General features: G+C 44.3%; 1 protein-coding gene and 1 long non-coding RNA gene across 6 annotated transcripts; one reads left to right on the top strand and one right to left on the bottom strand.

Moving 5' to 3' along the window:
- Positions 1-623: 623 nt before the first annotated feature.
- Positions 624-103389, top strand: METTL24 (methyltransferase like 24). Of its 5 annotated transcripts, none has more exons than XM_089776897.1 (8): positions 624-1205; positions 38744-38842; positions 43696-43835; positions 54891-55119; positions 95300-95428; positions 99891-99966; positions 102276-102372; positions 102776-103389. In XM_089776897.1, exons 1-7 carry the CDS (start codon positions 912-914, stop codon positions 102332-102334), a joined length of 1026 nt encoding a protein of 341 aa, XP_089633023.1. In that variant the 5' UTR covers positions 624-911; the 3' UTR covers positions 102335-102372; positions 102776-103389. The 5 variants fall into 5 exon arrangements, with proteins under 5 accessions (XP_089633023.1, XP_089633022.1, XP_089633021.1 ...); XM_089776896.1 differs by having other exon boundaries at positions 625-1205; positions 103074-103389; XM_089776895.1 differs by having other exon boundaries at positions 625-1205; positions 102276-103389.
- On the bottom strand, positions 57796-80304 carry LOC142827515 (uncharacterized). The gene is made up of 3 exons (XR_012902201.2): positions 79650-80304; positions 62950-63903; positions 57796-58228 (listed from the first exon to the last, which is right to left on the bottom strand). It is a non-coding gene; the product is annotated as an uncharacterized LOC142827515 (long non-coding RNA).
- Positions 103390-112227: the final 8838 nt, after the last annotated feature.

The following is a 112227-nucleotide window of genomic DNA, read 5'->3' as shown; positions in this document are numbered from 1 at the left end:
AGCACCTGTGGCAGCAGCACAGGGAGACCCTTTGAGCCCCCTTCTCAGGAGGTGCTGCCAGAGGGACATGTTGGCTACTTTTGGGTAAGTGGCAACTTCCTGGCTCCCAGAAACACTCCCACCCCAGAGCCAGCACCACCCAAGTGTCAGGCAGACTATCCACGTAGGCACAGCTTGTGCAAGAATGTGTGTGTGTGTGTGTGTGTGGGGGGGGTCCCATTGACTGTTCTGCCCTGGCGCCTGCAGCTGTTGCCCATGGGCTTGACTCCAGTGACCCCTCTTCCATGTGGCTGGGCCACACAGGTGTAAACCTCACCTTACACACAAAGCCAGGAAGTGCAGTTGCTCTCCCCTGTCCACAGAACCACAGCCAGGCGTGCAGGGCCAGATTAAGTCCTTTAAAGGCCCTAAGCACTGAAAAGATTATGGTGCCCCCCCATATGTCATTCAAAATAAAAACAATCCTATACCGTAAAATCTCATTTTTTGGTGCCCCTGCTCTGCTGGTGTCCTAAGCAGTGCTTAGTCTGCCTAGTGGGTAATCCAGCCCTGCAGGCGTGGCACGCGCTTGCCTGGCCCGGCGCCACCCGCTTTAGCAGCGCCCCTCCAGCCAGGTCCCGGGGCGCGTCAGCCTGAGTGTGGCTGATGCCCGCGCCGGCCCCACCTCTCAGAGCGTTTGCCCAGCCCGTCCGCTCTGGCTGGTTGCCGCGGGCTCTGGCTCTGCCCCGGGGAGCGCCCCGCCCCGTCACCGAGCGGCGCGGCCGCCTGCCTTCCCCAGCGCCCGGCTCTAGCATGGACCCCCCGGCCAGCCGGCCAGCCAAGCGCAGGGCGCCCAGCCCACTGGCTGCGCAGGCGGCAGCAGGCGTCTCCCGCCCAGGGCGCCCCGGCGCAGCGGCTGCAGGGGGACGAGGATGCCCAAGGAGAAGCCGCTGTGGAAGGGCTCCGCGTTCCGCCTCTGCCTGCTTTCGGCCGCGCTCTTCCTCTGCCTGCAGCTGGGGCTGAGGCGCTCCTGGGCCCTGGAGGAAAAGGCGGGAGCAGCTGCGGTCGGGGCGCTGCGCGCCCGGGGCACTGCGCGCAAGGGCGGAGCGGAGACACAAGCGCACCTGAAGCCGGAGGCGGCGACCGCCGGCAGGAGGCGCGTGACCTACCTGAGAAGCAGCCGCAGGAGCAGCTCGGAGCAGCCCCCGGGCAGCAGCCGCAGGAAGGTAGGGAGTGGCCTGGGCAGCGGGGCACTGGCTCATGTGCCGTAGGTATTGCCGTGGTGTGACGGGCCAGCGCCATGCCCCGACACGACCCCGTCTTCCCGCCACAAAGGGCTGTATCGGCCAACTAGGCATAGGCTGGTGCCTGCTGCAAACGGCTCAGCCCGCCCCCCCCCCCCGGGAGTCGGTACTTGTGGGGGTTGGCTCCGAAGTCCACTCACCGCTCCCCCATCTCTGCTGTTGCTGAGCCCTGTGGTGCCCCAAAGTACTAGGTAGGGTGACTCTATCTCCCAAGACAGCCCTCCACAGTGGGCTGGCCTGAGTCCTTTTCCCCCCATGGGTGGGGCTGGCCCATGCTGCTTGTCTGAGCGCTCCCACCAGGCTGGTGTTCCTGGAACCCTGCCTGACACTTGTATAAAACCTGATTCTCCCTCTCCCGCCCTTCCCCGGGGCTGCCATATGGCTACTACCACTCACTGGCATGTTCCTCTGTACCACACTCACTTTTTTGAAAAGTGGGCATTTGGCCTGTTTGCTCTTGCAAATTGATCAACTCATCAAAAGAAAATGGGTCAGATGCCCACTTCTGCCAGAAAATTCAGGTTAGCTAGGACAGGGCTTAAAAAAGGAATATCCTGGCTAAAATGGGATATATGGTCACCCTATCTGTGAGAATAAGGGCCATCCCAGGCAGAGTTGTGCACAAGATTGGCCATTGAGCTGGCAGGGGATGTGTGATAGTCCTGCCAAAATGATGCCCATGGGCTGATCAGCAACTTTTAGCATCATAGTGAGCCCAAATCTTGTGCCTGCACTCTGATTGCTTTGGGTTTTATAGGCAGAGGTACCCTTTAAGGGAAGTGTAGAACTACCAAGGTCTTTCCTTGATACTCAGTGGGTCAGGAAAGAAGACTGAGAAATTGGATAATTTCTTTTTTCCTTTTGCTCATCTCATCCAGGAAGGAAGGAAGTGAAAGAAGCACATTTTGTCCTAACAGTGACTATGACATTTTCTGATCTTTTATGATGTTGGTATCATATGGCATTGGTATGTAATATTGCCAGCTTTTGCAATTTTGTCAAGTGCTGTAATATTTGGTTTCTTGTCTGAAATCCCCAGTTCCTGATTATGGGGGATCAAACAGCTTTTTTGGGATATGTTTCCAGCCTTAGTGGTTGCAGGTAAACATTCAGAAAACTTAAGTTTATCTTTTAAAGACTGAAAACTTAGTAGACAAATTAAAAGAACTCCAATTTTACAATTTATAAGCCAGTCTGATGATTTTTAGAAGGCAAAGGTCATGAACTTTTGAATTTCTGTGGTGTTGGTGTTGTATTGTGATGATACTTCATGCCACAAACACTTTGGGATACAGTGCTGTTGTTTTGTGTTGCTGTAAGTACATAAGAAAGTGAAATGACTGCAGTTCACGGTCCATGTCTGCATTAAGGAATTGAACTGTTTCTGGTTGAATTGGTGCAATAGAATTAGTTTACGCATAAATAGCTTTATATGCCCACTCTAGGCATATGGATGCATACTTCAAAACTTTGCAGTTTCCACTTGTATCAACACTAATGCTGTTCTAAATTATTACAATTGCTCTGCTCTCTGAATACTCAGCTAACAATTTCTGGCAGGTCTCCCAGCTATAGTGTTTTCTGGAAGATTTTCAAAGTCCCCTAGTTTGAGGACTTTTTGAACTGTTTGTGCTGTTATATTAGTGGTATTTAGCTGCTGAAATAACCTCATGAGCATCTTCCTAAAGTACATTATATTTCATTTATTAGAGTGTTCTTCATCATGGTACTCCCTCTACTGAGACTGCTCCTAGGGAATCACGATTGAGAGAACAGGATAAAGATAGAGGATCTATCTGGGAAAATGGGTAACAAAAATCATATAGGGATTGGCTCTACACACAAATTGTACTGCTTTATTCGTCGTTCAGTGACTAGTTGATGACATTAGTTATGTCAGTTGGATAGTGCTAATATCACAAGTCCAAGAAACATGTAACAGTTGCGCCATGGGAAGGCTGTCATCATGCTACTTATCTGAATGGCAGCAAGTAGACGTCCCAAATGAACATCTTGTGTCAGATCCTATCACTCATCAGAAAGGCTTCGATCTTCCCCAGAAACTGTGGTGTGTCCTAAACCGGCATAGGACTGGCCAGGCAGGTGCAGTTATCTACTGCATAAGTGGCATTTGTTGCCATTTCCACTTTGTGATTGTGGCAGTCCGCAAACTATGCATCTCATTGTTGCGGAATACCCAACACGAAAATTCACTGGCTCATTGGAGAATATTCCCAATCTAACCAGCAACATTGTTCACTGACTGGAGAGCTTGGACGTCCAACTTTGACGAAGAATATAGTGTTGAACACGACATTCGAAAGAAGAAGACTGCTTTATTTATACTGGCAAAATTGGAATAGTACAACTCTGGTAGTGTGGAAATAGATACCCCAGTGTAACATTTTTGCAGTGGTGTTGTAACGGTGTAGTTCTGCATTGGTGAGCGAGGGAAGAGCTCTGTGAATCCTGAAAGCTTGTATCTTCTACCAATTGAAGCTAATCCAATAAAAGGTATTACCTCACTTACCTTCTTTCTCATATACAGGCACAGTTTCTCTATATGGAAGGAGAATAAGCACTAGAGGGAAAAGGCCTTTTTTATTGGTGTAACACAAGCTATGTCTTCACTAGGAATATAAATTCCTAGTGAAGACATAGCTTGTGTTACACCAATAAAAAAGGCCTTTTCCCTCTAGTGCTTATTCTCCTTCCATATAGAGAAACTGTGCCTGTATATGAGAAAGAAGGTAAGTGAGGTAATACCTTTTATTGGATTAGCTTCAATTGGTAGAAGATACAAGCTTTCAGGATTCACAGAGCTCTTCCCTCGCTCACCAATATAAATTCCTAGTGCAGACAGTTTGTAGTCTTTCCATGAGTTAATACGCTGGGGGAGCTTAGTCTTTAAGTAGATCTGCTCACTAGGGATGTAAAATCCCAGTTAATTGTTAACTGGTTAAACCTTAGGTGGAGTTAGGGTTTAACTGATTAAAGTGGGATCTGGGCTGGGGACTGCTCCATCCCAGTGGGAACAACCCCCAGCCCGTGGGGTTCCTGCCCCTAGGTCTGTACTGGGGCTGGCTGCCATCTCCAAGCCTTGCACTAGGAGTAGGTCTGCTGCCGGCTGCAAGGCCCTGCCTTTAAGGAACCCCTGTCCATGGTGGGCCCAGGCTTCCTGTGGACAGAGGCTGTTCCAGAAGCCCGAGCAGCCCTTGTTTCCCTTGGGCTCCCTGTGGGGCCGGAGCAGCTGTCTGCTTGTGGCAGGCAGGAAACTGCTCCATCCCCCACTGGTTATCGGTTAACTGAAACAGGAAGCATCACCCATTTATAGTGACGCTTACCAGTTGACCAGTTAATCTTTCACATCGCTGCTGCTAACCCGTGTGGAAATTACAAATTGTGTTGTATTCACTAGAATGTTACATCAAGTGAGTTAACTTGAGATAGCTAATTCAAATAAAGAACACGTTGAGTCCCTAGTGAAGGGACGGCCTAGGGATTTGTATCAGTATAACTATTTTGGTTGAAAAATCACAACACTGACTGAAATAATTATACCTATTTTAATTATATGTACAAAAGTTATATGTAAACGAGGCCTGAATGGGATACGTAGAAGGGATATAAGCGACTAGTCGACTATCCTGGCATGGCTCATGTATATTTGAAAAGCAGAAACCCAGCAGGGAGCACATGGACAGTGGGGGAATCCCCCGCTGTCCCCATGCTCCCCGAGGGGCTTCCTTTTGAAATGTACAAGAGCCCCCCATGGGCTCTTCATTTCAAAGGCTCAGGTGCCTCAGGGATCACGGGGGGTGGACTGTGCTCCCTGCTGGACTGTGCTCCCTGCTGGGCTTCTGCCTTTGAAATGTAATAAGAGCCCAGTTAGGGCTCTTGCTGACTTCAAAGGCAGAGGCACCCTTATCGACTAATCAAATAGTTGCTGGAAATCACATAACCTATTCAATTAGTTAATTCATCTAAATTTAACATCTCTAACATGTAGCCATCGCCTATTAAGTAGTGCATAGCCGGATGTTAAATAGCTCAGAAATGCTAGTCATTTTAATATGGTCGATAAATAATGATTTTTAAGAAAAAATAAAGTAGAAATGGAGTGAATATCATTTTTATTTTTCATCATGTTACTTTTTATTTCATTTAAAGATTTTTCAGACTGTTTTAAGACAAGAAAAGGCCTCTTATTTTAATCAAAAAAGGCACTTAATTCCTGTTCCGTAATTTGGAGACTGGTACTGACAGCAGAGTAGTCCCTAGGAGAGTGTGGGGCCTGGGGTGGAAGTAGGGATGTAAAATCCCAGTTAGTCAGTTAAGTGGTGAAACCTTATGTTTAACTGATTGAGCAGGATCCAGCTCATACCACTACCACTTCCCTGCACAAGGCTGCCAGCTGTATGGCAGCAAGTAGACGTCCCAAATGTGGGCTGCTGCGTGTGAGTTGGCTAATTCTTTTTTAAGTAAAAATTTTAAAAGCTTAACTTTGATATTGTGCATCAGTTATACAAAAATTAGAACTAAATTCTGCCAGCCCTATCTATGGGGAATGTACTTACACTGTAAAAGAGTACAAATGTAAGGTGCATGTATGGATAATACCAACTGAATGGAAGGCTTCCCCTTAGTAACTTAACCATGTGCAGGGCTGGAATGAGGCATGGGTGAGCCGGGCAGCTGTCTGGGGCACCAACCTTTGGGGGGCGCCTGATGGCAGCTGTAAGGGGCGCGCAGCGTCCCATACAGCTGCCACCAGGCGCCGCGCGCCCGGCTCCTGCAGCGTCGGCCCTGTGGCACTGGCCAGCAGCGCCCTTCTCCCCACGGCCATGGGGCTCTGCATGACTTGGCGTGTGCGCGCCAGCAGAGCTTGCCGGGCCGGGCTGGGCAGCGCATGCGCTGTGCGCCCCGGGGGTGGGCCCAAAGGGCTCGGGCCGGCCCTGACCATGTGACAGATCTGGTAAATTTCACAGCTGCCAATGCAGTTAGTCATTGAGCTTGCCAAGGAGCCAGATGTTACTGCAATATATTCCTGAACTTGGCATATACAGACTGCAAATGTCATCCAAAAAGTAGGAGTGGTGTGACGTGCTACGGTATATGGTATGATGAATAGAAGGCTGGAACCCCGTTATTGGATTTTTCCACTAGGAATGTAAAATCCCAGTTAATCAATTAACCCAGGAGTGGGGAACCTAAGGCCTGGGGACTGGATGCGGCCCCTGGCTTGCTTGGATCTGGCCCCTGAGGCTCCCCTCAGCATTGTGGAGACTGTGCTTGTGCTCCAGCCCCACTGCTTTCCCCTCCCGCGGGACTGGAACACTTAGAGTCTACTAGTCTGGGCCCCCCTAGGCTCTGGTGTCTTTCTCCTTCTCATTTGGGCCACGTCAGTGAGGTGTTGTTTTTTGGGTGTTTTTTGTTTGTTTTGTTTCTCACTTGTGTGTGGCCCCGACCCAAGAATGGTTCCCCACCTCTGAGTTAACTGGTTAAATCTTAGGGTTAATTGCTTAACCGATGAACTAGGCTCCATCCCCACAGTAGGAGCCAGCAGCACCGCATGTGTACGTGTGGGGAAACTTCTGTTCTCAAGGTCCCTGTGCATGAAGCTCCTGGCGGCTGCTGACGGTTCCCCTGCTCCGAAGCAGCCCTCTGCCTGCAGCAGGTCGTGGGTGGGAGGCTGCTTCCAGGTATTGGTTATCCGATATCCAGTAAGCATCACTGATGACGATGCTCACTGAGTAACCAGTTACCCATTCACATACCTATTTCCCACACTAACCTATTTGTGTTGATTAAAATATAAATAAAGTTCCTAACATGTTTTAAAACTTTGCCAAACAATGACAAATTAACTTGTGGTACAGATTAAAAAAAACAGATTTTGTTTTTATACATATACACCTTTGCTCTTCAGTGACTGTTGGGAAGACTTACATACCTGTACCTTACTCACTCTCTTAGTTCCAGCTGTAGGATACAAGATTTAAAATCTGATAAATAGTTAAAAATTACCCTTGCTGTGTTAATGAATGGGAGGAGATAAATATGATGGTAGAACTAAGAATTAGATTTTGTTGGATGGGTCCTTCTGCATTTTGGCTAGGATTAAAGATGTCTGTAAATAGTGTTCCGAGCTGTACAGTATCCTTGCTTAAAACAAACAAAACAATATTTTGGTTTATTTTTAAAAGGTAATTACATTTAAGTTGTGCTTCGTTTGGTAACAGAAAATTGTTTTTTGCTGTTGTCTATTCGATTGCTTACTTTTGCTTAAGGAGCTAGTAGTAGGAAGTCATTAATTTCTATAAATACAGGCAGTCCCCGGGTTACGTACAAGATAGGGACTGTAGATTTGTTCTTAAGTTGAATTTGTATGTAAGTTGGAACTGGTACATATTGTAGGGGAAACTCTATCCAAACATTTCTCCAGAGCTCAGTTTTATTCTCCCACACCTCACTTCCCTCAGTCCTTTATTCTCAAGCTGAGGTGTCTGCTGAGAAGAGCCGCTCCGCGTCTCCTTGGTCTGCTGGGGGTGGCGCTAGCTTCACGTCTCCCTGATCTGCTGAGGGGAAGCAGCTAGTGCGGGGTTGTCTCACCCCGTTTGTAAGTAGGGATCCGATGTAAGTCGGATCCATGTAACCCGGGGACTGCCTGTAACTGAGACAATCTCATTTAAAAAAAAATCTAAACTTAAATGTGCATTTTTAATTACAAGATGAAATGGTCTCTTCAAAATCATATGGAAAAAGTTAATTCATAGGTTAACAGTCCATCAGTTAAAAGTAGAGATACGCTGGATTAAGTTTAAAATGACTTTCATCATTCTTTTTAACTGTACTAAAAAAGATGTTCCTAGACTTTGGATTTGTTTTTATAGACTTTTATGTCAAGAATGGCTAGGATGTATGGATAGGCATCCTTTTTAGCATTTTTATAACTTTGCTTAATGTAAGTTTTTTATGTTAATTTTTTTCATTTTTGATTTACATGTATATTGTTAATTTGCTTTCAGTTTTTCAAACCTCTGATACTAGTTGTACAAATCACATCTTTCTGTGCCTCAGTTTCCCCATCACTAAAACAGGAATAATGATATTGATCTCCTTTGTAAAATACGTTGGATCTATTGTTGGGGGAAAGTGCTACACAAGAGTTGAGTGGTATTATTATTTATTACATATTATTGGGCTGCTCCTGTTTCTGTTTAAGCCAGTGTGAATACTCTCAGAAATCTTGATTCTCTTGAAATTGGTCTAATCTGTCTGTCTAGCCTTTTAAGCTATACTCAATACTGTAATGTCTGAACATATTAGGATTGAGTCCTAACTTTTTATACAGATTTGTTATTTTCTCTCAGGCCATACATTGTAATGTGAAAATTGTTGAGATTTGAAAGTTGCAAAGAATGTTCATAATTGTTTACATTAATATAGCTTTTTTTTAATGAGAAAGGATCCCCAAATCCTATGTAAACTGAAACACAAGTCATAGGCGGTGGTTGCTCCACCCACCCTATAGGTTTCAGACATGGAAGTTCAACAGTGTACAACATTGTTACGCAATTGTTTGGAACTAGTAGGCATTCACTAGAAATGCTGCTGCTGTGCTCAGTGTACCCACTTGCTACAGCAATTGGAGGGATTCTCCCTCCATTAAACTAGTGCTGGCAATCCCTGGGTTTAGATAGTTTTAACTCTGTCACTCAGAGGTGTGGATTTTTCACATTACTCTGCGATATAGCTGGGTAGGCCTAACTTCTTAGTGTAGACCTGGCCTAAGAGAAGAAATTAAGAATATACCTTAACAATTTAAAAGCAGAACCAAAGTCTATGTAAAGTCAGAATATAATTACCTAAATTGGAATTTGGCTAGCACCATGAGTTAAAATATCCTGTTGTGAAAAGTGCTGTGGTGTCTTTAATGACCACAGATAGGGCACGTCTAGACTTGCTTTCACTTTCGAAAGAAGATATACACATTTGGCGTGAATTTGCGTATCTTCTTCTAATTGCTTTTTAGAAAGAAGTTCTCTCGAAAAAGAAAGTAGTCTGGACGTAGTTCTTTCGAGAAAAAAACCCTTTTTTGAAAGAACTGTTCCTAAAAAAATGAGGTTTACACGGTTCTTTCGAAAAAGGTTTTTTTTTCTCGGACGAACTGCATCTAAACTACTTTATTTTTTAAAAGAACCTCTTTCGAAAAAGTGATCAGAAGATGTGCAAATTTGTGCCGAATTTTCATATCTTCTTTCAAAAGTGAAAGCAACTCTAGACGTGCCCATAGTTATGACTTCAGTTTAACATCTAAGAGGGAAAAGCATCACTGACACCATTTCCTTCAGCACTTGGGAGTCTGTTGTATTAATTATAATGTACAAAAGAGTTAAAGATGTTAGACTCTTTCACTGTCTAACATAAAACAGTGACAAAGAGTCTTTTTTTTCCTCAGAGGCCTTGGTTTATTTTTTGGCAGACATTTGTAAGCATGAATTTTAAACTTGAAAGATTATTTCTTTAAACACAAGACAGAGCAAGAAATTAAAAATTATTCATATTGAAACTGAAATTAAATGGTTATGCAAAACAAACAATTAGATGTTTAGATGTCTCCTCTGGGAGGCAAAATATTAGTCTCTCTCATTTGGAGAGCAAACTTTCTTTGATAAAAAGGAAAGGATTAATTTTACCTTCAGTCTTGTGTAAAGAGTATTCATGTCTCCAGTTTTGAATAGACACAAGGCAGAGGATAGAGAAGATGGAAAAAAATAAAGCTTTTGTTGATATCTTTTTGGAACGATGGACAGCTGGTTAACCACAAATGGATTCTTTGGCTGGCAGCATCGACTGTTGCTTGGACCCTGGTTTGCTTTCTCGTCAGAGATACCATCTAGTTGGGTCTTTGCTCTTTAGAGAGGGCAGAGTTTTGGCTGTCTCATCTCACTGTGCTAATGCAGTGCATTTGATTTCAGGGTTTGATGAAAAGCTGAGAGAGAGAATATAGGAGGAAACAAATAGTGGAGCAGAAAGTAACATCATAGGGAAAGGTAGGCAAAACTGTATTTTGTGCTTCTCTGTGGTGTAGGCAATTAGTCTTCTGCTGGGCTGAGACCAGGATGTCATGATGATTTTCAGAACTGGCAGGTGAAAAATAAAACTCTTTGAACAAGAGCAAGGCTATCTGGTGTTCTTTCTGGAAGAAAATCTTTTGATCTAATCTTGCCAGGAAGAAATCTTCCCCCCAGGTTAGATTGGCAGAGACCATGGGTTTGGTTTTGTTTGTTTGTTTTTTCCTTCTTCTGCGGCATGGGACAGTGGCCACTTGCAGATTTAAAATAGTGTAATTAGTGGAGTCTCTGTAATTTGAAGTCTTAAACCATGATTTAGGGACTTCAGTAACTCACTATGGACCTGTTACAGGAGTACAAGGGGAGCGAGGTTCTGTGGTTTGCAGTGTGCAGAAGGTCAGATTAGAATAGGTGATCGGAATAGTCCCATCTGACATTAAAGTCTATGCAACAAGACGAGATGACCCTGGGATGCAATGTGGGATGGGAGAGAGAGATTAATTTATTTTAAAGTCCCTTTTTAAGGAATCTCAAAAGGAGAAGAGTAGGTGACAGTTTTTTTTGTGATTATTTTGTCTACAAGTTAAGTCTGATGTTTGTCACACCATGTTTGGTTAATTAACTTTTGGTTCCACGTTTCCTGTTTTTACCAAACATGATTTCAGCAGTCTTTTAATCATATTAGCAGGTTCTTTAAGTTTGAACTAAACTATCTTCTTTGTATATTTCCTTTGGCACTTGTTTTCAAGAAGCAAATATTATAAACAACTTATTTTTACTGTTAATTTTTAAGTACTCAAAATACAAAATATTGTAAAATTTTATGAATTTTCACTTGCTTTTTACATTTGAGCTTACGGTTATGGTAAATTTTATAGGCTTAATGGTCATAACAGATCTCCCATCCAAGTACTGATTGGACTCATACTTGATTAGCATGTAAAATTTGCACAAGGATTAAATAACAAGGTAATCCAGTTTCAGGCCATGGGTATCTGGGAGGTAACTATGAGAGTCTTTCTTTTTGTTCAAATATTGTCAAACTAAAAGAGCAGACTGCAGGAGAGTATTATGTATGGAATAAAAGAATGTACTTTTATCAATAGTTGTTTTAAACAGCAAACACAATCAAATCCCAAGAGTACCGGCCAAATCTGGTATCAGATTGATGTAGCCGTGTCAGAAAAAAAATACAGAAACATCGTTACTTCTGAAAAGAATTCATGTGCACGAAAAATACTGGCCTTTCACTATATTTTAACTGCAAATAACATTTGTTTAGTAGACCATACATTTTGCATGTAAAATTGTTTTTAATAGTCTTGGAGGGGTATCCGTGTTAGTCTGTAACAATATTACAGTCTATAGTAGGGTTTTTTTTTTGGTTAATCTCTAAGGTGTTACAGATCAATTCGTTGTTTTTGAGAGCAAGTTACAAGGTAAGTGATCTTCCAGTAATCTTGATTTTTGCATGTTTTTTATTAGATGAAAAAATACTTCTTTCATACATTTTTTTAGAAGGAGCTGGGGAATATTATCTTTCAGAAAATCATAAAGGCTTTATCAACAAGGAATCCTGTGGCATCTTAAAGGCTAGCAAATTTATTTATTTGAGCATAAGCTTTTGTGGGTAAAATATACTTGGTTAGGTGCAATGTTTTTTACCCACAAAAGCTTATGTCCAAATAAATGTTAGTCTTTTAAGATGCCACAGGACTGCTTGTTGTTTTTGCTAATACAGACTAATATGGCTACCCCTCTGAGATGAAGGCTTTATCATTTAATTATATCCAACAACATTTCTTTTCGACATGCATTCGTCCTAGGATGGTATGGTGAAAATATTTGTATAAGTGACATAAGCCATCATGCATCAGGGCATAAGCCAGACTTTGATTAAATATTAACTTCCCCTATGGGGAAGTTTAATTATTCCATAACTTTTCATTATGGGGATTGTTTCACCTTCCTGTTAAATTGTCTGGTTCTGGACACTACCAGAGACAGGATAGTGGGCTAAATGGACCGTTAGTCTGATCTAAAATGTAGTTCTTGTCTGTCTGTGTATTAGGAGAGAAATACATAATGATCCATTTCTCGTTGCAGCACACGACCCAAAAAGCTGAGCTGGGTTTGGAGGGTTGGGAGAGGGAACAATGCTCCCTTTCTTCCCAGAATGGTTCCATAGCCAGTGGTTGAACTAGCTGTGTGCCCTCTAGGCATTCCCACTGTAAGGGAGGACCAGAGCATTCCAGATGCAGTGTTGTCTTTGTGCTCACCTTTTTTTTTTTTTTTTTTTTTTTTTTTTTGCTGTTCCAAAAGCCTTTGCAGAGTGGGTTTCTAGGAAAAGGGATTATGGAGAGCAGGGCTCTACACGTGGATTCCCTGCACAGCAGACCTTAACTGCTTCTGCCACCAGGGAACCCTTTGTGGCCACAGAGGCAAGATTTTCCTCACATGAGTAGTTACTTGTATCAGTTTTCAATTGCTAGTACTGACTTACTCTGTAATAAAAATAACACACACCAGTGTGATAAGACAGCTCTTTATTTTTTGTTTCCAGTTGCATGATCCATATTTACAAGTTACACTTCTGACATGTCATAAATTAGCATCCATTCTCTCCAGTGGCTGCACACATAGATGACTGGTGTCTGAGAGGGAAAGGAGCACAGGGAGGACCACCCAGAAGAACAGGGGGGGCCCAAGAGAGACCACATTTATCAATCAAAATTTTGGCTGGGGCACAGGGGGAAGTGCACCTCCTGTGTGGTACCATGAGTCGCCTATGACTGGATGCCACCAGCAAGTTAGCAGCTTGCAGACAGTTTCAATGAGATCAGAACCCCATCTCCTCTGAATTTTACTGTCCTTCTCAAATAGTACCTTTGTATACCTTGCTGGGGGAAAAGGAGGAAGGAGAGGATTTTGGCCATGTTGATGCTGCCAGCATAGCTTTGTTGGTGAGTGTGTCATCCCTGGGTGACAGAACTGTGCCAATAAAAGCCCTAAGTGTAAAGGCAATTACACCTGCAAAACTGCGATTTTGTCCCTACAGCTTGTTTTACTCAGAGGGCCTGGAATAAGCTTCACCAGCAAAAGCCCAATTTTGCCACTATAAGCTGCATCCAGCTAGAGGTGCTGTGCTGCGATAGTATCTTAGTCTTTTCAGGTGCCACAGGACTCCTTGTTGTTTTTGCTAATACAGACTTGCACCACAGGCCTGTCTAAAGCTCTCTCGGAGAGTTTTTAGTCTCATTCTTTATGTCTGCCACACTCCTTCTGAGAGGATTTAGCTTTCTAGCTGATAAGGCTTTACTTGAAAGTTGATCAGTATTTTGCCAACACTTACCCAACTATTTAAGTATATATTTAAAGTAACATGAAACCCATGATAGTTAATGGAGTCTGTGGCAAAGGTTATGTTCAAATCTTGAAATCTGGCAAGCCAGATTAAGCGAACTGTGCACACTAGGGTTGTAACCTGTTAATAGATTAACCTTTTAGCCTTTAAGCCTCACTCTTAACAGATGAGGCTTACCAGTTCTGGTTAACTGGTAGGGGCTGGAAGCAGCTCCCTGCCTGCCTGTCGGTGGTTGCCCTTCCGCCCACTGGCTCCCCAAGAGCAGGGACAGCAATGGCTACAGAGCCTGCAGCGAAGCCTGCTGGCCCTGCTCCTGTGTAACTGTTAGGATTTTTAGATTCATGGCTATATTTTTAATGGCATTTTACAGCCTGAGTGCTCTGCTGAGATCTGATGGTGGACAGAATCTTCCCACAGGCAGCTCCAGAAGCTTCAAGATACTTAGCCTCAGCGGGAGATATTACCCCCTCCCCCCCTCCGCCCCTGAGTACCGCAGACTCTGGCTAGTGGATCTGTGTAGTTACTAATCCAACTGTAGCCTAGCTCCAGAATGGCCTTTTGTGCTACATGGAGCTGTGGTATGTGGGGTGTGGGGTTTCCTTGCATTCTAATCTTCCTGCAAAGTGGGACAACACTGGTTTTGTTCCATGCACATTGTATGCCTGCAGATGGCGGAGGAGGCAAGATTTGTCCTGAAGAAATAATGAACATTTAGCATAATATGAATGCAGAGTTTGAGACATGAAAAATTTCAGAAAATAGGTATAACTTTGGCAATGGCAGGCCAACCTCAACCTTTGAATTGTGGTCACCTTTGAATCAGGGTATCCTTCAGGCCTGGGGCTTATTCAGGGCATGCTTCATCTCCCACTGAAATCAGACATCTTGGTTGGAAGTTGAATCAGCCCCCCCATATCCTTGACCTGCATTGAGTCTGCCACAAAAAGTTGAAGTTGTGATGAGGACATGGGACAAAAACAGCTTTTCACAAACATTGTCCAGTAACCATCACATGGTAATGAATACCTGTCTCTAATGACTTTCAAAACATGTAGATGGTATTATGAGCTTTTGTGGGCACAGCCCACTTCTTCAGATGACCAGAGTTATGAGTTTAGGATGTGCACACTGAAAATAAATAGGAGAGGGGAAAGGGAGGGGGGAGGGAAAAAAGGAAGGAGGATGGGATACAGAGAGCTAGAGGGAATCAGTAAGTATCTGAAGATTGGGTAGTTAAAATGAAGCAGATAAGAATCAAAATCAATCGATAGTATCCTTCCTGACATGGGAGTCTACACAAAGAGCTGTTTGCACCTTCAATGGCTGTTAAGTTGGTAGTGTCCCAACCAACATTCATCACGATTGAGTCTACTAGCATATGAATTGAATTTGCGAATGAACTCTAATTCTAATGCTTCCCTGTGGATCTGGCTTGTAAAACTGGTTTGTGACAAGACAGCTACGTAAAGATAATTTAAACAGTGATTTGGAAGATTGAAGTGTTCCCCAGTAGGTTTCTGTATGTTCCCTTTATGTATATCTGATTTGTGTCCATTGATTCTTTCCCGCAGAGACTGTCCAATTTGTCAATATATATATAGCAGAGGGGCACTGCTGGCATTTGATGGCATAGATCAATTTACTGGATGTGCAGTCAAATGACCTTTCGATTTGGTAGCTTATGTTTTCGGTTCCAGTGATGAATTTGCCAGTATAGATATGAGGGCAGAGTTGGCATGATTTTTGGTTGCAGGGCTGGGTTCCTGGAGGCTTATGATGTGGTTGTGTAGCATGGTTACCAGAAAGAATTCGTTTCAGGTTGGAGGGTTGTCTGTAAGCAAGAATAAGCTTTTCTCCCAAGGCCTCTGAGAGTGAGGGATCATTTTCCAAGATGGGCTGTAGATTGTGTATAATGCGTTGGAGGGGTCTGAGTTGTGGACTATAGGGCTACGTCTACACTGGCACCCTTTTCCGGAACTGCTTAAAACGGAACAGTTTTCCGTTATAAGTATTTCCGGGAAAAGCGCGTCTACATTAGCAGGATGCTTTTCCGGAAAAGCACTTTTTCCGGAAAAGCGTCCATGGCCAATGTAGACGTGCTTTTCCGGAAAAAAGCCCCGATCGTCATTTTCGCAATCGGGGCTTTTTTGCGGAAATGACTACTGTGCTGTCTACACTGGCCCTTTTCCGGGACAGTTTTTCTGGAAAAGGACTTTTGCCCGAACGGGAGCAGCATAGTTTTTCCGGAACAACACTGACAATTTTACAGTAGATCATCATTGCATTTCCGGAAAAGCAAGTGGCCAGTGTAGACAGCTCGCAGCTTATTCTGGAAAAGCGGCTGCTTTTCCGGAATAAGTGGCCCAGTGTAGACACAGCCTAGGGGTAATAACAGGAGGAGTTCTCTTGTTTTCTTTTGGGTCTGTCTTGAAGTAGTTCATGTCTGGGTACTTTTTTGGCTCTGTCAACTTGTTTTTTCACTTCTCCAGGTGGGTATTTCAGTTTTAGGGATGCTCTGTAAAGATCCTGTAGGTGACTGTCTGTGTGGTCAGAACAAATCTGGTTGTATCTTAGGGCTTGGCTGTATACATATCATTTGTTGTTTTTTTTCTGTAACAGACTAACTTGGCTACCCCCTGAAGCTCCTAATGACTTTGTTTGGATTCCAAGTGTTGACACATGGGTGAGAGAGTCTCTCATGTCCCATGTCCCGTTTCTAATTTTTCAGATTATGTGCTTTAGTTCCTTACTTATAACTTAATCTACATGCTGCTTGGAATTCAAGTTGTACTGGATAGTCATTCAGATTTCCACATAATTGGATGGTGATAGTGAATTATACAGTCAACTATCAGTAAAACATTTGAGTAGGTATGCATTATGTTGCATCCATTTATTTATAAAAAACATCATCTATCGTCTTCCCAATGAGTTAAAATCTGAAGTAAAATAGATAATGAAGTTTAGCAGAAGAACTGAAAAAGAACAAGGCTATAGATTTATAATTTTGAGACATATTATGGATTGTCTTAGAATCTGTTAAATCATTCACTCTGATGTTATTTATGGTAGTTTATTTATACAGAATCTGATAGAATGACTCAGTGGCCTTTTTCTGTGTTAAGAGAATTTTTTAGAGTAATAGAGGCCATATGTACAAATGATCTGAAGGTCCTGGGTAACAGATGAATACAATCTGTAATTTTGAATCCACCCTTTTGAATGAATTACTGCCATATTTATATTGGACACAGCTGAAATGTTTCCTGCTGCATGCTCAGTATTTTACAGCATAATTAGTTGTAGGCCATATTATCATGCATTCTTAGACAGTAAACATGCTACAGCATACATTGTACAAACAAGAAAGGTTTGGATCTTTCACCGTAAATATCCTCACCAGCCTCATTGTTTTCCTGTATTGGGGTATCTCCCTTTAAGAATGTTCTTAGGAGCAGCTGCAGCCGGAAGTGCCATAGAATGTAGAGGGGAACCAGGAGCTTCTGTACAAGATTTGTAGATGAATGACTGTGTTAGATGGATTCCTTTAATTGTTTATTACTTTTGATTTCTAGACTCTTGCCACAAAAAGGAGTGCCAATCCTGTGTTCTATACGCTCCTTGTCACATTTATAACATGGACTATTCCTGTAATCTCCCAGCCAACTAATTAACACATAACCCAGAGCTATTTACCTATATACAAATTTACTGTCTCCCACCAGTTCCTCATGTCCAAGAGAAATGGTTGTTGCTGCCAGGACCAGTTCTAGGTTGAGAGAGCAGGGCTCTTGCGCTGGGTGCCGAAAGCCAGGTGGTACCACTGTGCCACTTGCCTTTTTTCTTCTCTGTTCTGATTGGTTGGCAGGTCATTTATGTTCCACAGATGATTGGTTGGCCTCCCTTCGTCCTTTTGCATGGTAGCTGGGAAGTGGGGTGGGAGGAATGAATGCCAACACCAAAAAAACTTTCTGCTCTGCCTGGCAAAATGCCTAATGCTGCTCCTTCTTGAGGCATGCTTTCAAGGCTGATAGAATAGAACTGTTTTGGACTATGTTGCTGTGAGTTCCAAATCTGTGTTGCCACAATGTGCTGCCAGGTGGGTCCTGTTTCTTATGTGAGTGGTGCTGATCTTAACTGTGGCAGTAGGCATGGGAAGAGAGGTTGTCTTCCAAATAACTGGGTCTCAGGCCATTTAGGGGTTTTAGGTCAAATCCAATATCTTAATTCTAGATTGTGCTTTAGATCCAAAAGCATTGGTATCATACGCCTGGGAGATTTGCCCCCTAACACATGATATGCACTAGTTTCCATTTACTTACTTATAGATTTAATGTATTCTCATGAAGAGAAAATTGCTATGGAGATGACAAAGGCATGCATGGCCCTCAGACAACATGCTTACCTTTTTTTTTTTTTTTTTTTCATTTTGGTAATTATCTCTGACCTTTTGTGCCTACCACTTAAAATCAATCTTTCTGTAGTTAATACATCTGATTTATGTTTTACCTAGGAAAGTGTGTTTTGGTGGAAGTGCTTGGGAAATCACAGTTCAGTTTACAAAGGTTAGTGTGTCCCCTTTACATGTTGAGGGAGGGGTAGACTGAGTAATCAGCTCACACTGGTGAGGATTTTGATCTGGCCAAGATGGTTCAGTTCTGGGGTAGCAGACTGGGAGGAGGGGAATTGGTTGGTGCCTCTATTGTTGGTTCATCCGTGGCTGACAAAGCACTCACTTGGGGGTGTCCCTGCCTTTGGATGCCTAAGTGTAGTGGCTGGCATAGATATTTAGCTTGCCAATAGTATCACAGAGAGAGAGGGATACTCCAGTTTGGTGGAACAGTAGGCTTAATGGTCCCACAATCTAGGTTGCACCACGGGAATTCTGTCACACTCTGCAAGGAGTCATTTATGGAAGTTTCCTCCCTTTAGGTCATTCCCACAGTTTTTTCTATAACAGTAGATGCTCTTGCTTTATTTGTTTTGGAAATATTATCAGTTTATTTATGATAAGGAGGTCAACAAGCGGAAAATCCTAATGACTTTTGCTCCAGAAAATAAATACAAAATGCGTAAACATGGGATGACACAGACTGACTAAATAGAAAGGGATAGAATGGTTGAGGAAATGCATGCTATTTAGAAAAGTTTCAATTAATAGAACCAATGGAGATTAAAGTTATTAAAGATATGGAGTAATACCATAACATTCGTTTTCTTAATAACCTTGCAAAATTGACTAATTGACTAAGAATTTAAATTCACTGCTCTCCCTCCTAATTACCTGTTATGTGGCATCCACTCCACTATACCATGAGTTATAGGGTTTGAAAATGTTAGGGAAAGAAGAAATTGCCTACAAAGGTGGCATATAATTTAAAAAATTACTTGCAATTTACAAGCCTAAGAAAAGTAAGTGTATGTCTACACTGTAGTAGGGTAGATGTACTCACATTAGGTCTGATAAAGTTAATGTACTAAAAACAGCAGGTGTGGCTGCATGGGTGGCGATACAGGTTACTACCCCCCCAAATCCTAGCCAATATCATAGATCCTATACAATGTGGGTGTGCTGTTTTTAGTATGCAAGCCTTATCACAGCTCACACAGGTCTGTCTTTCTGAGCTAGCAAAGACATAATCTAAGAATTTTTCACGCCCTTGCTGTCCCCCTTTGAATTGATGGAGCTAAGAGATGTACCCAGTGAGATGAGATGTACAATACAGCCTAGGAAATAATGGATAATGAATGAATAAACTGATCCTGAACACAGTAAAATTTGTTAATCTAAATGATTACGTGTTAGTAATTTTTTACCTTTCTCTCACCATTTCCTTGAGTCACTTATATTTTCAAAGCAAGTAAACTTTATTTTATTGTTAATAGCTATGCCATCCTCTTCCTCCTCCTTTCTCCTCCATCTTTTCAGAAAATTAAACAAGAAACAATTAGGTTTCTATTGTATGCTGCCAGAGCGTATGCTCTTCTTTTTAATTGGATGTTATGTCTAATGACCTGATTGTGCAGATTTTTTTATTCCGAAGCCCATGGGAATTTTGAATACACAAGGAATACAAGATTAATTTGTTTGTAACTCCATGTAAATTCATGGTGCAATGTCTTGTATAATGTTTATAACTGACAGTCAAACATTGGTAATTGCCTTTAGCCAAAGAGGATGTTACTAACAGGCAGTTGTATTGTTTATACCAAACTGTATGCTTTGGAACAACCTCGTGTTCCCTCTTTACTCATTTAAAAAAAAAGAATCTCAGACTTGTGGAATAAAACCTCCACAACTAACTACTTTTAAGCTGTCTGTGCCTATTTTTCAGCACATTGAAGAAAGTAAAAAACCAAAAAAAAAAAAAAAAAGCCACATTATTTTTCTAAAAGAGATGTTCTAGTTCAAATAGGTATTTATTTGGGGAAGCCCATATCATGTGTTACACAATGATCACAATGGTCCCTCCTGGCTTTATAATTTCTGGAGGGTTTATAATTCCCTGGCACAGCTAATTTCTTTATATTGAAAGACTGAATTTTCTGCCCTTGCCCAGGGAATACTATTCCATTCTTTTATTAGAAAAGGAAAGAGGAAAGTATGTTTGTTTTGAGCTATTTAGAGCGAGATGCACAGGTTTCATCTTGCCAACTTAAGTTTCCTATGGATTTCTTTATTAGCTAACACTTACCTGACCAAAAAAACAAAGAGTTTAAGAAATATTGAGGTGCATCTGTTTAATTCTCCACTTGGTATGTGCTGAGACATGGTATGATCAAGTGAACTGAGCATGGTTCTGGGAGATAGCAGAGACTCATGGGTTCTGATTGTGATATGTTGGAAGCCTCTCTATCTGACTTTTCTAGCTTTTTACATTGTGCTTATCACCATGATATGCATGTCCGAGTAAATCAGTCTCTGTTTACCTATCTGTAAAATAGGTAATTCAATATCTTTCTCACAAAGGTATTGTGGGGCTTGTATAGCAGGTGTACAGTAGACCATTAAAAGAACAGCACCAATACATTTTTTTGGTGGGGGAAAGGGGAAGGCTGCAGAGAGCCTGCACAGAAGGCCAGCATTTTCTGTATGCCACAGGACAAAACTCAATGGGGGCTCCATTGCCAGTAAGAAATTTAGGAATGGGCTTATGGATCCACATCTACAGATCTCTATTCACCATTCCACCACTGTGAGGGGGCATATGAATGGTAGCTGCCTGTGCTAACACAACTCTGTGAGCTGAGGGGGAGGGTTCTGTCCTGATTTTTGAGGCTTTCCATGGCACATCACCCAGTTAGTCAGGGTTTGCTGAGGAGAGGATTTACCACTTAACATTTGTACATTGCTTTGAAGACGTGAAGGTGTTAAATATTTTAGTCACATAAAAAAATCTTAAAATACTAATTGTAAGTATTTTTAACTTACTTGACACTATAAGCCTGTTCTAAAGCCCGCAAAGGTCAGTGGACAGACTCCTGATTTCGGTGGGCTTTTGATCAGGCACTATATTTGTTGTTCTTTAGTAGATGTGACATTATCTGATTAGAATATGACCTATAGATCACTGTTACAACTAGGGATATTAGAGTTTAACTTATCAATTAACTTTACCGTTTAAACTTCTGACCACCACCAGGAGCCTGTGGGTTCGGTGTATGAGTAGCCTGCAGGTCTGGCAACCTGCGGAGCATTTAACCATATAACTGACTGAAATTCATCCAGAAATTGATACAGAAGAAGCATTGTGAAGGTGGTTGTGGGAGGGGGCAAGCAGCTTCGTGGGAGTTGGTGCTCATGGGGAGCCAGCTTAAAATCTGACTCCCCATGCGCACCAGCGCCTATGAAGCCACTCTCCCCACGTATAACCCGTTATACATTTACCAAAAAAAAAGAAATCCCAAACCAAAACAACCAATAACTTTTTAACATCCCCAGTTCAATGATGGCTGAGTAGACACTTTCCTTTGTATGTAAATGTATTGTATTAAGTTTCCAAATGTTCCTAAGTTTACTGAAGCTGCATTTGCTTTGCTGATTCTTATTCTTATTTCCTCAGAGCATACACCATCTTGTCGTATTCTGCTTCCAAAATATTTGATCTACCCTCTCTAGCTCTTCATTGTTGATTTTGATGTTTAAATCTGTATCTCCAATTACCATGGTTTAACATTTTTAATCTCATGTAATTTTACTCCTGCTTTAAGCACTTTTTGAAAATCTTGTCATTACTTATTTTCCCTTTCATTTCCTGTTTAAAAGTACACTGAAACAGTAATTATAGCTTGTTTTTCAAACGTATGCTGCTGAAGCACTTGCTCCCCCATCTTTTACTACAGCACAGAAAACCTAACTTGCCATCTTTGTATCTGCATGTCCTGTTAGAAGAGTACAAACAATCTCTCTCATTAAATATTTCTGTTTTCAGAAGTTTGGAATCACCATCCTTGCAGGTTTATAAGGCCAGGCTTGACAAAAAGCACTGGCTGGAATGATTTAGTTGGTTTTAGTCCTGCTTTGAGCTAAATGATCTCTTGAGGTCTCTTTCAACGCTAATCTTCTCTGGTCTTATGAATTCTGCCTCTGGAAACCCCAACAATCTTCTAGCAAGGTAGATTTAAATCACCAGATAGAAAGCCTCAATTTAAAATTTCCATTATAATCAACATACCATGATGGAAAATTGTTGAGATTTCTTGAGGAAGAGTTACAAATCTCATGAAAACATATATATATATTTAATAGGGGAAAATTGTTTTGATTCTGCTAATAAATAGCTTCAGTTATTTTCTAAAGAAAGGAACAATCTCATTGGTTGATATAATAATTGTTTCCATGATGGCTAGAGTAATAAATATTCATAATTTGAGAACAGAACCAACCAAAGCTTAGATAGGGAGTAATCTGTAAATAGATCATGTACAGGCAGTCCCCGGGTTATGTACAAGATAGGGACTGTAGGTTTGTTCTTAAGTTGAATCTGTATGTAAGTCGGAACTGGCGTCCAGATTCAGACACTGCTGAAACTGACCGCCAGTTCTGACTTACATAGAGAATCAACTTAAGAACCCCAGGCGTCCCCAAGTCAGCTGCTGCTGAAACTGATCAGCAGCTGATTCCAGGAAGCCCGGGGCAGAGCAACTCTGCCTCGGGCTTCCTGTAGTCAGCGCTGGTCAGTTTCAGCAGAAGCTGACTTGGGGACGCCTGGGGCAGAGCAGCTGGGGTGCTACTGGACCAACCCAGCAGCACCCCATCTGCTCTGCCCCGGACGTCCTGATTCAGCCGCTGCTGAAACTGACCAGCAGCGGCTGAATCAGGACCTGGGGCAGAGCAGCTGGGGTGCTGCCGGGTTGGTCCAGTAGTGCCCACGGGCGCTGCAGGACCAATCGGCAGCGCCCCAGCTGCTCTGCCCCAGAGTCCAAAACAAAAGCCTGGTCTGCAGGGGTGGGGGGCACACTAGCTGCGCCCCCCCCCCCCAGCAGACCAGGGACACGGGGAGCAGAGCCGCAGCGGCAGCGGGGTGCCGCGCCTCTGAGGCTTTGCTCTGGCAAAGCCTCAGAGGCGAGGGACCCCGCCACGGCTGCGGCTTCAGTCTGGGTGCCTGTGGTCTGCTGGGGACGGCCCCCAGCAGACCACAGGCACCCGGACTGAAGCCGCAGCCGCGGGGGGGTCCCGCGCCTCTGAGGCTTTGCCAGAGCAAAGCCTCAGAGGCGCGGGGAACCGCCGCTGCTGCCGCTCCAGTCTGGGTGCCTGTGGTCTGCTGGGGACGGTCCCCAGCAGACCACAGGCACCCTGACCGAAGCCGCAGCCGCGGGGGGGTCCCGCGCCTCTGAGGCTTTGCCAGAGCAAAGCCTCAGAGGCGCGGGGAACCGCCGCTGCCGCTTTGACTGAAGTGGCAGCAGCGGCGGTTCCCCGCGCCTCTGAGGCTTTGCTCTGGCAAAGCCTCAGAGGTGCGGGACCCCCCCGCGGCTGCGGCTTCAGTCAGGGTGCCTGTGGTCTGCTGGGGACCGTCCCCAGCAGACCACAGGCACCCAGACTGGAGCGGCAGCAGCGGCGGTTTCCCGCGCCTCTGAGGCTTTGCCAGAGCAAAGCCTCAGAAGCGCGGGAACCCCCGCTGCTGCCGCATGAGACCCGGTGCCTGTGGTCTGCTGGGGACGGTCCCCAGCAGACCACAGGCACCGGCACCCAAGTGGCAGCAGCAGCGGTTCCCGCGCTTCCGAGGCTTTGCTCTGGCAAAGCCTCAGAAGCGCGGGAACCCGCCCGGTGCCCCTGGTCTGCTGGAGACGGTCTCCAGCAGACCAGGGGCACCGGAGCAGCTTACAAACGGGGCTTTCTCGCCCCGACTTCCGGGGCGAGAAAGCTCCGTTCGTAAGTGCGGATCCGACATAAGTCGGATCCGCGTAAGTCGGGGACTGCCTGTATATGGGCTCAATGTATGATCCTGATGAGATGCATCATGATGTTTCCTGTAGTAAGAGGCCAAGTCGCTGTATGTGCAATAGCACAACTACTGGGTCACCATAGGATGAAATCCTTAATACAATACAATACAATACAATACAATACAATACAATACAATACAATACCTTTTGTTGCACATTTATAAAGCTTGACCTCAAAAGTTAGATGTTTTCTGATCTCAGTTGGTAGCCTTTAACTCAGTTCTTGATAGAGGCTCATGGATTTAGCATATTTATGTTTTTATTGTAAGAGATCATAATAAATTTAATCCTTAATATATTCAGTATTAAATTAAGCTTTTGTTTTAAAAAGGTTTATTTTTTAAAACCAAAACTTATTATAATTTAAGTAATAAAATTACTACTTATTTTTTATTTAAAAAAAATCACATTATCGTCCAGAAGCAGCTGGATATGCTTAGAAAGGTCTTAAATTTCAGAAGTCTACAGAAGTTAAATCTGTAATGCCAAATTCTAGGTTTCCTAGTATCCCAGGGATTCTCAGATTTTTTTTAATTGTAGTGGTTTATTTTCAAGCTCTTCATACTCAGTGGAGTACTTTAGTTGCTGTGCTCTCCAAACTCATCAAAGTCTGCAAAATAAAATTAAAAATCTGGCAACTGTACATGGAATACATGCTTTCAGGCCCAGAGGAAAAAATGCAAACTTTCTAGTGATTGACTTCAATGATTATGGATTAAATTCTGGTGCCTTTAAGTCAGTGGAGTTTATACTGTGTCAGTACTCTACAGTACTTTCTTTCTCGTAATGTAGAGGCTTTGTATGTTTAAAATTTCAGGTTAGATGACTGCAGTAGTCTGCACATATGCAGATCCATGGGTATGTCTACACTACCCCGCTAGTTTGAACTAGCGGGGGTAATGTAGTCATCCGCAATTGCAAATGAAGCCCGGGATTTCAATTTCCCGGGCTTCATTTGCATGAAGCCGGCCGGCGCCATTTTTAAATGCGGGCTAGTTCGAACCATTTCATTTTCACATTTGTTTTCTGGACACTCAGCTGGGGAAGTTGGAAATGAAGTAAGGGTAGAAAATAAGCACTGGCATTAACAAAAAGAGTGGAAGTGGAACTCCCATCATTTGTAATGTACAGGCCTATCATTTTGCTGTACACTTGACTAAGATACAGTCTCTTTTGGGTTCAGTCACTATGTTGTAGCGTGCAGCTCTTCTAATTAGAATTAAACCACAAATTATTTTTTCAATTTGATTTAGGTCTCCATTTTTAGGAAGTGTTACTTTTTTTTTTTTTTTTTTTTAAATAAAATCACTTCATTTACAGTTAGGGTTGCCAGTTTTGGTAGGAAGTGTTCCTAAAGACTTCATTACATGACATAGTCTTTAATTAAAAATTAATCTATAATTTCTGCAAACTCCAGGACAATTCTGGAGGGTTGGCAACCTTACTTACAGTACAAGACTGCCTGGGGGAGCAAATGGGTGATGCTCAGAATTGTATTAATTGGCTTTGGAAGAAGTCACATCCTGTCCTCTCCAGGCAGGAGGAGGTTTGAGGCAATGCAGAACTTTGGAGAGGAGGTTGCTGCCAGGAAAACAAGGAGCAATAGGAGTGAGTTAGATGAATTTTAGAAGTTCCCTCTCAAACTAATCAAGACACACACATACATAAGCCACCTTTGGGTTATTAGTTTTTTTCCCCTTACACAACAGCTGTAAAAACTTTTATTTAAATATACAACAATATTTTAATCCCAGGGAACTTTAATCCCTGATCCTCTTTCTGTATGCACGGTTGAGTATGGCAAATAGAGATATTACACAAGAGAACTTGATTGTACATGTTTTATCACTAGCTGATGTTGGCACAAGGCTTTGTTGTTCATCCTGAAGTATCAAGTTTTATGCTAACACACTATGTTTTTCATAACACTGTAGTCTTCTTGTGGTGATGGATTCTGTTTGTGGTCTTTTCACTCTACTGCATGAAACTAATACCTCTAGTGATTGAAGCTATTATTCAAGGTTTTAATACGAAGAACACAGTGAGCATGTGCATGCTACCATCAAAGGCTTTAGAAACATCCTGTCTCAGATTAACTCTTAGAAGGCTAAAAGTGGAGAAATAGGATTTTCAGAATTAGGTAAAATTATTAATTATGGGTCTGTTACAGCAAGTAGAACTCCCTCTTTAATCAATAGTAGTGCTGTGCTTAGAGGCCTTGTAGAATTGGGCCAGTTTTGTTATCCTGGGTCTCATGATGTCCAATGCCTTAGGATAAGATTTTTGTCATGGGTTGTTTTTAGCAAAATTCATGGACACATTGTGGACTTTTACTAAATTCATGGAAGCTAAATTCATGTGGACTTTTACTAAATTCATCCTGTCTATGACTTTTACTAAAAATAACAGCAAGCTGACTGCAGGGGGTGGTGCTGCAGTGGTGACTGATTGTGGCTGCTAACTGCTTCAGGGCCTCTGCTGCCCATGGTGACTCAAAACTCTAAGGCAAGGGTGGGCAATAATTTTTGATAGGGGGGTCATTCCCAAGATTTTGGAAAGTGGTCGAGGGCCACACTCTTCCATGGTATTAATGGAGGAACTGCGGAGTCTGAGGTGGAGGTTGGGTGCAGAAGGGAGCTTGGGGTAAGGGATTGGGGTACAAGAGGGAGAATGGAGTCTGGGAGGGAGTTTGGGTGAAGGCAGTAATTGTTACCTAGGGCAGGGAACTGTGATGCAGGGGTTTGGGAGGTGACCTAGAGTAGGAGGGGATTGTGATCTCAGGCAGGAGATTGGGGTGCCAGATCTGGGAGGGGAGTATGGGTGCATGTGGAGTAGCAGGACAGAGAGTTGGGGGAGGAGCTGAGGTGCCAGAGGCAGATTCTCGCCAGGAGACTTACCAGGCTGCCTGCTGAGCTAAAGGCTTGCAGAGCTTAAAATGTTTCTCTCTGCTCGGCCATGTGCTTGAGTGAGTGAGCGGGAGGGTTGTGTTTTGTGACTGCCTGTTAATCAAACAGGCAGCTCCCATTGACCAGTGTCTGTCCAGAAACCGGCCAGTGGGATTGTGCTCGGGGTGGGAGCAGCATCTGAATCTTCCCCCTTTCCAGACTCAAAGAGAAAGCGCCCCGCAGCTGTGTTTCTGATTGGCATGCAGGGTTGTGGGGCAAGCAGGTGGGCCAGCCTGGGGCTCCCCACTGCCTCCACAGGCTGGATCTGGTGGCTTGGCTAGCTGGATCCAGCCTATGGGCTGTATTTTGCCCCTGCCTGCCAAAAGGAAGTTTTTACCTAATCAAAGTTTGGCTTATGCCCTGATGCATGATGGTTTGTGTGACTTATAAAAATATTTTCACCATACCATCCTAGGACAAATTATTCTACAACCTGGACATGTTGAAATGAAACCTGGAGTACATATTTGGAATAAATCTATATAGGATATTGTTGCATATAATTAAATTATAAAGCCTTCATCTCAGAGGGGTAGTCATATTAGTCTGTATTAGGAAAAACAACAAGCAGTCCTGTGGCATCTTAAAAGACTAACATTTATTTGGACATAAGCTTTTGTGGGTAAAAAACATTGCATCTAACCAAGTATATTTTACCCACAAAAGCTTATGCCCAAATAAATAAATCTGCTAGCCTTTAAGATGCCACAGGATTCCTTGTTGATAAAGCCTTTATGATTTTCTGAAAGATAATATTCCCCAGTTCCTTCTCAAAAATGTATGACAGAAGAATTTTTTTCAGCTAATAAAAACATGCAAAAATCAAGGTCACATAGTGATGTCACGTGTTCTCAAAAACAATGAATTGTCCTGTAGCACCTTAGAGATTAACCAAAAAAACCCCAAACCCTATAGACTGTAATATAGTTACAGATGAACATGGCTACCCCTCCAAGACTATTAAAAACAATTTTACATTCAAAATGTATGGTCTACTAAACAAATGTTATTTGCAGTTAAAATATATTGAAAGGCCTGAAAAGAATTCATGTGCAAGAAAAATTCTGAAGTAACTATGCTTCTGTATTTTTTTTTCTGACACCACTGCATTAATCTGGTACCAGGTTTGGCTGGTGCTCTTGGGAGTTGATTGTGTTGAAAACAACTATTAATAAAAGTACATTCTTTTATTCCAAACACAATACTCTCCCACAGCCTGCTCTTTTAATTTGACAATATTTGAACAAAAAGAAAGAAAGAAAGGCTTTCACAGTTACCTCCCAGATACCAATGGCCTGAAACTGGATTACCTTGTTATTTACTCCTTGTGCAAATTTTACATCATAATCAAGTATGAGTCCAATCAGAATTTGGATGGGAGATCTGTTGTGACCATTAAGCCTATAAAATTTACCATAACCATAAGCTCAAATGTAAAAAGCAAGTGAAAAATCATAACATTTTACATCATCTTATATTCTGAGTACTTAAAAATTAATGCAAAAATAAGTTGTTTTCAAGAAGCACATATTATAAACAAGTGCCAAAAGAAATATACAAAGAAGATAGATTAGTTCAAACAAAAACCCCACACCTGCTAATACAATTAAAAGAGATGCAGAACCAAAAGTTAATTAACCAAAATTGGTGGACAAACATCAGACTTAATTTGTAGACAAAATAATCAGGAAAAAAACTGTAACCCACTTTTCCTCTTTTGAGGTTCCTTAAAAAGAGACTTTAAAATAAATTAATCTGGCTCTCTCATCTCCCATCCCATGTTGCATCGTTGCATAGACTTTTAGGCAGGGGTGGGCAATAATTTTTGATAGGGGGCCACTCCAAGATTTTGGAAAGTGGTCGAGGGCCGCACTCTTCCATGATATTAATGAAGGAGATGTGGGGTCTGGGATGGAGGTTGGGTGCAGAAGGGAGCTTAAGGTAAGGGAGTGGGATGCAGGAGGACTCTGGGACAGAGTTTGGGTGAAGGAGGTGGTTGTGACCTAGGGCAGGAGACTGGAGTGCAGGGGTTAGGGATGTGACCTAAGGTAGGAGGGAATTGTGATCTGGGGCAGGAGATTGTGGTGCCAGATCTGGGTATGGATGTAAGAGGGGGACAGAAGGTTTGGGTATGTTGAGTGGGGAGGTGGGGAGGGGCAGAGAGTTAGGGCAGGAAAGTGCCGGGGTGCCAGAAGTAGGCTGTGGCCAAGAGACTTATTTGCCAGCTGCCAAACTAGCCTGCCTGCCTGCTGAGCTTAAAATGTTTCCCAGCCAGCCAGCCTGGCCATGTGCTTCATGAATAACTGAGCTGAGGAGAGGGGGGCCTCGTTCTTCTTGGCTGCATGTTATTCCAACAAGCAGCTTACACTGGCTAGGGTCTGCCAGAAACTGGCCAATGGGAATGTGCTAGGAGCGGGACTGCTCCTAAAACTTGCCCCCACTCCTTCCCCTCCAGTTTTAAAACAAAAACCGAGCCCTGCAGCCGCGTTTCTGCATGGTGCGCGGGGCTGGGCAAGATGGGGAGCCTGCCTGGGGCTCTCTGCAGCACAGATCCAGTGCCTAGGCCTGCTCTAGGGCCAGTGGATGACAGGTCTAGGGCCCACACTGTGGCTCAGAGGTCTAGGGCCTCTGTAACGCATGGTGACTTGGAGTCAATGTTCTCTCTAATCTTTTCCATCCATGTGCAGAATAAACTTTATGTGCATCCAGGCATGTGTGAATGCGTACCATCAGTAGAAACACAAACCTAGCAGTGGGCACATAACTTATGGTTAACTAGCTGAGCGGCACTGGAATCTCTCCTGAGTGGCAACCCAAGCACTCAGCTTTTTGGGAACGCTGCTTGGAGCCCTGGGACTTACACTGCCCACAGCAGTTCAGAGCTCTGGGGCTGGCAGCTCAAAGCCCACTTGGAGCTCCAGGCCCCTTGCCTCCCATAATGGTTGAGAGCCCCAGGTCCGTGCTTCTGGTGGCTCTGATAGCTCCAGTGCTGCTATCATGGTGCTGAAGAAAACATCATGGAGATCTCTGAAAGTTATGGAATCTGTGACATCTATGACGAACTCTTATCCTTGTCAGTGCCTGAAGTTTCAGAACATGGCAATCCCTTTCTTCCCCCCACCACAGTCCCCAACTTCTGATGATTTCCCCTGCTAGTTGTGCAGTGCTATATATAAGTAAAAAATGTCATGTGTAAAGAAGTCAAGCCTAGAAAGTTAAACAGTTTAGCCATATAATTATGTGATATGTAACCCCAGGCACATTAGAAAAACGTAACTATTTCAGTAGTTTACTCAAAGGACATAAGGAGCTGTTAAAATCAATCCTATTTGTTTTTGAAGCATCTCTTTAAATTGTAGTTCATTGACGCTGTAGATGTCCGAGCTTTGTAATGATGCTACTTTTATGTAAGTAATGGGTAAGTCCTTACGGATATACTTAGTGCGAACTCGTCATACCGAGGATGATTAATACAGGGAAAACTAACATGGCATACCTTCAATCAGGGGTGGGCAGTAATTTTTTGCCGGGGGCCACTTCAAAAATTTTTGAAGTGTCCCTGGGCCACACTGGAAGGGGCGGAGCCATGATGCTTCTGAGAGCCCCTTTGCCCCCCCTTTCCACTAAGCACCCAGAGCCTACAGCAGCACAGGATGCCAGGCAGGAGCCGGTCTGCAGGAGGAGCCAGTTTAAAACTCTCGCGGACTGCCTTCTTGCTGACCTGCGCTGCTGCCTCTGATACAGGTGGCAGCAGCCCCTGCCCACAAGGGTCCAAGCTCCCCATGGACAGAGGCTCCTGGGGACCAGAATCTGTCTGCGGTGAGCCCAGGCTCATCACTTACAGGGGCTGCTTCCGTGAAACAGCCTCTGCCCGCAGGGAGCTTGGACCCCCCTCAGACAGGAACTGCTGCTGCGAAACAACCTCTGCCTGTGGTGGGCACAGGCTGGTCTGTGGGATGCAGAGCAGCCTCTGTCCACTGGGAGCTCGGACCTCCTGTGAACAGGGGATGCTGCTGTGAAGATAGAGGCAGCAGTATTGTGTGGGGGAAGGCAGCACAATGAAGCTGGTGCTGGGGGAAACTGTCTTTTAAGCTGGCTCCCGCTCCTCCCCACTTGCTCCTCCCCACTGATAGAGAGGCAGCAAGGAGGGGGGAATGTGAGTAGTCTACAAGATTAACCGATAAGCCTAGGTTTATTGGTCAATCATACAGTCTACTACTTGTTGACATCCCTAATCCACTGCTCCTGCTCCAAACACCGACTGCACAGTTCCCATTGGTTGGAAACTGCATCCAAATGGAGCTGTGGTTGCAGTGCCTGGGGGCAGGGGCAGTACCCAGAATTCTGCCCTCTTACCCCACCTAGGAGCTGCTGCCAGAAGGATTTGAAGGTCACTTTTGGGGGCCTCCCAAGATAGGCACTGCATCCCAACTTCCAGCTCAGAGCTTGCACTCCCACATCCTTGCCTGTACCCAAACTCCCTTCCAGAGCCCACACTCCTCCTGCACTCCAACCCAGGCTCAGCCCAGAGCCATCCCTCCACTCTGAGGTCTGTGATTTACAATTTGTGTTTTTAAGCATAGACTAGGAAAACAACAAACCTCCCAAGTCTGTGATATTACACCTGCCCCTTAACCTGGCCTTAGCATATGCTGAATTCTGAAACCATAATATAAGCATGACAAAGGATACCATGTGTATGCTGCAGATTATTAATAGAGTATCTGATGATTATCACGGATGGCCATTGAGGGCGATGCCGGTACATGGGGGCTCCCAATCGCAGGAGGGGGAGTTGGCGGAGTAGAAGCACAGTGCTCCCTTCTTTCAGCACCTCACCCACAGGACAGCATCTGTCTCCCTGCTGCCCTGGCCTTGAGATGCCACCAAAATTAATTCAGAGCTCCCCCACTGAGCTGGTGTAGACAGTCTCTGTTTCTTGTCCTATTTCAGGACCTTCAAGCTGTATAGCCTGTTATTCTTCAGAAACTTGGTGCGTGGTCCAACATACCTCCAGAGACTATTCCAAAATGAAGCATTTCCATTATGTAGTTAGGCAGAAGTTCTTGTAAGGGCAGAAGAAGAGAGACAAACGCCAGGAAGAAAGGGTGAGGTCTTCCACCCAAGTGGAGAAGAGGGTTTCAGTAAAGGAGCAGGAATTTCCAAAGCAGACCCTGGAACAGGAAGGGCAGCATAGGGAGGAGGAGAGTGCTCAGTGGATAGAACTAGTCCCATCTTTTGCTGCCTTCCTGATTCTATGGTGTGATCATGTGCAACATACCCTCAGTCCAGCAATAGCTTGGATAGCTCTGTATCAGGGTGGCCTGTGCATTCAGGATGCATGAGTGGCTGGGCAGGGCAACTAAACCCCATGCAGTCTTCCTTCTTCAGATTCTCTCAGGTGGGGACCTCCTCTCCTCTCCCCTCTTAGGCTCTCGAGGTGTGAAGGGGGGATGTATAAAGAAGGGAAAGCAGAATGTAGGGCCAGGGATGATGTAGCAGTAGGGGATTGTACAGTAGACTTCCGATAATCCGGCACCTTTGGGACCCAGGTGGTGCCAGATTATCAGAAATGCCGGACTATCAGGAGGTACTCTGGCAGGGGCGGGTCTCGTTGGAGGGGAACAGCGCCGCAAGGGCTGAACCCTCTGCCATTTTAGAAGAAGGCAAAGCCTGCGAGCCGCGGAAGCAGAGAGGAGGAGAGAGGCAGGCAGCAGCCTCAAGAAGTTCTAGTCAATTACACTTCCCCGGCTAGATCCACAGCCGACAGGCTCTCGATCTACCTTTCCCCTCTACTGCCTGGGGCGGAGAGTAGGGGGTCGGCGGGCGGGGGTCTGAACCCTCCCTCCTGTTGCAGGGAGGCAAAGCCTGCAAGCGGCAGAGCCACAGAGGCAGTGAGAGGCAGGCAGCTGTTTTAAAATTTTCTAGTCAATTACACTGCCTCAGGCTGGATCCACAGCCGACAGGCTCTCAATCTACCTTTCCTCTCTACTGCCTGGAGGAGGGAGGGCAGGGGAAGGTAGGGGTTGGTGGGAGAGGGGCCGGAGGTGTGCCAAACCAGCCTGCAAGGGGCAGAACCAGAGAGGGAGGGAGAGGCAGGCAGCTGTTTCAAGAAGTTCTAGTTAATTACACTGCCCCGGCAACAGGCTCCCAATCTACCTTTCCTCTCTACTGCCTAAGGGGGAGGGAGGTGGTGGGAATGGGTAGATCCGCAGGTGACAGGCTGCTGCTGAAACTCACAAGGAAGGGGAGATGATCTCTTGTGAGTTTCAGCAGCAGCCTGTCACCTGCGGATCTACCTGTTCCCGGGTTCTGGGTTGCAGTTGGTGCCGGACCATCAGACGAACCGGACCACTGGATGCCGGACCACCGGAGTTTTACTGTATTGTGTATTAACTATTTCCTGCTCTTTTTTTTGGTCTGGTTTTGCAATGGCAGTGGGTCTCCTGAATGCTGTGTATGTTTTACTATTTTAAGACATGTTTACAGATAAAGGACATAATGTTTTCAAGAAAATATATTGCTATCTCTGCATCACATTATACCATCATAATTAGAGATAAAACTAAAAACGTGTTTAGGAGCAATTAAGCACTAGTAAGAAAACAGTATTCCTCTATTTAGCTAGATATAGCAATTCACGTTTCAGTACATTCCATCTGTACACCCATGTTACCCCCTCTCCCACACAACCAAATTCCTTATTCACCATGTCATTCAGACTTACACTGCATGTCAGTAAAGCCCACACCTCGCACAAGCACTGTCCCCCACCAAAAAATTAATAAGTCACTTTTCCTCCACAAGCATATTCCTATGGGTACTATTCCCACTCTTCCATTGGGCCATGCAAGTCCACAATGTGCAAAGACAAAGCTCCCTGACTTCTGCTGCAATCAGCTCTCACAGCGGTAGCTGCACTTTTTGGCAGAGGATACCAATCCAGCGACCCCTCATTACCTTAGGTCAGCTCGGGGCAAATGGCTTCAACTGGCTTCACAAAGGTTGTGAAGAGCACAGCAAGCCATAGTACTGCACTCAGCACTGATGACACTGGAATCCAGACAGACAACTCCAAGAGGTTGAGCACATTGAGCCACACCATTCCACAGTTGTTAAGAATGTAATTAAATCTTCTTTTGACAAGGCTTCTGAAACTAGAGTAGGGTTTTGTAAGCCAAAGCAGAAGGGGTGCATGGTCTCCCCCATAATAACAATGGGGACAGTAATTCCATTTGAGTAAATGTCATTTGGTGGGAATAGTGTCCCAGCCTATCTATGAATGTGGTCTCCTGAGCAAAAAAACTCAGGCTGTCACGGAAAAGTTCACAAAGTCAATGTAAACATTCATAAATCTGCCTTTCTGGCCCACATAACAGTGGAGCAGTGGCCTCTGTAGTGTGTACTCAGGTGCTTCTTTAGAAGGGCAAGCTATGGGCACATAAGTCCCATCGATGGCCCTGGCACTGTTAGGAAACTCCATTCTCTCAAAGCCAGCAGTTACCTCTGGAACAACACCAATGCCTGCCACCTTGGATTAACTCACACACCTGATTGCCTCAATTACCTTCCCGTTCACTTTACCCACAGTCGGCTTTCCTACCCCAATCTTGTTGGCAATGAACTTGTAGGAGCCAGGACCCAAGGGCGACCTCTGATATGTCTCCTTATGTTGGGGAGAAGCCACTCTCAAAGCTCCAGAAATGTAGCTTTCTTCATGTTGAAAGTTCTGGACTCACTGCTATTCATACCCAGTCTGCATGATGATGGGATCCCACCAGCTTGTGCTTGTGCCTCGGCTCCAGAAGTGGTGCTATGTAAGGGACATCAGCAGCAATGCAGGTCTGTTGAGTAGCATCTGTCAGTGCTAGCCTGAGATGCCAGGGTACCACGCCTCCTCCTCTGCTGCCTTCTCTTCCTATAGTTCCATCAAGAAATCCATCACGTACCTTTGCGGGGGACAGAAAACACCATCAAAATGTCCACAAGTGCCTCCCAGATGCTGTGCCGGTTTTCTAACACAGGAGTGAAAGCGCAAGCAACAGAAGTTTATCAAAATGCACCTCATCCATATTGCCGGCACCGAGGTCTGGGCATGCCCAGACCAAAATAACTGCTTGGCAGGCTATTCAGACTTCCTTAACACGCAGGGCTAGCTGGAAAATTTTCCCATGGTGTACCACAATCCTAGACTTGAGTGGCCACACTTTGAGGGGAGAGGAGGAAATGACTCTGGGATATGATTATCTTGACTTGGATCTGTGCACTATAGAACCTAGTTTTGAGCATGTTAGAAAAGTCTTATTGTAGGGGTAAAACACAATGTAGATGCTCAAGCCTAGGGATTTGTAACATGAGTCAGCTGACTCAAGTCCCATTAACCTGGGGCTTACATTACAGCAGGGCTGGGCAAAATACGGCCCACGGGCTAGATCTAGGGTTGCCAAATGGTTTAACCTAAAATACCGAACACTCCCCCCCCCCCCCCCAAAAACAAACAAACAAACACTGGAGAAAAAAATCTGTTGAGGAAAAAAGAAAGGGAGACCAAAGTTGTTGGGGGGGGGGGGGGGAAGGGACCCCGAGAGTTATTAAGCAAAAAATAAATAAAACAGCATGGCCCCTTTAAGAAAAGTCTTTAGGTTTTTTGCTGGTGGCCATCTCGTTTTCTTGATTGGTGCCAGAAGGTAGCTTTCCTGTGGAACCAGGTAAGTGGAGGGGGCCAAAGATGGGAGAGCTGGGGGCTGGGCCTGGTTGCTGAGTGTGTGTAGGGTTGCTAGGTGTCTGGTATCTTTGCCTCCTGGCAGGGAAAAAAAATCAGAAAATACCGGACATTTTAGGTGTCCGGTATTTTCTGAATTTTTTTTACCGGACAGGAGGTGAAAATACTGGACTGTCCGGGTCAGTACCGGACACCTGGCAACCCTAGCTAGATCTGTCTTGCAAAGCCACTGAATTGGGCCCACACGCCAGCAGGGAGCCTTAGAAAAGTCGTTGTGGGGCCTTGTTTGTCTTTGAACAACTGTGGAGTCGGGGGTCGATGGAAGAGAGGCTTTGCACATTTCCCCCCCATTCAACACAATTGGCAGTATTCCAGCCAATGGGCTTCCTGTTTGAAAAACAGGCAGTGTGAGAAGTACCTCTCTCCCCTCCTCTCAGGCTTACAGCTATTCACAGATGCACTTGGCCCCTGTAGCCTGTGCAGGGGCATGGAAGGCAGGGAGCCTGCCTGAGAAACCTGCTGGTTGGGAGTTGTGCAGGTAAGTCTCCTGGTCAGAGCCTGCCTCTGGCACCTCAGCCCCTCCTTCCTCCCAAGCTCCAGCCCCCTAACCCTGCACCCATACTTCACATAACCCAATTCCTCTGCTTCCTCTCCCGCACCCATACCTCCTCCCAGGCCCTACACTGCCCCAGGTTCACTTCCCCAGTCACAACCCCCTCCTTCACCCAAAGTCCCACCCAGACCCTCCCACCTCCTCCTGCGCCCCAATCCCCTACCCCAAGCTCCTTTCTGCACCCAATTTCCATCCCAGACCCCGTACCTCCTCCATTAATATACTAGAAGAGCACAGTCCTTGACCACTTTCCAAATTCTTGGGAGTGTCTCTTCATCAAAAAATATTGTCCACCTCTGGTATAGATCTACAGGAGCAGTTTTGATCTGTTCCTGATGTGATGCAGCTTATGCAAAGCAGAATGTAATGTTGCAGTCTAGTCCACTGTGAGAAGAAAAACATCAGAAAACCTAGAGAGAGAAAGCCACCGTGATTCTTTAGCATCCTACAATATGAAAGAGAATCTCATTACAGACGGTTAATACCTGAGTTATATTTTCTCTGTCAACTGGTAATAAAGAGAATTTTCAGGTGCCAAGGCAACAATGGATGCCCTGTAACTCCACTCCTGTATGGAATATCTGCAGGTTTCTACACTTCAGAATAGCTTACACAGCTGTTTGGGTACTCCTGGTTTTGCCTAAACACTATTGCCAGACTTCATTCTTATTTCAGCTTTCAAACCTGTCAGGTCTACAGCCTTCTTGTCATCACAAATGATATGTAGCCACATGAAATACTTAACTTTGACATCAGCAGTTTGAACATAACATTTTGAAATCAGAGTATCAATGGCCACAAGTGGGTTTCTTGATATTTTAGCTTCTGTGACGTGCAGTGTGGGACGTAAGTCCTTGTTTAACAGCAAAAAATTAAAGGAAGCTAAAAAACAACATAGAGAGGGGAATTGCGTGGCTACTCTTTGGCTATTGGTGCAAAAGTTTCTAAAATGTTCAGCATATCTTCACTGTTAAAATGAACAAAACAAAAAACCAACAAAAGTTATCTGCGGATCACTTGGCTCATATTCACTCACAAACTGTTTTTACTTAACAAAAATAATGAACTTGTGATAGCAGGTCAAGGCAAAAACCTCCATCTGTTCTGGAGTTACTGTCTAATAATCTTTGCCTTTGAGCTTCTCCCTTTTTCTCCTTTTTCTGATTTTGTCCATCCATTTTGTCCCCTATATCCCTAAAATTTTTCCTATATTCTGAGGAGAGATGGCTGCCACTTGCTGTGTGTGTCAGCTTAATGGGAGGTTCCCCCTTCCTCCCCAAGATTTCAGCTCTCTCAGTATTCAGTCCAGTTAGTTTTCTTTCCTTTTACTTTATTGATTTTAGACCTTATTGTCTGGAGACCCTGTTGGGACCATAGACAGTTTTGGTTTGGTTAGTTGTTTGGTTTGGTTAGTTGTTGCAAATCAGTGTTATGAAGAACCATGTTTGTCTTTCTGGATGTTTCAATTAATCACAAATGGCCTAGGAAAGATGGACACTACCTAATTTATTATAAGACTAATGGACTGTCACAATCCAAAAAATAATCTTTTTGGTAGAGCTCAATCAGAAGGAATTTGTCTTAATTTTAGTATATTTCTGCATATACTTTTGTGTGTGTGTTTGAGGGAAAGGCTAGATTCTAAAATGACAAAAGCATGGTTCATTAAGGAAGGTATTGCTGCTGGGAGTACAGCACCCTGTTGGTATGCAAACATTTCTAAACGACCTTTCCTGTTCTACTTTCTGTGGGTAGTATTGTTTGAAAAGCTGACAGGATTGCCAAGGTTTTGAGCTCATGGGCCCCACACAGAGTATGAAAAGCATTCACTGAAACTAGTTCCTTCTGGAAATGAAAATGAGGAGTTATAATATTGTGGGCAACAATGCCGCCATTTTTCAGGAAAACAAAAAATTCTGATAACTCTTTCTTTTTAGGCTAACATGAAAGAATAAAAGACCTTTTATTTAAAAATTCAGAATACCATGTTGAATTATAAAGTTAGAGTTTAGCAAAAGAAAACCTACTGATTGTTGAGGTTTATTGTTGATGATTACTGTTTTCAGTATAAGGTTCCTGTGTTAGCAGAATGGCATGTTCACCTATATAATTTTTTTAATGAACGATTGTAGGATTTTAGCAATTCACATTCTGATTTTGTGCATGTCAGTGTCACATTTTAGAAAACTTTATACTTAAATGTAAATCTCATTTAATATATTGTGCCCCTGCATTTTGTGCTTTTACTGAGAGATGTCATTCCTTCAAGTGGTTTTTTTCCCTGTATTTACAGATTATACGATGGCACGTAGACCTACAGCCTTGGGCTAGTCCAACTCCTTCCTTGAATTATGAGGCCTTGAGGTTCCTGAAATATATCACCACACCTCAGGTTGGTTTTCATTTTGATATCCAGTTTGAAAACAATTTGAAAAACACAATCAGTTTTTCTCCCAAAAAGAGTCTTTAACAGGAGTTTCAATTACTTCAGTACCCCATCACATTGCATCTTGTTTAGAATTAGATATTTTGTTTCAGAAAGTGTGCAATTTAAAATCAACAATCAACTTAAATATAATAATCAAGAGAGGCTAGAATAGGGTGGGCAAGATAAGGCCCATGGGCCGGATCCAACTTGCCTAGCTGTTTGATTCGGTCCATGGCCTGCCCTGTCACTCGCCCAATTGAGACCTGCGGGCAAGGGAGTGCACAAAGTCATTAGCTGTTCAAAGTGGCTGGCAGTTCCCTCCTCCCACCAGGAGCATGCATCACCTAGAGCTGTGGTCACCTACCGGTCGATCACAATCGACTGGTTGATCGCAAGGCCTCGACCAGTCAATTGCGAGGTTTTCAGGCCCCCTCCATTTTTCCCCCCACCCCAAGAAGCCCCACTACCTACCTCCAGCGACAATGGAGGTAGTGCCGGCTTCCTGCGGGGTGGATGGAAATCCTGCAGCTTCACGCCACTTCCGCAAGTTTCAGAAGTGCGCTGGCTGCTTCCCTCCCTCAGGTCTGTGGCATGCCGGGCGTGCTGCGGGAGGGGGCGTCGGCCCTGGAGGAGGAGTGCGGTGGCTTCCCTGCACCGCGGGAGGGGTGAGTGGGCCCCGAAGAGGAGCGCAGGAGTTTCCCTGCACCGCGTGGCGGGGGAAGGGGTCAGCCCTGGGGGAGGTGTGCACAGGGGCTTCCCTGCATTGCGGTGCGGGGGGAGGTTTCAGCCCCGGGGGAGGTGCGCACAGGGGCTTCCCTGCGCTGTGAGGGAGGGTTACCCCCGGGGGTGGCGCGCTTGGGGGCTTCCCTGCTCCACGGGAGGGATGAGTTGGCCCCAGCAGAAGCGCGCACAGGGGGGAGTCAGGCCCAGAGAAGGCACGCGCCGGCTTCCCTGCGGAGGGGGTGGGGGAGAAATCCTGGGAGGAGGTGGGTGCAGGGGACTCTCTGCCTCCACTGGCACTTTGTTCCCTTTCCCCACTCCCCAGCCACAGAACTCTGTCCCCACTCCTCCGTCCCCAGCCACAGAACTCTGTACCCACTGGCACCCTGTCCCCTGCTGAAGCACCCACTAGCACCCTTCCCTAGTACTATGTCCCCTGCTCCCACCAACACAGTTGGGGCCACATTAGGTGGTTTTTTATGCATCTCACTTGTGTGGCCGCAGCTGACTTTTCTGGGTGACCCCTGACTCAAAACAGGTTCCCTGCCCTTCTCATAAATAAAGACAATGCAGAAACTTTTTATGTTTGACACAGTATTTTATTTAAAAATGAAGCCTGGCCAACAAACCCCCAATTGGGGCCAAGCCTCCATCTGGCCACAGCATCATAACACTCCTGCACTCCCCTTTCCCCCAGACCCTTCATCTGAGCCTATCATACACTGGAACCCCCTGCCCTGAGCCCCTCACACACCCCAACCCAAATTCCTGAACCCTCACATCTAGAAGTCTGTGGCTTGCTTAGTACCCTAACCCTACATCTGACCCCAACACTGCCTGGTCTGGAGCCCCCTCCCTGAGCCAGCATTCCCTTATCCAACTTCTCCTGCATCCAGATTTCCTCCTAGAAGCTTGCACCTCTCACCCCTTCCCACAACCAAATCCCTTATTCCCACCCCAGAGCCTACAAATCCTGTCTCAACCTAGCGAGGGTACGGCTAGACTGCAGGAGTTTTTCAGGATTCCAGAGATATCCCAGAAAAACTCTTCTGCATCCAGGGATGCGTTTGTTCTTCCGCTTCTTTTAGCGGAAGAGCAAACATGATCTTTCGGTCACCCCTATATTCTTCTTTCCACGAGGAATAAGGGGGCTTCCAAAAGAAGGGGTTTTTCTGACATTTAGTCAAGTCTAGACAGGCCAAATGTTGGAAAAACCTCTTCCTACAGAAGAACTGGGAAAAAAAGCAGCAGTATAAGGGTTGGGGATAGCAAGTGATGGAGAGGAGGAAAATAGAGAGGGTGGGGCTTCAAGGAAGGGGCGGGGAGGTAGATCTTGGCTTGTTCTGTCATTTAAAAAGTGATGTTGGGTATAAACATGTTGGAGACCACTGACCTAGAGGGAATCACCAGCCGTTCTGAACAGCAAATGACTTTGCACACTCCCTCACCCCCCAGGTCTCAATTTGTAGCTACACACATTGTCTTTAAAAATATGCATTTTGGGTACCTCAACCAGTTTAGGAAAGGTGTCAGGTTCCTATATGTTAAACAGGCTTCCTCAATAATGTCAATAGAGTTCTAATCTTTCTGTAGCAAGATATTCTTATACCCACCCACACATTGGTGAAAGGAGGAGGAGAGAGGTTAATTTTCTAAAGTGCTGAATATTTAGAAACCCACTTGAGGTTAAAGGGAGCTGCAAGCACTCAGCAGATTTGAAAATCAGGCCTGGATGTCTTGCTAAAGATGTAAGTTTGTACAATGACATTTGTATGTGTTTTCCACCCAAGAAAGAATGGGAAGTGCTACTAGATAGTTAGAACAAGGAGGGTATTCTAATACTCATATCTCCCAACATGTCATTTCTGAACATCTTGACGTGTCTATGCAGTGTCTTGCATCTAAGAATAACAAAACTTTATAAGATGGGTGTTGTGTCACTCCCATAAGAGATTCTTTTTTCATACAGTGTTTGTGAGGATGAGAGAGCAGAGAATCTGTCTTTGAGCATGTATACCATTGTTCCTGTCTATTGGTAATTGTATGGTAACATGTCTCTGCTTATCTGCAGACCTATGAGTGCCTTAGCTGTGTGTTTAGAAGTACCTGAATCATTCTTCCAATGACATCTGTTCCCTAAGCACTCACTAGAATGAACAGTACTGAGAAAGCAGGAGTGAAGATGTTTCGAATGAAGGCAGTAAGATCTAAGTGGTCCAAATTACTGGTACTTATACTTCTTGTTGTCAGGTAGAGATATTTAGGCTGATGAAGGTTCAGAGCACAGAAAACTGTCATTGTTCAGTGACTTAATGAATTGTGGCAGAATCTGCTAGTGGTGTCAAAACCTACAAGAGCATCAATTAATAAAGAGTTTATAGCTTTTGACATGGCAATCAAGAAGTTCAGTTCTCAGAGTAATTACTGACTCCTTGGCCAGGCATAAATGAAGTCAAGAAATGAAAGAGACCCCTCATTGCTGATCTTACATCTGCTACAGAATTACTGATGAATACTGATAGCCCTGTATAAAAGGTGTGAAGGCCACAAGAAATGACAGATATTTATAGAATTGGGTATCGGGTCTTGTTTTTCTTGTGGACTGAGCAAGTTTAAATGAAATGAAAGACCGGTGCTGCCGAATCAAGAAGATACCATATCCCTTGAACGCAGCAAGGTGTGCACCTGGGGGGAAGGGGGGCACTTTAAATATTAAGATTAGATTATCATGAGAACATTTATATGTTTTATTCATTATTATTTGTATTAAAGTATCACCAAGGGGCCTCAACCAAGATTGGAGCCCATTGTATAAATACCTAGTCAGAGACAAGCCCCTACCTGAGAGCATGCAATCTAAATAAATAATAAAGACAGGAATGATGGAGAGGCAAACAGGCCCAGACAAGTGAAATGAGTTACTTAAGATTTTGCACGAGGTCAGTGGCTGAACTAGGAATGCAGCCCTGGGCTCCTGGCTCCCCATATAAAGTCCTCTCCTTTTTCCCAGGCTTCCAAGAGCTGTTAAAAGCTTTCTAAATTCTGAGCATTGTATTTTCCTAAGTATCATGAATCAATTAACTATTAGCATTATGAAGTTTGTTTATTTTACTGTGAATTGATTTCCTGTAGCATGTAGATTTTTTTAAAATATATTTCAAAATGAGCACCAATGTATTATGTGTTTGTTTCCATGCCAGTTGTTTGCTGATTTTTATATGACTGAATGGTAGAGAGAAGAAAAGCTACATTTTTATTTATGGCTTAGTGAATCCTGGGAACAGCATGAATAACAATTCTTTGTTTTCATGAATTTACCATAGGTGGTATGATAAAAATTGGGGGAAGGGAGGATGGGAAATGCAGCAGGCAACCCTCCAAGTGGTAATTTTTCAGATAATGGTATTTTAAAGATTAGGCCTTATTAAAAGTGACTGATTGGTTTATTATAGAGGATATAGATAGTGACTACTAGAATTGTAGCAGGAATTGTAACTTCCATTTTAACTTCATTATTTAGTTGTTGTGTCTCATCAATTCCAAGTAGGCTGGGGTCTGTGCTTTCCTAGTGTTGGCCAAGATTGGGAATTGGATGAGAGTCAGTTGTCAGAGGTTCTACCTGGATGAAACAGAAGACAGCAGCTTTGTTTGTGTGTAAATTATCTAGCACACTGATAGCACTGTATAAATAATAATAGTGAATACAAACCTGTAGTCTAGGTAATCAAGTGCCACAAGATTTTTCCCCCAATGATACAAATGGAAAATTCAGTTTCAGGTGTGAAAGGAGCACTTTATGCTCAAGTGAACAGATTTTAGGGAAATAGATTAGTATATAATACAGAAGCTTAGTTATGCCTTTAATATTAGTCTTAGGAGGGATTTTTCTGATCCACCACATTCTTCAGCCAACAAAAGTAACAAACAAGGAAAAAACAACCAGTTTTCATAGCCATGTATCTGATTGTAACTCAGTTTATAATTAAACCATTTTTAATTTTCCACCCCTTCACTTTTCCCCCTCAAAGTAAACCAACAGTAAAGAAATTAGTGTTCTGCCTGTTATATTAAAACAAAACCTCTTCTGATTTCAACAGATTTCATGTGAACATATGAATATAAACGGCCTGACAGATAACTCTGAAAGTATAAAGAAGCCATGGTCAATCTGTCTTGATGATAGGTTCAATTTAGTTCATCGCATGAAAAGCAAGCAATGCCGTCTCTATTCACTGGGGTAAGTACTCCTTTTGGAGGAAAAAACACAGCATTTTAACATGAATGCATTTTAGAATAAAGTGGCCCTTTTAAAAGCAAAGTATAACGGGTTTTATCTAATAAAAATTGGGGATTTTTTTAGTTACCTTTAGTACTTGTTGACAGGTATTGGCGTCTTGTTGTGGAATGTGATTTTAGGAAAACATCTCTTTCTGTGAGGTCCTTCCCTTTCTTTTCCCATATACGATGTGTCAAAGATGCACATAATGGAAAGTAGCAAAGTAGAGTGAAGGCTTCATTAGAAGAAGATGAAAGTTAATGAAGTGAACTGGAAAGCAAAAGCTTCCTTCTTTAAGCAGGAATGTCTTATATAATTATCAGTTACTTCAAAGGAATCATTTGTAAAATATTTTTCTCCCTCCCTGGCCAAGAATCAGATTTTTCAATGTGAGAAAGTGTTTCTCTGTTGTCAGGAGTCAGTGACAGAACATTTGTGCCTAGGTGTTAAAATAATAAACACGATTGTGACCTTCTTGTAAATAGGGATGTTAGATAGTAATTAAATAGTCATGTAACCACATCTAGTTTTAATGGTTACATGACTATTCGATAGTTCTCAGGTGCGAGGCTAGCAGCCAATGTGCTCCCGGCCCCACTCCCAGGGAGCCCTCTGCTACCCTGCACTGCTGCCTTTCTAGCAGATGCAGTAGCCTGGGGTGGCAGGCAGAAGTTGGTCCATGAGGGGAGCCAGTTTAAAAAACAGCTCCCCATGCAGACCTGATACAGAGGCAGCAATGCAGGGCAGCAGCAGTGCAGAGTGCCCCAGCTTCCACGGACAGAGACTGCTCTGCAACAGCTGCCCCTGTCCCTGGGGGTCCGAGCTCCCTACGGGCAGAGGCTGCTCCAAATCCCATAGAGCAGCCTCTGTCCACAGTGAGCCTAGGCCTGCCACAGATGGAGGCTGCTCCGCTGCAGCAGTCCCCCTCGTGGAGTCCAAGATCCCCGTGGACAGGGGCTGCTTCCTAATGGGCCTGGGCTCGTTGCGGACAGAGGCTGCTCTGACAACCTCACTTGCCTCTCTACTGTGCTGATGTCTCTGATAGAAGCAGCAGCATGATGGGTGGAGTGAAGCGACTCCTACCTATCTCTCCCTGCCTGTATAGGAAGCAGCAAGGGGGGGCAGGTGGGTCCACGGAGCCGGCACGCACAGAGATCTGGCTTAAAAGAGGCAACAGCACTGGGGGGGCAGGGAGAGGGAGGCGGAGGGTGCAGGCAGGTCCATGGGATCTGGTACACGTGGGGATCCAGCTTAAAAGCCAGCTCTTCACAGGCTCTGGCTTCCAGCTCCTGCCTCCACCCCCCATTCCTCTTGCTGCCTCTCATACAGAGGCAGCAAGGGAAGGGGGAATGCATATAGTCAACAGGATTAATCGATAAGCCTTGGATTATCGGTTAATTGTGTAGTCTTCTACACATTGACATCCTTACTTAAAAATGTTTTAAGCAGTTTGGTATTCACAAAATGTTGAGATTGACATTCTCAATTTGCACAGCTAGTACTTCATAGACGGCAGAAATACAAATTCCACGTGCTATATGCTCCTCCTCTGCAGAGAGTTTAATCTATAGAGCCATTCATTCTTTGCCCTTTCACAATTACACTACCACTAGTGGTGCTGCGAGGCTTCATTATAAAGACGCTCAATAAGAACCAGTTTTTCACATAGTTCACCAAAGAGTCAATTAAACTTTATTTACTGTCCTAGGCCAGTTTCAAAACAGTGACATAGTGAGAGACATTATCTCCCCTCGCTAATCCGTTGAGCCAGTACAGTTTATTTCTACAATATTGGTAAAGTGGATTTAATAATTAGCAAAAAGAAATCAATCCATTCCTTCAAAGTTGTAAGAGCCAAGAAATGTGTTTGTATACCAATGATTATGACAGGGCCAAAAGTAAAAGGGCTATTTGAAAGCTCATGAAAGTCAAAGAGAGTCATTCTATTGACTTCATCGAGCTTTGGATCTGAGGAACTGAGAGTCTGTGGCTGAAAACAGTTGGGTGAGAGAGTTTTCTCACTGGGAGAAAATTACAGATGAGTTCTGAATGTTTACTCAGTGAGAGAGTGCATCTTCTGTCTAGTATTCTCTTATTTTCTGAAATATTTACACCGCTCATTTCAAACAAACATTGTTATTTTAACACCAAAACAAAGTTTAGGTATCTTTGACTTTTTTTCACAATTTTTTTTTTAACTTCACCATGCAATTTTTTTATGAGGTGTGGGGGGGGGGGAGGGAAAGGTGTAAAAAAATCATACGCCCAATGCAAGGCTTTTAAAAAGAAAGTAGATTGGGTTACAGATAAGTAGCCTTTAATTCCCTCAAACTCTATTTATAGTCTTTCAGACTCATTACCACTTAATTCTTCTGTTCTTTGGTTTGAATAAGACAAAAATCTCCTTAAATGTTCCTCTCCTTTAATGCATTTTATAAAGAGCAAATGAAGAACAGCTGCTTCAAATGAACAACATTCTCCATGGAAGGAGAAAATGCTCACAACTGCAGAAGTTCCTTTAGTGTAAAGGGACAACCCTGCATTAAATCTGTAATCTTGAACAGTTGAAGAAAACATTCTGCGTATGTGAGTGCTATGCCGAAAGGGGAGAAATGTTATGTCAGTATGAGCGAGCTATGCCTAAAATCTCTTGAGGCCCTTTGATATTAATTTTAACTATTTCAACTTCTAGCATGCATGCTGCTGTAACCTTGGGTATGTCTAAACTACTTGGCTCCGTCGATGAAGCTATGTAGATTAGCTTACATGAAAAAGGGAAATGAAGCGGTGATTTAAATAATCACCGCTTCATTTAAATCAAAATGGCTGTCGCGCTGTGCTGATCAGCTGATTGTCGGCTCAGCGCGGTAGTCTAGACGGGGATCTGCCGACCCCAGAACCCTTCGTCGGCAGATCCCCTTCTAGACTACTGTGCTGAGCCGACAGTCAGCTGATCGGCACAGCGCGGTGGCCATTTTGTTTTAAATGAAGCGGCAATTATTTAAATTGCCGCTTCATTTCCCTTTTTCATGTAAACTAATCTACATGGCTCTGTCGACGGAGCCATGTAGTTTAGACATACCCCTTGAGTGGGCTAGATTTCACTACCCTTCTCCAGTGTCTAAAGAAACCACCACTTCCACTGCAGTACTGGAGACCCAGAGTTTAGTCTGTAAGTAATTTCAGCAAGGATTACACAGTGTCAGCCTCCCTACATTCAAGTTCCAAAAGAATGAATTTAATTAAATAACTTTATAAAATGTTATGAAGAAACAAATAATCTAATTCTTATGTAACCCTTCCACCGGGTAGGCCCAGCAGCAGCCAGGGCCGGGTTCAATATCTAGGGGTCTATCTCTCACATACCCCTGGGCACCTCCAAAAGGCAATGTTTCCCCACTCGCAAGCACAGAGTCTGAGTGTCGAAAATAAACTTTTAATGAAAGAGAGAGAGAAGTCACATGGCATTATCTTGGGAAAATATAACAAACAGTGTTCATAGCTCCCTCCCCCACGAGTAACTGTCCCAGCTCAAAAGGACTGAGCGATGTCTTTTGCCTCTGCGGCTCACCAGTCCAACAAGGTAAGGGTTCCGTTCACTAACCTAAACTTTCTCCGTACCCCATGTCAAACGCCCCACTTACAGCTCTGTCCAGTCAGTGAAGACCCTGTTACCCGTAAGGGGTGACAACGTATATTAACTACTACTAATTAACCTAATTAAAATGTTATGATGTTAAGGTGCGACTCCGAAAATCCGTATCTATTCACCGGTATTTGCTCTTACTCAAAGACGGTGGCGCGTTAATAAAAACGTGACAGTTTGGATACGTTTAAACCACAAGACTATATTATAAACATACCTCAAACATAACAAGGGGGAAGTCCCCTCTTAATAAAACAATAATCATACCACAGTCTAGCAGCACATAGACGATAGATGGGTTGCTGGCGACCTCGATCCTTTGGCCAGGAGCTGCCAGGCGATCCCTCGAAGCGCTGGTTGAGTGCAAGGAGTTCCTGATTCACCTTCCGCGAAGTCCTTGTCCCTCTTCCTGCACTTCGGAGGCAGCTCAATGGCGATGGAAGCTAGACTCTATTGTAACCTAAACCTAATCTTAACCTAAAATAAAACCTTAACTAAACCCCGACGCGCCCGACGTACAAGCACGACGACAGCCGACATGCGTGGACCGACACTGCCTAGCGTACAAGCACGACGAGGAGGATCTAATCTAACTAAAGACTAAACTAAACCTAAGGAGGAGAAGAATAAACCTTCCGTTCATCTTCTCCCTATAAGACTCTAGACCTCACTCATACCAATATATCAGGGACCAAGACTTTAGACCTCATATACCCTCTCACGCATGCACTGAGTCTAACCTAAGTCTATGCCCGACGCCCCGATGCAAAAGCTCAACTGGTGTGGCATAGGCATATAAAGGTCACGCTCATGCATATTCATGAGGGTACCACTTTAAATTGATTGGTCAAGGGTAAGATGCTTGTTTACATAGTTTTAAAATGATTGGATGTTACACATATTAATTCCATATTCATGAGAAACAGTCCTCCTTATGAATATTCATGTGGTCAACATCTAGACCCATGAATATTCATTTATAGTTTGTATATTTTAAATTCAAACATGTCAGTCTGTTACTTACAGCAATGTACCATAGTTTTTAAAATGCAATAATGACGTAATACAGGTATGGGTATTCTCATATAGCTATATCTTAGGTTACATACAGTGGCTCATAATATTATAATTTATATACACGACCATTAGATATTATGCAAAATCACACAAGCATTCAATTAGTTATGCAATTCTGTTAACAACCCTGACACATCATCCTGATGACTCTACTCCTTGGGCCTGAGGCTATGCCACCTTTGTGCTGCTCCTACCGGCTGCCTGCTGATCATCCCCATCACCCGCTCCTACAGGCCGCCTGCCGCCGCTCCTACCGGCCACCCACTGGTCGTTCCCGCCAGCCACTCCACTGTCTGCAATGGTTCTGGTGATTTCAACTCTTAGTGATTTAAACTCTTTCGCCACCACCTAGGCTGGCCAAAGATTCCAGTTCCCCTGGACTAGCAAAAAGACTCTTCATGAAGTCTGCTTTAGGTCTGTCCTTAAAACCAGGGGGAAAGGGGCAGGATGAGCCAGTCTTACAGCTCACACCTGGCAGGCATGAAGCAGACTGACTCAAGTCCATCTCCCCCTCCCCCCGCAACTCAGTTCACTCAACTCTGGCAGGGGGGAGGCTTGTTCCTCTGAGACCTCTTACAATGATGATGTCATATTTTACAGTTCCCACATTTAGAGAGAGCATGATTTGTGACCCCCACAACAGCCCCAAATTAGTTACAATACATCACATTCCATTCCAACACTGATCCTCCATCAGCCCTGGCTGAATTGGATTTACATAGCCACACCTCGGATCCCTTCACTCTCCTGGCATGAGCTGTATTGACATATCATCAGTTTTAACAGTTAATTATCTTGCAGAGCTAAACAATTCGAGTGACCACCCCCAGGGCATCTCTCTCCCTTTAGCTGGGTGATAGCATGCAGTAATTCAGCCCCAGCTTACACTTACAACAGAACACAGCTATTTTATACCCCACAAATAATATCTATAATTATAATAAACATAAGTAAAGAGAAAACTAAGGGTGAAATATGAACAGTTCAGTCCACACAAACACAGTAAGAAAAGACTGAAAGGTCCAAAGAGCTTAGATTTGGTTCACCAAAGTCTCAATTTGTGCCTCTGATATCAAATCTGCACCATATACTGAGTCTGAAGTCTCTCTCCACTTGCTTGTAGGGAATCCTCAGTTGGAGTCCAGGCAGACTCTTCCTCTGCTATGGTCACTGCTAGGCAGCCAGCTCACTGATTAACTAGTCCAGGGGTCTCCAAACTACGGCCCGGGGGCCGGATGCGGCCCGCGAGGCCCTCTCATCCGGCCCGTGGAGACCTTTTTGGATTCAAAGGCAGAAGAAGTGAGATTGTTTCAAAACCCATTTGAAGCAGATGTGGCCAGTTGCCCAGATGAACTGCAGCTGGAAGTCATTGAGTTGCAAGCAAATGACCTCCTTAGGGACAAGTTCAAAATAGGTCTGGTGGGTTTTTACCAGTTTTTGCCCAAGGAAGACTTTCCTAATGTCAAAACTTTTGCATCAAGGTACCTTTCAATCTTTGGAACAACATACCTGTGTGAACAAACATTTTCAAGAATGAAATACGTGAAGAACAATTTGAGAACAAACTTGTCCGATGATAATCTCAGGTCACTGTTGATGTTAGGGACAACAAATCTAAAGCCAGAAATGTCTGCTATTTTGGCATCCAGGAAACAATTTCACCATTCACACTAATACAGGTGTTCATGTGTAGTGTATCAATGTGTTATTAAATAATAACTGAATAAAATAATCTTAAATAAATAATTAAAAACAACATCCATGTTTTGATTGTTTTTTATTTGGACCTCAAGTGTGTAGTCGGCCCCCGAACTGCTGTTTGATAGTTAATGCGGCCCTCGGGCTGAAAAGTTTGGAGACCCCTGAACTAGTCAGTTAGCTCACAAGTGAACAGACTTAAAGAAACCCTGCTGCAAAGTGAGAAACAGCAGCCAGTTCTCTGCTCCTGGCTTAGCTTCTTCCAACTCACACAGGCCTTAGAAAAGCATCTGCCCTGCCTGCTTGCTCATGAAGTCTGACCCCAAACTACTGGACCCAACTTCAGAAGCTTCTGGGTGGAGTGCTGAACCAGCAACAGTAACACTCAACTCACTCCTACCTCTTCCCACAAGGGTCTCTTAAAGAGATAGCTCCCTATTAAGTGCATGGGTTACACTGCCTTTTTTGCTTTGGGACAGGACTTCTCAGAATGATATGGAATTGTAATATGTATTAGCGAGCTGTAGCATTATCAGTGCTAAAATCTGCTTCTATTTAACTCTGTTACAAACACAATATACAGGCATTCAAACTGAGATAATAAGGGATTTCAAAAAGTTATGAGGTTAGGTTTTAAGTATCTATTGAAACACCATCTAAAATCTTACAGTATAAGAGTTAGATAATGTGAAAGCTACCTTAAAATCACTTCAAGATGTGTCTCAGACACAAGGAATGTCTGAAATTGTCTCACCCCATGTTCTCCCATGTGGAAAACCCCATGGAAGGGGAAGATAGGACCTTTAAATTGAGTGTTTTTCACAACTTCTTTCTGTCCGTGTCCCCTTGAGACCTGTAATACACGAGTGGTCAGGAATGTGCACTTAGAAATGGAGTATGTGACAAAGGGCTTTTATGCCCCATGTGTGTTCTCTGTATTCTAAGGCTGTGCAGGGGCCCGCATGGTGCCCCATGTAAGTCAGAAAACAACCCATCAACTCTAATTTCTGTTCTGTTTCCCATGGCCCTGTATGGACTCCAAGAAGTAGAGAATAACTAATGCTCTGCACTCTTGCTTTGCCAATTGTATAGTCTAATCTAGGATCTCTCTGGTTTTACCCTCCCCCCCCCTATTCCTCCAGAGAAGGTTGGAAGTAGGGTGGGGTGCTGGAACAATTTTTATAATGGGGGTGATATAATTTTTATAATGGGGGTAATATAATCCCCCGCTGGACCCCTTGGACCTCCCGCCAGGCCCGCCCCGACGTTCCTCCCCCACCCCCCTGCTTACCTGGTTCCACAAGGGCATGTCTTGTGGTTGGAACAAAAACAAAATGGCTGCTGGCAAAAAAAAAACCTCTTCTTAAAGGAGCCATGCTGATTTTTTATTTTTTTATTTCTTTTTTTTTCTTAACTGCTGTTAGGGTCCCCCCTTTTTTGGCTCAACAGCTTTGGTCTTCCTCTTTTTTTCCTCAACAGAATGTTTTCCCCAGTGTTCTTTTTGGGGTGGAGGGGGGAGGTGTTCAATATTTTTGGTTAAACCATCTGGCAACCCTATCTCTTCCACTGCCAGTGCACTGAACATGAAGTTTCAGAATAGCTTTTGATTACAGCAGTTTTGTATCATAATCTTTACTTAGTATAAAATAAAAGCCCAATGAGAATAGCATGTTTCACTTTACAGTCATTGGTGATAGAGATAGAAACTTTCTTTTAGACATGGTTAGATGAAAGGGTCTGCAGAAGATTGGTCTTCTGCAGTATCTTTTGTTTACTTTGTTCCCTGTTCTGCATTATTACTTACCCTCACCCACACCACAGCCATATTTGAATGTTATGAAAGATTTGAATGTCACCTAATTTTTTGTGTTGGTTTTTGTTGTTGATGTTCTGCATGACCTAAGACATTTCAACTTCCTGTTTTCCACGAATACTTTTTTCTGTTTTCCACTCTCTTGGCCTCATCCTGCAGTCCTTAAACAGGCAAAAATCCTTTTGAAAGCAGGGCAAGTATTGCTGGCATCTGATGTTAGAGCATCTGGCTCTCTGAAAAGTATCATTTCAAAGTACTGAAAAAGACTGTCGCAGGGAAATGTCTTCCTCAATCAGAGCCTTTTACACGCTCATCAGTTCTAGTATTAGTCCCTAATTGTGAATAATTTAAATTTTGTCAGTTGTCATCTTCACATCTCTTATCTAACTTCTTATTCCTAAGCAACTGCTTTGGCTTTTTTTTCTTCCATAATCCAACATATGTAAATTGCTGGAAAGGAATCCTCTGTTTTCTCTTCCTACACAATTATGAAGAAGTGGAATCCTATAGAACTGAATCCTCCATACAAATAAGCAGAAGTAATTTTTTAAGTGGTGTTTCACTCCATTTTCTGAAAGCGAAAGAGTGCTTTATAGGAATTCCATTATAACAGGTGGGCTTTCTTCCAAAACTTTTGACAGAAGACGGTCACATTTCACACAATCAATTATAGTAGTTTCTTTGCTGTAGTTTTGATTTAGTGTTGTATTATTATTAATATACTGGACAACAGCCAACATTTTACAGTTGGATGGCCACTGAGGTTAAGGGAGTGATTTACATAATATAAATGAGCATGTGTCTTAGTGAATATATTGCCCTATAGTGGTTGGTCCACAAACGATAAAAGCCCTACTACTACTAAAAGCTAATGGAAGTTTGATGTTTGTTCAGAAGTTAGAATCTCTAGTTTTTGAAAGGAAAGCTCCCAGATTCTATTTTCAGCTATGGGTTTTCTACTTGCACCTTATAGCTTCGTTATAAATTGGTGTCTGACTGTGCTCTGCCAGATATGAACCACTGTAAATTCTGGGCCAAGCTTTGTCTAACCTGCAGAAGAGGGTGTAAGAAGTATGAAAAATACTGTTAAGGTGCCTAATGTGACTTCTGCATCAGCCTGTCAGAGTACGGAAGTGCTTTTCACTTTCATGTATAATTTTGACTGAGATATAACCAGTACTGGGCCTAGGGTGACTGGATGTGCAATGGGGTTGGAGTATGGATCAGGCTCCTCTACTGGCCAGGCAGCACTGTGACTTCCCATCCACCCCTTCAAAACCTCACTCCTCACGGGCAGGAACTGAGACTGGGACTGCGCTCTGTGTAATAGAAGGACTGGTGGGTTCACCTCCTTCTCTTTCTTCTGCGTCTTTTAGTGCTAGCAACAGTCAGTGTCTAAGTGTGTGTGACTGGCACCCTCTAAAGCAGGGCTACTCAACTTTGGAAGCCCCGGGGGCCACAGTAATACTCACAGCACATGCCGAGGGCCACAACTTAAGTGTGGTTGCATATATATGCAAATATATGCAAATAGCTTATTTCACACTGACGGGCATGAATACAAAGATTGAGGCAAGACTACAACACGCAGGCCCCATTTAAGTCAGTTCTGCGTATATTAATAAAAAGCAATATTTAGCCGATTTCTACCCATATGACAGCACTTTTAATGAGAAATAGTAGTCCAGGAATTTAACTACTAAAGTGCATATCAACAGAAGACCGTTCTGTTGACTCGCCATTGTGGAGCACATTCCTAATAGAGGCCATGTTCAAAGGATCCCACCCCATGTAAACCCAAACTGTACTGCGGGCTGCAAACAAACGGGCTGTGGGCCACATGTGGCCTGTGGGCCGCGTGTTGAGTAGCCCTGCTCTAGAGTTTAGCTCACCAGAGAAAATAGCACCAGTGTAATGGAATTATGTTTTGTTTTGTTTGCTTATTTTGCAGTTGAAGGTCCTTGAGTCCTATCCCTCCTGATGGAGTTTGCAGCCCTTTTAAGGATTATTTAAGCTAACATCATTAAGGAACTATGAAACTAACAGCAGACTCTAGAAACAATGGGAAAGTAATTTTACACACATTTAAAAACTTATTTCTCATTATATTAACACCTTAGTTACTAGAGAGGACTATAAGAGCATGTGCACTGGAGGCTAAATGGACGTATTGTGATCTTGTCAGGAGAAGGCAGATCAAACATGGAAGAATATATGTATATGCTCAAACATTTTCATTGATCATACAACTGATGGCTTAATACTTAAAATATCATTTGCTTCTTGACTCTGAAGAAGCTTTTTTCACTAATTGTGTGCAACATGTTGATCTATACTCAGTTATAAATATTTTTGATATGTAAACAAATAAGGTTATAGCAATTTAAACAAAAAATCTCTAAAGATCACTTAGCATATTGTACTGAGGAAGGTAAATATTTCTTTAATTTTCCTTTTGCAGTTAGATTATTGGTGTTGATTCCTAATTTTAATTGGAGAGAGAGTTTTCAATTTGTTTAATTTTTATTTGTGGTGATCTAGTCAGAATCAGGACCCCAGGGTGCTGTACATTCATATAACAAGTTTACAATTTTAAAAAGTAGTTCCTTTGTTTTGCTTCAAAAATCAATGTGTAGGAGTATTTTCTCTTCTTGAGTATCCATAAAAGTCTGGGATCATTCTCCAGTTGATTACGTTTTTCTTTGCAATAATAATAATAATAATAATAATAATAATAATAATAATAATAATAACAATAACAATATCTTGCTTGTTTTTGTAGACTGGGCAGTGATGATAACCAGTTTGAGATGAGCATGGCCAACAGTGGATGTGAGGTGCATCGATTTGATCCTAGTATCAAATCAGCTCATATTCAGGAGGGACAACATCTCTGGTACCATCGTCTGTCCATTGACTGGAGAGATCCCAATCCAGCAATTGCTGCTCATAAACTACGTAGCCGTACAAAAAAGCTTGGCACCATCTTGAATGAATTTGGACACCAGAAGGTAGGAATTAGTGCTATAATTATAATGCAAGGATAATGAGCAAAAGGAATTCCAAGAGCTTCATTCCTGCTAGATTGAAGGCCTTGAAGCATGCCCTCTCATTTCCAAAATCATTTTCGAATAGACATCCTCTTCCCAAAATGTTGTATTACATTCTTTTGTGAGGGTACTTTTCTATGGTGCTATTTCAGTTCATGGACAGCAAACACTTTGATTTTAAATCACTATTTAGGCACTGAATATTCTGTCCCTCTTGCTCCTTTTAGACTAGTGGTCACCAATCCATTGATTGTGATCGATTGGTAGATCTTGGAGCATCTGCCAGGCAATTGTGATCCTCAGGTAGGCTGCCTCTGCCTGGCCTCAGGCTGCTCCCGGAAGCAACCAGTTGGCTGAGTACAGGTAGTCTCTGCAGCCTCTGGCAATGCTGCCCCCACTCCCAGCACTGGGGTGCTACTTGAGCACATGGACAGAAGTGCAGCACATGGAGACCTTCTCCCTTTCCAGGGAACACACACATACGGTGCCTACACTCAGCCAGCTGGCATTTCCAGGAGTGGCGTGGGGCCGGGCAGAAGCATCTTGCCTGAGCCCTGCTGTACAGCTGACTGGGAGCTGCCTTCAATAAGTACCTCCCAGCTGCAGCCTGCACCCCTACTTCCTGTGCCAGCCTAAAGCTGGCACTCAAACTCCCTCTTAGAGCTCACATTCTTCACCCTGTCCTGCACCCAACCCTCTGCCCCATCCTGGAGCCGCCTCCTGCACCCAAATGCTCTGGATGTAGAGGGACTGAGAGGTGTAGGCTGTAGGAGCAAGTTTGGGTGCAAGAGGGAGCTCCAGTAGGATGGGGCACAATGCTTACCAGAGTTTGCTCTTCACACTCCTGCACCCCAACACTTTCCCCCTGCTCGAAGCTCCCTCCTGTCCCCCAGCCAGATGAAAGTGAGGGAGGAAGATGCAGTGGGTGGGGTTTTGGGGAAGGGCTGGGCCTTCAGGGAAAAGCTGGGGTAGATCCTGGGTTGCCTTAAATTAAAAAGAAAAGTGATTTGGCCCTAAAAAGGTTGGAGACCATTGTTTTAAATGCTCTTAATAGAGGCTAGCTGATGATTTTGGCTACTTGTTTTCTCAGCCCATCCATAATCTGAATTTGAAGGGTGCCGCTTAATACAACACCATTCATAAGATCACAAGAACATTTACGACTATAATTAAAACAGAAGAAATTGTTAAAGAATTGTTTATATTCACAAGGTCATTTATTTTTATGAGAGACTTCAGTAAGAAAAACAGCCTTTGAAATTGGCAGTAATCTGTTTTCTTGGGCTTGTCTGATCTCCTTTTACGGAATTGTAAAGATATGAGAGTTCTGGTCATCAGTGACTTTTGCCAAAGTACGTTTTGTGAACTTCCTGACATGCAGACTTTGTATACTTTCAAATAAATATTGCCCTTGTAGAACGTACTGGCATGAAATAAATTGTTATGCCTGGGTGCCCACAGTTCTGTTTCTTTATTTTTTAAGAAATGGACAGACCTAGCTGTGGAGATAGTCTCTGACAGGGCTTTCAGACCAAGCATTAACATGCAGGTTTGTCATTGTAAAGTGTGAGGTACCCTTTTTTCCCTCCCTTTTGGCATCTTATTTTGGCTCAGCTATTCTGACAACCATTTTGAAGTAAAAAGTGGAATGTGTTTTCTGTCACTTCAGTCATATTGTTCCTATTTTACACTTACACTTTAGTGAAAGAGCATCTGAACAGAGAGATGACTTTTCTTTGATATTTGTGCTGTAGAGAATTATGTGTTCTAAAATATGTATCCAAGAAAAACCCTTGAAACATGTTAGACTCAAAACCTATTGGGGAATAATCTTCTGTTAGTGTAGTAATTTAGAATGATAAGCCCTTGAATGATCTGGAAGATTTGACTGTGTTATTTCTATGTATATTGGGTGGAAGTCACTTTTGGATGGAAGGGCCAGGAACAGGAGGATTGGAGCAGTTCTACTATGCCAGTGGAGGGCAGCCAGGAAGCATAGCTCAGCATGCAGAGGAAGTATGGAAGCATGGCTACTGGATCTGTAGTTATGTGGATCCTTTGGCCGCATATCATTTAGGGGTCTCTGCATACATGGTGAGCATAGTACCACTTTTCCCACACTGACCTCTGTGTAACTTCCCATATGAAGCCAGTGTGTGTGTTGAAGGTGAGAACTGAATTTCATCCAGTAAGAATAAAACCTTTGCAGTGTTCTACCATTTCCCATTAATAACTTTCTGTATTATAGAGACAAGATACGTGAGGTAATATTGAACCAGCTTATATTGGTGAGAGAGACAAGTGAGTTGGTCTAATAAAAGATTATTATTGGACTTCACTCACTGTGGTCCCAGGATGTAAGAGAGACCACACAGCTATAGCAACCCTGTATTAGAAACACAGTCTAAGCAGATTAATGCTGCCCTACATCTCTGGATTGTATGTTGCCTGAAGACTCAAACAAGCTACAGTTCATTAAGAATACATCAAAGCAAATATAGTGACTTTCAGGTTTTTATTTTCCCACTGAATGCAAGTGGAATGTTTTCCTTGACTGTACAAACAAACTAATGTGAAACGTTTTCATGATATACTTTCCAAAACATTTTCAATTACTATTTAAAATATTCTCCTTCTTCCATTCTTTTTAACTTCAAAAATCCCTCCACTTTCCTTAGAAGTTATTGTTGCCCCTACCTTTATTCAGGAATTTTAAGTAACTCCTTTTGAGCTAAAGTCAAGTTTTGTCCCTATATTAACAACACTGGTACTGTAAAACCATCTGCAATTTTCCCATTATAATGTGAGTGCCTCCTTTGTAATGTTCGGCCTCTGCTGGACTAATGTGTACATGCGGAACAGATGTGACGTGGCAGGGGAAAAGACTTTGGAGTAAGTATTGGACAAACTAGGAAACAAAAGAGGAAATGTATGCAATATCTGTATATCCTTTCATGAGCAGTTTTGGTGTCCTGATGTACTCTTGTTTCATTTGCACTATATAAATATTACCGTGTCCACATGCATGCCGTATTTCCTATTGAATTTTCTGGTAATCAGTTACTTGTTTCTGTAAAATCAAACAGAGAGTCATGAACAACAATTTGCAACAGAAATAATTCTTTCTACATAAATCCTTTTTGATGAATACCAAGGCATCCTCAGAATAGTGTAAACTCAAAAAATAATTAATAGATGTTTTAAACTGAAGCTCAATAAAACTATGTAGCATATTGTTTGGGGAGAATTTTTATCCTTCTACATCAGCTATAATAAATTTCACAGGAATTTAAAGTTCCTAAAGTGACATTAGTCTCCTCACATGCAAATATTAACCTCAGCCATTGTCCCCTGCCCATTTTTTTTTATTTAAAACATGCTGCTTTTTCTCAATTAATAAGTTGTCACCAGCAATTTATGGCTACTTGGACAACTCACCCCTATTTCAGGAAGCAAGGAAGTTATAAGAAAAATCAGTAACAAATGCAGATTTATTTAAAAATTTGTTCTGACCATATTACTAATTAAAAAAGCCATAAAATACAATCCTTTCTGATATTTCAGAGAATGTAAAGATGGTGGCATTTGGGTGTTTGTTTTATATTGCATTAATAAAATATTTAAAAGAGTTGGGGCCTAATCCAAAGCCTGTTCAAATCTTTGGGAGTCTTTCCACTGATTTCAATGGACTTTGGAGCAGGGGCCACGCGGGGGGGCAGATAATAACAGCTGTAGTTCCTTTCAGGGTTACGGCAGCAAAAAGCCAATGAAATATTGGGTCTTTTGTATAGAGACATAATAGAAATAGAAGGGGCGAGTTTCTCTCTGTAGGACGCTGGTGAGAACACACGTGCACATCATGGGTTGTAACTGGAAGAAATTAAGAAGGAAAAATTGTAGAGTATTAGGAGAAACTTTCTGAGAGAGAAATCTGTTTCCGAATAATTTCCAAAGGACGTGGTGAAAGTTTCATCACTTCATATGAAAATCAAGACTGGACAACTTACTAGTACCTGTACTAAATGAAACAATGCTACATTAGCAGGGGAATGGACTAGATGACAAAAGAAATCTTTTTAATCTCTTATTTCTCTGACTGGGTAATGGCAAATGCACTACTGATGGGTGGTCATATACAGTAAACTTCTATTTGCTCTGCTGTTTGGCAATCACTGATGAGCTAAGCCCCTTCTGTTTATGTTTATTCCCATTCAACTCTTTGAACTACCCGTATATACTCCAGTGCTTCAGTCCTCTTGAACATGCTACTCTTACATGACTTTGGCAGGAGTTATATGAGCGTAAATACTGCAGGACTGTGAGCATGTTAGGGATAGATGAACACAGAACTTTCGTTATTGACTACAGATAGGAGGAATTCAAAGTGTTCTTTTAGACTGGTCACAGAGAAGCAGCCCATTCTGTTGCTCTAGGTTATCTACTAATCCTAAACTCAGACTTTATTTCATTAGATAGCTGGTTCAGATTTAAAATAAAATCATCCACTTGGTCGTAGTATATATATGTGTGTATAATACCTTTGTATACAGCTTTTGCATCTTTTCCACATGGTGAATGTTTATTTCTTGTAACTCAGGCTTTAGTATGCAGTACAAAGAACAGAGGAAATCTCAAGAAAAATCCACACTCCAATGCCACCCTTGAAATCCAAAATCCAACCTTTACATATTTATTGTGTTATAAAGATTGTGGCTAAAAAGGAAAAATAAGACTCTCTGACAGAATGGCTTTCAGCAGCAGAAGCAAATTAATTCATGCTAGCTTGAAAATATTTGCATGAAAAAAAATCATGCACGTTTGCACATGCAAACTGTTTATTCAGCAGTAGTTTTCCTTCCCCTGGAGCTCAGCAATTCTGATCTATCTCGGTGTCCTATTATACTCAGTCTAATAAGCCAGGGATTGCAGTTCCAGGAAAGATAGGTCAGCAGCTCAGAACTATGTAAACAATGACCTCTTCAGAAGTCAGACAAACAAGAAACTGAGACAGCAAAGCACCACCGCGTATAATTTTTAGATTGTCATAAGGAGTTACTTTCATCTCTACTACTAAAGATTTTTAAAAAGAAATAGCGTAAAATACACTTGTATCAGGTCCACAATTTATTATTAAAATAAATTATATACTTTTTATTTTAATATTTTAATTTATGCTATGTTTTGCATTTGGAATCGTTTGTGTGAAAAGCTGGCTAACAGATGTCAATTCCATTTTATAGAACATGCTTAGATTTAAAGCTTATAGAAATACAAGAATTACCCCTTTAGCTTATTTAATACCTGACACAATTTCAGAACATTACATGCTGGAGTAATGTTGATTAATAACCTCATATCCTTCTGGACAAGTAATTTATCACCTGTCTTCATCTCCTAAGGCACTTAATGTAAAGTCTATTTCATGCTGCACTTCTAGCTTTGAGAAAGCTGGTAAGAAAGATCAAAGATGACAGAAAATTAATTCTGCATTTTGGTTTGGTACCATCTATGTTGGCAACAGCTCAAATAAATATAAAAGGAATTATATAAGGCAAACATTTCATAATGACTTAGTTGCATCTGATGATCAAGTTAAAATATTCAAATAACATATTAGGTCGGGAAAGACTACTTTTAGTGTTTAAAAGCAATAAAATGAGGCCTGCTTCGTGAGGACTAGAATTATTAATGTTGTGAGAAACATTGTGGTCTCGTGGACTTCTAGCCTAGCTTCTGAGATGCGCAAGTCATTTAACATTGGTATCTCATTATTCTCCATTAGGATTGACTTACCTACTGCACAGTGACGTTTGGGGTTAATTGCTGTGTTCCAGATCCCCAAAGGGACTTAGGCATTATGATGCTCAGAGTTACAATGCCTAACTTTTAGTTAGCTAGGAAACCACTGAAACAACAATGAGCTTCACAAAGTCTTGAGTTAGGCACCTAAGCTCCCTATAAAATGCCTGGGAGAGAGAGAGATGCATAGGAATGGGATCCATGAAAACCAGCAAACTAGGCAGGGAGCCTAATGAGAGATGCATAGAAGGATCTGTCCTATGACTTACAAAGTTAGGCAGTCACACGTGGATTCAGGGAGGCTTGTATCTTTGCAGTTGGGAATCCCTCCCCTGGAGTCCTGCAGTTTAAATGCCTGAATCATTTCTTTTGAGAATGAGCTAGGTGTGTGTCTAACTGCACACAGAACAATTAGAATAGCAGGTGGCAGCATTGATGACCATATAGCTTTTAGTACAGTGGTTAGTGCTCTCACCTAGGGTGTGGTTGCTTTCCCCCATTCTTCCTAGGGGGGTTGAAAGGGTGTGAATTGGGGTCACCCACCTTTTGGGAGAGTGCTCTAATTGCTGAGCTCTGGGATATTCTGATATGAGATCACTTAGGAAAGATCTACACTGGGGGCAATATTGACCTAAGGAAAGCAACTCCAGCTATGTGAATAGTATAGCTGGAGCTGACATACCTTAGCTGGAGTTGCTGCAGGAGGCTGACAGGAGAAAATCTCCCATCAACTCCCCTTATGCTTCTTGTTCCGACTGAGTACCAGACTTGATGCCAGATCAATCTCCGGGGATCAGTTGCCACAGCACTGATCTCCCAGTAAGTGTAGATCTGCCCTCAGTGTATCCTGCAGAAGTTGTGCCACTATGTATACATGCGTAGCCTTTGGAGCAGACTGAGAGTGATTCTATAGTAGTCACATGAATGGGAGATGGGAGACCTAAGGACTCATCCCCTGGCTCCAAGGACTATTTAATCATTTAGCCCAGGTGGAATAGCTGCAGTAGGAAAGAGTAAGGAAGCTCATATCTGAATAGCCCATAGCCTAGTTCGTGCACTCTCCTGAAAAATGTAGGAAAGCCTTGTTCAAATCCTTTCTCACCTGAGGCAGAGAGGGGAATTGAACGTTGGCCTCCTGGGTAAGTGCTTTAATCATTGGACTAAGCATTATAAGTGTGGGAAGCTCTACTTTCACCTCCTCCTCCAGCTGGTTTTGTATGGGGCTCAGTTCTGTAAATGGGCTCAGAGCATATCCATGGATTGGGCTCCACAGGCGAGATAGGTGCTCCTCCGTCTTTCTTCCCCTGTTCATAGATTGCGCTCAGACTTAGGCACCATTGCACTTAGAGTGAGGCAGTTGTGCGCATGCCCAGAAGCAGAAACAGGTGTCTAGGGAACTTTTACCTTCACCTGAAGATTTAGGTACAGGTAAATTTAGGTGGCTAGAGGATTAGGTGGCTGCCAGGCTGGGGTTTTGTGGATTGTTGTGGTCTTAAAACCAGGGACTTAGGTGCCTAAATCTGTAGTTTAGGTGCCTGAGTATCTTTCTGGATCTGGAAATCTGTCCATAGTACTTTTGAAATAGAACATGAGTATTAATGTTCAAAGTTAGTCACAAGCTCACAAAACCCAGTGATGTTTAATGGGTGAAGTTAGTTTGCAGTGAAATACTATACTACTTGGACAGAATTTAAAAAGACAGTTAAATATGTTTGGTAAAGTGAGTTTTCTGCAGTCTCATCACTGCTGATTATCTAGGTAAGAGTCTGTAAATACATGCTCTCATACATCATGAATTGCTCTTTCTGTCAGACTTTAGCTATGATGCCACCAGCTGCTGTTAGTAACATTAATAAATATTTGTATGATAATAATCAATGGTGGATTTTGGCTTTGTGGGAAGATTGGCAGCAATAGACACCAATGAGACTATCAGTTTAAACCCAACTAATCTGTAATGATGGGAAAAGGAAGTAGAGAAAAGATACTCACTAGGTGATGAGTCACTGAATTATTTAATTCAAGCATTGGCTGCCAGGGGTGTGAGCTCAGTAAATTTCTCACGTGGTCAGGTTAGTGGTATCCAACATTTTTAAATGTAGATCACACAGACTGAAGTTCTTGGCTGAAACTGCATCAAGCATCAGTCTGTATCAGAGTTTTTGTTCTCACTTGCTGGCACATTGTAGAGGCATAGGCCTCATAGAATCATAGAATAATAGGACTGGAAGGGACCTCATACCAGTCTCTTGTGGCTCTCTGCCCATTCTTCTTTGAGTGTTGGTCTGATAAATTTTTCATCAGTGAGGATTCTCATCTTGGATCTTCTTTATAATCCCGGGGAACAGGAAATGCCTGACCTGTTGCTCACAAGCTGCTCAGGGTTACAACTCCAGAAGAGGTGTCTTCTTAATCCAGTAGTCAGACCTGTTGAAATACACCTTCTTTCCCTACTATCTTGTATCCTTTGGAAGATCAAACTGGACAAGGAAACACATTTACCATGCACTGTGCCCCAATTCGAGCCTCAGCTGAGGAGGGTTCCCTTGGTTCTGTGATTCTGCGAATTGTGGTGAAGAGCACTTCCTCAAACCTGCCTTCTCACTGGTTGGGAGTTACCCACAGTGAGTACCAATAGGAACCAACACTCCAAGAAGAAAGGAAGCAGTAGCCATCGGAAACAGTAGCAAACAGTACCTTATAGTAGCTACTGGAATTCTTTGAAATGTGTGATGCCTATGGGTATTCATGTCTTGCCCTCCTTCCCGTTGGCTCAGATGCTCTTCAGCTTTGGGTAAAATAGGAATTGGAGAGGTGGTTGGTCCATGCTGCTCCTTATGCCCCTACTAGGAACATGAAAAATGAAGGGTACAGATGTGGGTCAACAGACACTGTTATTGAAGAATATCTGGTCCTGGGTGTCATGTTGTCTAGAAGGATTCACAACTGTGAGGGTAAACAAAAAAACAGAAAACAAAGGTAAACACCGCAAACTGGTGGTATTAGATTCCACCAAGCCAGTGAGAAATGTGAATCCTGGATTGTTATATCACTATTACCATGGAGTCACAGATTGTGCCCTTAGATTATTTAACCTGTCTTTCCAACCAGACAAGCTGTGTTGTGTGATAAAAGGTCACTCAAACCTAAAATCACACCATGTCAGGCTTTTCCCAGTCCCAAGAGCCCAGTTACTTACCCCAGATCAATTGTTACTTTGGACCTTACACCAAAGAACACTGGCAGCCAGTTCTATAATAAACTAATTATAGGTTTAACTTAAAAAAAGAACAAATAGTCTAGCAAAGACTAACAAAACATGTAGATGGTATCATGAGTTTTAGTGGATTCAACCGACAAAATTATAGGTTTATTAGCTAAGAAAAAAGCATGAGAGTTATTGAAAGGCTAAAGCAGGTAAAATATATTAACAGGTAAGTCACGGTTTGCATTTCCAAATGATGACAGTGATGTATTAAACTGCTGGTCTCACAAGTCTTTCCAGGGTACCCCGCGATCTCTGCAGGATTTCTGCTTTGCTCTCATGCACTGCTCTGTGTGAGTCCAGACAGACAGGGAGGACCGCTCATTTCTTGGATCCATATTTATAGCTCCTTTACACAGAAAACAAACTGTGACAGTGTCTTTACCGAAAATGGACTTTTCCTTTGATGTCAGAGAGCGAGGAATGCATTTTGAAGCTAGCTCTCTTTTTCGTTTGCGTTCCCCAAGACTTCACTCACTTTATTTAAGGCTTTATTTACTTACAGGAATACACACAATGTAAATGTTTGCTGTTGAATTATACAAGACCAGAGAAGTGAGAGAGCTGCAAGTATAATGACCCATTAGTTTTCATGAAGTTTAGACACCTAATATGCTCTTCTAAATTCAACAATTACTCTGATCTGCCCTAATAGTAAGTAAATTGGCCTTTGGCCCTGGATTTACCAAGTTATACTAGTGACACACTGGGTGCATAGAACTCATGCACTCCCCACAATAATACCTATAAGGACCACACTTTAAGGTAGTGTATTCACGATCTGTAGCTCTCTCTTTTGACCATTACTATGCTGCAAGGATCCCTTGTCTCCAATGCCTCCTGCAGGCCTTCTGTAGCTCAACCCTATGTTCAAATGACATAAAATTTAGACATTTCTGGAGTAACAGGATTGATGTGAAAGTTCACAAAATGTCCCAACGCAAAAGACCTCCCGCTTGGCTATTCCTCAACCTGTTCTTTGAGGTCAGTCTTCAGCCCCAGCTGAACTCACTATTTCTTCTGTTAGGCTTGAGTGACCCTTCCTCAGGGTCCGTCCTCTACCCTGAGTTACATTTGTCTTCTAATATGTGAGGAGAATAAGCCCAAGCATGCACACATATTAAAGAACTGCAGTTGATGTAAGGTAAATAATTTTCCTTTTTACTAAAGCAGTTATTTCAGCTTTGCACTGGGTCTGTTTAAACAACAAAGAAAAATGTGTGAGGCACTTCATAGAACAAATGGACATCACAGGGACCTTTCCCTGGGATGGGAACAGGTGGTGAAGAGCAGGCTCCTATGGCTGAGAAGAAACCACCAACTCCAAAGGCTAGGAGACTCCTGGCTACTGTACCCAAGAGGAGGAGGCATAAGGTCAGGGACTCCCTTTTCAGAGGGATGGAAATCCATCTGCCAACTTGACCTGGTGCCCTGGGAAGTGTGCTGCCTGCCTGAAGCCCACATCTGAGACATTACAGAAAGGTTGCCATGGCTCATCCATCCCTCTGATCTCTACCTCATGCTGCTGATCCATGTTGACACTAACGTTACTGCCAGTTATGACCATGAAAAGATCAGCAGAGACTACTGGGCTCTGGGGGTACGTCTCAGTGGAGTTAAAAATTCACAGTTGGCCCATGTCAACTGACTCCAGCTCCCAGGACTTCGACTATGGAATTGTTTAGTTGTGGAGTAGACTTCAGAGCTTGGGCTGGAGCCTGGGCTCTAGGACCCTACAAGTTTGGAGGTTTCAGACCCTGGACTCCTGGCTAACCCCATAATTCTGAGCCTTACAAGCATGTCATACGCCAGCCCTGGGTGTCTAATTGCATTGTTGACATACTCTGGGAGCAAGGGTGAAGATATTGGAGGGGCAGATTGTGTGTGTCCCTCCCCCTCCCCCCCCTTTTTTTTTTGCAGTTGAGGTTAATGGACCAGGGAGGGACAAGTGCATTTTGGAGATTAATGCATAGCAGTACATATGGTGTCAGTCGGAAGTCTTTGGCTTCATTTACCATGAGATGCTGTTCTGGGAAGGAGAACTGCTGGGAGGAGATAGAGTCCACATAACCAGGAGGGGAAGAACATCTTTGTGCATCAACTTACTAGCTTAGTGAGGAGGGCTTTGAACTAAGATCAAAGGGGGCAGGTGACAAAGCCTAAAGGTAAGTGTAAACAAAGGTGACTTTAGTTAATTCGAACTAAGCTAATTCGAATTAGTGCATCTAGACCTAAAAACTAATTTGAATTAGCATTTTGCTAATTCGAAATAGCATGTCCACACTGAGTGGACCCTGAACCGAAGTTAAGGCTGGCCAGAACCAGTGCCGGCAGGGCATCAGGTTAGGACTTAGATTGTGGAGCTGCTGCCTCAGGCTAGCCAAGAGCTGTGCTTAAAGGGACCCAACCCCCACCCCGGACAGACGGTTCTCAGGGTTCCCCGCTTGCTTGTCTACCTCGATGAGGGACAGCAAAGCAGTCCTGACTTGGAGTGCCCTGAGTGCCCTCACTCGGCACATCACAGCACTCGGCCATCAGCCCGGCTGCACTTGCTGCAGGCTGCCATCCGGGGGGCTGTCAGGATCCAGGAGGCCCTGTAGGAGAGCTTCCACCCCAAGGAGCCCACAGAGCCACCCCAGTCCTCCCCATCGGGGGCTCGTGCCCCATTCCTCCCTCACCTCCTTCCACTTACCCCTCCCTAGCTCCCCTTCCTGATGTAAAAAATAAAGGACACGTGTGTTCAAAAATAGAAACTCTCTTTATTTAACAAAACTGGGAGGGGGGGTTAACCTTTGGGGAGACTGGGAAAAGGAGGTGGGAGAGGGGAAGAGAGAGGGAGAGGGGGAAACTTGGGAGGCAGGAGCTGGAAGGGGGAAGCCAGGGGAAGAAGGAGGAGGGGAAATATAAAACTATGGTACATCATATCTTCAGTACTGTGTACAGATGTGGTCTCCTCACCTCAAAAAAGATATTTTGGCCTTAGAAAGGGTTCAGAAAAGGGCAACTAAAATGATTAGGGGTTTGGAACAGGTCCCATATGAAGAGAGGCTAAAGAGTCTGGGACTTTTCAGCTTAGAAAAGAGGAGACTGAGGGGGGATATGATAGAGGTCTATAAAAGCATGAGAGGGTGAATAAAGAAAAGTTCTAGAGGACACTAAATGAAATGAATGGACAGCAGGTTTAAAACTAATAAAAGAAAGTTCTTCTTCACACAGTACATAGTCAACCTGTGGAACGCCTTGCCACAGGAAGCTGTGAAGGCTAGAACTATAACAGAGTTTAAAGAGGAGTTAGATAAATTCATGGAGATTGGGTCCATGGAGTGCTATTAGCCAGGGGGTAGGAACGGTGTCCCTGGCCTCTGTTTGTGGAAGGCTGGAGATGGATGGCACGAGACAGATCGTTTGGTCATTGTTTTCGGTTCCTCCCCTCCGGGGTACCTGGTGCTGGCCACTGTTGGCAGACAGGCTACTGGGCTAGATGGACCTTTGGTCTGACCCAGTATGGCCATTCTTATGTTCTAAGCTCAGGGTCGGGGGTCTCACTGGACCAACTTGATTTTCATGCAAACCTGCTCCTGGGTTCACATGTGGCCTTTGGTGGCCAGGCTGGCAGCTATCCTTTCCTAGACAGCCGCATTCCTGTGCCTAGTGCGGAGATTGTGGACGTTGGAGGCATCCGCCCATGAGGTCCATGATTTCCGCACTAGACCAGGCGGGCGCCCGCCTCTTATGGCCCCGGACAGGCTCCTGGGAGCTGCCAGCCTGGTCCTGGGAAGAGGCGGAGGGCTGGGTGGCAGTGGGTGTCTGGCTCATGCCGTGCCAGGTGCAGGGTCTTCTGGCTTGGTGCTGGCAGGCTTGCAACTGGCACAAGCACTGTAGCCAGACTGTGGCCCTTTAAGGGCTCCGGGGCCGGGAGAGGGGTAGACGAGTTTCCCTGGTTGTGCCCAGAGTGGCCACCAGGGCAAGCTGGGAAGGGCTAGCCTCCAATTAGTTCGAATTAAGTGGCTACACAACCCTTAATTCGAACTACTTAATTCGAACTAGGCGTTAGTCTTCGTAGAATGAGGTTTACCTAGTTCAAATTAAGCGCTCCGCTAGTTCGAATTAAGTTCGAACTAGCGGTTTGCATGTATAGGCGCTATGAAAGTTAATTCGAACTAACTGCTGTTAGTTGGAATTAACTTTGTAGTGTAGACATACCCTAGAGGAGGGGGTGTTTCCCCCAAACGTGGCAAAACTACACTATCTACTAGTAATTACAGCTATATAACACTAAGAACAACTATAAACAAGAGAAAACAGGCAGGAAATCACCCTCTTAGCAGCGGTAAGAGAACGAAGGAACAAGGGCTCCAATTCCAGTGATGTAGCAGTCAGGAAATAGTAAAGGTGTTGACCCACATGGCTGCTTAAATCCCCTCATGCTTGCAACTTAGATATATGTGCAAGTCAACAAATACTGCTTCAAAAACCTTCTGATGCATGGCGTGCATGTGCATCCACATTTGGAATTCATATAGAGACCATCATTTGAAGAAGGTTTGGTTATCAGTTTTCTGTCTGAATGTTCTCTTGGAACACTAACTGTACCCCAGCTAAATTCTGCATTGTGTACTATTGTAGCTCTTACAATCCTATTTCTCACATGTCTGCTTTCCATGTTGGTTGTTGCTGAAGTTGAGATCTTCAGCGAAAAGTACATCACAACAAGCCAGCTAGAAAATGTAAAACTAATGTTTTTTTAACGTCATCACGTTAAAGCAATAATCCCAAAGTAGTAGAGTGCGTGTGGTTCAACAATAGGCATCTGTCTCCAGCTGTGTAATTAGATTTATGAGTTCATGCAAGACTTATTGCCCATGACACGCATTCAGTTCCTCTGAGGTTATACTTGTGCATGCTGGGCCAACTTCATCCTTGTAACTCCACTGGCTTCTTGTAAATTACACCACTATGCATTTTGATCACTAACTGTTTCCATGTGTGAGCATCCCATATGCTTTTGTATCAATTGGCTGTTGAGTATAACTCCACTTACTGCAAATTCAGTGGAAATCAAATTGGTGCAGATGTTTCCAATTGTAGTTTGAAAATGTACATTCTATGGCCTTTTTGCATCGTAAACTACAAATTCTCAATGCAATTTTAAAATGAATGAATGAATTTAGAAGTTATGAAATCAAGGCAGCAGCTACACTGGCTAGAGTCAGATTGATGCTGTGCAAGTCCTGCTTCCCTATTATAGTTCTGCCAAGGTATCACTTTATTGATCAGCAGCATCCCTAGAATTCTGCTCTAGGGTACCTGGTGTTGGCCACTGTCGGCAGACAGGATACTGGGCTAGAAGGACCTTTGGTCTGACCCAGTACAGCCGTTCTTATGAATTCATCTTTTACAGAGTTTGCTACTTAGTACAATGTTTTGTGTATAATTATACTCACATCCTTGACAATAGTGTTAGTGTCTGATGGGTGTCTTATGGCTTGATCATGAGTACAGGGATGGTTCCTACTGGAGTCTTCCTGAGGGAACTCAATTTTCCAATTCTGGGCATCCCCTTTTCATAATGTGATTCTGTCCACTTCCACCTTCTGCATATGTCCACTCTCTTTTCTCTTATTGGTGTGTGTTCCCTGAAAACTTATGGAACCCCAATTTTCTATAGGTTGGGTAAGTTCCCTTTATTGACGCACAACCTGTATCCTGTGATTAAGACAATGTCTAAGACAAATGTGCCTTTACAGTATTTTTAATTTCTAATATTAATCTGCTTGGTAATTTTGTGCAGTATTTCACTTGGTACCTCTTTTCCCATAATCTTATGGTAGGGGGTTATATTCTGGTCACTTATGTCATAATTTCTTATCTTCAAGGCCTAAAATAGTTAAGCTAAAGTCTTGCAGGGCTTAACCTTCAGGTTCTTGTATTTCAGCATATTTTACTCATGTCTAGAACATGGTCAGTATTTAGAGGGAACTATCTTATATTTTCATAAGTCTACAAATTAACTCTAATTGCTGTGCAATGAATATATATATAACATAACACAATAAATGAATAATGAACTAAAATCCTTGGCTATAACAGTATTTGTGGGAGAAGAGCAGAATGGGGAAAGATTCTTAGGGATTTTTTTTTTTGGTGGTAGTTGTGTGACTCAAATGTGCATTGCACGTGCTGCCTTCCTTCTGCTGTCATTGCAAATAAACACTAGGATGGGCCACATAGGGAAAACTGACACCAGGACAGCCTGGAAGCACATAAATAAGTTGCATAGAAAGTGGAATGGAATGAACAGCCTCACAAAGAGAATTTTAAATACTGTGTTGATTGGCGTAGCATGTATGTGTACCAGATCCTCCATTTGATGAAATGAAAACTTCTGAGCTACATCATAGAGCCCTTTCTCCTAATAACGGAAGATTTCTTTTAAGAGGTGGTGGCTTTTGTTTTAGGAACAAGAGAATCAGAGCTCACAGTGACTACACAGAGAGAAATTCATGTGGTGGTGGTGTGGTGCATACATACTTGAATGACAACTGATGTCCAGGAGCCTGCAGATTTTCTTCGGTGTATATGTAGTGACTGTTATATTAATCCAGTGGATGTGAGGTGTGTGTGGACATTACTTTAATATTTTAGGAGCTTCTCACTTTCAGTGAATCGCTTTTATAGAGACAACAACATTTAAGGAGCTGCTTTGCAGGAAGATAGAGCCTCCCAAGCTGCAGGGTATATAAAACTTGGAGCTATTTCAGGAACTAGGAAATGACTCATTTTGAAGATGAGAGGGAATTTGGATGACAAAGAATGCATAGAGACACCCTAGGCAAGCAGTGAGCTATTTTCCTAAGCATAATTTACATTGTAATCAGTCTCAGGTTCCTATGGTTTACCAAACAGAAGAGCTTTAAATATTCTTTAGTGACAGGGATTTTTTTAAACTATTTGCTTTGCTCTGAAAATATCCTGCCCTGCATTCTCTTCTCTGAGTTGTTTTATTACTTTCTAATGAATTTTTGAAGTGGGGTAGCTGTGTTGCTCCCAAGATACTAGAGAGACATCATTTATTAAACTTCACCCATCTCTTCTCTCTAAAGCAGTGGCAGCCATTCACTTCCAGCTCTAGTAAGACAGGATACCACATTTATCCTCTTCAGTGGTAGCCTACAACCCACTTGTATAGCATTTGCTTAATACTGCAGCAGCATAAACAAGACATCACATGTTTGTTCCTCTTTAATGAAGAGAACCTAGGATGCAGTGAAATAGCACTTTTTAAAAATAAACATCTGTTCCCAGAGGCAGTGTCTGGTAGATAACATCAAAAGTGCAAGAACAGTAGGGTTTTTTCCCCCTGCACAGAGGTCAGACAATAGAATTTTCTCTCGTTAGAGTAAATAAGTAAGAGGGCTTACAACAAGGTGGGGAACCTCAAACCCACCCTCCCCCCAGCATTGGGAGGCCCCTGGTGGTGCTTCAGCTCCCCTGTTGCCTCACCATGGGGCTGGAGTATGCACAATTTTCTAGGCTAAGCTTTGTCCCTCCCCCCACATTCTCCTCACACACCAGAGCCTGGAAGTGTCTTTCTCCTCCTCAGTGGGGGGGCCACAATAAAAGGATTTTTTTGTTGTTGTTTTGTTGGATTTTTTTTCACTTCTCACTTGTGTGTGGACCCTGATTGATTTTGGTTTCCTACCCCTGGCATACATCAAAGCCTAAATCCTAGTACCCTTCCACCCAGAGGCATTCACTGGCCTGAGGTTGCAGGGTAAGGGGAGAGTTGAGGGCCTGGGAATGGAATTCACAGAAGCTAGCAAGATGAATAGGAAGCTACCTAAGTTAGGCAGGAGCAAAAGTCTGTGGAAATAGCTAAGGATGTGAACAGGTAACCAGTTACCTGATAAGCATCATCTTTAATGGTTAACTGTTACCCAGTGTCATAAGGTGAGGGCCTGAAACACCCAGCCTGTAATATGTGGGCTTATATGAGGCATGAGGCCCAGACAGCAATGGACAAGACTTTGCTAATGTAAAGCAGAGTTGCTCACAGATTAACAGGCAGAAGTCTGACAAGAACAGGGCTGATAACTACAGAAACACTTCTACTTAAAAATTACTAAGCACAGACTGTAAACACATTCCAGAAGGATTGTAACAGAATGCCTCGTGAAGAAACATCTTGGTACCACCCTCCCCACCACAGATAACAGGACCATACTGACCCAGGTTTAGGATGGTCTAAATTGATAGCATGATAGATAGTGGTTGAACCCCATATACGAGGTAATGGGTGGTTCTAGGTAACGCCAGAGCGTGGCAACCTGATGTGTCAGGAGTGACGTGTAACTTGTTTGTACCCGAGTATAAACGTGTATCCTCAAATAATTGCCTTTGTCCAACTGAAGGGGCATTTTTTTCCCCTGGCAGAGACTGAGTTGGTTCATTGTCAGGAGGTACAAATCATAGAATCATAGAACACTAGAACTGGAAGGGACCTCGAGAGGTCAAGTCCAGTCCCCTGCCCTCACAGCAGGACCCAGTACTGTCTAGACCATGTCTGATAGATATCTATCCAAAATGCTCTTAAATATCTCCAGAGATGGAGATTCCACAACCTCCCTAGGCAATTTATTCCAGTGTTTAACCACTCTGACAGGAAGTTTTTTCTAATGTCCAACCTAAAGCCCCCTTGCTACAGTTTAAGCCCATTGCTTCTTGTCGTATCCTCAGAGGCTAACAAGAACAATTTGTCTCCCTCCTCCTTGTGACACCCTTTTAGATACCTGAAAACTACTATCATGTCCCCTCTCAGTTTTCTCCTTTCCAAACTAACCAATCCCAGTTCTTTCAGTCTTCCTTCATAAGTCATGTTCTCTAGACCTTTAATCATTCTTGTTGCTCTTCTCTGGACCTTCTCCAATTTCTCCACGTCTTTCTTGAAATGTACTGCCCAGAACTGTACACAATACTCCAGTTGAGGCCTAATCAGCCCAGAGTAGAGAAGAAGAATGACTTCTCGTGTCTTGCTCACAACACTCCTGTTAATGCATCCCAGAATCATGTTTGCTTTTTTTGCAACAGCATCATACTGTTCGCTCATATTTAGCTTGAGGTCCACTATGACCCCTAGATCCCTTTCTGCAGTACTCCTTCCTAGACAATCGCTTCCCATTCTGTATCGCTATGTCTAGATTTGGGGGGGGGAAGGGAAGTTTCGAAAAAAGTGGCCTTTTTTCGAAAAAACTTCACCCGTGTCTAGACTGCTACTGCATTCTTTCCAAATTAAATTGAAAGCACACAGCGGTTTTTTTGACAGAAGTAAACCTCATTTTACAAGGAAGAACACTTATTTTTGAAAGAGCTCTTTTGAAAAAAGCGTTCTTGACTGTAAATAGGGCTTTTTTGAAGGAGAGAATCGCTTTTTCAAAAAAAGTTGTGGTTGTTTAGACAATTGCTTTCGAAAGAAGCACGTAGTCTAGACATACCCTATGTGTGAAACCGATTGTTCCTTCCTAAGGAGAGTACTTTGCATTTGTCCTTATTAAACTTCATCCTGTTTACCTCAGACCATTTCTCCAGTTTGTCCAGGTCATTTTGAATTATGACCTTATCCTCCAAAATAGCTGCAACCCCTCACAGTTTGGTATCATCTGTAAACTTCGTAAGCGTACTCTCTATGCCATCATAAATCATTGATGAAGATATTGAACAGAACCAGTCCCAAAACAGACCCCTGCGGAACCCCACTTGTTATGCCCTTTGAGCAGGATTGTAAGCTGTTATTACTCTCTGAGAACAGTTATTCAGCCAGTTATGCATCCATCTTGCAGTAGCCCCATCTAAGTTGTATTTGCCTAGTTTATTGATAAGAAGATCATGTAAGACTGTATCAAATGCCTTACTAAAATCTAGGTAAACCACGTCCACCACTTCTCCCTTATCCATAAGACTCGTTATCGTATCAAAAAAACATATCAAATTGGTTTGACATGATTTGTTCTTTACAAAACCATGCTGGCTGTTACCTATCACCTTATCTTCCAGGTGTTTGCGGATGAATTCCTTAATTACTTGCGTAATGTGTAAGTGGTTTGGTAGATTCTGCTGACCACTATTATTGTTCTTCATTTGACAATAAACCTGGCCAAGCACCTTTGATCCTTATCTGATCCAGTGGTCTTTGGGGATTCTCTTGGAGTCTGCTGTGATGGCTATTTGCACAGCAGGACACCTAGAGGAGCACACTCACACAGCCAAACAGTTGTCATCATAGACTGTGCAGGAGAACTGTCAGGATGCCACACTGGAGACACCTGACTGTTATACCCAGGAGCATCCCTCCACCTGTGGAGTCCTGCGGAGGCTAGGAATTGACCACCTTCCCTCCCTGAACAAGGTGGCAGGGGGAGAAGGGGAAGGCTGCTGGCTGCGAAAGCTCATGGGCTGGGAGCTGGCAGCCTCCCCTTCCCAGCTGCCATTTCCATGCAGTGTGAGCCTGTTGACTTCCAACCTGTGAACAGTGGTCTGGTGGGAATCTTGCTGCAGGGGAGGGGGTGTCTGGTGGGGGAGTGGCAAGGCAGGTGGGCAAAGGGTGAAGTGGTGAGTGGCAGATGAGAGAGTGAGGAGGGACGTGGCAGACAAGGGGGTCTCATGAGGGTTGGGGCGTGAGGAGACAAGGGCTGGGGGATGAAAAGGGAAATGATGGGGTGGGGGGGGTCTCACCATGGGGGAAGGGAGGTGAAGTAGGACATGAAGAGTGTTGGTAGGGTGATTTGAAGCAGGGACAGGAGCCCAGGTGTCCCACATTCCAGGTGGGTGCTAACCACCAGGCTAATGGGTACTGTGAAGTAGGGATGTTAAAATTAGCTTAATCAACTAATCAAATAGTCAATGGAATTTCAATAAAGGCCCTTCACTTTGAAATGCAGCAAGAACCTGCCTGGCTATTGCTACATTTCAAAGGTGGAAGTGCCGCGCAGCATCCCACCTTTGTAAGGTGCAAGAGCCCCAGCAGGCATGGAGTCCCCAGCGGGGACTGTTATACATTTCAATGGTGAAATGCTGCCACTGTACCCCTGCCCCCTCCCATGGAGCTGGAGGAATTGGTTTTAAAAGGGATCCCCCCAGCATCCCTTCCCTCTCCTCCCCCTTGCTGCCTCTTTCTGATAGAGGCAGCAAGGAGGGTGGGAAGCGACAAGTCGACTGGTGTGTCGACTATCCGATAAACGTTTGTTACTCGGATGGTTGACTAGTCTATTAGTCGCTTACATCTCTATTGTGAAGTGGGGCTTTCTCCATCTCTCTTCTCGAAGCTATTCTATAACTATTCATTGGGCATGCTCAAGTAAGAAATTGATGCCATAACCTGCTGATGTGGGCACTCACCTGGGCTTTGGGAGAGAGACGTTCAAGTCCATTAAAAATTTGGCTAACTAGGTCAGTGTCTACTCCTGTGGGAATAAAATGCCTGCCCCAACCTGCAGAATTCCTGTGTTTCCCAGTAGAAAATGCTGTGTGATGGGGGACCCTGAGTGCATTTGGAGGGTTGCCCCCCAACAAAGGCAAGGTCCTCTCATTTCTGCAAGTGCAGAAATTAAGCTGCTGAGCTGCAGAAGGCTGCATCTTGGCTCCACAGACACGGAAGCTGAGCGCAGCCTCCTATGTGCTAATGCCAGTCATGTTCCCCTTCTGTGTGCTGGGAGTCTCCCTGGTTTCTGGTCACAAGTGAGTGCCTGTGGTGGGGCTTGGCAAGAGGGGGCACGGGAGATGAAGGAAGTGGAATTGGGGAAGAGGCAGTAGAGGAAGAGGGGAGGCAGAACAGAGTAGGTGGAGAATGTGGGAGTGAAGGAAGAAGGATGGGGCAGAGAGGGAGAGAGATGAGACTGGAGAAAAAAGAGAGAGGAGTCATGGAGAAAGACAGGAGCCCAGCATGCAGTATCCCCTTGGCAGCAGCTGGGGATCCCCCATGAAACAGGCCCATCAAACCCTTACCCTGACATTCCCTACTCCCCTACACCTGCATCCCCTGATGAGTTGCCGCTTCCTACCCAACTGTGCCCTAATCAGCTGAATCTGGACCTCCACTCCATCAAGCCCTACTCCTGCAGCCCCCCCCCCAGTGAGCCCCACGTACTCTGCCCTCCCCTGTTGAGCTCTGTCTCCCCACACACTCCCTGTTGAGCCCCATCCACCTTCACATGGATCCTCTGCTGAGTCCCATTGCCCCTGTACTCCCAATGAGTCCCTGTGCACCCAGATCTCCCAGCGAGCCACCTGCACCCAGATTGCCCCCACAGAAATCTCTCACGCCATACTGGGATCTCCCCACACTAAGCCCTTCCACTCCTGGATCTTGCCTGGGCTAAGCCTGCCCATCCAACCTGGTATGCCTGGCACAGAGAGCAGGGCCCCTGGATGGTTCTGGGGCAGACCCAGCCCTTACCCTGTGTCAGGGTTGAATGCAGCCTCTCTGCTGAGTTCCTGTACCCAGGAAGGTGGTGGCTACCAGGTAATCTCCCACCTCAATGCAGCCACTGCCCTGTCCCTCCACTGCCATGCTCAAACTACATTTATTTGTTGACAAAAATTACAGTTTTTGCAGAATTTTGAAATACTGTGCGCAAAAATTTTAATTTTTTTTTTTTTGGTCCACATACATTTCTTTCTCAGGAGAATTCTTTCACCCACTAGTTTAACCAGCAGTTGGAAGGACCAGGAAGGACCCGGAGAGGTGATATTTTGATCTTTTCTATTTAACTTAGAAGAGCTTTGCAGGTTGGAAAAGACACTCAACAGCAATAGATAATGCAAAAGGTGTTTCCTGTTTCAGAACAGGAATAGAAGGCTTGCCAATATGCGTTAATAACACTGACTGCAAGTATCAAATGTCACTGAAAACATATAAAATAGATAACCAAGCCAACATTTCCACACTTTGCTTCCTCTGAGAGCGCCTAATTTTAGGAATTACTCCAGTTTAATTATAAATGAATAGTTCATTAGCTAACTGTAGTCACCAAAGAAGTGACCAGGGCTAAAGCTTTAATTACCACCCTTTCCTTGCAAGAAAAAGGCTCATATGAGAACAGGGTTTAATGTGAATGTAGTTGAATCAGCAGTGGTGAATAGTAGAATAAAAGGAAGGTGTTCAGAGCAGGAAATGTGATATAATAGATATCCAGCAAAAACACATTAAATAGTATGCTGAGTCAAATGAGCCTGCCTTTAAAAGCTAATGGGATCAGTCCTATTGGATTAATAGGATTGGGGCGGATTTTTGAGTGGGCGGGGAATACTCCAATAATTTGAACCAATTAAAATGAAAAGACACTAATACAATTTAACCTGACTGATTTATTACACCCCAGAACCTTTGTTTTGCCTTTATGGCTCAGCTTTGCTGTGTGGAAGCTGTCTTGCCCCCAACACATCATGTTCAAAATTATAAGTTAAAGCCATTTTATGTATTTTTATTCCAAAATGTTGAACATAATTTTTTCCCTTAAGCCCTTGAGAAAGAATCCAATGGTCAAGTTATTGCCAGCAGTAGCAAACCCCTAGCCTTCCTCTGTATAAACAAAGCCATTCCATAAATCTGTAATTCCCCACTTTTAGCTCCCACAAAACCATCAGTTCGCCCTGCATAAATATGCGCCTCCTGTGCATCGATCTTTTCCTAATGCCTGCCCACATGAACTGGCTTTGCAACATCTCCTAAAGGTCAGCACATTTGGGTTACTGTCAACCAAAGGAAAAATTGAATTCCAATGTCAAGGGAGAACACTGTGCCAAAAGTTGCTTTTGTATAATTACTACTTAATGTGCACCTCATGCATCTGACAAAGTGGGTCTTTGCCCACGAAAGCTTATGCTCCTACACTTCAGTTAGTCTATAAGGTGCCACAGGACTCCTCGTCGCTTTTGCAGATTCAGACTAACACGGCTACCCCTCTGATACTTAATGTGTGTATTTCTATCGTCCATAGGAGCCCTGTCATGAACCAGGAGTGTTTTGTACTAGGTGATATGCAAACATAGAACAAGAAGACAGTACATAAAGGCCTTCTAATAAGAGCACCTCCATTGATTCTTAACTGTAGTAGCTTGGTTACATAGAGAGAGAAATGGTCACACCCTAGCAGCCAACACAGATTTTAGAGCCTAGGCACTTTATACTCACAGAGATACATACACTGTTTAGCAAATGAGCTGCCATATTTTTGCGCCTCCTACAGTTTCCAAATTGATTGAAGGTGTAGTCTCATGCAGAGCACATTTCAGGAATCTAAGTGTGAGGTGATGCTAGAGAGGCCTCAATTTGACAGTGTGACAGTCTCCTGCCCAGCTATGGATGGCAAAACACTCTTTTGGCCCTGCAGCAGTATAATTAGACAACAGCAGCTGGGAATCTAATAAGATTTTTTTGTCTTCTGATACTTCAAAGTGATGCCTGGAAATATTCGAATCTTAAAGAATACCTTCTTTTGCCCACCCTTCCCATTCATTTAAACTTGGATGAGTGAATAGGGTTGATTTTTTCCTTCTGTGAAGACTAGAAATAAATTGCTGTCAGATTAAGACCATGCAGGAGAAATTTTAGTCTAAGAGAAAACGTTTGGAGACATTATTGAAGAAAGGGTTTAGAACCAAATGTGCCATCAGAGCCTTATACATGTCCCCCTTCTGTTGTACACACATGCATGTGTGAGTGAGCTGTTTTATACCACCATAGTTTTCCCCTTTTAATGTTCCTTAAGCGATGTAAATAGATACAATAATCATAGGGATAGTAAATGCCTACCTATAATTGGCATTATTAATGGATTCTTCCTCTCCTGTGTTCTGTAGCCTTTTCTGCAAGGCTAGTTCTTATGGGGGACATTAATGCATTGGACAGGCTGCTACACACATTATTGATGGCTGAATAGCAGGAAAGGTTACGTAAATTGTTGACTCCACTATCAATGCAAGAGTATTATTAGTATGTGCAGTACAATATGTAAAGGCTGTTAAAGTATTATTCCCTGCTGCCCAGATACTTTCACAACAAGATATAAATTACAACAAAAAATAAAACACCCAGTCAGTACCTCAAAAATGACCTCAGACCATCAGCAACAAAAAAACAAAATGAGCTGCTTGTACCCAGTTATCACAGACTCCATATTGACTAGGGGAATGAAACCTAGTCAAAAAGTGGTTGAACTAGGATGATCACACAGTAGAGTGTGGAGGCCATATAAGTACCTGTATATAGAAACTAGTTTCACAAGTTTTAATATCTCAGGCTGTGACAATTAAGAACATGTTTATCCTTCAGAAACCATGAATGTATTACTTGGATATGAAGCCATCTATACAGTGCCAGAACTTTAGTTTTGATCCCAGTTAAATAAGAAACACAGGCCTGAGTTGTACTCACCGGTGCCAAAATCTTTGCTCCCAAGCCCTGCCCTAGGAGCATGCATACAACTTCAGAGCAGATCCTCTTCCTTCTCACCCTGTTCAGAGATGACATCCATTCTCTTTGGAGTGAAGACCTATCAGTCAAGAACACCGTGTGCTGCTGTATCTGTACTTTGCTCTAAAGGTGATCACTGTTTCATCTGCCATCAGTTATAATCCTGGGTAGGGAAGCAACAAGGGCACAGGCCAAGAAAGGGACCTAAGCAATAGGCTGTTGGTGGAGAGAGCAAAAATCAAGTTGAAAGGGGATGACTACAAGGGAAAAGAAAGAGGGAAAACATACTGACAGACTGCACAAAAGACAATAGCAAACCACAGAAGAAAGAAAGAAAAAAAATTAAAAACACAAGGGAGTTTATCCCACAGAAAGTTGCTGCCAAAATGTGGATTTCATTTATATAGGATTGTCTAAATTCTAAGAGTGTGTCTTCACTGCATTGTAGCTCAAGATTTGCGTAGCTCAAATTGCATATCTTATTTCAATCTTATTGCGAAATAGCCTAATTTGTAATTTGGGCTGCCAAATTTTTAAATAATTTGCTATTCCGAAATGTTCCTTACTCCTCGTGGAATGAGGTTTACAGGGACATTGGAATAGCGAGCCCGAAATAATGGGCTTGTTGTTGAGACATGGGCTAGCTCTTTTGAATATTCCAGTATCCCAAAATAGCATTGCAATGTAGACGTAGCCTAACTGAGGGCATCTTAAACAAAGGGTGGGGTAACAAAATACATATTCAAAACAGAAGAGGGCCTGCCTGTTCATGCAATTGTATGAAAATTATAATTTGTCGATCATGCCTTTGAAGGCTCAGTGTCTTATGCTTGACTTTCTGGGACATCTGAGAATGAGCACTTCCACATAAGTTTGACCTCACAACAAAATATTTGATTTCCCTCTTCATTCCACATTGAAAAACTGATCTTTTGGAAAGGCAGAGAGTTGATTAACCTGCAATTAATTTGCCGTTTCTCTCTTTTGGGGCTTCTGGTCCCACATGGTGAGCAATCTACATTTCATTAACTCTTCTCTGCAAGGAGTGCTAAATCAAGGGTTCTGAGGGTACATTATTTGGTGGTCTTGGGGTAGCCATGCTTGTTGGAGGCCACTCTCCCACTTTTCCCTAAATACTTAATTAGCTTTAGGAAAAAGAAGTAATTGTGCATGTCCACACACGTCCAAAGACTTGTAATTTATTTATTGCCAGTTGTGAAAAGTGATGTTAACAAACATACAAGTAGCACTTTTTACAGCAGACTTACTTAAGCCTTGGTGGGGAGTTTGGGGGAGGCAGCAAGGCCAGGGGTTACGGAGGTAGATGAGTAACTGGGGGAGGGAAAGCGGGGGGGCGGAGCCTGAAGCCCTGTGTTCAGTGCAGGGAATTGCTGCCCCCATGGCCTGAAGCTTACTGCCACTGGGAAGGTAAGGAATTCACTGGCTGTCTGCTCCTCCAGCATTGTGCCCAAGGTGTCTTCAGAGGTGGGCAGCCCCAGCAACCAAAACTAAGGGCTTATCTATACTTACCTGGAAAATCAATTTAAGATATGCAATTCCAACTACATTAATTACATAGCTGGAGTCAATGTATCTTTCTTCAAGTTTCCGTGCGGTCCCTTACTCCTAGTGAGGAGCAGGAGTACCAGCGCTGATGGAGGTGCCCTCTGAATTTGATTTAGCAGGTCTTTACTAGACTCGCTAAATCAAACTCCAGAAGATTGACTTCAGCAGCATTGACCTTCCTCTTATTGAGGATAAGGCCTTAGGCAAACTGAACTCTTGTTTCTGTAGTGTAAAGTGGCACAATGTTGCTGCCAGTCCTTACCTTTAGAACAGTAATTGAGAAAGTATCACATGTAAAACAGACATTTAAAATCCTCTCCTCACGTATTGTCTTCATTTGGTTCATATGCCATGTTGGGTATGAGGAAAGGGCTTTTTTTTTTCTGTACTGGTAGAATACTGCCCCTGGGAAGTTAGGGAACTCACTGACTGCCTGCTCCTCCAGCATGTGTGCCTAAGATGTTGTCGTACCTCGGTGTTCTCGTACCTCGGTACCTTCGGTGGTCTGGATTGTCAGTGTCAGCGTCGTCTGGTCAGGGTTGTCCCGGCGCGCTCCTGACAGGACCTCTACTCCGTTGTTAAACTCTCGGCTGCGTGCGTAACAATCGGTACTCCCTTTATCTAGAGCGTTAGAGCCCGTGCACTTGGGTCAACACAAGAGATCTCTGAGAGGCCCCAGAAATGACAGATGCAGGCAAGGTTTGAAATCAATCGAGCAGGTTTATTGTCAAATGCGAAGCTCTACCAGTTGGTAACAGAGATGAGTACAATGTTACACCACTGGGCACTATGGCCCGCGTAGACAAGGTACCAACACCGGGCAGGCCTATTGCCATATATCAGATATTAACAGCACTTAGTCAAAGTTAAGCTACTGTGCATTCTGTAAGTTTAGGCAATGACACCTGCCGTTCAGGCGCCTAGTGCGCCCCCCCAAGGTCGGCCGGAGAGCACCCTCTGCGGTGTCCTTTTATAGACAGGTACAAACAACTTACATCATTTCTTTACGCACCAGGTTACCACCCTCTGTTGCCTAGTTACCACCCCTCGCCTTATGGAAGGGGGGCTTACTTACTATCCTTCATGCTGTCAATTTTGACCCAGTCCTGAACCTAGGTCGGTATGTGCATTAGTTTTTAGGGAGTTTTTGTACCAAGACATTTCTTAAGATGTTCCATTACTCCCCTTTGGCTTACAGTCTGTACCCAGTGCCTCCCTGTGTCCTTCCATGCTCGACCTAACTTACACAATCACACAGTTATCAATAGGGCCTCTTTCTTGGCTCCTGTTACTGAACCAAAGTCTTGCTCACTAGATTGCAGCCCTGTTGCTGTTTTCATGTTACAGGCCTCTATTTAGGCCTGCTGACTCCATGTTACTGACCCTCAACTTACTACAGATGTCTCCTAAAACTAATCAAGTATTGTATCAAAATTGGGTAATATCCCTTTAAACAGTTTGGGTGCCCTCTAGTGGGTCTGCTGTCTTCTATTACTGTAGTGCCAGAACAGTTTAGCTGCAGAGCATTAATAGAAATGGCTATTTAAAACTCAACTATCTGTGTGACTTCCACATACTCTTAAGCTATGTCTACATTGGCAAGATTTTGCGCAAAAACTTGCCGCCTGTCTGTACTGGTCGCGAGTTTTTGCGCAAGACCACTGACGTTCTAATGTAAGAAATCAGTGCTTCTTGCGCAAATACTCTGACACTCTCACTCAGGAATAAGCCCTCTTGCACAAGTGTTCTTGTGCAAGAGGCCAGTGTAGACAGGCAGCCAAGACATTTTGCGCAAAAGCAGTCTAAACGGAAAAAAGTCCTAGTGGCCGCTTGGACACTCTGTACCTGCAGGTAGCTCCGGACTTCCTGGTAACCCGAGACCCCTTAAAGGCAGACGCAGTGTGCAGAGGCCATGAGGCAGAAGCAGCTTTGCCGCCTCTACCCAGAGCTCTGCCATGCGGCTCTGTTGCCATCCCCAAAAGCCACCAGAGCAGGATGGCCGCTCCGGGGGGGAATAGCCACCCGTACCCCCAGCGCAGGAGGCTCCAAGGGACTGAAAACGTAGGGCGCCATCCTGGTCCGCGGGGGAGCTGGAGGCCCTCCTGGACCTGTGGGAGGAGGAGGAGGCCCTCCACGACACCCGCTCCTGTCGCTGCAACACGGCAATCGTTGACTGCATGGCCCAGGCGCTCTTGCACCAGGGACATCCAGCCCAGACCCTCGAGCAGGTCCGGGCTAAGGTGAAAGAGCTGCACCTGGGCTATGTCCAGGCCAGTGAGGGCCAGGAGGCAGGAACCGACAGCTGCCCCCACTACCAGTAGCTCCACTGCATCCTGGGCCAGGCAGCACCCCACGCACCGTCCATCCCTGTGGACACCTGCAGGCGCCCCCCCCCCCATCACCAGGCCCAGTGAGGTGGAGAAGGAAGCACAGCTTCTCAGTGGGTCAGAGGATGAGGCGGACCAGGGGAGCAGCAGGACCCGCCAGGCGGAGGCCCTCTCCAGCAGCCCCGATGTCTCCCGTGTGTCCTCGGAGTCCGGGGAAGGATCCACTGGTGAGTGTTGCACTTTGCACTCACAAGGGCGGGGAGGGGGAGAGCGCGTCACTCAGGCCGCATGAGCTGCACGCTGTGTAGTATTAGCAGTTTGCAGCATATGCAACCACGTGCAGCCTGGTGACTGAGCGGCACGTGGCCGCAGCAAGCAGCTCCAGGGCATGCCTGGGACCGTGCTGCTCACAGACATCTGGCGGGACCAGGGGGAAGGGTGGATGCCGGCTGGAACCAGTCAAGGCCCCAGGGGCTCAGGCCAGAGTCCGCACCTCCGCAAGGGTGCAGCACGCAGAACGGCACACTGTTCCATGCCTGGCTGAGAGGTGCAGCCAGCTGCTCTTGGGAAAACCGCAGCATCACAGCCTGTGAGCGTGGCCCCCACTGAGCCCCTCGCCTGTTCCTGGTGCCTTGGCTGGCCCCAAAGGGAAGTCCCCACTGCAGCCACACATGTCCCTGGGCTACGTGTGTGAGGGCTAGCGGGGGGGGGGGGGGGAGAAGCACTCGGGCTGGCCCTAGGGCCACCTGAGTTTTGCTGCAAGGATGGTACACTCCCCAGTCACTCTCCTGGTTCCGTCCAGGAGACATCCCACGCGATGGGGATCTGAGAGCCCAGACCACGTCTGCCATATGTGCTCCCAGGCACTGTGTGGGGATTCATCTCGCTCCCTGTCAAACACCATTGATTAGCCCAAAGCCTCACAGCCTCCCCGGCAGGGAGTTCCACAGGTTAACACAACACCTACACCCTCCCACCCTCCAAGGGGCCAGGACACAGACCGGTGGTTCCAATACATGGAGGAGGACCCTACTCCAGGGGCGGTCCTGTATGCAAACATACAACACAGGGGGAGGTGGGTAACTGAGTGGGCCCAAGCCACACTACTGTGGTATCACCTGGGCTCAGGGATGGAAGGTATGGGGTGTGGGGACAGTGGCCGGGCTGCCCGACTGACCCATCCTTTCTTCTCTTCCCTGCAGCGGGACCAAGCAGAAGTGGGGGACCCTCCAGCCCTGCAGCAGCGGCAGCACCCCTAGCCACCCAACCACCAAGCCAGTGGGTCCGGCAGCGGGACCAGCTCCTTTGGCGGCACGTGCAGGCCATTGAACGGGTGGAGGCAGCCATCATGCGCCAGGTGGAAGCGGACCTGCAGTGGCGCCAGGAAGCCTGGGGCCCCTTCCAGGCCCATTGTGTGCGCATGGCAGATGCCATCTCCACCCTCACCGCACACATTGGCCATGCCATACATTATGGCATGGCATTGCCCCATGCACCCGCCATCCCTCCCATAGCAATGCCCGTGCCCCCTCATGCTCCCGCAATGGCCCCTCCTACTCCTGCCCCTCCTGCCCATCCCCGACGCAGCCTCACCCCCATGTGCAGGTCCACCCACACAGAAGCAGTAGCTCCCCCCTCCCAGTTAAGAGCCTCTCCCCTCTCCCATCCTACATCTCCCCCCTCCCCATTGTAAATAAAAAGTTCAAACGTGTTCCAAAAAAACCTGTGTTGGTTGTTTATTGGGAGGTAAGGGGAGGGGAGGAGGGAAGAATAGGGGATGGGAGGGAGATATAAAGGGAGCCGACCCTACTATGGGGCCTGGGAGGACATCTTCGTCAGGGCCTCCCGGATGAGCACTCCATTGTGGTGCGCCTGGCGGATGGCAGCTGTGTGGGGCTGTTCGTAGGCCTGGCCCTCACCTGCCATCCATGCTGGGAAGAAGGCCTCCCCCCTCTGCTCCATGAGATTGTGGAGCAGGCAGCACGTGGTCACTACCTCCGGGACATTCCAATCACCCATCTCCAGATGGGTGAGCAAACAACAGAACTGGGCTTTCAGACGTTCGAAGGCGCTCTCGACTTGGTTGCGGGCCTGGTTGAGGCGATTGTTGAACTGGGCCCAGTTGTGGTCCGGCTGCCCTGTGTAGGGCCGCATTAGCCAGAGCAGCAGGGGTAGGCTGCGTCCCCCACAACACGTGTGGGCATGGGCATATCCCCAACAGTAAATTCCCACTAAGTGCCCGCCTCCAGCCTGACAAACAGGTCGGAGTTGCGTAGGATGTGGGCGTCGTGCCCTGCCGGACCAGCCCACATAAATGGAAGGCCACGGTGGTCCACGAGGGCCTGGAGTACAATTGAGAATTACCCCTTTCTGTTTATAAAATGGGCCGCTCAATGCTCTGGGGCATGGACGGGGATATGGGTTGCATCCAGGGCTCCCCTGCAGTTGGGGAACCCGAGGGCAGCGAAGCCGGCCACCGTAGCCTCCGCATCGCGCAGGCGGATGACTCTCGGTAGCAGGACGTCATTGATGGCATGGACGACCTGCAGAAGGGTGCAGAGAAACACAGGGGAACACATCACGTAAGGCAGGGTGAGTGCGTGCTCCTTTGGGGGGGCTCGTGATGCCCTCTGTCCTTACACACACACACGCGCACCAGGGCCCCCCACCAGCACGCCTGTGCCAGGGAGGGACGGCCCAAACCCCTGGATGACCCAGCCTGCCCCTGGGCATGGAGTGCAGCACCCTCCTCCCCCCCACTCTCCTTGGGACTTACTTACCTGCATGATGACGGCACCGATGGTCAATCTGCCCACCCCGAATTGGTGTGCCGGGGTGGCTGTCCGGGGTGGCCAGCTTCCACAGTGCAATGGCGACCCTCTTATCGACAGGGATGGGTGCCTGCAGCCGGGTGGTGGTTCTCTGGAGCGCAGGGGTGAGCCAGGCACACAGCTCCAGGAACATCTGCTTTCGCATGCGAAAGTTCCAGAGCCATTGCTGGTCGTCCCATTGCCCCAGGACCAGCTGGGCCCACCAGTTGGTACTGGTGTCCAGTCTCCACAAGGACCTCTGCACGGTGGGGTGGGGATGGCACGGACACTATGGCCTCCCTGGTGAGGAAGTCCAGAGTGACCTGTGCCTCGAGGTCCTGGAGGAGGAATGCAGTAGCCTGGAGCAGCAGCTGCAGGCACTCCAAAATGGTCGGAAGGGGCCAGAGCAGGCACAAGGCCACCCCTGGCTCCATGGCACAAGAAACACGCTGAGAAAACAAAATCAGCCAAAGGCACTCAAAGGCACAAGGCAGTGGTGTCCAAAAAGGCAGAGGGCAACCACAAATAGAACTGCTACAGCTGTCAGTCCCTGCAAGAGGTCCTATGGCACACAGCAGGAGAGAAATGGCTGTCCGGGGAGATCCCTTTAAGCGCATCTCAAAGGAGCTCCAGCCCCTGCCCCCGGAAAGGGCTGGTGCCCTTTTGCCCTCTTCAGAATGGTTCCGGGCTTCTGCTTTTACGCAAAAGCGTGCTGCCAATGTAGACGTGCTTTTGCGCAAAAGCACATCGTTCTTACGATGAGTCCCGGACCAATATAGATGCTCTCTTGTGCAAATACTTTTAACGCAAAAACTCTTGCGTTAAAAGTATTTGTGCAAAATCATGCCAATGTAGACGTAGCCTTACAGTTGTGTGGAGAGGTGAATTTAAAGGGTTCATAAGGATTAAATATTAGGGAAACACACACACAAGCTTAGTGCTTCTCAGTCAAATCTTTGGTGTTACTTGGAACAACTATAGATAAAATACATCTAGACAATGGCATAGTGTTTAAGTTGGTGTTGCTTTAAGCTTTTTAATTATTTATTTTGCATTATAAACAGTAGTTTCGATCTGCATTACTCTACTTTTCTTTTGTGCAAGGAACTGGCTTGCTGCCATCCTAAACTATGTCTGGGAGATCTCAGGGACTGGTGCTGGTCCATGGAGCTTTTGAGCACAGAAGGGATGCACTTTGTGCCCCCAGAAGCTTGCAATCTAACCCTGAATCCATTTTGTTCAAGGCTATTATTTGCTTCCTGTTGTTTAATTTCTTAGCACCAATTTTTAATACTTGAGTCAACTGTGGCAGGTTTCATTTAACAAGGAAGCATCTTAGTGGCTTCAGGGACCATACAGTAGCTTGTCAGTCATTGCATCCTCAGTGGAGCTAAAATGCCCTCTCAAAAGGAACATTATATGGGGAAAACTGCAGGGAATGACATAGCCCAGTCCTGATTATATGTGGAAGTCTGAGGGCACTATGCTTCCATGACTACACAGAGACTTCTGTGCATGAAACAATGTGTTCAGTGAATAATGGGGGAAGCTCTTTGCTGTCATTAAAAATCTGAGATGTAGTTATAAATCTTCCCTCTGCAGCGCCCCATACTTCATTTTCAAGTGGGTTTCTGCAATCCAGCACTTCTCCACCTTTGATTTTCTCCAATATGAGTATTTTTCTTTTTTCTATAGCAAGTTAGTACGTGGCAGCTTTGGCATTGTCTGTATAATTCAATTTGGAAACAAAAGAGCTTGAAAACAGAGCTCTGGCTCCCAAGCCTCTACAGTCCACCCTGCCACAAAGCCGTGGAAGATATTAGTAATAGGGATAGAAATTATCTTCCACACAGTGTTAAGGCAGAATAACAGAGCTCTGACAGCTGGCACCAGGACAAGTGCTACCATTTGCAGCTCTTATGGGTTAACCCTTCAAAGGATTCAAATCTTAAAATCAGAAATTCTCTGCTAGGCTGCACCATGCTGGAATCATTGTACAATAACATCAGACTCCTCAGATAAGAAATCTGTCAGAAGCTGTTTGGCCTCTAGCAGGTGTTTCAAAATATATCCTTAACTACCATATTTACACGGTATTGCTCGGGTCCTACCCCTCCTCCAAGATTCCTACCAGGGCTGCTTGCTCTTCCCCTTCCTGTCCTTGTCAGGGTGTGAGAGCAAGGTGCACATAGCTTGTCTGCCTCCTACGCTCCTCAGCCAGATTGAGGAATGCATCAAACTGTGCACTTCCCCTCACTGCCTGACAAAGGGAAGCAGCCAGCAATATGCCCATATGAATCTGGCATCAGCCCCTCCCAACCCTCCCTAAAAGGAGGGCGAGAGGCTCAGGCAGTCCCAGAGGGGGGCCATGTAACCTAGACATCTAGTGGGTGTGGTTCACTGTCCCATGTAGTGGCACTTAGACCACTTAGAGCAAGAGACAACAACAAGTGTGCTCCCTAAGCTGGAATCCAGCTGGCTCCATAGCTCAAGCTGTAGAGCAGGCATGTCCAAAGTCCGGCCCGCGGGCCAATTGCGGCCCGTGTTCCGGTTTAATATGGCCCCACAGGTAATTTGGCAATATCTGTCTTTTATGGCCCCCAACGAATCCATATGTATTGAGATGAATACATTGTAAAAATCTCAGTTAATGTCAGTTGGTCTAAATCAGTTATAAATATATTTGGACACAACATGTATACTTGGTGTTATGTTCCTGTTCATATTTTTTTAACTTAAAAGTTGACAGACAACCTTTATTACCAATAATATGTAATGTACTTTACAATGTTCCTGACATATATTTCAGCTTCCTGGATTTTTTTTTCATGTGGCCTTCAGATATGAAAGGCAGAGTGATTTAACACCTGTTTAGATTTGTCATCCATGTGACGAAATGAAAAGTATGCCGTTTGCAATAAACTTTGCATAAAATAGTTAATTTGCGTTTAATTTTAATGGTTCAAAGAATGTCAGGCAAAATGGTCGGCCCTCACGCATGTTCACTTCATAAAATCTGGCCCTCTTTGAAAAAAGTTTGGACACCCCTGCTGTAGAGGCTCCTCCATTAAGCTCCAGAGGTTCCAGCTTCAAATCCACCTGCTGGTGGGGGCTTGTTTGGGATCTCAACTCGATCTCTGAGTTAGAGAGACACTTCCAGCCAGCCCCTTTCACCTGCCTGTTGATTATCTCTTTTCTTTATGGTTTTCTGAGAAGCAATCTCATTTTCCTGGCCAACCAAACCCTTACCTTGCTTTAAGTTATGATAATAGGAAGCTGCATACCAAATTTGATGTTCTTAGCTCTTAACATTTAGGAGGAGTTCTTGAACAGACAAAAACTCTCTCAAATATATAGTAGATACTAGGAGATGTTACACAGGGAGGCTTATTTCCATTAATAATTTGTATACTTCTCTCTCTCTCATGCTCACACAAGTTCAAAGGAAAATTAGACCAAGAATCTACCACCCTCAGCCTCCCCTCTGAGAGTCCCTGCTCAAAATCATGCAGAGCAGGCATTTGAACTTCTGACTCCCACCTCCAGGGTGAATGTCTTAATTTCCAGACTACTAGCTATGCTAGGGTCAAGACGTGCTTGTTTTTTGGTGAGATTTCTCATCTGGATTTAGTCTGCCAGAGGACAGACGTCTGATCATTTACATGCCAAACTGCAGGCGCGTGTGTGTGGCCTCTTCCTCTGTTTCAGTCTTAGCCAGTTTAAATAGCTCCCTGCTCAACATGATGAGTTTTGAGAATCCTTTTCTTAGCTGTCTACCTATCCTCTTACCATTCACTGTGTGAGAAGATTGGATGCTAACCCTAGTGGCAGGATGCCTAGGGGCTTGATATTGCAGTGCTGAGTATTACAGCCAGAGCCATCCCAGCCATAGGACAATTCAAGGCAGCCACTTGAGGCCATGCACAGTAGGGTGCCCCGTGGCAGCCACCCCAACCGTCCTATAGATGGAATGGTCCCCCATATTGATGGGAGTGCATGGGGCCTGAGGATTACCTGTGGGAGGAGGGGACCGGTCCAGAGCAGCAGCAGGGATCAGGGCCTACTGCACTCACTGTGGCAGCAGGAGCCCAGGACCTGGTGTGATAAAGCAGCCTGCTCAGCTCTGCCACAATCTCCCAGTCAGGTCATTTTGCTTCACTCATGGTAGCAGAAATTGGCGTGCTCCAGTCCATTCCATTCCCTGGAGCAATGTAGGGGAGGGGCTGAGGTGCCCTACTTCCTACCCCCGCCATAAAACACAGCAATCTGATTGGGAGTTAGCAGCAGAGCAGAGCAGACGCCTGGGTTGCTCCACTGCTGCTGCAGCTCCCACAGGAGGAGGAAGGGCTGACCCCTGCTGCCACACCATGCCAGGCCCTCAGTAATCCCCCAGGTCACATAGCTCTGGGGCCAGGTCTTCAGGGAAAGGATACAAGGGGGGTGGGAAGAGCTGGGGTGGGAGCTGGGGGGAGGGAGGGGAGTTTGTCCTGTACTCCACACCCCCAGGGACAGTCCTGGTTATATAAGTATCTTAAACGCTGGATTTAGCCCTTGGTACATAGTAGCTAGTAGGACAATCAGAGTTGCACCTGAGCAGGAGGTAAGTGAACATATGTATATTTTTCTGTGTCTTTGCCTGAGCAATTAAAAACACTGAATTTCTTAGCTTTGTGTATATCACATCCCTAGCATTCAGGCCTGCCAATAAGGACCCAGATGGGGTGAGGGAGAATAAGGCAGTTGAACTGAATCACCATGCCCTGGGTCAAAGTTTCCTGAGCCCTTGAAATCCCCGCCAGAGTACCATGTGGCACCTTCTGGGTGGCTGTTGCCTGCCCTGTTAGCATCACATTTCTGATCCTTCCAGTATGTGGAGCCCTTATTGTGGCTTAGAAACCAACTCTTCTGCAGGATAAAATGAGTTAACAGCCACATTTCAATGCAGTTTATGGAAGCAGAACAGAATGTGCAGGCTGCCTGCTGTTCAGCCAATGCAGTTACAGGGCTATTAATATTTTTTAGGCAATAACTGCAAATATATTATGACAGAGTGACCTCCAACTATACCACTGTCGGGCAAAAACAGTAGGAAAATGAGAGAACGGAGCCAAGCAGCAATTTTTCTGGAAAGTTTTCAAAACAGACAACTTCTCTATTTAAAAAGTTACAGCAGTCCCATTAAGTTAAAGTCAGTGTGTATAAGGCACTGCTGCAGTGTAGTCCTATAATGATCATACGTGTTTAGACGGTAAATTATCTACAAAAATATAGCAAGGTGAATTTTGTATATATATTCTGGAAAAGCAGCAGCTATTTGAATTTATGAAGAGGGGCTAGATGCTAGAGTGTTCTTCCCTTAACTACTTTTCTACTGAAATCTCATAACCAGTTAAGGAAGTATAATTTACAGTGCATAACGCAGACAGATTCTAAAACTTTTCTCAAGCAAACTGATACTTAAACTATTACATACAAAATGTTATATTAAAGGTAGCAAAATCAAAGAATGAAAATTAGGAAGTGCCAGAATTGACATTATCTGTGCATCCTTCATTTGGCCCCCTTGTGCAGCTGCATTATGATGTAGTCTTTAAATACATGGTCACATACTATTTTTCCCTACTGTTGCTTTGGCCTCATTCAGAAGTCAGGATGGACAATACTCACTTAATGAACAGCTATTCAATATTTTATTTTCTCCTCATTGTTCAGTGTGGGGCTGTAGGCTTTATTTACTATACACTATTAAAACTGGCTTTAGAGATATAATTATTAGTTTCATCATGGACTTTTCTGTAGTGCTTACCACTAAAGTATCTGAATGTTTCACAAACATTTTATTAATTTATTTTCAGAGTACTGCTGTGAGGAAGTATCATCATTATCCCAATTTTATATATTAGAAACTAAGGCACAGAGATTAAGGTCAAAAGTATCCACTGGTTTGAGGTGCTGAATTAAATACACCTGGGACCCGATTTTTCCATGAGTAACATGGCATAGCACTTCTTATGTTCAAAGCATGGTTACCACTCCCTTATTTTCAGCTGCAAGTCAGACACCAGGGCCTAAAACAAGCACTTTGAAAATGAGGGCTATGCAATTAGTGACCCTCCCCATGGGAACTTTGGTTTAAGTACCCTGCCTAGCACCACATGGGAACTGCATGGTAGAGATGGGGTAGGATTCAGTCCTTCACAGCTGCATTTAACTCTCTCTAGTCTGCTTGCCCAGCAAGTCCTAGTCATACCTTTTTTAACTCACTGTCCTAGGTCCAGTCTCTCCCCTGCGCCTACTCCCAGGTATGCAGAAAAAAGCAACACTCCCTTTCAAAACAAACCCAACACATTTCAGAGGGAGTGAAATGGAGACAGTGCTTAATTTGTAATGAAAGAGGTGCTACAAGCCCCAACACAAATTAAGCACTGACTGGATAGCTGGAGACTAGTGGCTGCTATAGTTGCCCCATTTAAGTTCAATGCTGTGGTGGAGTCCTATGCTTACAAAAAAGACCATGGGATCTTAATAGCCACAAATGGTCAAGGCCTTGGTTTTAAGTCTCATCCACTAGAAGGCACACCTCCACTACCATGCTGGGACAATTGTCCAGAACAGACTGAAAGGGAAAAGCACCATCTGACTGACATTAAGCCCACAAACAGGAAAATGCAAACACCTATAAAAAAACACAACATTTCACTTATCTCATTTTCCCTTATAGCAAGCATTGTGGTAGCACTGGCATGCCTCAGGAGCTGCAATATCTAGGCAAAAACAGGAGGTGAAAGGACAAAATCTGAAAATAATACTCGAAAATATTTGTCATAACTTCTTGCTTAGAACAATCCTTGGAAGGCTTGAAACAAATATATTTCCCGGCTGAAGTATTTTTCTCCATCACATGTACTTACTGCCTTATTGTTGTGAGGTTCCTTATTAGCACCGGGGAGCTGGCACTCATTTTAAAATGGACTAAACCACCTAACTAAACCAAACAATAACACAGAATAACTAATAGGTAAGAAGAAAAAAGTAAATGTCACGCTTAATTGCATGGGTGCTTTTCATTTTAAAGCCTCATGGGTGAAGTGCTGCCCCATTGCAACCAATGGCAAAACATATTGGCTGCATCTGCAGTATGGCTAGGAACCCATCGATGTGCCTGATATTATTTGAACATACAAAGTATGCCTGGGGTTTTTAAAATAAAAGATCTCAACTGGAGGGAAGTATAATACTTGAAATGAGCTCTCAGAAACGCCTTCCAGTGCAGCTAAGACACAGCCTCCTCTATTACATGTTAAAAGACGTTCTGAAATTTCTGCTGAAAGTTAAATCCTAGCTTACCTGCTGCTATAGACACTAGTATTCAGGTTAAGAACGTTAATACTTTAAACAAAACCATCCAAGTGTCACAGCAACAGAGCTGGGGGGAAAAAAGAATACCGATTCCCATATGGGCGTTGTGAAACGCATGTGTTTTTCTCCTTAGCCAGGACTTTTTTTCTGAAAGACAAATCCCATAGCAGTTTGCTTCAGTGAAGACATATAACCTTTGACAAAAAAGAATTAAATTCCACTCAAATCTTTCTTTCCACAAAATGAAAAAAATTGCTTTAAAGTTACTCCTGAAAAAAAACAGATTTTTTTTTCAGTGATGCTAGAAAGCCTATAGTAAATATACACTACTAATTAACAATAAGAATCTAGAAGGCATCATCTTCAGAAACCATACTTACTCTGTCATGCACTAAAGAGATGTTACTAGTATTGATAGGTCTTTCAAGGGTTTGTTCAGCAAGGTTTAAAATGTAAGCTGTACACATATTGCACATTCATTCAGGCACATAGGAATAGTCTTTTAATGCATATGAAAACTAGGGACAAGCAGCACTTCCTGCAGCCAAAGCACAGCACCAGCTTTAACAGCTCCCTCACAACCTTTTGCCAGAGTGGCGCACTCCTGACCTGTAACACTCCCTGCAACTCTAGGCTGGGGCCTCTCATGTGGAGACTTCAGTTATGCAAGAAAAAGAAAGCTCTTTCTGCCAGTCATAGCAGAGCTCACTGAATGCAAAGTATGTGAATGTCCCTAAATCCCTGGGGAAAGCAAGCATGTATGACAAAGGGGAGCTTTGAGAAGGCACTCAGTGTAACAGGCTCTCATGTTATCTATATGCAAAATCAACTCTCGCCAGCATAAGTTGGTCCTATAAAAGCCTCACCCACCTTGCCTCCAATATCTTAGGTCCAGACTATCCACAATAATTTGTTAGGTTTGGGAAACAGTCCCATAATAAAACCAATGAATAATTTCACTGTTACTCTGCCAAAGGCAGCTGTTTTCTTCTTGTATGCTTGGAGGGCAGAGAGAGTGAGAGAGAGTGTGCGTGTGTCCCCAATTGTGGACCCCAGTGCTATTACTGTACAAACAAACATAACATCTGCTACAGGAGTTTGCTGGATGTTGTAATGTTTAAGAAAGTAATGGACAAATAGCACTTTCTTTAGTCAATGCTAGAGAAAAGTATGAGTATCTTTGCATAGCAGCATGTGTTTTTCACCCCTCTAACTTTGAGAGGCTCACAGGATTTATAAAGGAATAATAAAATATGATGGTTTAAGTGCCTCATTAGTACTCCTCATTGGAAGCCTCAGACTGCAAAGCATTTAAAATTGAGTTGAGTAGGGGGAATTGGGGAGGGGAAGCTATGAACAAGCAATTATTAAACTTCAAAAACTGGTTCAATTATCCCCAGGAGATGCTGGGACTTCTAAACAAAAACAGCCACACTCAAGAATGATTAAGTAAAATTGAATGAAATTGAAAAGCCTGGCACTTAAGATGGTTATCAACAGCAATTGCACAGTCTGTCTTTTTCATAAAGTAATTAGCTTTGTGTTTCAGATTGATGTGCTCAAGGCAGATATGGAAAGTGCTGAGTGGAAGATTTTGGAAAACCTGATTCTGGAAAACATTGTTGAACAGATAGGACAGTTGGTCTTTGAAGTCCACGTTCATTGGCCTGGATTTGAGGTCAGTGGCAATGACAGCATGGTGGTCCGATACTGGTACAGTCTTCTGAAAGAATTAGAACTGAAGGATTTCAGGCTTTTCCACACCTACAAAGACTTATCGAAACCACAGCTGTTTCTGAAAAAGGAGGCCTTCAATGCAAGTAGCTGTTACACACTAAGCTGGGTGAACACAAAATGGAAATAACATAAAGGAATTGATGACATGTAATCATCCCACTCAACAGCAAGAGTGAAAAGAACATTGGAGCAGCTGGCAAAAGTTACGGAACTTGCAAACTGAGGCTCTGCTATCAATATGAACTGTTTTTCTGTTTCTCAGCAGTATCAGAAAAGCTGGATGTTGTCATGTATTGCTTCTGAGTGCTAGAAAAAGATCTGGCATTTAAATTGTTTTGTATGATGAATCTCCCATAGGTTACAGCGACAGACTTTATTAGAAACAGAGCAGAGACATTTTCTAAGTGTTTGTCTAAAGTGGTTAACACTTCTCTACACGTGGTGTACATTAAGCCCACCCTTCCTAAAGCTCATTAGAGAGCAGTCCCCTATTCTGTCCCTGACAACTTGCTGGGAACAGTTCTCGTACCAAGAGATGCACCTAAAAAAACCCCATTGTTTCAAATCAGTTACTTTCTCAGGGATGCCTAAGTGATATTTTCCTTAAATGATTATGCTCAGACTACCATTAGTTTAAAAATACTCCTGTGACAATTATGGTAAATTATTGGAAAAGAAAAATTTCTTAAAAGCAGGGGGGTGGGCAAACTTCAGACTGCATCCGGCTCCTCAGTCATTTTAAGCCAGCCCTCCAGCTACTGCTGGGGAGCAGGGTCAGGCACTTGCCCTTCTGCGCACATTCTGGCACCACGTGGCTTCTGGAAGCAGTGGCATGTCCCTCCTTCAGCTCCTATGCACCAAAGCACCCCCACCACCACCACCAAAGCAGGGTGGCACCTGCAGACAAGGGGGCCAGCACACAGAGCCACCTGGCTGCACCTCTGCGTAGAAACAGCCAGAAGGGGATATGTGTCTGCTTCTGAAAGCTGCTTGAGGAGGTAAGCATGTCCCATAGCCTGCGCCCCTTAACTCCCGCCCTCACATCCCAACCCCCTTACCCCAACCCTAATCCCCCTTCTTACCCTCCAAACCCCTCGGATCCAGTCCAGAACACCCTCCTGCACCCCAAACCCCTCATCTCTGGCCCTACTCTATTGCACACAGATCTAGCCAGAACCCTCATCCCTCCCGCAGTCCAACCTCTTGCCCCAGCTTAGACCCTGAACTCATTTCTAGCCCCACCCCAGCCAGAGCTCATACCCCCCTCCCATATCCAGCCCCAATTTTGTGAGCATTCATGGCCCTCCATTCAATTTCCATACTTTGAGGTGGCCCTTGGGCCAAAAAGTTTGCCCACCCCTGCTTAAAAGGGACATTTAACTGGATATAACCGTGCTAAACCCAGGATTGAGGAGGCCAGTTAGGGATTTGAGGCAAAAATCTGTCAGGGATGGTACTTGGTCCTGCTGTGAAGGCAGCGGACTGGACTCATTGAACTTTCAAGAGCCCTTCCAGCTCTAGGAGATAGGCAATCTCCTTTCATTTCATTTTATGTAATGTTTTGCAATTAAGCTTTGTATTAAATAAAATGCACACACTGTCTCCCTTGCTTTGGATCTTTGAGAGCTGGAAAGCTCATTAATATGGTACCATTTACAGCACATGTGTTTTACAGTGGTAACTGTATTGATACAATTTATCAATTCCACCCTGAGTGACTGACTACACTTTGCAGTTGTTTTAAAAGGAGCCAATCCTACCTACAGCTGGTGCTTTGTAGTGCTATGAAGTGCAACACTAGTCATCAGTGTGCCAAACAATTTCACTTTTTATTCACCTTCCCTATGGTAATGTGGGACACAGGATGAGGAGTCGCTATAGCAAACAGCAGACCTATATTGAGGCATGTTAAGGAAGTATTGCATTTTTAGAACATGGACTTGTTTTATTTACAAGTTTTAAAACCTGACCAGGAAAGACAATAGCAACTCTGGAGCTTCCCCCTCCCCCTCCCAAACAATTCATTTGTGTTTATAGCTCTGGAGCCAGACTTAGATCAAATCTGTGAATCATGATGTATGAGTCTACACTAGCAGGGCAGGCATCAGTAATTTCAAAGAAAGTGCAAGATAAACATATGCTGGTCCTTTGTGCTATTACTTAAAATAATGATTCTTGGCAGAAGCAAGAAAGGCTGTTGTAGGAATCCCTAGGATAAAGCACCTGGAAGGAAATACTTTCTCGAGTTAATTATTTTATAGTTGAGCCCAGCTGTGTTTTTATTGAAATTGTGGTTTTGTTTTTCCTTTCTCTCTTTTAACTCGCATTGTAAAATGCTCCTCTACCTTAGAAAGAACTTTCAGTAGTCATTTAATATATCTGGTTTCTTCATCCTTGTTTACATAACATGACTTTAATTGTAGCTAATTTAAAATTGTTTTAATGCTGAAATTTTCAGGGGTAAAGTGACAATAACCACTAACCTAAATCCAGGCACATTTTTGCACCTCTTTCACCTCTTGGGACCTACAGTTTTGTGTGGATAATATCTAAATGAGACTTCCATTTGAACCTAAGGCTATGTCTACATTGGCATGATCTTGTGCAAATACTCTTTAATGCAAGAGTTCTTGCATTAAAGTATTTCGCAAGAGAGCATCTACACTGGCATATGCCTTTGCGCAAGAGATGTGCTTTTGCACAAGAGAATCTGTGCCAGTGTAGATAGATGCTCTCTTGCGCAAGAAAGCTCCGATGGCCATTTTAGCCATCGGGCTTTCTTGCACAAGAAATTCATGTTGCCTGTCTACACTGGCCTCTTGCGCAAGAACACTTGCGCAAGAGGGCTTATTCCTGAGCGGGAGCATCATAGTTCTTGTGCAAGAAGCACTGATTTCACACATTGGAATGTCAATGTTCTTGTGCAAGAACTCCCCGCCAGTGTAGACAGGCAGCATGTTTTTGCGCCTTCTTGTTTTCTTAAATGGAAGTCCCTATTGAGAGAGAATTATGATGTGTCCATTGTAGAATATTCCAGCTGATTCTGGAATAAGCTTTTGTAGAGATCATCTGTTCTACTTCACTTGATCAGATAACAATCCATAGAATGTTCAAATAGAAGCCCACTTTGCTATATGCACAAATAAGTTCTCAAGCCTAAATAAGAACTGGAAAGTTTAATTATTACTCAGCATACGTAATTATATTTTCAACTACTCTTGAAGAGAGGGTGTGTCTCTGTGTGTACAAAACCCACTCTTCAGGAACAGTTGGAAAAAAACCAAGTGCGTATAGTGGCGATCTCTGTTTTTTTGTAAATTGAATGTAAGATTCACGTTGGTGGTCCGGTGATATTGATTCAAAGTAATGCAAAGCCAAACTCCCAGTTACAACAGGCCTGAAAGCACAGGCTACATGCACAATAGTAGTAAAGCTTTAAAAAAACGTTTCTACTCGCGAGTGTCCATCTTTTTATCAGAAGGTTCTTTCAGAGCCCTAAACCAAAGGGATTAAAGCCTTTTGCTATAACATACTAATAGAAGGTCTATTTACAGGACAAATCCCAGTCTAAAAATCAGTTTGGGAATAGCTATGCTTTACACATCTCTGGGAATAAAAGTATCTAACAAGCCTCAATCTGGTCAGTTCTCTTGAAAATTTTTCTGGAAAAGGAAGGCTAGTGTCATTATTTCCCTCCGTTGGAAGAGGTAGCATATAGTCATTGAAAGGAATGACGGTGAGACCAAGTTTTCAAATTAAAATCCCCTTAACCAAGTCTTATCCAGATCATGTAGAAAAAATGCATAACAGGATAAAATGCCATGACAGCTCTACGAATCTCAACCTCTTGCTAATAAGATAACCGATAAACTCCTTTGAGGGACACAGTGTGAAGTAATAGCAGTGGTTACTATTCCACATTCTCTACCACCTTGGTGATTCAGAGCTACCAGGAGAGGCTGTTGTGACTTGGGTCTGCTGTGAGATCTGGAACATTGGAAATAACAGACCATTTTGGACAAAGGCAAAGCTACCAACCCCTTTAAAATAAAAATGCCACCTCTGAGTAAGACATAACTGTAGTCATTCTAAAGAGCCACAATCTGCAAAAATCCAAATACAAAATGGAAAGCATTAGGAGTCAGGCAACTCCCAACTCCAAAAACATGAACTCTACAGGAAGGTTACTCTCCTTGTGCAGTAACTGGAGTTCTTTGAGATGTATTCCAGTGAGTGCTCCACCTAGGTGTGTCAGCGCTGCTGTGCACAAGGGCCTGGAGATTCTTGCTAGCAGTCTCCCGGCTTCTGGTGTGTGCTGTGCTATTGTGCAATTGCTAAAATGACAGTTACACATGCGCCAGCGGCCATTCCCTTCATTTCTTTTCTATGCCGGACTCTCCTAGACTGGAGCAGAAGGAATGAAGATGGGTGTTGACAGCCACGAGGACACATCTCGAAGAACTCCAGTTACTGCACAAGGTGAGTAACCTTCCCTTCTTCTTCGAGGATCCCTGGGGTGCTCCACTTAGGTGACTATGCAGCAGTGTTCCTACGTGGTGGTGGGTGCTTCATGATGCAGGACTGTATGTCCAAAGCTAGTGTCCATATCCTCAAAGATCTGAATTGCGTAATGCTGCGCAAAAGAATTGGCCGAAGCCCATATTGCTGCTCTGCAGATAATGTCTAGCGGTAGGAAAGCAGTCGTGGTAGACGCTGATCTTGTGGAATGTACCTGTACAACTGTTGGTGGCTGTCTGTGTTTCTGGGATTAGGCCAGCTGTATGCATGCAGAGATCCATTTGGATATTTTCTGTTCAGAAACAGGTTGACCTCTGGACCTGTCCTGCACCTGACACAAATAGTCTGGGTGTTCGGCGGAAGTCTTTTGTGCGTTCTAGGTAGAAGGCTAATGCCCTGCATACATCCAGCATGTGTAGCGCTGCCTGGTTGCTGTCCTCATGTGGTTTTGGGAAGAACATAGACAGGTATATTGGTTCATTACAATGGAATGAGGTTGGTATCTTGGGAAGGAATTTTTGGGTGGGTTCTGAGGACAACCTTGTCTTTGTGGAACACCGTGTATGGTGGGTCCGCCATGAGTGCTACTATCTCTCCCACTCGCCTGGCTGATACTATCACTATTTGAAAGGCTACTTTCATTAATAGGTGGAATAGTGAGCAAGTTGCGAGCAACTTGAAAGGTCGTCTCATGATTGAGTCCAGCACAAGGTTCAAATCCTGTGATGGCACTGGGTCTCTACATGGTGGACACAGATTTCGTATGCCTTTCAGATCTCTTAACACATGGGTGGGAAAAAGTGGAATGCCCTAGGATTGGTAGGTGTAGTACTGATATAGCTGCCAAATGTACGTTGATGGAACTAATTGATAGCCCTGTGTCCTGCAGGTAGAGGACGTACTCTAGTATGTCCGATATCCCCGCCCTATGAGGTAACTCCCAACTAGCTGAGATCTCGCCCTGTGTGGAACCCATGCATGAGCTGAATTCCAGGCTGCAAATTGGACCCACTTATGCACGTAAATCCGTCTTGTCTCGTCGTGAGTCTCCTGGAATTAATCAGGATGGCTCTGACCCTTTGAGACAGGGTTAGCTTGCTGTCTGACAGCCAACAAGCATCCACGCTTGCAGGTTGAGTGTGTGGAGCCCAAGATGTAGTATGCGTCCTCTGTCTTGAGTTAATAGAGCTTGTATCGGGGGAAACTTGTACGGGTGATGTGTGTTGAGTTGCAGTATGGTACGGTACCAAGTCTGTCTCGGCCAGGTGGGAGTTACCAGGATGACCTTGGCTGCATCCTGTTTGATCTTTAGTACTGTCTGTTATATGAGCGGTATAGATGGAAATGTGTACACCAATGAGAAATCCCAGCGGACTGCAAACACGTCCCCTAGGGATCACGGTCCAATGCCCGCCCCTGGAGCAGTATGGGGGCTAGTACATGGTTCTTGCTCGGAAAATGCATTGCGGTAAGTGTCATGTTGTGCACAATATACCATTGCCATAGTCTCACTGCTTCTGCATAGGCTGTGAGCTCTCGCACTCCCCCCATCTGTTTATGTAGTATATCATTGCAACATTGTCCAACAATAGACTCATGGCTTTGTTTTGTATGTGAGCGAGCAGTTGTGAGCACACTCTCCTCACTGCTCTGAGCTCCAATACATTGATGTGAAGCTGGGACTCTTTGCCTGTCCATTGTCACTATAGCACCACGCTCCCCATATGGGCTCCTCATCCCAGCAGGGACGCATCCATTGTAATGGTAACGGATGGCGTTGGTGCCTGAAACAGAAGTCCTAAACAGATATTGTTTCTGTCTATCCACCAGTTCAGGGTGGCTTTGACTCGGTTAGGTACATGGAGCGTCTTGTGGAGTAGATGGTGCCTGGGATGGTACACTGAGCATAGCCATGCCTGGAATGGCCTTGTATGTAGTAGGGCATTTGGGACTACAAATGTAGATGTGGCCATGCGTCTGAGTATTTGCAGGCATGTGCATACCATGATGTGTGGGCAGCTCTGTACAGACATGACCAGGTCGCGTATTCACAACCATCTGTGAGTGGGTAGTGAAGCTACCGGGTGCAGTCCAACTGCGCTCCTATAAACTCCAGTGTCTGGGTAGTAGTGAGAGTGCAAATTCAGTAGGAACCCAAGTGTATTGAATAACCCTCTTGTCTCCAACAATTGCTCCATGTCCACATAGGTGAGTGCCATGATCAAGCAATCGTCGAGATATGGAAATATGGTTATTTGTTTTCTTCGCAGATGTGCGGCTACTATGGAGAGGACTTTGGAGAAGACTCTCAGTGCTGTGGAAAGGCTGAATGGTAGCACCCAGTACTGGTAGTGTAAGACCTTGATGGTAAATCTGAGGAATCGTTTGTGTGCTGGGTGGATTGATATGTGAAAATATGCATCCTGAAGGTCAAGGGTAGACAGCCATGCTCCTTTCCCTAAGGCTAGTATGATTTCACCAATGTAACCATCTTGAAACGTTGATACTTTATGAATGGGTTGAAGACACAAAGATCTAGGATGGGCCTCCGTCCCCCCAATTTCTTGACTGTTAGGAAGTATCGGGAATAGAATCCCCTCCCTCTGTATTGGCTGGGCACCTCCTCTATGGTGCCTAGTTTTAAGAGGTGCTGCGCTTTGTACAGGAGAAGCAGCTCGTGATGAGGGTCCCTGAAGAGGGATGGGGAAGGGGGGTAGGGTGGTGGAACTGCTGTGAATGGTACAGAGTATCTGGTTCAAATTATTTCTAGGACACACTGGTATGGGGTGATGGTTTCCCATACCGAGTAGAATTTGGCCAGTCTGTTTCTGAAGATGTTTCCTTAGTTCTGCCTGCCCTGGAGGAATGGGAGCTGTCGTATCCTCGACCAACACTTCAAATTTGCTGATGCAAAGTGGACGCCTGGGTCGATAATGGATGCTCATTTGATTGTCTTTGTTGGGTTTGTCTCATATACCTCTTGTTCTCATAGGCCCTTTGCTGTTGTGTATACACCGGTGCTCTGAACCTTTGATTATATTGTTTGTATTGTTTTCTCTTGGTTCCAGGCAGCTGTATTCCCAGTATGTGCAGCGTTGTCCTAGAGTCTTTAAGGGTGTGGAGGGATGAGTTTGTTGCCTCCGCAAAGAGCTTCTCACCCTCAATTGGGAGGTCCTCGACATTCGATTGAACCTCCCTGGGGAACCCCTACAGTTGCAGCGATGATGCTTGTCTCATCGCTACTGTGGATGCCATGGACTCGGCAGCTGTATCTGCTATGTCTAATGCTGCCTGTAACACTGTTCGGGATATCAATGAACTTTCCCTCACATTTGATTCAAATTGTTCTCTTATGTCCTCTGGTATGTACTGAATAAAAGAATTGAATGATTTAAATATCTGGTGTGAGTATTTGGTTAGCAGAGCTACATAATTCACAATTCTCAGTTGGAGGAAGGCTGATGAATAGGCCTTCTTTCCCATAGCATCCATCCTTTTTATCTCTTTGTCATGATTTTGTGTTCTGGGGTACTGGAGTTGCTTCCCCCTCCGGTTGGCTGCTTCAACTACCAGGGAATTTGGGGAAAGGTGAGAGAAGAGGAATTCCACCTTAGTAGGTGCTACATAGTACTTCTTATCCAGTTTCTTCAAAGTTGGAAGCACTGATGCCGGGGTCTTCCATATGGACTTAGCTGGATCCATCAGAACTTCATTCATTGGCAGAGCCAGCTTGGTATGTTGAGGTAGGTTGAGAGTATACTCGTGAGTTTATACTTGTTTTGCATTACGTCGGAGAGCTGTATATCAAGTGTGTCCCGCTACCCTCCAAAACAGGTCTTAGAACCTTCTAAAGTCGTCCCCTCTGATTGGTGACCCAGGGAGACTGTGTTTGTCCATCGTGGAATATGATGTATTGGGAGGAATAAGCGAAGCTTCAGTTGCCTCCTCCGTAGATGAATCGCTGTCATGGTTGTCTGGGTTATAGTTAGCTTGTTTCTGAGTGTTCATGTCAGCTGACTGTGCCCTGAGTATCTGAAGGGTTCGTTTAACTGCGTTTGTTGGCTTTTGTAGGGTGCCCATGGGTGCCAATAGAGCCACTGTGGTGGAAGCGGTGGAGGTATCCATTATGCCATCTACCACTTCTGCAGTTGCTGCTGTTGTGGTACAGCGTATTGAGGAACTCTGCGCGAGCCCCTTATTTCCTCCTCCTCATCGTTACTAAATCTTGTTGTTATTAGTGATGCTGGTGTTGAGGATAATATGGAACCTCTGGTGTGCCATTGGTACCGAAGAGTGGTGAGCATGGTACCAAGGCTACCGCGAGGTCCGCCTCCATCATGTACCTCGGAACTGGGAGTGGTGGAGGCATTGTACAGCTGTACCACCGGTGCTTTGAAGTGTACTGGTACTGGCAGTACCGAGGGCTTGCTGTGAGGAGAGCCCAAAGCATGGCCAGCAGCTCTGTGCTTCGTTTTGGGATAACGGCTTCTCTTTGAGCTGGATCCCTTATCCCACTTTCGACATCCCTTCTCAGGGCAAGCATTGTCAGCCTCTTTGTTAAGAGGTCTTTTGTTGCTCAGAGGCTGTGTCTCAGCAGACCTGGAGCATTTTGTGCTCCGCTCCTGGTCATGCTCTCTGGCACGTTCCTCTGACGGAGTGCTTCTCCTGCCCTCTGCCCCTGGAGGAGTATCTCTGGGGGAGGAGGGGGAGTGGGGCTGCAGTTCATTCATAGTGTTGAGGTCCGTGAAGAGAAGTTGTCTCTGTAGATCTCTCACCTTCTTTGATCTTGGGGCGAGCTTCTGGCAGTGTGGGCAGTGGCTGACTGGGTGGTCCTGCCCTAGACAGCACAAACACTGCTTGTGTCCATCTGCCAGTGAGATAGAAATCCCACATGCTGTGCACCTTTTAAATCCCAGTGGTGCGGGCATGACAGGGTTTGCCTGTCTGTGTTGCCCTTTGGGCGAGCGGTACGCGGAGGTAGCACCCATGCCCCGCTCCGCTTGTTCTTCTTCCTGCTCTTCTTGTATACTCCTAATGAAATAACTTTTTTTTTAAACTAAAGGCTACTGTATTGTTAATTAGGGGAGACTGTCATTCAGAGTCATTGCGCAATAGCGCAGCATGCACTAGAAGTCAGGGGACTGTTAGCAAGAATCTCCAGGCCCATGTGCACAGCGGCACTGACAAACCTAGGTGGAGCACCCATGGGGACCCTCAGAGAAGAAGAACTGGAATTCTTCATTTCCCACTCCCACCCCTCACCTCCTCCCATCCCATACTTTTGACTTTAACTCTGTTTACCTTTTAGAAGTGGAGCCAAAGCCAAACTCACTTTGGTGGAAAGATGTGACTTCAGATGAATACGTACTTATCATTCTTTAGGAAGATGATGATGATGAGTGTTCTATGTGAGCCCTTCTGGATTTTACTTACTTAGGAAGTGGATCTGACTTGCCACTAGCGCAAGGGGTGCTACCTTTTCAAGGAGGTAAAGGAGAGAGAGAAGAGGGCCTGGCTGTAGGGAAAAGGTCTGACAAAAAGATCACTCCTATTATGGCATCACTTGAGAACTATGGGGAACGGTTCTTTCACCTCTCTCTTTTTTTAGGAGTTTTTCCACACTAGCCATCTTGGATTTTGACAAACTCTCCACCCACAGGAGACAGAAAATGCAAAAGTGGTGTGCTGATGACAAACCAGAGACTGGGGAGTTGAGGGATAAGTGTCACATGAGGACCCCTAGGCAAAAAGCCTCAGATAACCAGGTAATCCACCCAAGGGCAAATAAGAGCTACTGAGGAAAGGTGTACTGGTATAAGAAGTTAAGGGGTGAGTTTAAAATCTCTATAATTATGCTGACAACTCACCATAAAGACACTTAAAATGCACTCCTGTCGCTTATACTCCTTCGGAAGCAAGTGGTGAGTTTAAGGATATTAAAATGAGATTATCTGGCTAATAGTATAGTCGATACAATTTGCTCCAGGAGCCGGCTCCAGAGCCACGTGCACTGCGTCTCTTCATTTTAAATTTAGTAAGAACCGCTGGGCTCTTACTCCATTTAAAATGCTGAGGCACAGTGATCAGGGTGAGCCAGGACTGTCCTTGGTGGCCTGGGCTGGCTGCGAACATAGGCTGCTCCGGCAGCAGCCCCTGTCTGCGGGGAGTCCCAGCTCCCTGTTGGGATCACCACAGACAGGGGCTGCTGGACCCAGTGAGAGCTGGGACTGAACAAGCCCAGTTCAGTTCCAGCTCACACCAGGTCAAGGACCTACCCCTGCTGTGACTCTGCATTTTAAATGCAGGAAGAGCTGGCCTGACTCTTACTACATTTAAAATGCAGAGCCACAGCGGTCCCAAACCAAGCCAGGCTTGCTCAGTCCTGGCTCGCGCCAGGTCCAGGACCTACCCCCATTGCAACTCTGCAGTTTAAATGTAGTAAGAGCTGGGCTGCCTACATGCCTGGCTCCTACTACATGTAAACTGCAGAGCTGCAGCGGGGGTGGCTCCTGGACCCCGGTGCGAGCTGGGATATAGCACCTTTCCTTATCAACTAATGGTATATTGATACAATTTGTATCAACTACATGATTAGCCAATTACCCTCTTAACATCCTTAATTCTGATAATTCAAGTCAAATATATCTCTGATAACAGTAAATTTCTCAGAAAGGTAGCTGTGTTAATCTGTAACTTTAAAAACAATGAGCAGTCCTGTGGCACCTTGGAGACTAACAAATATGTAATATTTGAACTTTTGTGGGTAATACCCACTTCATCAGATGAGCTGGAGTGGAAGTTACAGAATTCAGAGTAGAACACTCTCTTAGTGGCCTATTGCAGTGATTCCCAACCTTTTTTATATTGTGGACCAGCAAACCCGTTCACAAACTTTTGGTGGACCAGTAACATTTTTATTTGCATATTTGCAAATTCATTGCACAAATAATGAATAGTCAAATATGCAAATAAAATGTTAGTCATCCACCAGAAGTTTGTGAATGGGTTTGCTGGCTCCTGGTATAAAAAGCCTCAACCTCCAGAGTCCCCCAGTGTCAGCCCTAACCCTTAAAGCCTCCTGCCCTTCACTACTCCCCAGCACCAACCCTCTATTCAAAAGGCCTCAGTGCAAGCTCCCTGCCCCTTGGAGCCCCCCCATCAGACCCCTCAGTATCAGACTCCTGTTTCCAGAGCCCCACTGCACCTAACTCAAAGGTCCCCCAGTGTCAGCCCCCAATATTAGCCCCAGTACCAGCTCTACCCCCCGCAGCCTCCTCACTACTAGCCCTGTCCCCAGTGTCAGCCCCTTGCCTCAGAACCTCCCACATCCCCTCACCTAGCCCTGTGCTGCCTCCAGCCACCAGCTGAGTGATGCTGCCCGGGTCACAGTAGTTCTAAGGCTGCCATGCAGGACTCTGCACAACTGGCCCACTGCACAGCGAACCATGGGCAGCACACGTCTCTCCCTACAGCTGTGGTGGGAGGGAAGGTGCTGGACAGTATACTCCAGCCCCGGCCCCCAGAGCTGCCGCGATCCACCAGCCAGTGGTTCATGGCCCGGTGCTGCTCCACAGCCCAGTGGTTGGGAACCGCTGGCCTATTGTACAGTTAATAGTGAGCCTCAAATATGCTCAATAATACCAAACACTTTAATGGTAGTTTAACACGTTTAAGCAATGTAAATGGATTTACAGTGAAATTTGGAAAAGCACTTAAGCGATTGAGCAGCCTAAGTGAAAGAAATGTTGGCTTCTAAGTGCCCAAGGCTCTTAAACAGGTAATTTTGAAAAATGTCACACTTCAATAAACAAATGAGGTTGTCTTAGAATGCTGCAGGAGAGTCACATAACTTCTAACATTCCAAGATCTCAATTGGAAAGATTCATATTCATTTTGTTATAGGGAAATAGCCCTCTAATATACATTTATAAATACTTTAGTTAAGTCAACTTAAAGTAGTAATCCCTAAATACTATTCAGAGGAACAATTCACATATCAAAGACGTTTGCTAATATCCTGATGCTAGTCTAGTTAAAGCAGCGTTCCATAGTTCTGTTTACCCTCTTTGTCAGATGTGAGGGTTTTGACCAACAAATACGAGGCTTTTATTGTGATTAATTAGAAGAGACAGCATGAAAAGATTTTGTGCTTGGTCTGGTCGATTTTCAGAATGAGTTTGCAAGGCTTGAAGGCATGGTAAGAACAGCCATACTGTGTCGGACCAAAGGTCCATCCAGCCCAGTACCCTGTCTGCCGACAGTGGCCAATGCCAGGTGCCCCAGAGAGAATGAATCGAACAGGTAATGATCAGGCGATCTCTCTCCTGCCATCCATCTCCAACCTCTGACAAACAGAGGCTAAGGACACCATTCCTTACCCATACTAGCTAATAGTCATTTATGGACTTAACCTCCATTAATTTATCTAGTTCTCTTTTAAACCCTGTTATAGTCCTAGCCTTCACAACCTCCTCTGGCAAGGAGTTCCACAGATTGACTATGCGCTATGTGAAGAAGAACTTCCTTTTATTTGTTTTAAACCTGCTGCCCATTAGTTTCATTTGGTGGCCCTTAGTTCTTATATTATGGGAACAAGTAAATAACTTTTCCTTATTCGCTTTCTCTACACCACTCATGATTTTATAGACCTCTATCATATCCCCCCTTAGTCTCCTCTTTTCCAAGCTGAAAAGTCCCAGTCTCTTTAATCTCTCCTCATATGGAACCCGTTCCAAACCCCTAATCATTTTAGTTGCCCTTCTATGAACCTTTTCTAATGCCAGTATACCTTTTTTGAGATGAGGAGACCACATCTGTACGCAGTATTCAAGATGTGGGTGTACCATGGATTTATATAAGGGCAATAATATGTTCTCTGTCTTATTCTCTATCCCTTTTTTAATGATTCCCTAACATCCTGTTTGCTTTTTTGACTGCCACTGCAGACTGCGTGGACGTCTTCAGAGAACTATCCACAATGACTCTTTCCTGATTAGTTGTATTATAAAGTAGTTGTCTAGAGTTGAAAATTGGCCGATGTGATAAAGCAGTTTGTCTGTAGGTACAGTATTTTTGTGCACTGGATTGCAAATGGAAGGAGTAAGCAGCTGCATCTTAATAAAAACTATTACCAAGTCTGTACAAGACATAGGATGAGGCCAGTGGCATCAAAAACGAGTCTCTTCATCAGCACATTGTTTGGGGATATGTGGTGGGGGGAAGATGCCACCAGCAAAAAGGAAAGAGAAAGTTGGCTAGAGGAACTTTGAAGTCTCCAGGGCAGAGATCAGAAAAAAGGATTTGGTAGCTTGCTTATGTGCACAGTCCTCCCTGTGACACCCTAAAGACATCTTAGTTGTAATGGCAACAAGTTACTCAGATTTTCTTAACATTACAGTAGTTCAAGTGCAATGATTATGGAACTATCATGGCAATTCCATAGGATTGCATATATTAATTTGAACCAAGATAGAGACTTGCTTGACTCGACCCTTCACAAAAGAACTGCTTTCAGCTTGCAATTTTTGCATGCATAGGGTTATGCCAATGGAGAATTTATTGGAAAAATCTGAAGCATGGCTCTTTTCTAGTTGTGGATCTCAGTTCCCATCCTTGCCCCCATAAAAACCCCACTAGTCCCCTCTCTCTCCCAGATTGTCACCCTACAGGCCCCCGAGTTGTCCTGCCCATTTATCTCCATGGAGAATTACTTCATAAAGCTAGTCTTTACTTTTGAAGTCTATAAATTTTTATAATATTAATGGAGAGAAAAAAATTACAAATTAAAAGTCTCTGCAAATTCCCACGAAGGCTTTAAAAATTCCACAAGGATTGACTTAGTGAACAACAGATGGAGACAAAGGATCTGATCTAGAAGGCAGGTTCTAGCTGAGTTCGGATGCTGGTTTTTAATCTAAGTCTTTTTATGTGCAGATATTTAATTAACTCTTGTGATGTATGTAAGATCTGTGGTAAGTTAAGGGTTGGTAACATGGAGTCAGCAGACCTGAATAAAGGCCTGTAATATAAAAACAGCAACAAGCCTGGAATCTAGTGAACAAGACTTTGGTTCAGTAACATGGTAGCCAAGAAAGAGGTCCTATTGATAATTGTATGATTGTGTAAGTTAGGTCGAGCATGGAAGAACATAGGGAGGCACTGGGATCAGGACAGGCCGTGAGCCAGAGGGGAGTAGCAGAACATCTCAATAAGAAAAGTCTTGGTACCAACCGCCTCCCCATAAATAACAGACATACTGACCTAGGTTCAGGACCAGGTCAAAGGTGACAGTATGATAGATAAGAAAATGACAGCATGAAGGATAGTAAGTAGACCCCCTTTCTGAAAGGTGAGGGGTGATAACTAGGTAACAGAGGGTGGTAACCTGACATGTAAGAAGCGATGTAACTTGTTTATACCTGCCTATAAAAAGTGCCCCACAAAGGGTGATTGCCAGCTGACCGGGGGGGGGGGGGGGGGGCTGCTATGTTCACTTATGTGTTGGTACATTGCCATGGCTTACAGAATGCACAGTGGCTCAGCGTTGAGATTGTCTGCTAACAACTGTTAATGTACGTCATTTGGCAATAAACCAGCTCGGGTGATTTAATCCTTGCCTGATTTGTAGTTACTGGGGGCTCCCCGGAGTCTGTTGTGTTGACTCAAGTGCACAGGGTTAACACTTTTTACAGCAGGAGCACACACATGCCCGCATGCTGCTGAAAGTTTATAATTACTGACCAAGTAGAGGATGTTAGGAACCCTGAAACCCTGACTGACTACCTGCCTTGCCTGAGAGCTCAGCAGCAGATAGCCGCATCTCATCTTACCTCAGAACTGTAATCCCTCCTACCGTCAGAGGTGCCAATGTCAAATAGATGGTGCACACTATGATTCAGTCTGAAGGCTGAGAAGATTGTGGAATCTAAATTCTGAGTTTCTAGACTTTCAAATTTATTTCTCAACAAATTTCAGCTTCACTCAGAAATGTTGGGCCTTCAAGCGTAGTTTCTCTTTGCTTCCTATGAGTTAGATGTACACATAAGAAAGGGCCTTTAGTGGCTTTCTTCTCCAACATGACTATGCTTCCTATGACATCTTTAATAGCTGGATAATCAAACAACAATGGTTTGATCTACAATAATTTTAGAATGTTAATTCAATCATTATTCAATGTGGATTGGAAGTTCGAGCATTCCAAAAGTTGGTTGTCCTTTCTCATTATTTTCAGAATTCATTTATAGTCAGATAATATGGTGCTAAGTGTTGTATTAGAATTTCTTTTCTGTCCCCATTTGCATACCAAAATATCATCATCCAAGCAAGAAAAATAATTCATTTGTACTTTGGCACCACTAGGCATTAGGAAATGCCAGCCCCCAAACTCAAAGAATAATGAATATTTGACTTAGATATGCTAAAGCATGGATTAAACTAAAACCAGACATTTATACAACAGATTTATTAAAAATAAGTTCTTAAAAAAACCTGACATGTATGTACATAGCATCTTAGCACGGAAACACCGTGGAGCATGTAATAGAAGAACAGGGAGTACTAAAGTGCACCTTGTTGTAATCGTACAAGAAGTATGATTAAGGGACAGGGAATGTAGTTTTCTTAGAAATATGCCTGAGTAAAGCATGATAATCAACGTATATGGAACGTATGTTGTTTTTTGGGTGGAATTTTTTTAGTGTAAAAGAAAACTTTCAGATGAAGATGGTTACATAAAGCAGTAGTTTTTAAACTTTTTTCCCTCATGACCCAACTGAAGAAAATTGTTGATGCCCATGACCCAACATAGTTATGTCTTTTGACTAGAGTCTGGGCTCTGGGTTGGAGTTTTGGATGAGGGCCTTGGAATGTAGGAGGAGCTCTTGGTTTGGAGGGAGGGATTCAGGGCTGGGACAGGGGATTGGAGCATGGGCTTACCTCTAGCAGCTTCTTGCCTGTCCTGGCACCACGGACCACGCTGGGACCTGGAAGCAGCCAGCAGCAGGCTCAGCTCCTAGGTGTAGGTGTGCAAGCAGCTCTGCTCACTGCTCTTGCTCAAAGGCCCCCCCCCCCCTTACTACTGCCTGGGAACAGGTGCAGAGCTGGGGGTGGGGCCTTGTGAAAAATCCTTTGGGCCCCCTGGTTAGGGGCTGGACCTGTTGCTGACCATTTCCAGGGTGCATCATAGTCTGTGGTATCAGACCAGATAGGAAGCCTGCCTTAACA

Source organism: Pelodiscus sinensis, chromosome 3, assembly GCF_052426305.1.
Source record: "Pelodiscus sinensis isolate ZL-2025 chromosome 3, ASM5242630v1, whole genome shotgun sequence".
Lineage (NCBI taxonomy): Eukaryota > Metazoa > Chordata > Testudines > Trionychidae > Pelodiscus > Pelodiscus sinensis.
Note: the sequence above shows the minus strand (reverse complement) of the source record. Positions and strands in the feature narration are given on the sequence as shown.

Excerpts from the sequence above, each read along its gene's own strand:
- METTL24 (XM_006123198.5), top strand. The coding sequence starts at position 912 with ATGCCCAAGGAGAAGCCGCTGTGGAAGGGCTCCGCGTTCCGCCTCTGC. Across the intron at positions 1,206-38,743 it reads CGGGCAGCAGCCGCAGGAAG|ATTATACGATGGCACGTAGA; the intron begins GTAGGGAGTGGC and ends CTGTATTTACAG. Across the intron at positions 43,836-54,890 it reads TGCCGTCTCTATTCACTGGG|ACTGGGCAGTGATGATAACC; the intron begins GTAAGTACTCCT and ends TTGTTTTTGTAG.